The sequence below is a fragment of the Amaranthus tricolor genome, chromosome 3, assembly GCF_026212465.1.
Source record: "Amaranthus tricolor cultivar Red isolate AtriRed21 chromosome 3, ASM2621246v1, whole genome shotgun sequence".
Lineage (NCBI taxonomy): Eukaryota > Viridiplantae > Streptophyta > Magnoliopsida > Caryophyllales > Amaranthaceae > Amaranthus > Amaranthus tricolor.
Genome location: NC_080049.1, coordinates 395,394 through 539,572, shown reverse-complemented (window position 1 = coordinate 539,572; position 144,179 = coordinate 395,394). Strand labels below are relative to the sequence as shown.

General features: G+C 31.8%; 11 protein-coding genes and 1 non-coding gene across 20 annotated transcripts; 5 read left to right on the top strand and 7 right to left on the bottom strand.

Annotated features, from left to right (window-relative positions):
• Positions 1-6,707: 6,707 nt before the first annotated feature.
• On the bottom strand, positions 6,708-10,522 carry LOC130808002 (NADH-ubiquinone oxidoreductase 20.9 kDa subunit-like). Its single transcript, XM_057673436.1, has 2 exons — positions 10,264-10,522; positions 6,708-10,160 (listed from the first exon to the last, which is right to left on the bottom strand). Exons 1-2 carry the CDS (start codon positions 10,415-10,417, stop codon positions 10,000-10,002), a joined length of 315 nt encoding a protein of 104 aa, XP_057529419.1. The 5' UTR covers positions 10,418-10,522; the 3' UTR covers positions 6,708-9,999.
• Positions 10,523-19,761: 9,239 nt separating this feature from the next.
• On the top strand, positions 19,762-23,392 carry LOC130808000 (uncharacterized). 2 transcript variants are annotated; one of them, XM_057673434.1, is made up of 4 exons: positions 19,762-20,247; positions 21,114-21,163; positions 22,735-22,819; positions 23,060-23,392. In XM_057673434.1, the coding sequence occupies exons 1-4, from the start codon at positions 19,977-19,979 to the stop codon at positions 23,104-23,106; spliced, it is 453 nt and encodes a 150-aa protein (XP_057529417.1). In that variant the 5' UTR covers positions 19,762-19,976; the 3' UTR covers positions 23,107-23,392. The 2 variants fall into 2 exon arrangements, with proteins under 2 accessions (XP_057529417.1, XP_057529416.1); XM_057673433.1 differs by lacking the exon at positions 22,735-22,819 and having other exon boundaries at positions 19,799-20,247.
• Positions 23,393-27,864: 4,472 nt separating this feature from the next.
• On the top strand, positions 27,865-31,305 carry LOC130807965 (scarecrow-like transcription factor PAT1). 3 transcript variants are annotated; one of them, XM_057673383.1, is made up of 4 exons: positions 27,865-28,202; positions 29,431-29,507; positions 29,656-29,692; positions 29,821-31,305. In XM_057673383.1, the coding sequence occupies exon 4, from the start codon at positions 29,911-29,913 to the stop codon at positions 31,099-31,101; it is 1,191 nt and encodes a 396-aa protein (XP_057529366.1). In that variant the 5' UTR covers positions 27,865-28,202; positions 29,431-29,507; positions 29,656-29,692; positions 29,821-29,910; the 3' UTR covers positions 31,102-31,305. The 3 variants fall into 3 exon arrangements, with proteins under 3 accessions (XP_057529366.1, XP_057529365.1, XP_057529364.1); XM_057673382.1 differs by lacking the exon at positions 29,656-29,692 and having other exon boundaries at positions 29,726-31,305; XM_057673381.1 differs by having other exon boundaries at positions 29,656-31,305.
• Positions 31,306-31,449: 144 nt separating this feature from the next.
• LOC130807993 (uncharacterized) lies at positions 31,450-33,365 on the bottom strand. Its single transcript, XM_057673426.1, has 2 exons — positions 33,006-33,365; positions 31,450-32,073 (listed from the first exon to the last, which is right to left on the bottom strand). Exons 1-2 carry the CDS (start codon positions 33,199-33,201, stop codon positions 31,466-31,468), a joined length of 804 nt encoding a protein of 267 aa, XP_057529409.1. The 5' UTR covers positions 33,202-33,365; the 3' UTR covers positions 31,450-31,465.
• Positions 33,366-35,960: 2,595 nt separating this feature from the next.
• On the bottom strand, positions 35,961-42,784 carry LOC130807961 (probable WRKY transcription factor 20). Its single transcript, XM_057673373.1, has 6 exons — positions 42,380-42,784; positions 39,669-39,860; positions 38,888-39,425; positions 38,645-38,810; positions 38,412-38,570; positions 35,961-36,816 (listed from the first exon to the last, which is right to left on the bottom strand). The coding sequence occupies exons 1-6, from the start codon at positions 42,662-42,664 to the stop codon at positions 36,315-36,317; spliced, it is 1,842 nt and encodes a 613-aa protein (XP_057529356.1). The 5' UTR covers positions 42,665-42,784; the 3' UTR covers positions 35,961-36,314.
• Positions 42,785-71,188: 28,404 nt separating this feature from the next.
• Positions 71,189-77,388, bottom strand: LOC130807946 (kinesin-like protein KIN-12F). The gene is made up of 16 exons (XM_057673356.1): positions 76,911-77,388; positions 76,665-76,802; positions 76,478-76,561; positions 75,990-76,115; positions 75,826-75,882; positions 75,665-75,718; positions 75,485-75,577; positions 75,289-75,384; positions 74,846-74,994; positions 74,384-74,524; positions 74,129-74,258; positions 73,145-74,041; positions 72,797-72,895; positions 72,646-72,714; positions 71,805-72,548; positions 71,189-71,643 (listed from the first exon to the last, which is right to left on the bottom strand). The coding sequence occupies exons 1-16, from the start codon at positions 77,199-77,201 to the stop codon at positions 71,398-71,400; spliced, it is 3,414 nt and encodes a 1,137-aa protein (XP_057529339.1). The 5' UTR covers positions 77,202-77,388; the 3' UTR covers positions 71,189-71,397.
• Positions 77,389-93,799: 16,411 nt separating this feature from the next.
• On the top strand, positions 93,800-97,210 carry LOC130807970 (uncharacterized). 3 transcript variants are annotated; one of them, XM_057673387.1, is made up of 2 exons: positions 93,800-94,255; positions 95,664-97,210. In XM_057673387.1, the coding sequence occupies exon 2, from the start codon at positions 95,684-95,686 to the stop codon at positions 96,953-96,955; it is 1,272 nt and encodes a 423-aa protein (XP_057529370.1). In that variant the 5' UTR covers positions 93,800-94,255; positions 95,664-95,683; the 3' UTR covers positions 96,956-97,210. The 3 variants fall into 3 exon arrangements, with proteins under 3 accessions (XP_057529370.1, XP_057529371.1, XP_057529372.1); XM_057673388.1 differs by having other exon boundaries at positions 93,800-94,285; XM_057673389.1 differs by lacking the exon at positions 93,800-94,255 and adding an exon at positions 94,297-94,612.
• A 2,431-nt stretch (positions 97,211-99,641) lies between these two features.
• On the bottom strand, positions 99,642-105,052 carry LOC130807945 (protein TORNADO 1). The gene is made up of 4 exons (XM_057673355.1): positions 103,962-105,052; positions 102,724-103,485; positions 101,275-102,515; positions 99,642-101,135 (listed from the first exon to the last, which is right to left on the bottom strand). Exons 1-4 carry the CDS (start codon positions 104,698-104,700, stop codon positions 99,759-99,761), a joined length of 4,119 nt encoding a protein of 1,372 aa, XP_057529338.1. The 5' UTR covers positions 104,701-105,052; the 3' UTR covers positions 99,642-99,758.
• Positions 105,053-106,483: 1,431 nt separating this feature from the next.
• TRNAR-CCU (transfer RNA arginine (anticodon CCU)) lies at positions 106,484-106,556 on the top strand. Its single transcript has one exon. It is a non-coding gene; the product is annotated as a tRNA-Arg (tRNA).
• A 361-nt stretch (positions 106,557-106,917) lies between these two features.
• On the bottom strand, positions 106,918-115,833 carry LOC130807986 (ubiquitin-like-specific protease 1D). Of its 4 annotated transcripts, none has more exons than XR_009040684.1 (8): positions 115,547-115,833; positions 111,451-111,596; positions 110,046-110,223; positions 109,803-109,964; positions 109,034-109,162; positions 108,857-108,938; positions 107,420-108,013; positions 106,918-107,342 (listed from the first exon to the last, which is right to left on the bottom strand). XR_009040684.1 is itself a non-coding variant. In XM_057673413.1 (8 exons), the coding sequence occupies exons 2-8, from the start codon at positions 111,530-111,532 to the stop codon at positions 107,158-107,160; spliced, it is 957 nt and encodes a 318-aa protein (XP_057529396.1). In that variant the 5' UTR covers positions 111,533-111,596; positions 115,547-115,830; the 3' UTR covers positions 106,918-107,157. The 4 variants fall into 4 exon arrangements, 3 of the variants coding, with proteins under 3 accessions (XP_057529396.1, XP_057529397.1, XP_057529398.1); XM_057673413.1 differs by having other exon boundaries at positions 106,918-107,367; positions 107,900-108,013; positions 115,547-115,830; XM_057673414.1 differs by having other exon boundaries at positions 106,918-107,367; positions 107,900-108,013; positions 111,505-111,596; positions 115,547-115,830.
• A 7,401-nt stretch (positions 115,834-123,234) lies between these two features.
• LOC130807981 (probable serine/threonine-protein kinase WNK11) lies at positions 123,235-125,961 on the bottom strand. The gene is made up of 3 exons (XM_057673408.1): positions 125,696-125,961; positions 124,279-124,788; positions 123,235-124,036 (listed from the first exon to the last, which is right to left on the bottom strand). Exons 1-3 carry the CDS (start codon positions 125,837-125,839, stop codon positions 123,641-123,643), a joined length of 1,050 nt encoding a protein of 349 aa, XP_057529391.1. The 5' UTR covers positions 125,840-125,961; the 3' UTR covers positions 123,235-123,640.
• An 11,085-nt stretch (positions 125,962-137,046) lies between these two features.
• Positions 137,047-141,155, top strand: LOC130807997 (mitochondrial import inner membrane translocase subunit TIM22-3). The gene is made up of 5 exons (XM_057673429.1): positions 137,047-137,312; positions 139,331-139,395; positions 139,757-139,829; positions 139,915-139,968; positions 140,708-141,155. The coding sequence occupies exons 1-5, from the start codon at positions 137,120-137,122 to the stop codon at positions 140,947-140,949; spliced, it is 627 nt and encodes a 208-aa protein (XP_057529412.1). The 5' UTR covers positions 137,047-137,119; the 3' UTR covers positions 140,950-141,155.
• Positions 141,156-144,179: the final 3,024 nt, after the last annotated feature.

The following is a 144,179-nucleotide window of genomic DNA, read 5'->3' as shown; positions in this document are numbered from 1 at the left end:
ATATTTTGCTACATATCTATATTTGTAACTTTGAACATTCAAATTATTGCAACAAATTCACAATAGAGCAAGTATGTGAGGAATATCAAAAGTGTTTATGGTGTTGAATCTTTTTAGCCATGTCTTTTTCATATATGATATTATATATTTCAGATGAAATGGATTATGGATGAGATTTGAAGTTAAGACTTTATATCACCTTCATTTACATTGTCTTACTAAAAAATTTAAGTTAATATTTATAATTCCAGATTATATTATATCAACTTCATTTACATCTTGTGAGGAAAAATATCATTATCTGTATCAACTAATAAAAAAATCAAAGGAAGTAAAAGTATTATTGATAACAAACTTAATAAAACATGAAGTATGTAGAAGTAGCCTATTTGCTCAATCAAAATGTAATAAGTTTAGGTGGGTTTTGCTGACATATGGGATGTGGTCATAGGATCAAAAGTGAGCTAAAACTAGCATAAATGTAAAGAATGGTTGGATTTTGTTATTGAATGAAAATTATGGCACACTAGCCTAGCATGTCTTATTAAACCATTTCCTGATCTTGATATGCATATTGTGTTGGTGGGGTCTAAAGCATATTCCTTTGTTGAAAATACTCTATATGAATTGGATCCTTTCAATTTGGATGGCAGAAAGTGAATTGAAAAAAGGGTAAAGGCTTTCCATTATTTGGATTTCACATAAAAGAATATGTGAAGTGGAGAATTGGGATTCTTTAACTTCTTCTTGTGCAACTGAAACTCATTTTTTGTCTAGAAGACTAGAACAAATATCTTACACCAATAATTGGGATCATCAAGTAGATTTCATATTTTAAGTACGTGTTTTAAGTCGGATTAAAATTGGATTTATGTCTACACAGATTTTCATATATTTTCAAATTCATATTAAATTCGGGTTAAAATCGAATTCGGTTACAATTTCGAGTAAATATCAAATCGTCGAGTCAGTTCTAAGCACCTCTAATTTCTTTTCAATATGTTTATTCTTCTCAATTTCTTTTCAATTTGGTTTATAATCATATTGAATTAACTTAATTTTCACCTTTCTTTCAGGCCAATTTAGTTCAATTTCAGTCTATTTGAAAAAATACACTTTAAATTAACCTGTTATTTTCTAATACTACTTTTAGAGTTGGTCATAAAATATATTATATTATAAAAGAATTAGTGAACGATAAAAAATTAAGATAAGATCGTACTTTCTATAATATATTGATAAGTATTTTGTTTGTTTACTAAAATTAGTTGAACTTAACACTTGTTATTAGCAATAAGGTGAATTAGATGCTTGGATAAGAAATATTGTGAATTTTGGTGTGAATTCCACCAAATTCTAATTTTAGTGTGAATTTTAAACTTTATGATACGAAACCTTGCATAAGAAATATTGTCTAAATTACTAACCTGTGAGGATGTCACTGTAAGCACATAAAATATTGTTATTTTAGAGGGACAAATAATGATTATTCCATTATTACATGATACTCCCTCCTTTCTTAAAAAAGATAGGATTATTTACAGATAATGGTTGATAAATTAAATTATTTATGACAATTTTTCCTTAAAAAAAGTAGATATTGGTAATAAAATGAAAAGAGAAAATAAATGTGAATAATCAAATAAAAAATGTTAAAATATATGGATAAAATTCAAAGAAAATAATATACCATTATCAAAAACAAAAATAATATAAAATAAATGAAGCGGATAAAAATAGGCATTACTACAAATTAAATCAGTAGGTGGGAGGGAACACACCATTGCAATTATAATTGAATACGAATCAGAAATAATTTCAGGGTAATTAATTGGTTCATTATTCCTGGTTGAAGTGACTCCACAATTAGTGTTGCACAGGAAAAAGAAATAAAAAGTAAAGTAATATAAAGAAAGAAGAACAATATAATGCCAAAATGATGTCTGACTCACGGTGTTGATTTTATACCACAGGAGATTACTAGTAATTCATAGTGGAGCTATTTTGTGCATTCATGCATGGCTGCCATATAGACTGATAGACATAGTTGTACCACCCTCTTTTGCTTACCCTTTTCTGGAAGCTTGGTGGACCCTACAACTGTGTATTGTGCAACATATCCATATTAGTATATTACCATTAGTGATGGCCACGGAACGGATTACCCGGAACCAAATTGTATCTGAACCGCTTGAAAATCGTTCCGGAATTGGAACCGTTTGCGACAAGTTTCGAATCAGGCCGAGCCGCGGAACTGTGAAACCGCCGGAATCGAACCCGGCCCAACAGTTCCAAGGAACCGCCCCAGAACCTAGAAAAGTTGCTTTGGGTGCAAGTGAGACCCATAAATGAATTACGTGGAAGCAATGGCGGATCTAGAAATAAAAATAAGTGATGTCACTTGTAGTTGTTGGAGCTTGAACCACAGATCTAATGGTTGAAAGATAACTACTCAATCAACTCAACCCCATACACTTACTTCTATAAATTTCTTTTTACAGAATTTAAATGATGTTACTTAACTATGATGACACCCTTCCCTCGCCACTGCGTGGAAGCAAGCGAAGAAAGGCCCAGAACCTTCAGATTTCTATTGCTTAAAATCATCTTATTGCTTACAAATAGTCTTGTTTTAATAGTACACCTTCAACCCCTAATTAACACCTTTCTTTAGCACCTTTGGCCATTAATTTCGCTCTCGTTTGGCAAGCCTCCTTAACATAATAATATTCTACTAATTTCAAGACTATGTTGTAGACGGTTTTATGTATGACAACGAATGAACTTCTCGCTTTGGAATAACACATTGGTGAAGACCGTGAAGATTGATTTGAGAATCACCTAAGTTGCTCAAAAATCAGAAACAATATAAATAGTTTAAGATCTTTATATGTTCAAGCATAAACGAAAGTCAAGAGATTACTTAACTTTGGGCTTTATATGACAAATTGCCTATGTTATGAATTTTTATGCAATCCTATATTTATTATAGAATAATTTGCAACCTACATATCTTATTACATTATTATTGTAATAGATAATTTATTTGTTATAATATGAATAAACACCCATTGACGTAATCAAACAAAGCATCGTTAAACAAAGCTTTGATTCAACGAAACAATCGTCACAAAAAGAATCATGTCGCATTTCGTGACCCTGGACCGTTACGACTCGCGACAACCTACTATCTCCTTCATTAAATTCAATTTTTTAAGTTTTTGTGTTCTAAAACACCTTAGACTATAAAATATAATTTTTTATGTCCAGCTACACTAATAGTTTATAGGATATGTCTTAACTTGAAACATGGAACAAGATGACAAGATATACAAGACATAATTATTTAGATTTATAACATTAAAAAATATTTATTTGGATGTTGACAGTAAGATCGAGGTACGTTGAGTAACATTTTACTTCTATTACTCTATAACAGCCTATTTCAGGCTCCATCTAATTAAGGATGACCATTAATTAATTAAGATAGCAATGTTATTTTATTAACTAATCATTAATTCTTTATTAGCTACTTCAATTATAAGCCATATTTAAAGAGCAAATTACTTGGTCCACAAGACTAATTGAGGATTATCTTATGAAGTATCATTGCAAATTATATTAATTAATTTAATTATTTAATGAGGTTATTTTTAATTATGTGGGTGGTTAATCTTGTGAATTTTATAATTGTTTTACTAATAAATAAGAGAAGAGAGTGGGTCCGTTTTGTACATTATTGGTTACTAATTACTCATTAGATAAAAAAAAAATTTCACCAATTCTTACTCAAATGGGCTGGCCCATTATTAATAAGAAAAATAACTACCAGAAAAACACGTGTCGTGTAATCCTATTTGAAGTTGGTGTTATAACTTATCGAAGTTGGTATTATAACCTATTAGAGTTGGTATTATAACCTATTAAAGTTGGTATCTCCAAAATGGTTATAATACCAACTTTAATTGGTTATAACACCAACTCCAAATACCAATTTTAATAGGTTATAATACCAACTTCAATAGTTTATAACACATAGTTCAATAGGTTCAATAGTTTTTTGATTTTTTTTATTCTTGGGTCTGGGCCTCAAGAGTCGTCTCTTATAAAAACGGCCAATCAGTGCTGAACAAAAATTTGGCTTCCAAAATACGGCTAGAGGATTATTTTATTTTAAATTAAGTTGTTATGATCCACTATTACGACATTTTTTTTTTTATCATTTTATTGTAAAATTGGTAAGCTATCTAGTGTATCTGGTGTATTTGTTTAGAGTCTGTTTATTGAAAACTAAGTTTATATTAGTTTATATATAAATGATAATGTTCAAATATTGTAGAGTCGGAACCATGCGATTGGATCGTAGTAGAGTTGTGTAAAACACACAATCGAATTGCAGTATAGTAGCATAAAACGTGCGACTGAACCGTGGTTAAGTCGCTTTTTTTACGCAACTCTACCGCGATCAAGTCTCGTGTTTTACGCAAGTCTACCACCTGCGAAACACGGACACGGCTGGCAACTGAAGTGTCGCGTGTCCGACACGTGTCAGACACGGACGCGCGACGGACACGCGAAAATCCGTGTCCGACACGCCAAATGAAGTGTCCAATTTTTTAATATTTTTTCGGACACGTGGACACGGCAAGGGACACGTGTCTTATTTAAAAAAAAATTAAAAAAGCTGAAAATAAAGAAATAAACTCCTCGCTTACTCAAAGCCCAAAGGTCACGCATTGTACTGGTCCACTGGAAATCTGGATTCTATTTCCCTCCCTCTCAAATTTCAATTCCCTCTCCAACTCCATTAAGTTTGAATAAAATTTGAAATCTAGAAATTATAAGATTGAGATCTGTAATCTTGTGATCTAAATGGTATAATTTGAATTTCATTATAAGAAATATTCTGGAAGATAGTATTAAGAAAATTCAATGGTAATAAATTTTGGGGGGAAGATGAATAGAAAAGCAAAGAATGTTGGGACTTGAAAATGATGGAGAATTCACCGATAATGTTGACACAAGTATTAAGGGAAGAGTGAAAAAATAGAAATCGATTGTTTTTTAAAAAATAATGTGGAGTAGTAGTTGACTGGAATACACGGACACGTTTCTGAATTGGCGTGTTTTGTGTTGGACACGTGTCGGACACGGACACGCGACAGACACGCAAAAATCAGTGTCCGACACGCCAAATGAAGTGTCCAATATTTTAATATTTTTCCGAACACATGGACACCACAAGGACACGGCAAGGGACACGCAAACAGTCAAGGACAAGTTTTTTTAAAAAAAAAAATAAAAATAAAAAAATTAAAACCAAAATTGAAATTTTTTGATTTTGTTTAAGGTATTTTCACTCTTTATCCTAAATCCTAATATTAATCTTGTTCTAATCTTTAATCTTAGTGTTAATCTTAAATTCTTAATCTTGAAAAGTTTGTAATTTGAATTTTGAAAAATTGAAATGTTGTTCGTGATTTTTTTGTATATCCTCTTTGAATATTTGTTAATTGTTATTTGTTAATGTTAAATTGTTAATGTGTTATATGTTAATCTTGATTTTTAAATCTTAAATTTACCTATTTATTTTTATTTTTTTTTATTTGGTTTGTACGACTATTTTTAAATACTCATGTTGTTTATTTGGTACTTATTTGCATTTTATGTGAGTTTTATGTTTTTAAAGTGTTTATTTACATATATCAAATGAAAGATTGTAAAATTATCTTTAATTTGATATATTTATTATATTACCATTTTCGTGTCCCCGTGTCCGCCATTTTTAAGTTGGCGTTTTCCCGTACCCGTGTCGTGTCCGTGTCCGTGTCAGTGTCCGTTTTAGTGCAACCTAGTCTACCACAGTCTAGTCTCGCGTTTTGTGAGACTGATTGTATATAAAATTAGTGCAAACTTTAAACAATCATCATTTTTCGCTCGATTTTTGGAATTGGGCATATTATATATAGTTGGAAAGCTTTTGAAGTCTAGTTTCTAATGTCGCAAACCTTACATTAATAAGATTTTCCTATCAAAAGTCATGGCCAAAAGAGTAAACATGTATCAAATTTCAGCACAAGCAAACTTTATTCGTTCATCATTTCTATCTCGCATATAATATATCTGTAGAAAATCGTAATGCAAAAATAAGACTGATTTGGGTTTTAAATACTTGATTTGTATTGATTTATCAATGAGAGGAACACCTCTATTTATACACGAGATTAGGACTAAAAATAAGGAAATAAAATATTAACCTAAACCTAAATAATATAAAACAAATTAACCTTAATATGCTAAATATTAAAAAAGATCTTAACTTCCTAAAAACATAATATTCTAAAATAATAATATCTTATTTTTATTCCACCTTTTGTTTTCCTACAATATCATTGAAAAGTTCTTAAAGTCTAGTTTCTAGTGACGCAAACATTGTATTAATGTAATTTTCTTATCAAAAGTTATGGTTAATAGAGTGAATATGTATCAAATTTAAGCACAAAATGTACGACTGGATCCTACTTTTAATTAATTTTTATTTTAATTTAGAATTTTTAACTTTTTTTTTTATAATTAAGTTTTATTTTAATTTAATTCCTATTCAATAATTTTAGTTTAATAATGTTAATTTTTGATTTTATAATTGAAAATAGATTCAAAGACAATTTTGTAGTTTCATTAAAAAAAGTGGCATCATAATCAAAAGGGTGGCGACTTTAGAAAATTGGGTTAAAATATGAAGAAAGCAAAAAAAAATACTCCTTCAGTCTCATCAATCTCTCCCTAATGGTAATCAGAGGGAAAATTTTAAAAATGATAAAATTGTGTTTTACGAGATAAAAGAAATGGGTGGAATGTGAATGAAATGAAAAAATAAGTTAAATATGTGAATAATAATTAAAAGAGTGTGAATCATAATCAAAAATAAAAAATAAACGACATTTAATGGGTCAGACTAAAAAGAAAAACAACAAATTTCGTCAAATTTAGAGTAACACATATTTAAATATCACTTTATCACATTTATGGTTTTATTGTATTGAGCAACTCAAAGATTTGATTTTAAAAATGTGTGTACACCAAATCAATATTGAATTGGGTATGGTTCAGTCGAGTCTGATTGAATATTAGCATAGTCAGTACTTATGGGTTACATTACATACCCATAAAAATGTTAGTTTGGCTCAATCAGACAATCACAAGTTTGGTGTAGGCGGAGTTTAATTATCCATATTTTCAAATTTGATCTCAGTTTAAGGTCATTCTCAAATCGGTTACATGTTAAATTCAAATTCAAAGTAGTCGGATATGTTTCGAGTCACAAGTGTATATCTACTCGAGTCTTGCAGGAATCATTATATATTAGGTCAGATGTAAGTTGATAATTGACTATTTTCAGTTGAGTTAGCTTTTTACAATCTTCGTTGCAATGTGAAGAGATACGGAAAATAGTTGGTTTCAGACATGTGTAAGGCTCCAGAATAATCAATTCCCTCCTCCATGCAAATTCCTCACTATTTAGCTACATAGAATATACACACATTGTTCTATGAGACGGTCTCATCGAAAAACATAGCCCATCTCATACATATTATAAGAATATAGACTCCTTATTTGAAATCATCTCACCGAGAGACCAGCTCTCACAAGAGTAGTTCTAGAATATATGCTGCAGCCCTCCTCTATAGCCCAGCTATGTAGAAAAACAACGCACAAGATAAAACATGAAAAATGCAGACTACAAGCAGAACACAAGGTGAGAATATAGTCATAAAGGGGTGATAATGAGAGAAGACAAAGTGTAAGATTCAGAGCAGGACATAAAGACGATCTCACAAAGATAGTGTTTAGCAGGACATAAAGACGATCTCACAAAGATAGTGTTTGGCCCACTCGATATCGCATCGTACTCCCATTGTGCTGCCAAGACTAGCAAATGTAAAACCTTATTCAAATTCATATCCAAAAGAAGAGCATTCGCAGAAAATTTGCTTCACCAAGCACAAGGCTTGTCCAGTGTAAGTGTGTAACATTCAAAGATATCATGATATGTTTTCAAGTCTGGTGCATATTTGTTAAAGATTGGAAGAACTCTAATCATGCTTATAAGCCATGTCATAGGAATTGGTAACATTTTCGAATACTACTCCCTTAGTCCCATAAAATTGTCATCATCATCGTCCTAATGATTCCCATTTAGAAGCAAGGTTTGGGGAGAGAGGGAACAAAGACAGATTAATATCCTCATCACAAAGAGATCGCGATTGAAGAGAACCCCTAAACTTGAATATCACCTGGCATATGAGATCTCTACAGTCCCATGAAATTGTAACACCTTCAAATGGCATGAATAGTAGAAAAGTGGTGGAAGTAGTGAAATGTTGTGGACATTAAAAGGGAGAGACAATGTGTGAATCAGAATTAAAAAAAGAGAAGTATACAATTACATAAAAGAAAATGTTGTAAAGTTAAAAGGACCGATGGAAGTAGAAAGTGTTGCTAGTTAATAAGGACACATGGAGTAACTAGCCTTATACATCAACTCACTTGAAAAGAACTAACACGTTACACAAATTCTTGTAGAAGACAATCTCACCGGGAGACGTGCCTCATCCTTGGGTTAAAAATAGCCTAATAATAGAAAGTTATAGCATATGAACCTCTTATTTTGAGGTCGTCTCTCACAAGAATAGCTAAACATGTTATATCTAAACCCCACCTATGCAGGCAAAGGTAAAGATGGACAACATGTAGTAAGGAGAAGATACTCCAATAAGATTTGCTTACGAACTATTGCAAAAAACCTTTCCATTCAGCTGCATCAGCTATAATACATTAGGCACAACACATGCTAGATTCATCTCCCATTGTACACCAAAAATGGAACTGAATAAAATGATAATTATATGCCGACTTTTAATTACCACAAGATAGAAGGCAAGAACTAAGAACATGATAAAAGGGAAAAATCAATGGATTAGCCCAAGGGTTATCCTACGAGATACTCTCTCCGTTCCTATTTGGTGTTCTTACAAGCAATGTTCATGAGAATTTAAAACGTTGAATCATTTAGACAATGGATATATTATTTTATTGTATAAGGGATGAATATAAAAGAAGCTAACAAGTAAGGAAATCAACATGTCAACAGAGCCATAGAGTTGTGAATCTTTCGGGCCGAAAGGCAATGCTGTACTAACAATTATGTTCAAAGGCCAAAGTGCTCATCTAAATGAATACTCCATAGAAAGATAAGTATCCTTTCTATTGAGTATTGCAAACAATCAACTTATATCAAAAAGCAGCTAGCTAACCTAATAAAGGTTGTAGGTTTTTCAAACAAAACCTAAATCCCAAATCATGAAGGTCGAATTCTCCAACTGAAGCTTATAGTCTCCCCTCAACCTACTTCACTATTTTTGGCAATCTACTACCGACTTCATAGTGCCACTCAACGAAATGAGTTAATTCACACACACATTCCCCCATGTCTTACATAAGACAACAACTAAAATTGACAAACTTCATCACTTTCACAACAACAATGGAGGTCTTAATTCCAATATAAATCAAAACATATCATCATTCACCCAATATCCCGCTATAAAACAAGGTCTGGGTGGGTGAAGGTGATGAACAATCCATACTTGTACTTCCTTCGAACCCAAATGAAGGCAACAACAATACTAATAACAATGCCATAACCTTAATCTATATAAATACATCAAACAAGAATTGGTAAACATAAAAAAAATTAATAATAAAAAAACAAACAATTTTTCTCATCATTATCAGTAAACAATCCCAATTGATCAAAAATTCTAACAGAACTAGGGTTTAGAGTATACCATTATCCAATCAAACTACAGCATGATACAAACAACAAAACACTGAAAACAACTCTTAATATAGATTGATTGATTTCATTCCAATATTAAAACAAACAACCCCCTTAACAATGACCAATATATTCCAATAATTCAAAAAAGTTTCTGATTATTAATGATTAAGTTGTTTCTTGTACTTAGCTGCTTCTTGTTCATTAGGGAAAAACCCCATTAATCTTCCAGCAGAGTTCTGGTAAGCGTACATAAACCCACCCATTAATCCAATTAATCCACCAGTCACCATTGACGGACCTTTGATCCCAGGCTTAACACCTAAATCACCAAAAAAAAAAAAAAAAAACCCATAAAATTAGATTAAATTAGACAAATGTGAGATATGGGTTTTGATTAAAAATGAGAAATTAAAATGGGTAACCTGATAAATAGCCAACGGTAACAGAAACACCAGTAATTGTGACAAAACGAAAGTAATCAAGAGAACTGAAGTTTCCCACGACTTTGGTGAAAGGTGGATTGCGATCTATTACTGGGTATTCTGGCTTTGCTGATGCTGTAATGTCTGTGTTCATATTTGATGATTGAGGTTTGGGTTACTCGTTCTCCCTAAAACAAAGTTGCTTTCTTTTGGGTGATTTTGAAATTGAAGGATTTCTGTTGATGGGCTACTCTAGGCATGGCCACGGTCCGGGTTGGTCCGGTTCCGTTCCGGTTCCATCCGGTTCCGGTTCCACCCGGTTCCGGTTCCATTTGGAACCTGTCGCGAACGGTTCCGGTTCCGGGCGGTTCCAAACGGTTCCTTAGCGGTTCATGAGGCGGTTCCGACGGTTCCAACTCACGGGACGGGCGGGTCGGACCATCGGTTCCATTTTAATTTTTTCTTTAAATTTTTGTATAATAAAAAAATACTATAATATCGCGGACGTACCTTTGATGATTACTTGATTATTAGCGAAATTCATTGCATGTCAAGTTGTCATCGTTATTGAGATATTTACTAAAATGAATGGAAAAAAATTAATTAATAAGAAACGAATCAATGATAATGTCGATAAAGATGATTAATAAAAAAAGAGGGAGAAAATGGACTTGAACCTAGTACCCAAATGAATACTAAGCTGCCTACGTATCCCGAAGGAATCAAAGCCCACGTAGTTCTTTGTCATACCTTTTATTTATAGTTGTTGAGTGTTGATTCATCGTTGTCGCTTGTCGGATTGATCCTATTCGTCTTCGTCATCATCATGTGGTTGATATTGATTAGATGCTTCCGCTGACTCTCCTCCTGACGATGATGAAGTTGTATCCATCATCATCCATGGATCATCATCGTCGTCTTGATCATCATCGTTCCTTAGTCCTTGTGTTCGAATCTCAGCTTGATCCCAATCTTTCTTGCAAACACATATTTGAATACTATGTGGAGCAAGACGAGATCGCTTTTCATCCAAAACTCTTCTACCTGCACTAAAAGCAGACTCCGACGCAATAGTTGACGCGGGAATTGCAAGGACATCCTTTGCAATTCTCGATAAAATGGGAAATTTAACAGATTTTTCTTTCCACCACTCCAAAATATTATAGACACTTGGGTCTATTTCAAAGTGGTGTTTTAGATAACTATCTAGTTCTAAAAATGTGGTCGAGGAAGAAGAAGATCCTACAAAACTATCATCTTGCGTCATTATGTTAGCAATTACTGAATTATAGAAAGAGGGACGAGCCGAAACGCTAGCACGCCTAGACATATCGCGTTTCGGGTTATATACACTAGCGTAAAATTCATACAGTTCAGCTAAATATTTTTTACATGTTCCGACATAATAAGCTACATCGGAAGACGGGCGATCTAACGCTTGATAATAAAATCCTATTACTTTGGTTAGGACCTCGGTTTTAAAACGTGGGTCCAAAATGGTTGCGATTCCATAAATGTAAGGAAAATCGGTAAAATATGATTTCCATTTTTCCATCATTTCAGCAAGAATCGGCCTTAATTGTGGGTTAGTATCTTCTTGTGTATGTTTAAGCAGGTGATAAAAAATAGTAATACATTCACTTATTACTAAGTGAACGTTCGGTTCATAAACATAAGAAAAAATCTTAGTCGCGTGGTCATACGCTTCTAATATGTTATGTACACCTATTGCTAATTCCCAAGTTTCATCAGCTATGAAACTATCTGTACACTCACTATATAGTTGTGTTATTACTGGGCGATAAGCAATCGCCTTTCTTAATAAATCGTTCGTTGACCCCCAACGTGTAGGAGTATCTAATGACCAATACACTTTTTTAAGTTGGTATTGGTCACATAATTGTTTATATCTTCTTTTAATCTTTCCGATCCTAAGCCATTTTACTATATCCCTAATTGGTTCTAATAATTCACTTAATTGTTTTATACCTACTTGACAAGATAAGTTAACTATGTGCGCACAACAACGTATGTGTAATAAGCTACCCCCAAGGATTAAACTAAAGGCGGGTTCGTTAAATAAAAGTTCTATACATTTTATGTTTGCGGTTGCATTATCTGTTGAACAACAAAATATTTTATCTAATAAGTTCCATTCCCTACATATCTCTATTAATCTATATTTTATGTTTTCGCCGGTGTGTCTTTCTGGCATAGTCTCAAAAGCAATTATTCTTTTTTGAATAATCCAATTTCGATCTATCCAGTGTGCTGTTACACACATATAAGATTCTAAATGTGGGGGAGCAGACCATATGTCAGTTGTTATGCTAACCCTACCATTAAACGATTTAAACATTTCAACTAGGTCATAGCGCATTGATTCGTATAATTTAATTGTTCGTCTTTTAAGAGTGTTCCTAGGGATTGCTCTAAATTGTGGTTGCAATTGTTGTCTAGTGAGACGCTCATATGCCCTACTTTCACCGTGGTTAAAAGGCAATTCATCGCAAATTACATACCTAGAAAATTCATCAATCATGTCATTACGATTATATCTAAAAGGCATACCTGTGTTGGGAATGTCCCATTGTGTCTGTCGGCTTCCACTTGTGGTCCCGCTGCCGCTTGATGCATGAGTTTCTTTTGTGATTCCATGCTTCTTTGCCAAATGTTTGTTAAAAGATCCCGTTCCACCACCTAACACGTATTCACAAAACACAATAAATAAATGTTTATAAAATATGAATATATAATGTATGAATGTATTATGTATGTATAAAAAACTTAAAAAGTATTTACCTCTGGCGAAATTGTATGAAACTAAGGGCTTTACTCCTTGACTTTCACAAATTTGACAAGTGCATAGGAACATATCTGGATTCTCGGTTGGTTCTTTTGTGAAATACGACCACACATGTGAAACAGCTCTACCACTAGAAGGTGGCATTGCCGGAAAAGGTTGTCTTACTTGTTCATCTTCATCTAAATAAATAATTTAAAATTATAAAACTATAATTAAATAAATAAATAATTTAAAGTTTAATTAATTTGAAGAATAAAATTATAAAACTAACCGATAGTTTGGAAATTGACTCGTTTACCACGAGCTTGTCTTTGTTGTTGTTGTTCTCCTTGTTCTTCATCTGATCTTGTTGATGACTGTCGAGATATATGTACCCCAATTGGGGTCGTTGGTTCTTCTTCTTGTTCTTCTTCTTCTTCAATTTGTATATCTTTTTCCACTTCTTCTGCATATTGATGTAACTCCGGGTCGTACCCTTCCGGATAATTAGGTTCATAATTATAATTACTAATGGAGGGTGTTGTTGATACCGACGGAGTAGAAGTGGCCTTTCTTTTGGAGGAACTGGAACCTCCTAATGATTTTGCCACTTTAGTAACTTTTTTTGTGGCTTTTTTCAAAAATGAAGACATGATTGATAGTATAGAAGTAAAAATAGAAATATAGAATTAAGAAATAAATAAATGGTTAATTATGTAACTAACTAAATTAAGAAATAATTAGAAGACTAATTATGTAATTAAGAGAATAATTGCGTAATTAAAGAATTAAGTAGAGAGAGTAGGAGAAGAGATGAGTTGTGAATGAAAATGATTGAAAGTGATGAGTATTTATAGGATGGATTCCAACGGCTCTCTAACGGCTCTCTAACGGCTAGTTTGGCTCAACGGTTCCATGGAACCGGTGGGCCGGTTCAACCGGACCGGTCCCGGTTCCGGTTCCGGTTCCGGTTCCATGGAACCGTTGAGCCGGTTCAACCGGACCGGTCCCGGTTCCGGTTCCAGAACCGGTTCCATGGAACCGTTGGACCGGTTCTCCCGGACCGGTTCCGGTTCCAACCCGCGGGTTTTTTGGCCCGGTTCACGACGGTTTTTTCCGGCGGTTTCACGGTTCCGGCGACTTTTTTCCGGCGGTTTCACGGTTTCGCGGTTCGGGGCGGTTCGGAACCTGTCGCAAACGGTTCCGGTTCCGGTTCCGGTTCCAAGCGGTTCGGGACCGGTTCGGTTCCGGGTAACCCGCCCCGTGGCCATGCCTAGGCTACTCCTACTTCCACTACATTTGTTTTGTGGGAGAAGTTTAAGTAGTGTTTTAATTAAAATACATTTTTACGGGGTGCATTTTGTATGAGACCGTTATTTTATAGTTTTAAGCATGAGACTTAACGTATTAAAAAAATTTAAAAATTTACCGTAAATAATAAAATTTTTTTAGCTTTTCCCTATAATAATATTAACTATAGACTATTCATGAATAATACAGATTTTAGGGTGTTTTCCACTAGCAATCGAAACTACCTAGAACCTGTTATAAAAGTCATTGATACTTCATCTGTTTTATAATACTCGCTATATTACAATAGTAGCATTATTTATTTTCAATCTTCTTTTGGTAATTCTGACTTACGCACAACAAATAATAATTAAATTTTAAAATAATAAAATCAACCTCACCCTCCCCCTTATTGGCTCCCCACCCCTCCTCCTAGCCTTCTGAATTACCCATCGTTGCCCACCACCACTCACTCCCTAGAGCATAAGCCCCACAAATGGTATAGGGATGGAAAAATCACACCTCTTGGAGCCTTAGAGATAAACCTCCAATACTTACCCTTAAGGATATGCCCAATTTCATCCAATTGATGCAAGTAGCTACATTCTTTCATAACCAAGAAAACGATATTCACAGATTAACCTAAAGAATATATTAATATGTAAATGAATAAGTAGATGAAAGCTTACCTCGTGATAGGCAATCAGACATACCAACCACGATCAAGATGACATACTGCCTAACCAACCCCGTGTAAGACAACCAATTTTTTAGGAAGCATTTGTTTTCTTAACCCTTCTGGGTTTTCTTAAAGTATAAGAAGGCATGTCACTCAAGCCGGAAAAAACTCCTTTTCGGAATGAGATCAGTGAGCAACAAATTTACCCTAATGATTAAGAGGCATGTATCGATAGGGGTAGTTCATTTACTTGGGCACCCTGAGCTTGATAGTCTAGTCCAGATAACGTTTAAGGTCATTCAGGTCGGATAAATGACCAACTTGGGATGACTGGGAACAAAAGTGTTCAAGGGTTTATTTTTAACCACATCCAATTTGAAAAGCCCTATAAATAACCTCAAAGTTAACAGTATACCTAAATACTTACATGTCCAAGTCGAGGACACAATCTTTCTGATGGCTTAGGGCATTCGTTGGTTCAAATTCATATTATGATGGCATAAAATCTGCTCGAAAAGGGGGTAAAGGGGAAGCGCAACCCAAACTGAAAGTGGAAGATATTAACGAGTATAAATATTTCTTGAATTGTGTCTTCACTAGTAATATATTCATCAACAACCCATCATTTTGTACCCCCAATCTCGTAGTAACAGCCTTACTCTGGTCCATGTAACATTTGTCTATCAGCACAAATTCTGCTCTTGCTTTAATCACGGCGTCACGATCAGACGCTTTAAGCCTTAAACCATGAAGTTTTTCCAGTAGGATCTTGGATATTCTCTAGAAATGTCACCGCAAAGCACAACCCTTAAGTCTGACTAAGGTGGCCATTTCTATGGGCTCTCGCCATCACTAGTATTTTCATCTATGCTTGGGTGAAAAAAATCAACTGACCAACATACTAAAAAATCAACTCACATTGGGGGTTAAAGAAATAAGGCCTCGATCAATTTAACACATTAAATATACATGAATCACCCTAATTATAATGGTTTAATCTTAAAATTGTCATTTGTTGAATGTGCAAAAGAGACACACGCAGAAGAAAGAATGATATTCTTGTTATTGCAACAGAATTAATTGATTCAAAAGTTAGTACAGGAAGCTATATATATACAAAACATCCTAACTAACTAAAAGTTAATTAAAGGTTGCCTAACTAATACAAGTGTTAACAGTAACAACACCCTATCAGAATCAAGAAGCACATGTTCTTTAACAAACTGCACGTGTGTTCTTTAATAAGCTGCACGTGTCCTTTAATGCACCACGTCCTTCTTAGCTGGGCTGGTATTTTACTGCTACTGTGCTGTATACTCAACATCCCCCCTCAAACTGAAGTGGGGAAAAGTTATTCCTAGTTTGCTTAATAGATCTTGAAACTGAGATGATGGTAATATCTTGATCATAACATCAGCTAGTTGGTGCTTGGTAGGTAGGTAGGAGAGATGTAGGAGTCCCTTTAGGATCTTGTCTCTGGTGAAGTGGCAGCGACTTCGACGATTTTGGTCCTGTCATGAAACACAGGGTTCCTTGCAATATGCATTGCAAACTGACTATCACAATTCAGTGTGATAGGTTTAAGATTTTGCACTCCTATCTCTTCTAGCAACCTGACCATCCAAGTGACCTCAGCAGCAGCAGCTGCCATAGCTCTATATTCTGCTTCAGAGTTAGATCTAGACACTGTGCGTTATTTCTTGGATTTCCAAGATATAGGAGATTTACCTAAAAGCAAGATGTATCTAGTTATGGAGCTTCTTGAGTCAGGAGATAAAGCCTAGTCACTATCTGAGAAGGCTAATAGAGTGATTTGATTAGTTCCTAAGAGAACAATACCTTGTCCACATGTAAAATGGACGTAATTCAAATTGTGTTTGAGTGTTTCTTAGTGTTTAGTTCTAGGTTGCTGCATAAATTGGCTCAGAGTTGTACAGTGTATGAAAAATATGGACTAGTGTTGGTCAAAAAATTGAGTTCACCAATGAGGCGATGTAGGATCTTGTAACAAGTCCCCTTCATGGACTGACAGTTTGAGTTTGCTAGGAAGTGGGGTAACAACTTTTCTATAGTTAGTGATTCCACTGTCATTGAGAAGTTCCTTTGTGAACTTATTCTGATGCAAAATGATCCCATTTTGGATGTGATGAACCTCTAACCCTAAGAAGTAATTAAGATTACCTAGGTCTTTTATACCAAAAGTTGCATGTAGATGAGCCTTGATATTTAAAATTTCAAGAGGTTCATTGCCTGTTATAACTATGTCATCTACATATATTGCAAGTAGAGTGATATTTTTATCTGTCTTTTTGACAAAAAAGAGAATAGTCATTTTTGGATTGACTAAAGCCTTGTGTTTGGAGTTCTTGGACTAGTTTGACAAACCATTGCCTAAAAGCTTGTTTGAGACCATACAAAGATTTCATTAACTTGCAAACATGATTAGTGGACTGGTAATAACCTTGAGGAGGTTGCATATAGACTTCTTCCTTTAACTCACCATGTAAAAAGGCATTGTTTACATCTAATTGGTTTAGAATCCATCCTTTTGAAATGGCTACAACAATTATACATCTTATTGTGGATAATTTTACCACAGGGGAGAAAGTACATTGAGAAAGTTGTGCAACGTTTCTCTATGGATGATGCTAAAGCTGTCTCTACTCCTCTTGCCTCTCATTTCAAATTATCCAAGAGGTTGTGTCCACAAACGAAGGCGGAAGAAGAGCAAATGGTAAGAATCCCATACAATAGTGCCGTTGATAGTGTAATGTATGCCATGGTATGTTCTAGACCCGACATAGCTCATATGATGAGTTTGGTAAGTAGATATATGTCAAATCCGGGGAAGGGACATTGGGAGGCACTAAAAAGGTTATTGAGGTATTTGAAAGATACTTCTAATGTTTGTCTTATGTATGGGAAGGATTCAAGCGAGCTAACCGGGTTTTGTGACTCGGACTATGGTGGTGATCTAGATAATAGAAAGTCCACAAGTGGGTTCGTGTTTACTTTGGGTGGTTCGGCGGTAAGTTGGCAAGCATCATTACAAGATGTGGTTGCTCTTTTAACAACCGAAGCAGAGTACATAATTGTTGCCGAGTCATTCAAGGAGGCAAAATGGCTCAAAGGTCTTGTTGGTGAGATGTGCAATAAGGTGTGTGAGGTAAGTGTGCATTGTGATAGTCAAAGTGCAATTCATTTGGCTAAAAATCAAAATACATTTCATAGAAGATCCAAACATATTGATATTAAGTATAATTTCATCCGGGATGAAATTGAGCACAAAAGGGTGATTTTGAAGAAGATTGATACTAAAGAAAACTCGGCCGACATGATGACTAAGTCATTGCCTACAACCAAGTTTGATTTCTGTGTTGACTTGGTGGGTTTAGCTCCTTGCTTGAAGTAATGCCTTTTGGGGCATTTGAGGTGTGTATGTTACTTTTGTTTATATTTTTATAAGATGAAGTGGATTGATGAATGCTTTGACTTGGGTGAACTCAAGTCAAAGTCTGAGATTGTTATGAATTATGTGACTTGAGTGCACATTTGATGAGTGCATTCATGTATGACTCTTGGGTACGGAATCCAATGGGTGTGATAATGTGGGAGATTAAGTTGTGTTAACTTAATGATTGTAGTGTTTAAGTGTGATTTATTGTGGAAGAGTATTCATGGAAATTATTGGTGTTAATAATGATTAATGAAGAAGTGCAAAGGGCTTTGATAGATGCTTGCTCGAACAAAATTCTGACAGAGGAAGCCTGATGGTCGCTCGACTGAGCGAGCTTTCTTGGTTGGTCGAGCGGTCAGACAGAATGCATCCAGAAGGTGTCTGTAGCTCGCTTGACCGAGCCGCTCTCTGTTTCGGTCGAGCGGATCCACTGATGTGCCTAGGATGCTGTTTTTCGATCTTTCACGTTCTCGGAGCTGTTTCATATTATTCATTATTCAATATTAATCTTGTATTCAGTGAACAATTGACATTAATGTACCTAGTACTATATATAGAGCTCTCATACTCACTCAATAGACACATAAAACACAACCCCTAAGCCAAACACATAGCCTTTTGTTTTTATCTCTTACACAATTGTAATACTTCATTTGTAAGAGTATTTTATACTCCATTGATATGATATAAACAGAAATGACACACGAAAGAGGACGTAGCCATCATTGGGTGAACCTCCTTAAATCTTTGTGTCTCTTTGCTTAGTTTACATTATCAAACATTGTTTTGTTCATTGTTGTTTGTATCGTTCATCTAAGTTCTTAACATTGTAACGATTTTGACAAATATTTCAATAGTCTTGTGAACTATAATTTGTTTCTTGCAGTTCTACAAATGAGCTCTAGATTTCTAATTCTCTCTTTGACTTTTAGAACTTGCTTCATTGCTAAACTAATTCATAGGAATACTGTAGTAGAGTCTTAATTTAAAAATTTTAGAATCATGAGTACCATATTATTGTTATATTCAGCCTAAAAGTCCATTTATATACTAAAACTATATTTATTGAAATAGACAAATAGTAACAAGTATTAACCTCAAATAAAAATGGAAATTTATTACAAATTTATGTTAACATGAATATTTAGTATTTAATATTGCATTTTCTAGTTACCTTCTTTTAACACAAATGAAAAAAATATTAAATTATTGATCCTATTTTCTAAATCATATTTTGCTCTTTTTTAATTTAAATATTAAACTATTAATAATTATCAAAGTCCCAATCACACAATTCGAAATTTTGCTCTTTTTTAGTTTAATTATTAAATTATTAATTTTTGTATTGTAATTTAGAAGAAAAACTTGTCCAAATCATATTTTGTACAAGGAAGCATTTCTCTACAAGAATGAGAACCACAAATGTGTGAAGTGGTGAACCACATCTGATCTTCTCCATTAATCCATTCAGGCTTGTTTGACTACTCTTTCATTCCAAAACCATGGAAACTTTCTCTTCCCTCTCTTCTATTCCTCCTATCATTGGAAGTTCCACTAATTCCTTAAGCAATAATAATGAAACATGCCTTATGAGATCAACAGTAAAACCATCCCTTAATCTTAATTATCCCATCATAATCAACCCAAACAAGTTCAAATCTGTAAAGTTTAGAAAGTTAAAGATGAGGGTGGAAGCGGTTGATGAAGTATCAACAGTAATCTTAGAACCAGCTCAAGTCCAAGTTACCTGGCAAATCATTGTTGGTACTCTAGGTATACTTTGTTCCACCTTTTTATTTTAATAAGTATTATTTTTATTTAAATTAAAAAAACTCTAAAAACATATCTCATTAATGCATTTTTTAGCCCACCTTTTTTCTCTCTCATTTAGCTATAACAAAATTTAAGAAGTGTCAAATTACAAATGTTTTGATATAATAATTTTTTTTTCAACTATTAAATTTTAAATATTAAAATAAATATAAGTTATTAAATATATAATAGTCTAATATAATTAGAAGAAATGAAAAAAAATTATCTTGCTTTTCAATGTAAATGTAAAGCAGTGGTGTATAATAGGGTACGTGTCCCATGACATAAAAATACAAACGGGCCCATATTAGTAATGCGATGTGATGTAGTCTAGGCCCATCTAATAATTTTCACGAAATTAATATTTAAAAGGCAATTAAAGTTAAAATTAAAATTTAATTATAAGGTTTTGAAATTGACATTTTAAGTTATAAAATTTAACAATGTAAGATTTAAAAAGCAATTTCAAGATTTAAAAAACAATTTTAAGATTTAAGCAATTACAAAGATTAAAATTTTTATTCTAACTATGAAGTAGGATGACTCAAACATTGAAATTTATATTATAAACTTTGAAATTATTTTTTAAGTTTTAAAATTGATCTTTAATTTAAATCTTAGAATTAGTTTTTTAAATAATGAAATTGACATATAATCATCTGATATGAAAGTTTCTGATCGATTAAATTGATTTATGATGAATATTGAAATAATAAATCTTAAAATTAATTTTTTAAGTATTGAAATTAACATATAATCGTCTCGGATAAGAGTCTATGAAGGGGTAAATGATTTATGATGAATGTTGAAATATGTGGTTGGTGCAGCTGGTGTAATACCTTTCGTCGTTGCAGGAATTGAGTTTAGCAAAAGAATCGTAAGTCAACTCTCTTCGCATTTTTTTTTCTCTCATTTTCCTTATAAGTCTTTTTTATGATATAGTAGAAGTACTATTTAAAAAGAGTAGTGATTTTGTTTTTAATTTTTCATAATTTAAAAATTAATTTTTTTCATATAATACGATAAAATCAATTTACCTAAAAGTGCTTGTGGCTCAATAGATAGAGCATCTACATGTGAAGCAGAATGTTTGGGGTTTGACTCCTACTATGCGGAGGTATCAGTTTGGGGGTTTCTTGACTGCGCGCATCTCTCTTTACTCCCTCCTTGGGGGAACGAGTATGATTTGTCCGCATCTTGTGCGGGATACTAGAAGTGTCATTTACCTTTTTTCATACGATACAATCAATTTAATAAAATATACTAATGAAGAAACGACTTGAGACACGTGTCACATTGTCATTAAAAAAATTTTCGCCTTTTTTTTAATTATTGATAGGAAAACTTTTCATATTTAAGGAAACAATCAATTCATTAAAACATGTAATATTGAATGACTATAACTATATGTGATGATATGTTGAAATACTATATTTTCTTATATAAACCAAAAAAATAATATACATATAAATCTTTATTTTAACTTAGATTATAAATCATCATCATTTAAAGAATAAGCTAACTAATTTGACTATTTTTCAACAAAATTCTCCTACCTATCTATCATAGTTGAAGACTTTTTATATTCGTCTCAATTATCAATAATAATATTCCCTCCATTTTTTTGTTTGTTCACTTTAAGAGAGATAAATTTAAATTAGATTTTTGAAATGTATATTGAAGATAAAATAAATTCACATGAGATCTTCTTATATTTGTCTTGATGCAAAGTTTTGTAATATATATAATTTTTATAATTTTTTATGATGCGTACTTAGAAATATTAAGGCTTAAAATTTGCTTAAAATGTATAGAAAAGGTAAAGCGGACAAACAAAACGGATCAGAGGGAGTATTTACTATGAGCATATGTTTTAATATTATTTTATAATAAATTACCTATTCACTTTGATAATGAATGATATCATAACAAATACAAACATTTAATAATTAAGGTTATGTTGTAAATGAATTAATTTCATAAAATAATATCATTATTCATATCAGTAAATATTTATAGCATCTATGTTTTTACACGGAAATATATCTTGTTTAATACATAATTTAATTCTGAATGGCAAATGGTAACTTCTAGGGTTTTGCCAAATACAGCGATATTATTGATTCTCCAAATTCTATGTGACAATCTTAATCTTGAACATTTGAACTGCAAATAAAAAAAAATTATCATATATATAATTACTGTAGTAAAATCTTGATAGAATAATTACATTCAAAAATGGTTGTTTATTGAAAACTAATTTTATTACATTAGCTATGCTTTAAAGTAATAATGATATAATCTCAAAATATTAAATCTGAATTTTTGCCTTAATAAATGTTAAAAAACGTAATTTATAAATATGATGATGAACAATTTCTCAAGTGTTTTCTTAGCAAATTTATCTAAAATTCTGAATATCATTACCAAATTTTAATACTAATGCAGATTGCGCAAAGAAAGTGCAAGGTTTGTGGAGGTTCAGGATTAGTTTTAAGAGACAAAAAATATTACTTTAGGTGTCCTCGTTGTGGTATGTGTGCTTCATTTTTTATATTAATTTTTTTGAATTTTTTTAATTACTAAAAATTTATATTATTAGTTTTATCATTAACAAGAATAATATTATTACGTATATCTGATCTTTTTATACTCCACCTTAAATAAAAGCTACCCCTAATTATATTAGATGGAATAATGAAATGTTGTTGTTGTACTACAATTTTAATTTGTTTTGTAAAATTTGTTTAATTAATTATAATTTTCTTAACAGGTGGTTTTCTACCATGGCAATCGTGGCGAAGATTTTTTTCAGGATAATTTATATATCATATGTTACGATTCACATTTTAATTACGTAATGGATCTATTATATATTTGGATTATTATTAAAAATAAAATAGTTAACATAATTAATTAAGTTATGGAATGTATAATGTATAAAATTAGCTATTCGCTATTTGTCACACACCCCTCTATCTTATCCATACGGGATGCCAACAAAGTTCTTATAATTGAGATTCTATCTAAAATCATTCAAGCTTGTAAAATCGAATTGTAGAATCATAAGATTCTATAATAACATAAATTTGCTATCTAGTCATAATTATTCGTCTCAAAAGTTTAAGTTTATAAATTAAAGTTTCATTCACTTTATTTTTAAGAATGAAATAGAAAAATATTTAATAATTAGTTTAAATCTGAATACCAATGAAGAAATTTATTGTTTAAAAATTATGATGACGGATCGTTAAATTGTAAGAAAAAATTAATGAAAGATGGTACATAAGAAAATTTTAAAAAAATAAAAAATAAATTTGCAGAATCGAATCAATTCGTAGGATCGTAGAATCGTTTTATGATTTTACCTCTACAAGTTTTTTATTAATTAGAATCGTAATATTCTACCAACTTACGATTCTACCTATGATTCGAACCGCTTGCTTATTTTTAGATCAAAAAATCGTAGATAAGAATTGTGATTTCAATAACGATGGATGCCAAACGAATAAAAATGTCCTAAAACATACTATCTTATACTAAATCAATTCTCACATACTCCATAAATATGTTTATATTACATGTCGAGGGACAGCGGAAGCAAGTTCGATGAACAATAATGAAACAATAAGAAATTCAATGCAAACAATAAGAAAATGACACAAGAGATTTAACGTGGTTCACTATCAATGTGATAGCTACGTCCACCGGCACCGAGATCAAATATTTTCACTATGATCGCAAAGAATTTACAAGATGAATCTCAATCACACTAACAAATTAATGACTCTCTTGTGATCTCTCTCAATTTGTGAATTATTATGCATTAATCCTAAAATGGGAGTTTATATACTAATGTCTAATAAAAGGAAGTTATTACATAATAAACACAAAGTAACCGTCCCAAAAGACACATCCCGTGAAAAGAAATCGCCATTTTGCGAGCCGTGTACAACTACGCGAGCCGCGAAATGGAGACAGAACGCACTCCGTGTCCTGCGGAATTCTCCGCGCCCCGCGAACTGAGGCAGCAGCTTCTCCGCGCTGGCAGACCTCCTCTTTAATCCATACTCATCTTCTTCAATAATGCTTGCTAGTTTGAGTCACCATTAATCTAACACTACAAAATTTTCTCCATCAAATAGAATTGCTATACAATTACGACGAATAGTTTTTTCAATTAATTAATCTCAAAAAAATTAATTAGATAGATATGTAAGTTCTTACAAAATCTCTTATGTATCCACTTGTCATACTTTTTTCTTCATTTCATTTACACATTCGCTCAACCGGTTTGTGTTTTTTGTTTTTATTTCTCATTTGCTATAAGCAAAATTTCAAATTCAAAATTATTGAGCAAGGGTAGCCTTTCACATATATACCTTCTCTACTAAAGAAATAAAAAGCCAAAATAAAATTCAAAAAATGAATAAAAACGATAAAAAATATATATTTTATAAGAAAGTGTTATGATTGTGTCGATAAAATGAAAATGCAATTTAAATATGTGAATTATAATTAAAAAAGTGTGTGAATTATGGCTGGATTGTCCCTATATCACTTTCATTTAGTATTTTTTTTATTGTGAGTTGTTCCTCTCGTTTATTGTCATTTTTATTTTTTTAAAATGGCCGCACCATTTATTTTTAATTCCATCCATATATTATAACTTTTTTTAATATCATTCACACAATTTAATCTCTCTTATCATTTATCGCCAAATATTTATATTTTTTCATAAAAATCATATACTTTCTCTTTCATGTTAATTCAGGGGACAAAGAAATATACCATGGTATGCAACGATATTGAAACATGTTGGTTCAAACGAATTAATTAGATCACGTGTCTAAAAAAATCGAGTACGAAAAGTACTAAATATAATATCTACTCTCTTTCCTTGTGAGAATGAATTAAAAAGAAAAATAATAATAATTTTTAAGATTAAATATATGAATAAAGATAATAAATTAATTGTGTTACTGATAATAAAAAATAAAATTTAAATATATAGTTGAGATCAAAAAGATGGTAAAATTCATTTTTGAACAAGAAAATAAACAATTTAAAGTTATATTTGATACAAATTAAGCGAGATAATAAATTAATCAATAAAATATACTAATGAAGAAACGACTTGAGACACGTGTCACACTGTCATTAAAAGTTTTCCCGCCTTTTTTTATTATTGACAAGAAAACTTTTGATATTTGACTCGATATTTAGGGAAATAATTAACTCACCAAAATATGTAATATTTGTTGATTGACTATAACTATATATAATGATCTATTAAAATACTATATTTCCTTATACAAAACAAAAAAAATAATATACATATAAATCTTTATCTTAATGTAGATAATAAATCATTACGTAGATAATAAATCATCATCATATAATGAATAAGCTAACTATCAATAATCAATAATCAATAAAATATACTAATGAAAAAACAACTTGAGACACGTGTCACACTGTCATTAAAAGTTTTTCCGCCTTTTTTCTATTATTGACAAGAAAACTTTTGATATTTGACTCGATATTTAGGGAAACAATTAACTTACCAAAACATGTAATATTTGTTAATTGACTATAACTATATGTAATGATCTATTAAAACTATATTTCCTTATACAAAACAAAAAAAATAATATACATGTAAATCTTTATCTTAACGTAGATAATAAATCATCATCATATAATGAATAAGCTAACTATTTGGTTGTTTTTCAACTAAATCCTCCTCCTATCTATCATAGTTGAAGACCTTTTAAATTTTATTTGTCTCAATTATTATAGTTGAAGACATTTATAATATCTTAACAAATATTAAGATTTAATAATTAAGTTTATGTTGTAAATGAATTAATTTTATAAAATAATATCATTATTCATATCAGTAAATATTTATAGCATCCGTGTTTTACACGGAATCTATCTAGTTTATAATAAGCTACTTTATTAGAAGAATTCAATAGGAAAAAAAAAAAGTGGGAGTAGCATGTAATCCAAATTTAAGAGGAGTCGGTAAGGGTATGACTTTTATTTTGATAAGTGGACTTAATCTTTTAGGAAAAGTAGACCGTCCATGTTGATCAACTTGCTTCCATCAAATGTTGCATAGTTGTATCATTATTAAATCACTTTGTCAATTCATTGGATGGAAAATACTTCTTTTTTGGGTGGGGGAATAATCTAACTACTTAATTAACATCATTTGTGTTATCTTAATTTATTCATATTTATTCAATTGAAGTTTTTAATGGACTCAATAAAAACATGTTTTAATAAAAATTGAGTTAAATTAGAAAAATAATAATAATGTACTTCCTCCTATTCTAATCATATGTTGTTTTTGTTTTTTGTCGTTACTCTCTTATCACCCTCATTTTGTATCTTTTTTATCGATTTGTAAGTTAAAATATAATTAAGTTGAATTTTATTTGATTCGTTTTAATGTAAATTTTATTGATATTAACTATTTAAAATTTTTAATAATGCACAAACAAAATATTAAAGATTGAATTATTGCATAAGCAAGTATGTAACATTAAATAAAACATTTATTAGAATATGAGAGAGTACAAGCAAATCATCCTTCAAGTACTTAAAATATAATGAAGTACTTAAAATTCTTGGTATAAGGTTATAATTATTTTTTTCATTATTTCCTTTATTCGTATGACTTTATAAATATTTTTATTTTAATTCATCTTTTTTTTAAAAATACTTTTATTTCAAAAAAATGTTCTTTTTATATAAACTACACGCTTTTCTTTTTTTTTTTTTTTTTCTCTTCTTAATGGTAATCACACAATTAAAATGTTTTCATAATTTTTGGAATAATTATTGTTTAGTATGTTGTTGCAAACTATTGATACGGACTAATATTCATAAATTAAAAGTTGATTATAATTTAGATATGGTAGCGCATGCAATAAGACGACTCGCATTTGACCAAAAGCATAACCAAAGTCCATTTCTGAAAGTGGAAAACTCCTAAAAGGCAACAAGAACTCACAATTTGACCACATTTCACCAACTCATTAGTCATTATAATATTTATCTTAGCAAACAAGAATAAGCTTTTTTCCATCAACATATCAACTTGATGCAACTCCAATTTATCAAGGACTAGAAACTTCCTACACATCCTTCGTTTCCCAAACTCTAATTTAATTTTCACTTTTTTAATTTTATCTTAAATTATATCGTATTTTCTTTTTAGTAATATTAATGTAGCTATATATATATGAGTAGATGCAGAACAAGAATTTAAAAAATTAGACTCTATTTATTTTTCTTTTGATGACTCGATTTATTAGTATTTCTAGGCTGGTAGCTGATTTACATAGTCAAATCAACTACATTGAACAAGTTGCACAAAGCAGTATATATTGTGTTGAATCAAATAAGCTTATAAAATCAACTATTAATTATCAATTATCCTCTATTTGTCAAACACTCTACTATTCAAAAAATAAGCAATTAAACTAAAATAAAAATAATGTAAACTATGATAATCTTTTATTTAACGTCTATCAATTGAAAGGATGATATAGAATCCAATATCTAATTATGTATGACTCACGTACCACGCCACATAGCTGCTTACCTCATCAAGAAGGTCTTAATTAAGAAATAATTACTAATCAACAAATAAAGTGCTATGGCAGAAAAGCAATTTTGGTGTAACAATCAGGTGAATATTCGCTACACTTGCCTATAAATACAGCTACAGAATCTAATTTTACAGAGTAAAAATAAAAAAAATACTACAACTTAATTTGGGTAATTGACCTTCAGGTTGAAAGAGAAAGGGATTTAGATACTTCAATTTATTATGTTTTTGACATGATCTCTTGGCTTAGCAGAAAGGCACCATCATATAATTGATCCCATTAAAATCAAAGGTTAGTATCAACTCAAGAATTTATCCTTTTCAATTCCTTCAACTTAGATATGATCTGGGTTTTTCTTATTCTATCCAAAGATTCAATCTTTTCATCTTTTAATTTAAAATGGTTTGTACTTGTTGTTCTTCTATAGCTTCAATTTCTTGAGCTTTTGTATGATGTGGGTGTTCTTATTTTCAGCAAATTTTGAATCTTTTATGTTTTAGCTCAAAACGGTTTTTGAATTTTGAGTATTATAGACTTATTTTGTTGTTATTACTGTTATTACTGAATTTTTTACTATTGTGTTCGGTTTTCTGTTCAACTTATTATTCTCACTGCTGATAGACAAATAACATACTAGTATAGATCATAAGATAGTGATTGTTCTTGGTTTTTAAAAAATGACATCTTTAAAGAGTGAATATTTATCTCTTGGATTTATAAGGGTGAATCAATAGTATATGGTAGGCTGAACAATCATCTTGTGGGTTGAATCAACTCGACTATCATTTCCTGTAACACAATTCAATATTAATAGAGTTTTTTAATCGAAGGACCCGAGCCATGGCCTAGGCTTTATGGTTCAGTTTTGATTGTTCAATCATGGGTTTTTGGGATTTGATGCTGAATTCTGCTGGGGTAAGAAGTTGAAGATAGGTGATTCAAATTTTAGGGTAGTTGGGAATTCATGATGTTTGAACTTTATTTGGGTTTTCTACTTGATTTGGTTTGATTTTGAAACTTAAAACTAGAAAATGCTTTACGGCCTTTATTCTTCTCTAATTGTACTATGGATTACTCTAGAAGATGAAACATTCAGCTATTCCCTCAATTGAGAATTAGGTGTATAGTCTTGACTATTCATGTACTTGTTATACAACTCAAACCCTTCAAATTTTGGAAATGCCATGATTTTTTGAAAATACTATTTGTATCACTAGAAATGTGCCATTTAGTGAATCGCAAAATGGGCTTATTGTTGGGATGATTTATCCCACGTTGATAAATTAAAGATGATGTGCAAACTTTATAAGTCATTGGAGCACTTCCTTCCATTTCCATATGGTTTTTGGGAGTATGGAGTGTGTGCACCTTGTGTTTCACCGATAATCTGCTGGCATTCACAATAAGTCTAGCTCAACTTAACACTTATGTCTCTTCCTTAGTGACTTTTATATGCATTGAAATTTCAGCAAAATGTTGATATCTAAATAATGTGTTTGTGGGAATGGGCATTTCTTAGCTTCTTTGCAGAATTTTCTACTGGAAGTCGGATCAAAAATTAATTGAGGCTTGGCTGCAAGATTGAGACTTAAGCAGGCAAGTTTTAGTTGCTCACCGCTTTGGTCATGTTTAGCTGTAACCAAACATTTTCTAATGACGATTTTTAAGGAGAATCAGAATTTACTTCTACTACTAAACGCAGACTTCAAGATGTACAGCTTAAATTTGAACCATTGCAATGCAGGAAATGCAGAATTCCAAAAAACTTGAAGGGATATATTGTACGTTTGAATCTTCCTTCTTAACTGGTGCAGATAATCTATATAGATCACCATCAACCGGGAGCTTATCTGGTAACGGGAGTAGTGCTGTTTCAGTGCTTGATCCGGAATCCTCTATTGACTCGCAGGAAATTGTGAACCTATCTCCTACAAATGATCTGTATTCAACACACGACACTGACAATCTAAGATGCCGGCTCAGGGAGCTCGAGACTGCCATGATGGAGCCAATGTCACACAACTCTGACACTGAGAATTGGCAGCAGTTGGTTGAGATGATATCAAGAGGGGAACTCAAGGAGGCGCTGATCGCATGTGCAAAAGCTATATCGAATGACGACTTTTTGACTGCTGAATGGTTGATTTCTGAGCTACAGAATATGGTTTCGGTTTCTGGTGAGCCAATTCAGAGATTGGGTGCATACATGTTAGAAGGCTTAATCGCTCGATTATCGTCTTCTGGTATTTCCATTTACAGAGCTCTAAAGTGTAACGAACCTACTAGTGGTGAGCTCCTCTCTTATATGCAGTTGCTCTATGAAGTCTGTCCGTATTTTAAGTTTGGGTATATGTCAGCAAATGGGGCGATTGCCAATGCCCTGAAAAACGAGGACAAAATCCATATAATCGATTTTCAGATTGCTCAAGGGAGTCAGTGGGTTAGCTTAATCCAAGCTTTGGCTGCTCGACCTGGTGGGCCACCACAGGTTCGTATAACAGGTCTTGACGATACAGCATCTGCGTTTGCTCGTGGAGGAGGACTCGACATTGTAAGGGAAAGACTGTCTAACCTTGCCAAGGCTTGTAATTTACCATTTCAGTTTCATGCTGCAAAACTTACTTTTGGAGCTGAGGTAATTCAAAACCTTGAATTGCGACCTGACGAAGCCTTGGCTGTCAATTTTCCTTTCTTGCTGCACCACATACCCGATGAGAGTGTTGGGCCCGAGAATCACCGAGACAGCTTGTTGAGGCTTGTCAAGAGCTGGTCACCCAAGGTAGTCACCCTCATTGAGTATGACATGAACACAAATACATCCCCTTTTTATCCTCGGTTTCTCGAAACCCTCAGTTTTTATTCTGCCATTTTCGAGTCAATCAACGTTACCCTCCCGAAGGAACACAAGGAGCGGATCAACATTGAGCAGCATTGTTTAGCTAGAGAGATCGTTAACATTGTAGCATGTGAAGGTGCCGAGAGAGTTGAACGTCACGAGCTACATGGGAAGTGGCGATCCCGATTTCAAATGGCTGGTTTTATGCCACATCCTCTAAGCTCACTAGTGAATGCTACCATCAGGACTTTATTGCAGAAGTACAGCACTAGCTATAGACTTGAAGAGAGAGATGGAGCTCTGTATCTCGGATGGATGAACCGAGTATTGGTTACATCTTGCGCCTGGCAATGAGGTTTGACTTAGTATTTGTTCATATAACATAATAGAAGTAATTTAATTCATGTTTATCTTCAAAATTTGTTTGGTTTTGTAATTAAAAAAAGTATGACATGCTAGATATAAATTGTATTAATTCTTTTAGAATGTATCTGTATGGTTATGAACTCGACTTATTGCAAGAGTGTATATAAGAGCTTCAGAAGGAATCTAAAATCATTCGGATTGTTTTTATACGAGAGTTTAAGACCATTTACCGGTCATGACTTCAACCGATATATTATAACTTTTGCTATGGGACGGCCCAAGTGTGAACCGTATTTTCTGGCGAAAAACCTCCTCATAACTATGGACAAGTTGAAATATAAGCTGATTTAGTTCAGTTTAGTACTATAACAAAGCAAGGAAGTACAGCATTAGGATTCTTCACAATCAAATTCTCAGAATTGAAACAGAATCCTCTATAATTCCTAATCGAATCGTATTCATCTTCATTTGTCCTATCTTTTACAGCTCGTATTCTCCCTGCTATAATCCTGCAGATGATCACTACCGTTTTAGAACTCTTTCCCTTTGAAATCATTGCGATACTCTCGCTTAGTGCCGCATTGCTCATACTTAGCTGAAGCCCAAACCTTTTTGTGCTCTTTATATCAAAACTCGAGCTAATAGTCAGGCACAGATTACAGTCGGGATGTTCACAAGGTCCCGAGATTGGCTCTGATCGTCTGTTCTGGCAAATCATGGTAGTAACATAGAAACATAAGAGCTCGTTCCCATCAACTAAGCTCCTGGGATACTTGTGTTCTGTCTTCTTCGCTTTCTGCTTTACTACGTCTCTGTACTTCTCGAACTTTTCGATTACTTCAGGTGAGTTCTTAACTCTAAAAACCTTCCTGATCTTCGACATTTTCTTCGATGGGTTTGTTAAAGCATCTTGAAGGATCTTTTCAATGACTTTCCTTGATGGATCTTCAATGCCAATTTCTGCATTTGGAAAGTGTTACTTCATTTTCTCATATAAAAATTGGATTAATGGAAGTATGCAATACATTGGTAGAGATGGGGATTGAATATGTCTACTTGTATGAAGTTTTAAACTGTTCAGTTCAACCTGAAATAAAGCTTTTTCTAGAGATTTGGATGTGATCTTATTGGAAACTTTAAAAAGTTACTTAGTCCAAAATAACTCTATCTTCCGATGGGGCCAAAGATTTATAGCTTTTTGGCTTTTGATTACAATGAAAAATACATTAAAATGACTCATCTTAGTTATGTGAAGTTGCAGATGATTTTTGCTAACAAAGGTCAATCGAAAACAGCCTTTTTATCATCACTAACAAGGGTAAGGCTGCATACATCCGATCTTTTAAATCCAGCCTAGGTGAGAGTCACCGAATGTTATTGGGATAACAGAACGTGCAATAAGCAGGTTCATATGAGATATATTATCATCCTCTTTGTATAAGTTTGCCTACTTGATTGTGCAATAAACAGGGGGTTAAATGCATATAATGCCCTTGTTTCATTGCTCATTGTAAGAACCAGAACATTATGTCCCTTGCTAATTGCTTAATTACGTCTTCCGTCTCAGAATGTTTGCTCCATTGAACCAAAAACATCTCCCATTACTCCAATGCGACTAAGTGGCTCGCACCTAAGTGGGATTTGGAAATTTATATACGCAACCTTACCATTGTAATAACAACTCGAGCCATGATCTAGCCAGACCCGAACCTAGATAAGATTTGTTTTTGAACAACATAAGTTTACGATGAAATATATAATATGAACAACTCGAGCCATGATCTACCCCCACCCGAACGTAGATATTGTTTACGATTGAATCAACAACACCATCATTAACACTTCAACATTTTTGATATAAATGGGGCAAAATTTAGGGACACAGGGAGTACCTTTGAAGGTGCTAGGAGGTGCAGTTTGCTTGAAACTTATCCTGCTTTCCACAATTTCACATCCATTGTAGACTTCATGCTTATCTTCCACATTTGGGTTTTGGCTTCTTAGCTTGGGACACTTCTTTGGCTGACACCTTACATCATTCATCTTGTTCCCACATCTGATATTCAATGAAATCCACATTCCTTGCATTATCTCTACAATCTGAAAGTTGTTCTTAAAATAGGTGTTTTTTAGTGGGGAAGTTTTCCATGATGAGTGTAAATTGAATCTAATTTTAAGAGTAGAGACGAATCAAAAGGGATAGAAACAGAGGAAATAAAGAAGTTTGTAGTATTCTCTTAAATGGGCATTGAATTTACCTCATCTAAAGACAAAATATAGGTTTTTCTCATGCAATTTATTTTGCCTTTTTGGTGGGACCTACTTTGTCCTCACAAGATTACCTTAGCTCTTCTTCATTTTCCCATACTAATTGTTCCTTGTCTCTACATTTGGTTGGGTTTTTCTGTATAAAAGTTTAAGGGGTTGACATTGGAACTACAATGCAATTATTGGTGAGACATGAGGTGCCACATTGCACTATAGTAACTTGATCAAGTTTATGTATAATATACAAATAGGACATTGTCATGTAAGATAAATTGAAGGGGGCTTGAAGGAATTGGTCCATACCTCCAAACTATAAAACATATCCATGGAATCTCATATGAGCGATGCTTGTTTGATCCTAATCAAACTTGCTTATATGAGATTTCTCGTATCTTTCTTCATGGGGGGTTTAGTGTTATCAAATAAAATTGTTTTCAGGACGCTTTTCTCTATAATTTTAATCTTCTTGTATCTATAAATTTGCTACTTATTATAACATTTTACGTGGGAAAAAGTTGAAATAACAACAAAAAGAATCTTTCTCCAACATGATAGTAGTGAAGTGTCAAACGTGAAAAGTCTTTCACTGTTTGGGCCAATCCTATTTATAATGAGTTGTATCTTGCTGTGGTCCTTGCAAAACCAAATGCCGTCGGGTCAAATTTGAATTGTTAGCCCTTGTACTATTACAAATCTTGTCTATGTATGGTGTGGAGGTTTAATGAATAATGAGTAGTACCTCCCAAATGATAACAATAATGGGGTTGCTACTGTCAAAAGACCGAGTATAATTAATCAGCATTAAGCTTGCTTAGTATTAAGGTTGTTTAAAAAGTAGGTTTGTTAGTTGAGACTTGTCTTTGCTATCTTGCTCTCCTAACAATAAGACCACTTTAATGACTGCTTTAGAGGGGCCAAAAGAGAGTTTTCGAGGACCGACTTCAATGCTCATGTCAGTGAGAATATAATATGAGTACTTAGGAACTCAAATCTCATGTGTATTGTGGTCTTAGCTTGGAGGAACTTAAGTAGAGTTTGTTTATGACTTAAGGGCTTAGTGAATATTCTTCTTATAGAAGTAAATGCAAGAGAAATAACCACAAAATTGAGAGCAATAAGTTGGTCGATTGTTTTTCATTTAACTTGAAAGTGAAGGATGTTTGGACATTTATATCTCATCATTGATTCGAGGCAGTCTCTAGTCCTTTGTACTAGGAAATGTGCCTTTTGACCCTTATAAATTCTGTTTTACTTTCTCTCTAATCTTTCATCTTTTTCTAGCTTTTCGTGTAGAGTTAGCTAAGTCCACAAATGTGGTTGTCTCTCATTGGTTATTTAGCAAAGCATTGAATACAAAGTTTGCCTTTTGCCCATTTTGTGGAAAATTCTAGAGCCAAGTATACTTCTACTACATCATACATGGAGACTAAGCAAAGTTTTTGACAATTCACTATTTAGCTTTACATAAAATGCTATGTTTTTTAAGAGATTTTATTTAGATCTTCAAATCAGGTGCCCAAGACCATGGTCCAGACACACACAATTTGCCTCTCCAGGGGTACCTATGCTTTATGTCCGCCTAGATACTCTAGGCGTATAGGATTGATCCTCTCCCTCTCCTAAAGCCTTGGAAGGAGATTGGAGAGAGTCTCATATTTAGGGGTGCATACTCAAATGGAGAAGTCTCTCCCCTTTCTGAGGTAATAGCGTTGGCCAAGGCCAAAGCTAATCTAAACAACGTATCCCCAATCATGTTGAATTGTTGTAGTTGTTGAGGTTCTCTCACATTTGGACCAGTCTTAGCCCTCTGGTGAGAATTAGAAGTCTCCTTCGCTTGAAAGTTTTCAGGTTGCTATGGCAACCTTTGAAATCGAGCGTCCACGATGTTTTGAGCAAAATTAGGCTCTTTATTGCTCTTGGGCCTATATTGCCTGGGATGGGGATTAGATTCCCTTTGAAAGTGGAGTGTATTTAGGTATTTACATCTCATCATTGATTTGAGACAACCTTCAATAATTCGTACTAGAGAATGTCACTTTGGACCCTTATACAACACTATTTTACTTTGTCTCTAATCTTTTATCTTTTTCTAACTTTTCGTGTAGAGCCAGCTAAGTCCACACACGTAGCTGCCGCTAGCGTATCCCCTTTCTGAGGTAATAGCATTAAATACAAGTTCGCCTTTTGCCCATTTTTGGAAACTTCTACAACTTGCCGGAAAAATCATATTTCTGCTACGTCATACAAGGAGACCATGCAGTGTTGTTGTACTGTTCTTTGTCCAGCTTTGCATTAATCCTATGTCTTTCAAGGAATTTTTTTTGAGATCTTTCAATTAGCTATTTTGGATCAGAACCCTGCTTCTAGGACCCTAATTTAAACACACATAGGGTCTTAGTAAGTGGTTTATTACTTGGTTTTTTGGTTGGAATTTGTTTTGGCTGTTTGTTTTTTGTAAGCCAAAATTGCAAAAATGTGTTTGGTAAATTACCATTCAACTAGTTGAAAAATTAATTATGTTATATTATGAAGTAATACATCTATGTGCAAGAGTTTTGAAGAGAAATGCAGCAATCTCAACAAAATAAAGAGCTTAGATATCTTAAGCGTTGCAAACTGCAAATCACTACCTCAACAATAGCTTCCAAAAAGGACTATTTTTCATTTCAAGCAAATACACTCTTTACGCTTGTTTACAATGCTTAGAACTGTACACAAGCTCTCAGGCTCGGTTTGCCTTGGCCGACTAGAATTACCGTCTTTCTGGGTGAATATGTAGCTGAAATACAAAAGACCATCAGAACAGCTAACAAGCTAAGAGAACTTGATAACTAAAATTTGAAATCTAGCCATTCTATTTAAATAAAGAGATAAATAAAAACATATAAATGGAAACAATAAAAAAGAAAGTCATATTTTTGGTCTCCTCTGGTTTAGGGACCCATGAGTATTCTTCCCATGTTCTGCTGATATGAGTTAGTAGAAGAATGATTTACAGGCTGATTTCCAATACTATGTCCTTGACTATGGTTTTCCCTAGAACCATAAAGCACCATACCACCATTTACATAACCAGGAAAGTTTGACATTGGATTTGGTTGAAGCAACAAAAGATTGGGGCCGTTAAAGTGGGGTTGGCCCTGTAAATGCTCACCCGCCATAACCTGTTGCTGGTGACCAGGTATAAACCCGGAAGCCGTCCTTATTCCGACACCAAGATTAAGGCTTACAGCATCATTTCCTTCATGTGGACCCATCCTTGCTGGCATGGTCGGAGCTGCAGGGGCTGATGTGTCATGGCTGCTATTCCGAGCAGTTGGTACATCGTGATTGTGCTTCCCTTCGTACGTGGTTATGACAGCTTTAGGATCATGGGATGCCCTCTCCACGTGTTTACGAACTGGACAGCCAGGATGAGTGCATTTGTAATAGCTCCTGCAACAAAAAAAAGACAATCGTGTTATCTCTAATGTCTACAACATTTACCTGGTTTTGAAGTAGCTGTTAGTTGCTGATATTAATGTCAATCTCAATTCTCAACCCCAAATATTCGTTGACATCATTACCCTACTAACAGCACAAAGACCATGAGCTGACTGGACAATCTAGAACATTAAATGATGACAAAATACAAGGTACAAATTCCCCCAACAAAATACGTAGGTGCCACGTTGAATGCTGCTTTTAAAATTTTGAAGATTGAAAGAGATGAGGTTCATGACTAGCCAGAGGCAAAGGAACGCAAGTGCCAAGCTCAAATCTTATTCAAGATGTTGCAAATTGAAAATTTTCCTTAATTTAAGAAACTAGCAAAAACAATTTGGCCATTTCAATTGGTGAGACAGTAAAACCAGCTAAACATACATCCTAAGCATTCATGATAATATGCCAACAGCCAAAACCTTGGTAGTTTCTCAGAAGTCAGAACCATTGAATAATGCCAAGATCCAAAGCTACCGATGTTTACTCTCTTCCTCCTATAAAATTGTGGAGCAAAGGAAAAATTGACCATTCTTCAAAATCCAGGTTGTATCAGCCAATTATTCTGAATGCTCTTTTAGTATGAATATAGTGTACAAAAGATGAGAAGAGAAAAACAGAGATAGAAGAGGAAGGTAACAAGATGGAAGGGTAAAAGACAAGTCAACATTTACCAAGTAATGCATACTAAAACCAGAACAATACCATGACCTCAAGACACTTCAGCTCATCCATACTAAAACCAATTACCACATTAACAATTTGCCCAACTCCCCTAATCATTAAATAATGCAAGATGATATGATCTCACCTGCAAAGCAAGGACAACATATCACATGTCAAAATGCACGACTAAATTGTGTTTTGACATGCATTTTTTCCCAAAAACATTAAGGCACGCCAAAGGAAACTTCCCCCTTGCGCCTTCGATGCACCTCGCGCTTTTAATAACTAAGCTAACAATTTCCTAAAAGTATGGACGCATGCTAAGCCTCTTAACTCAGATTATATACAAAAAATAAAAACTACAAGCTATACTCATCATCTTTAAAGGAAACTTTATACCCTCTTAAGATATAGGGCCATACTAGAGAAAGGGGGTGAAGCAGTTCCATTGTTAAATAAAAAGAACCAAGATTATTCAAACAACAGCAAAGCAATGAATTAGTTTGGTGTATGGGTACTATGGCCACTTCATATTCAAGGGATATATAATTGGAGTGAACACCACGCAGAAGGCACAAAGATAAACTTGATATATCAAAATTTCAAGAGAAACAAAATATACAAGACGGAGATGACAACCTAACACCAATATTGGCTTCCAAGTTTTTAAAATTGCCAGCAGGAAAACAATGAATTACACCAAGCCATGGTTAGCAAAAGGCACAAATAAATTAAGGAGTTGAGCCTTGTAAATTTTGATGAACAAATTTAACCCACATAATAAAACAAATTCATGTGCCCAACCCAAACAAATAAACAATGTATGGGGGAAACTACATAGAGAGCTTACAGAAGGTATAAACTATAAAGTCAACAAGGCATACCTTGGATTAGGGTTTCCTCTCACTACCTTCTGCCCATACTTGCGCCAGCGATATCCATCATCAAGAATATCCACCTCACTCACTGTTTGAACAACAACACGCGGTTCTCGAATAGGCTTGACTACTGAATTGATGTCCATTTCTCCCATTTCCATTTTCCTGGCAACCAATGTTATTTTATCAGCTTGCTTATAAAAGAATGCACTGCAGCAAAGGATATAGGCATATAATACCTCCTCTTTGCAAATGGATCATCATCCTCAGCATCATCGGTAATCCTATGTAATGGAGAAGCACCAAGTTCCCCACTATTGTCATTAGCTCCACAAGGGGATAGATCAGGGGTGCCACTAGACTCATTGTTATGGGCTATTTGGCTGTATGAGTTTGCAGGCATTCCTACATATCACAAGTAAGAAATGAATGTAATCAGCTACAGCAAAATGCCAATCTGTTACAAAAATTGTCTTAATTACCTTCATGTGCATTAAAGGGAGGCGCTCTGTCAGATTTTTCTTCAAGTGCTGACATCATAGACCCAGCAGGAAGTCGACGGTTTGGTTGAGGTTTCGGATGATCATGTGTGCCCTTGTAAATAATTTCAGTTATCGTTCCATCAGGTGATCGCTCAAACAATTTTTTGACTTCACAGTTCGGATGCGTACACTTATAATAACTTCGAGGAAATTCACTTCCTTTAACGAGCTTCTGTCCATATTTTCTCCAATTATAGCCATCATCTGATGTTCGCTCAGATACTTGAGATCCTAATCCTTTCTGCTCTAGTGGTGGTGTCTGACCTTCATTATTGGAATCTCCTATTTGGCTGAATTCGTTGGAGTCAACTTCAGGGGGTACACTGGTGGAAGAAAGAACCATACTTGAGTTCTGTTCATTTGCAGGTGCAACTTCATTTTTAGCTGCCACGGCTGGATCAGATGCCTGAGACAGGCATTCAGGTTGAACTTGGGTAGCTTGCCCAGCTTGCTGTTGGCTCGGATCTACAGAAGAAACCTGGGTTGCAATACAAGGAGTGAGAAACAACACTTAATATCAATTCTTCTAACTGAACCAGTTTCCGTAACATAACCAGGAATTAATAGAAAAATCCTTCCTTCATCTACTATAAAACATCAAATAGATATGAAGATGGAAAGAGATATACACATTATTTAGCAATAGAATGATACGAGGTCAAGTTCAAACTTTACACACTAGATAATAGAAAATAAAAACAATTAATGGCAGTTTATTTACCAGAGATCCTGAGAAAGAAAAGCCTCCAAAAGAATATGCTCCTGGATTGGGTTTGAACTCAAAGCTGCTTGATTGAGTATCATCCAAGGGGTTAGAGCTATTTATAGCAGAAGGAAAGGCAGATGACCCACCAGAAGCGGCCTGCAACATTTGAGGCTTGAAAAGGGAACCTGTGGTTGGGGAGGGCTCTCCCTGAAACATGTATAGAAGCTAATCAGCAGACCATTTAATTTATTTTGGTTGATTTTCACCCCTTGAATGTATCAAATATAAAGAAAATGAACTTCTAACCAATATTAATGAAGTGATCAGAAAGCAACTGAACGAAATGGAGATGAACGAGGATGGCATAATTATCCTATTTTCATGTACAAAATACTGACAAAGCTAAACTCTAGGTTAGAACAAGTTGGATAAGGGGATAGAAAGACCAAGCTACAACACTGCTAAAGCCTTGATACCAACAATATGGGGTGGACTACAAGCCAACACAAATCAACGTGAAAGAGGCTGACAAAGAGTACTTTATCCATAACTAAGAAATCAATTACTATGATCTACCACATACATTTTTGCTCCATTCATTTCTATCTATTGTCATATACACTAGGAAATCCGATTTATTTTTATTATCATTGTACACACCTTTTATTCAAGTCATATACGGCTTACTTATCCTTCTTAATTACCAAGCTTAAAATCATAAGACAACAAAATTGTCACACTATTAAGTTGAAATACCCTAAAATATATGATCTCACCTTACAAGTTTATCATTGTCACATACTCACATCGAACAAACTCTTCGCATAAAGTGCCACCAAGAGTAAATGGAGAAAAGATGATTCTCCCATGAAAATGTACCAAGGTGGCAAAAAATATGGCAATGAACCACTGGACATCCAATTATGAAGACAGACAAAAAAGGGAAAAGAAACACATTAAGAACAAAAGGCAAAAAACACTTTTTGTGAAGAAACAACATTGTGATTTTAAAATCCCAAAATACAATTAAACCAAATCAAAAAGCTCAACACCTATAAAAATTAAGGGAACAAGCATATTCTCAATAAGAAACATAACTCTATAGAATAACAATCTATGATGGAAAAACAAACTTAATTGAATATAACCACATTACGTAATAAGCATCAGAATCTACATTCCTCCATTAGCCTATTTTCCGTTTTTCCTTTCTGCCACCATTAATAAGCATCTTGTTTAAACAAAGATAATATTGTACACATATGAACAGAGAACCTACAAATATTCTCTTCCTTTCTCCTTTTGCCCTTTAATTAACTCAAAAATCAAGGAAAAAAATATAACTTCACAGCCCACCAGTTTCACCCCAAAAATTCTCCACTAAACATACAATGAGACAGAAAGACAGGATTGAAATGACTTCCAAGCAACAACAGTATGAATCAAAATTTTATTACCATTCCAAACCCAAAAAAAAAAAAAGGCAGCAGGAGGAAAAAAATACAACATTTTCACATCAGTTTTTAGTTCAAAAATAAACCCAGCAACTCAAAACCTCTAGAATTACAATATTTTGAGCTCATACTCATACCAAAAACAATAAAAGAAAAAGAAAAACCCATAATTCCCAACCCTAATTGCAAGTATACAACAATAAATCAATCCTTTTACTTCTACTCAAATTATCAACAAAAGAACACCTGCACTTTTTAGGAGTCAATTTTCACACAAACTACCATTTTTACTTCCTCAAACGATTGCTCAAAATTGCTCTGTTGGATAAACATAATTAGCACCATACCATTTAAAAGCTCAAAATTAATCAAACCCCAGAAAAGACCTTTATAGTGCCACTTCCTCAAATGGAATACCTTAACTAACAAAACCCGCTAAAACTCTCCAAAAATCAGCTCAAAATCATTCATATACTTCAAAAAGAAACCATTTGTACTTCCACTTCCTCAAAACTACCCTAATAAGAAAATATAACTCCAAAAAACACAACTATAAGGAACCAAATTAATGATGGACTCCAAAAGGACACCATATTAGAGCCACTTTCTCTAAATTACTCTCATCAACAAAACCCAATAAATTAGTTCAAATACTTTCACTTTACTATGTATCACAAAAAATTAGCGCAATTCACAAAGCCCCATAAAAAATAACTCGAAAAAAGCAAGCTCAAAACCTTTCACTTTACCTTGTAACTCTAAAAACTACGCTAATTGAGAAGAACACAAATAAATAAGCTCCAAAAACATTTTTTTTTAAAAAAAATAAAAAACAGCAAAAAACATTCCAAGAACTTTATCTTGTAAACCCAAAAAATCGCTAAATTACCTTTTAATAAATCATCAAAACAGACAATCTCACCTTCAAACCCTAGTTTATACTCCAAAAAGCACACTAATTCCCGATCATTTTCCCTAATTCAACCATAAATCATCGTCAAACTTCAAACAATAAAAAAAAAAAAAAAAAAAACCCAAAAAAAACCAATCATTTTCCCTAATTCTACCGTAAATCAATAATGACTCGAACAATAAAAAATTAAAAATTAAAAACAAAATAAAAACCCAAAAAATAGGAGTACCAATACTCGACTTTAACACTCAAAAAACACAGTACTTCCAATCATTCTCCTTAATCAACCCTAAATAATTATGAAACTTCAAACAATAAAAAAAATAATAACAATAATAATTATACCAACAGATGATAACCTTGAGGTTAGAGAGCATGATAGGAGACTCCAAAAACGACGTCGGACTAAACATAGGCGGAATACTCATAGACGGGGACCTTGAGATCGGAAGTTTGGCCGGAGACATAAGTTTATATCTTGCATTGGAACTACTATTATTGTTATTTAATCCGATGGTGGTGGCGCATGGTTCATCAGTGGACCTGCGTAGATCAGAACTTTCGAAGGTTGAAATGATTAATCCCGTCGATGACGAGGTCGCCGGAGATTCGACGGTGGTGATTGAGTGTGAAGTGCCGTCCATCAGTGCATTCGACGGCGAGGGTAAAAAATGATGATTTTGAAAAGGAGAGAAAGGATGAAAGAAGAAAGAGAAAAGAAGGAAAGAAAAATGGAGAAAGCAAAGAGGGGAGAGTGGGAGACGTGAGACTGTTGACTAGTAACAACTAACAACCGATCTGAATTTTTTGGGGTCCAGTATAGCAAGGAACGGCGTCGTTTTCTTTCAACCAAATATTGGTCTAGTCTGATATTAAAATTAGACCGAACCAAAAAAATCGATTTGGAAAATTTTCAAACTGTATTGAACCGTTAAATTCACCGAATCGGATCAGACCAAATCAATCTACAACGGTTTGGTCTGATCAGGCCTACGATTTTTATTTCAATTATTGTAAAAGACCATCTATCAAAAAGACGACCTCAAAATATAAAGTCCACATTCTTATGAAGATTAAGCCTTAAAATTGGTATTTTAAACCTTGAAATGGGCATTTTAATAATTAGAATAGGAGTTTTAATCATTGGACCTTAAGCTTTGGAACAGACAATGAAAACTTTGAAGTTGGGCTGGCTGCATGTGTACACCCGTTGCACATGAGAGTTTCTCCATTCTTATTTCCTGTTTAAGTTTTATTAATTGAGCTATTTAACCATATATGTAAAGAAAAATTATTGTGAATAATCCAACCTATTTTCCATTACCTGTTAATAATCTCACATTTTGAAACTTTTTTAATAACCCAACATTTTCGTTCAGTTTGTTGCCAATTGACCCTTTTGAAAATGACATACTATATCAGGTAACCTCTCATCTTCTATTTCTTTATAATAATCCAATTTATTTCCCATTACCTGCCAATAATCCCACCTTTTGAATTTTTTTTAATAATCCAATCTTTATTTTTATTTTGTTGCCAATGAACTCTTCAAGAAGCTAAATACTCAATTTCTCTTTGTCACTAGTATTCATACATGTTAAGTCTCTTTTAATTTCTTTAACACATTTTCTCTTCAATTATTATCAAAAAACCCACAATTTTAACAAACACTTAATTTCTCTTTGCCACTATTTTAAAGGGTGTAGTATACTTTGAAGCGAAATGAAAAACACACGATTGTTATTAATTTTTTACAATTATATTGATTAGAAATTTTAAACGTGTAAATTTCAACTTGATAAAGATAATACATAACAAGTTGCGCAGGTACCTGACTCAATGTACGTATTATGTGGCCCAGGACCCAACCCGTTTAAGGCAGTTTGGGTACCCGACTCGGATTATATTATTTTTTTAAAAATTTACCCGTCATTTAGCATGTGGGTCAGCGGGTCGAATCAAGCGGGGGCGGCGGGTCGGATATTTTGAACACCCCTAGTTGATGGAATATGTACGTAAAGATAATTAATATATATGCAATGATCAACTTCATAAGCTTGACAAATAATAGCAATTTCATTTAGTTTTTTGAAGGGACAAATGGCAACAAACTAAAGCAAAGATTAGATTATTAAAATAAATTTTAAGGTGAAATTATTGGCAGGTAATAGAAAATAAATTGGATTATTATAAAGAAAGAAAAAGATGAGATGTAACCTGATAGGTCATTTTTTAAAGAGTTCATTAGCAACAAACTGAAAGCAAAGGTTGAATTATTAAAAAAATTTCAAAAGGTGGGATTATTGGCAGGTAATTGAAAATAGGTTGGATTATTCACAACAATTTTTCCTATATGTAATGCGTCTCTCGGAGAGACCGCCTCTCTAACAATTTGTATTTTTATTTTTATATATTTTCCAAATTATATGTGTTTATGAAAATGTTTCGCACCTAAAATCACCAAATATAATAATTTGTAATTAATTGATTGCATCAACATTATTCAAGTATATATTGGAAGCAACCTATTTTTTCAAAAAAAAAATCTTGGTGTTCAGTCATAGTACGGTTTGCAAATTGGTCTAGACCGTAAACTGTAATTTTTTTGAAAAAAAAAAAATTAGACCTTTTAGACCATAGACCAGACCAAATACTAAAATTATGGTTTGATTTGATTTGGTTTGCGATTTAGACCAAACTTTGTTCAACTCTAATTATAGTTATTACTTCTACTTCCCTATGTCCCAAAATAATTGATGCAACTTACAAAAATTGATTCTTTCATTTTCAAACATTTGTTATATTACGGTTATTGGTATTTTTTATTATTTAAATATATTTTATACATTGAGGCTAATAAAAGAAAAAATATTGTTAAATTGAATTTTGTTTTAATCGCATAATCACATACTTCTATAATATTAAATTTTATAATTATTTGTTTTATATATATATATATATATATATATATATATATATATATATATATATATATATATATATATATATATATAATCAAAATAACATAATAGATTGCACAAAAAATCAAATGAAGTAACAAGGTTGAAATCATAGCTAAAGCCTAAAATTAGAATGGTATTTCTCTTTACTACTAATCCGTCAAGACTGAGTAATAGATAAGTATCAAATAAAAAATTTAATTTGATGTATAGACAAAAATTAAAAAAATAAAATATAAATTATAGCTGAAAATAAAATTGTAACAAACTTTGTTTCACGAGTTAAAAAAAATTATAGTAAATTCCACGGGATACAAAGAGTACTTCCTCCAAATATTACAATATATTTATGCTCTTTCTTTTTTAGAAGTTATATTTTATTTTGGATAAATTTCCTAATATCTTACTAATACTTTTGTAGAGAGCTATTTTGTGGATTCGTCTTTGTTTGAACCAACATGATATCTCAAAGTTTATTTTTATACATCAACTTTTTAAAAACTTGCTCTAAAATGTATTTTCTTCCTTCTCTTTTTTTATTTTTAATTACTTTTTCGCAAATCCTAATGCGCATTTATAGCTCAAATAATTGCAATTATGGCTTTTTAAAAAATATAAATAGTTAATATTTAGAAAATATACATTAAAAAAATCTATAAAAATCTCACATATATATCTTTTTTTATATATAAATTAGGAAGAAATGAGAAAAATAAAAAGATACAAAGATATACTCATCGATTTTCATACTACTTTTATTTAATTACTAATAAAGTTTGACCTCAAACAGTTATTATTGAGTCTATATAAAATCAAATAAGATTAAACTATAAATTAGAAAATCAATATTTATAATGTCTACAAACTAATAATATATAATATAAAATCAAATAAAATTTCTCATACGAGCATCTTTTGATGCAAATTCTTTGTTACATAATTTAGATATAAAAGTTAACAATAAAATAGGATATGTAAAAAAAATTGTGAGTGTTAAAATGGTGAAGGTTTGGCGTGACTATACAGCCATGGAAATAAGAACAGAAGCTTTGCACAAGAAAGTATATGGAAATTTTATTACTCCCTCCTATTCATTTTAGGTATCCTATTTAGTTTTGGAATACTATTTATCTATTACTTTTAAATTGCATTTTATTATTAATTTATAAATTAAAACATAATCACGTGAGATCATTCTTATATACAAAAGTAATCTTTCATATCATTTAGTGCTTTTAAAAAAACATGTGCTTTTATTATATTGATTTGATACAAGTCTAGAATTCCTTAAACAATGATTAATATTTCTTGGTATTATTTTCAGTAAATTTACGATTTTTCTTTTATCTCATTGATATATTATCAAACCTTTCCTTTTTTCATCTATGCGCATCTTTACTTACTCATATATTCATATCATGTCTTAGTTTCTTGTTCACAATTATATTTAGTCTTTTATTATGATGGATTGAATGATATCAAAATAGAGAAAATATATATAAATAAAGATATGAAAAGGTGGGAATTATTTTCAAACGTTAAGAATACAATAACATGATTAAAGAAAACAAAATATTTTCTGTGGTTGGAAATTAATTATCTGAGATAAATAATTTCTAAAATGAGAGCTACATTAAAGTCTAAAGTATGAAACTCAAACTTTAATATCTCCAAAAATGAATGTAAGAAGTAGTTTGATGAACAAATTATACTTTTGATGAAGTGACAATGTATGTAAGAAATAAAATGCAATAAAAGAATGCAAAGATTTACGAGGTTTTCGCCCAACTTGGACTACGTCCTCGGTCCTCGGTGGTGTGTAGTACCTATATTATAACAATGGAGTTCAAAGAATTACGATAGAGAATAAAAGAGAAGAATAAATGTGTTTAGGCTCATGGATTAGAATTTTGTAGATAATTACAATGAGCATATGAACTTTTCTATTTATAGAAACCAAGTACTTAAAGTCATAAAATCTACAAGCTACCCATCGAACAAAAAAGGAATCCAATGGCCTCTAATAGGGGTGCTCGTATGAGTGGCTCGAAGTACCTTTTTACTAATTGCTTTAGATCAAGAACTTGTTCAAGAACTATTCATGCTCGTTTAAGCACTGCTTTGCTGCACCTTCTGTTTGCTTCTAAACTCATGTCTTATTCAAGGAAAGATACCTTTCTTTAAATGCCTTGTTTGAGCACTATGTATAACAGATGATTGTTGCACTTCCTCATTAAGAACATTGATCATACATACTTCTTAATTCACCATCATAACACATGTTTTAGATACACCTTCAATAAACACATATTCATGCATTAACACACACACTTAAACACACACTTAAGTCACATTTAACACACAGCTTTATTATACGCCCTTAACACACATCTTGATTGGTGCACTAAAGTCACTATTAACTTTGACAGTTTCTTTTGGAATTACAATCACATAATAGAAAATAAGGATGAATGCGAATTCATCTCGAAAAATTATCGAAAAAATTGTGATATTTACTCAAATTAAGAAAAGATTCAATTTTCAACAATATAAATTTTTATTTGGCAAAATGTTAAAAAACTACCTAGTATATACCCTATTTTGCAAAAAACTACCTTAAATAAAAATTTTTGCAAAAAACTACCTTATATAATACAATTGTTTGCAAAACACTACCTTATAACGGATTGTGACCTTTGACCGCTATCTTTAACCATTGACCCGCATGTGAGACGCACGTGATGCATTACTGTATTTAATTTTTATTTTTATTTTATTTTTAATTTTTGTTTTTATTTTTGTTTTTATTTTTATTATTATTATTATTTTTTTTAAATAAAAAAATAATAATAATAAAAATTTAAAATAAAATAAAAATAAAAACAAAAGAAAAAAAAATAATAATAATAAAATAAATAAAATAAAAATTTAAAAAAAAAAAATAAAATTATTTTTTTTATATTTTATATTTATTATTATTATTATTATTATTATTTATTATTATTATTATTATTATTATTATTATTATTATTATAAAAAAATAAAAATTTAAAAAAAAATTAAAAAAATAAAAATAAAAATAAAAATTAAATACAGTAATGCATCACGTGCGTCTCACATGCGGGTCAACGGTTAAAGATAGCGGTCAAAGGCCACAATCCGTTATAAGGTAGTGTTTTGCAAACAATTGTATTATATAAGGTAGTTTTTTGCAAAAATTTTTATTTAAGGTAGTTTTTTGCAAAATGGGGTATATACTAGGTAGTTTTTTAACATTTTGCCTTTTTATTTATTGATAAAAAAATGTTTGTCCCGTAACGCGCCGTTTTGTTCTTTAGTGAGTGTGAATACTGAATACTCCTCTGAGTTTTGGATACGATAAAGCCTGTGGCCTCCATTATCTATTAATTTTAATGCTTTTCTTTTTCTTTTGTAATATTTCTCTTTTTGGGTTTGTTTAGGAGGTTTTTTCTTTATTTTGCTTTTACTTTTTGTGCCACCATTCTTGCGTGGAATTCGTACACCATATATTATTAAGTGTTAATTGTTTAGTCGTAAACAGAACAATACTTTTTTTATCGATTTATATATTGTTCGTTTAACATTTAATAATGTGATAATTAAGTTTTGTCTAGAGTAAATATCTCTTTTTAAAATGAGATTTTAACTTTGATTTTTTATTAATTCTTCCCTCTCAGCCTATTGTGTAATAAAAAAAAACATCTAATATCGTGTATAGTGTGATTTGTTTATAATTGATTAAAGGGGATTTAGGATCTTAATCCTTTCCATTTTAATTTATTTTTCTGAATTATGGAAAAATTTGAACAATCATGCTGAGAAAATTTATTTAATTTATTTATTGTAAAGAGAGACAAATTACTTCTATAGCTATTTTTAATTGATTCTATAACTAGCTTAGTTCATAATTTTAAGGAGTTTAACATATATTGTATGATAAGTATTTTTAGAATTAGGAAGTGTTTGTAACAAAATGCAAAAACAAATATTGATAAGTATTAGGGATTGTTTGGTATATGTGGTGAAGGTGAAATGAAATAGAAATAGTTATATAAATGAGTTGACACAGGATAAAGAAAGATAGGATTAAGACCAAGTACGTAATTACTCAATACCAAATATTGCCTAGATCTATTCACATTTTGTTTGTATTTAGCCAACACAAAGTGGATAACTAATAGTGAATTATTATATTACTTAATGTTGTAATTGATAGTAGATTAAATCAACATGTTTGATTAACTTATTGGATCAATGGATTATACAAAAGTCGTTTGGTAAATAAATTGATAATTAATAATAATATTTTTGTTATAACAAATAAAATATTATACTTGTTGTATGTTTTTGTTGAAGATGATGACTCGACTCGAGTCTTGTCTTGATGTTTTAGATGAATCAAGTGTTGGGTTCACGAAGGAATCCAATAGGCAACGCCGACTCGACATTGTGGTGGCCAACGAAGAAGACGACTCGGCGTGGCGTGCTATTATTGAAAGAATGTTCCAGTAAGTATCGTCGACTTGGCGTCGAGGCACATTGAGGGACAGCCGAGTCGGCTATGGGTTCTGGAAATAGGATGTTTTGTTCAATAGCTTACGCCGACTCGGAGGTTGGTCTCATTTATGGAAGCCGAGTCGGCTTTGTGAGCGGGAAAAATAGAGCAGTTTTTCCTCCACGTAATTAACAGTTACTTCTTCTTGTGGGCAGGTTATTTTGTGATTTATTAAGCTATAACCTCTTTTATGAGAGTATTAGTATAAATACCCCTGTTAGGCTTAAGTTTTATTATGATTCACAAATTGAGAGAGATTACAAGAGAGCCATTATAATTTGTGAATGTGATTGGAATTCATCTTGTAATTCTTTGCGAACATAGTGAAATTATTTGATTTCGGTGCCGGTGGACGTAGCTATCACATTGATAGTGAACCGCGTTAAATCTCTTGTGCCATTTTCTTATTGTTTGAAATGGATTTCTTATTATTTTATTATTGTTTATCGACTTTGCTTCCGCCGTCGCACAATAGTTTTTCACAAAACAATTATATTAAAATGAAATATAGTTATAATTTTAAAATATCTTAATTAGTGATTGTTTTCTACAAAAGATTCAACTTATAATTAATGACCGTGAATTGAACTTATATAGCCTCTATGAAGAGGTATTTTAACTAATTAAAACTTAATATTTTTATTTTTATTTTAATTTTTTAAAACTTAAATGAGCTCACTTAAATTTTATTTTATGGAATGTATAATAATAATGAGGTATGCAAAACACTTTAATTAGAGAGCATTTTGAAAGGATTATTTGAAGTAATGATTTTACGGCTTGGACCACATTTCCACTTTTTTTTAATAATGACAATTGATAATCAAATCGACACTTGAATTGTACTCAAAAAGTTATTTATAGTCTACTTGGAAACATTAGCTTCAAAAAATATACATTGATAAGTTTGTTGAGTTGTTTAGAAAAATTTATCAACTAAAAACTAGATTTAAGTAAAGAAAATACGAAAATAGGTAGTATGAAAATAGTGAAAATGAAAAATGACTAAAAATGTAATTTGAAAGATCTTATAACTATTTATAAATAATAAATAGAGAATGAAAATATGTGTAACTGATCATCGTAATTAACAAGATGTGATCGAATTGAGTAATAAAAATAATAAACTTTATTAATGTCATTTCCTTATTGTCATTCGCTTTAATTTATATAGTCAGACCTCATATTATTAAGACTAAAAAAATTAGTGTTACGACTGCTATATTAGTATGGTCTACATGTGTAGTTATCTTTGACTAGCTATAATTTTGTATCATCAGTCAATTTGAAATTTAATAGATTTTCTTATTCTTTCCTTTGTCTCTTTTATTTTAATTTGTTCAAATCATTTTTCACCCTTTTCGGTTTTTGACAACAAGTCCACTAATTTTCTTTTTCTTATTCATAAATTTATATTATCTCTTATTTTAATCATTTATTTCTATTTTTTATTTTTTTTTCTCATTTTCCAACTTAGTTTTCTTTTATATTAAATTACACCAATTTTATATTAATTACTAAATAAAAGGGAGAAAGAAAGTATAATTTCCCCTAATTGAAGAAACCATTCCTACTAATATGGTACTCGTAAGTTTGTTTTAAAGATTAGAAAAAAATCATAAGTTGAATTTAGTGGTAGATGCTAATGATTGTGATTTGTGAATTACTTGTATATCACTAAAGATATTGGGTTTGTGCGTCCAAGTTAGCCCACTACTTGGCTAGACAAAGTGATCACATCGGCAAATCAAAGGACCCGCAAAAATTAATTATGATGTTAACGTAACTACAATCTAAAATCTACCAAAATTCATTGGGATCGGACCCACAAATATCCAATCAAGAATTCAAATTTTCCAAATGATTTCTTGATCCAATTCTCCTCATTTTGGCAACGCTTGTCCTTATTGGCAAAATGTTAAAATAAGCTTTTAAATTGTTTAGTTGTGGCATGTGGATAGTGGTAATTGTAAACTAATACTATTCCATAAAAATAGCACTTATGGTATTATTGGAATATAATATAATTAAATAATACAGATAAATCACTAAATATTAGTGAAATTGATACATTATCAAATAGTAACTTTTTTAAAAGTAATTTTTTTGCCTTAATAAACTACTAACAAATACTTAAATTGCTATACTGAATATACATGTCTTTATATGCTATTCAAAGATATTAATAAAAATAAAGTCCTATAAAACTAAGTGGATGAAAAACTAATATAATAAGATGAAGAGATGTGTCTATAAATAAGTTAAAAATAATCGAGCCCATATTCAAATATAGAAGCTTAGCAAAATTTAACAAACATTTATATAGAATACATCATGTATAGTAATCTCAATGAAATAATTAATTAAGTATTATGTTTGTTAAGTAATCACAAGTTGGTAACTACTTTGTGTTTAAATCACTTGCACTTCTAATACTAGAAAGCATGACAATAATGTACTTCCAATCACATGATAGATGATAATTAGGAAATGTTTAGGCTCTACTTTTTTCTATTTCTTTTATTTTAGTCCATAGTCTATTCTTTCCTTTTATCAGTCTACAATATAATGAAAAAAAAAATCACATAATAGCTAGTATATATCCATTATTTTGAACAAAATTTACGAGCCAACTTTATGAATCTACTTATATATAACCACCTAAAACATAATTTCCTTCTAGGGATATTTGAGAGCGCACATTTCTGTTTGCCCCTTTCGGCGAGATATGAGTATGGTTTGTTCCCTACTTTCCTCCTCGGACCCCAATCTGTAAAAAATACTGGATTAATGACTTTGATTATAACTATGATTTAATAATAATTACAAGCATATAACTAATAACTAGTGTATTTTAGATCCAGTGTTCACCAGAATTCAGCTTATGCTAAAACAATGCAAGGAATCTTGTGTTTGGAGTTGATTGATTAACCTGAAACAGCTATTAGAAGAGAACTACTAAACAAGGGAGCTAAGAAAAAATTAAGTGGAAACCTAATATGTTTAAGGTTGGATTAGACCCTATTATTTAGGAAGAACAACTAAAACAATTAAGAGGTATAAATATCATAAATGGTGAAGTATATATGGCCTTTGTTTTAGGTTTAGATGGAGTCTCATTAATATGTGTTGATGGAAATTGATTAGATATTAGGTGCTAATTATTAGGGCATTTTGGTCACTAACTTTTGAATTTAAGTTTAGAATTTTGACTTAAGTGTATACATATAAGACGATTTAAAGTGCTCATTAACTCTACATTAATAGGGTTTGAGAGGGATGTTAGTGAGTAATTATGTCCTTGTCACTACTTGACAATTACCTAATTAAAATAAATATTATTTCTTATTAGAGAATAATTAAGAGAGTTGATTTAAAAATTTGATGAACAACTAAGTTAATATATTCCGAAAAATATCATACCTAAAAGCTAAGACAAGAAGGAAATTATGGTTATATTAAGATATGTACATAAGTAGCCTTGATTATGTACAGGAACAGATCCAAAAAAAAAAGTAATGTTGATAACTTATATGAAAAAATAACATTTAACAACACTTGATTAAGGCTATAGTTCACTCTGAGATTTTATATTTTGAAAGCAATGTACCACTATACTCTACGGAAATCCAAAATCAAAAGAAAAAAAAAAAAAAAAACTTAGCCCTTATATCAAACTATTTTTTAATAAATAATTACGTACTATTAAAATATTTCTAATTTAAAAATTGTTAGAACACAACTCAATAAACACACCAAATAAAAAAATTAGTACACTAGAATGATCAAAAACGTAAAAAATATACCATGAATTCAACATTCCAACAAAAAATGAATCTATGTTAAAGTATTGTGCAAATAATAAGTTTATTAACACCAACAATGTAATTACAATGAAAAATAAGAGAAGCTCATATTGAATTACAATGAACTTAAAAAGCTAAATAAAGAAAATAAATACTATTGTTTGATTTTAACTTTTAAAGCGGATCTCCTTTCATGAAGCAAATACTTCTCTTACTTTGGTGTCTTGGCCGGGAATGTACATTAAAGTATGCTTCGAGATATAACGAATGCTAGCTAGTCATGGGTTTTGATACGCATGTTGAATGTATACCAATACGTATCTTTTGATTTTAAGCCATTGCTTTAATCATTTGAGTTGGTTCATTTATACTCATATTATGTGATTTACGTTTTTGGTGTATTTTCAGGTACTACATTGCACCAAAGCATTTTTAGGGTGTTAGAGGATCAAAGGAATTATAATTCGGGAATTTAAAGTAAAATTATAGAAAAAAGTGCCAAAAAGTACGAAGAAATTGAGCTTGGCCAACTGGGGTTCGCCCATGCAAGTTACCAAAAATTAAAACTTAAACACTTTGAAAAATTCATAAATCAAAAATATAGGATTTTAAGAATCCGTCCATCAAACTAGTATAAATTGACCACCAGAGTGGTTGATAACTAGAGCCCTGATTTTTATATTACTTTGCAAGTTGTTAGCAATCTTAGGTGTGCCACTTGTGGTATGTACTAGTATCTTGACAAGTTTTCTCTGATTTCTAGTCTTCCCTACTTGTTCTTAGAAGTTGCTTGTTGGTTTTTCTTGCAAGGGATATTCTAAATGGAAGCAACGAATTTTGCGAACGGCCAATAGAAGCAAATTAAATCTTAAAAAAAACTCCACAAAATAGCATTATACTTTCGGAATTAAGTTGTCATAACATTAATGCTCAAAAAACGTTAGATTATACATTAAGTTGTGAATTTTATTTTTACCCTTATCTTCTTACCTTAACCTTCTCCATTTTCATTCTTCTTCTTCTTCTACCATCTATCTTCCAGAGATTAGTTTTTGAATTGAAGAAGCTAGATAAGAGAATTTTACAAAGAAAATTTACAAGGTGTGCAAATAGATATAAAGTGATATAGAGACAAATAAGTTAGGGAAATTGCATTGTATTTCGAGATGAAAATGCTCTATTTATAGCGCTTCTTAAAATCTTAACCTAACTACCCCACTCCCCACATCCCTAGGGTTAAACTAGCTTTTACCAATTCCAAAGCAAAGACACGTAGAACGCAAGAAAACCGAGCTAGAAACTCCATTCGACGACTCATTGAGCTATAGTACCGTCGACGGATCATCGATCCTTTTGACATTTATTTTTTTTAGAAAAACAAATTTGCTCCAATCCAGTTTATTCTCGTTTTAGCCTCAACTAAATGTCGACTTTCCATTTTTTTTTGCTTCAATATGTGGTTTATTCCAGGTAATTTATAGGTCTACTTCTATCCACATATACTTATATTATATGTATAGTGAGATTTTGTCTACTTGTAAGCAAAATGTCCAACAATAGGAAGATAATATCTATTCTAAACAACCTCCCAATGGTTAAACTCGAGGAAAAGCATTAGCAACATCATTAAGATGCTCAAATGACTTCTAACGTATGTCTTTCTTTTTCTGCACTAATTTAATTTGGATAAGGGCATCATCACAACAATGTCAGTTGTTGTCTAAAAAAAATGACAAAAATATAAGAATTAATGAGATATGAAATAAGAATTAAATAATACTTCTAATAAATAGTACAACTAATAGGAGGGAAGAAGTTTGTGAATCTAAAAGGCTGCAAACGTACAACATCCCATGTTACTCCATCATAGGAAAACCAAACCAAATAGAACAATCATTTCATCAATAAATAGCAAATTCATTCTTGATAATGACACATCATTGGCTATATGGGCCTGAATTGGGCCCAAGCTGTGGGTACAATGGCTAGTTTTACTGTATCTGGGCTTATACATGAGCTTATGTACTATGACGTGATACGTGCGAAGCCCATGTGGGAAGTCACGTGCTTCTTTGTGTTACAAGGGTTGTGTGTGGTTTTGGAGGTGGCTGTCAAGAGAAAATTGGGCTGGAAAAGGAAGTTGCATTGGGCCATTACAGGTCCATTAACAGGAATTTTTGAAATTCTTAAGTGAAAAAAAAAAAAAAATTAATTAAATAAACTAACTTTCAAACAATTTCCAAAAGTAAGCGTCCGTACCCCAAAGCTGTGCTTTGGAGCTGTTCGCAGTTAGTAACTGCGAACAGCATATAAGACAAACTAGCTGTTCGCAGTTACTAACTGCGAACAACTATTTTGTCTTATATGCTGTTCGCAGTTACTAACTGCGAACAGCTAAGTAAATTTTTTTTTCCTTTATTTTTGAGTTGTTTGTTGTTGTAATTGCACTAGAGACATTAGAATAGGTAATTACAAGTCGATGTATCTTTAAGGCGGCATGATTCATCGCCAAAACTCCGATCATTCATAAGTCCATTAAAATATATATGCAACAAAATATATACAAATGTTTGAAATATACAAATCAATTAAAATAATATATATATATATATGTACATAGTCGATCCAAATACACAAAAGGTAATCGTTAACGCTCATGAACCCTCATCTACCCTATCCAACTGGGTTGGTCTCCTTCGCCTCCTACGATAGAAAGAGGCGTTCGCGTGACGCTCTGGCAGTGGAGGGGACTGGTACTGTGATGGCTGTGATGGCCTAGCCTGTGAGGTCCCCGCAGCGTCAACGGGATATGAATGATCCATCTCCTCCAAATGGTAGTCATAAGAAGGAGAGCATGCCATGTGCGTATGGGAGGTAGTCGGTGAGTGCTGTGCAGCGACTTCAGGTATGAAGTGCTGGAACTGCGAGCCGAAGAGCATGCCATGTGCAATCTCCCTCACCGGCTCCTCCTGGCTGTACCGCATCACGTTTGCCGCACCTTGTGCCTGCAATTAATATTAATAAAATGTAACATTTTATTATTTAATTGGCAACTTAATCAAATAAATACAAATGAAGACTTACAAATTGGGTCATCGCAGGCGCAGCAGGTGCGTAATGTGCTGCTTCCAAGAGGGCACGTGGTGTCATCCATCGGCGCGTGATGGAGAGGAACCACGGCATATAGTCAGGTGTAGTAGGTGCGCCGACAACATCGATTGGCGCACCTTGTGCCAGCAGCTCAAGTCTATGATCCCAACGAGCGATGTGGCGCCCGTTGATCTCCATTCAGTTTGGCCCAGCTTGATTTCTTCGCGAAATTAGGTGCAACTGGGGTTCAGTGTCACAAGGCGGTGGAATGCCCTGTACCAACTTATATTGGCGCATTACGCGCTCTGGCAGATGTACTTCGACAATGTCGAAGCATATGAGTGGCACAGAAGCCCTCCACGCTCCGAAATGAATCCCCGAGTGTTCGGGTACAGCTGCGTAGGCTTCCGCTGGGTATGGGTCCCACAAAAACTAAAATACATGTTATGAAAAAGGTAAGTGATATGTTGATTAAATTGTACTAATGTTAATGAGTACTGAAATGTTTACCTGGTTGGGTCGTAGGAGGTCTAATTGATCTCGGTAGAATCCTAGACCGCTGTCGGTGTGCTTGCGCGTCCGGCGGGCAAAATTCCACCTCAAACCGTACGGAACATCGGGGGCTGGCTGTGGTGGAGGAGCAGTATCACCACGACCAACGGTTCTATAAGGTTGGCCGATAAGAATATGCTCCCACGCCCACAGCTAACGATCGCAAATGTAATTAGTATGTAATTAATCAAATGTTGATGAGAATTAAATGTTATTGTTATTACCTAAGAATATTGAAATATAAATAAGTTACTTGTATGTACGCAATAGTAAAATGTAAATCATAACTATCTTAAACTAACCTGGGCATCCCAAAGAGGAGTACTCCTGTGCTCATGCTGCATGGTTAGCACACTAGGGTCTACGGGTCCTGGAGCTGCTGGATCCATCTCCTGTACTCATGTGTTCGAGTTAGTTTTAGTTAATATTACTATTATGTTCGTATGACCTCTTATCGATCATGGGCATGAAGTAATGTTCGTATGTACTTGCATAACTTTGACTAGTAATGTTCAAATCCATGTTCGAATTGCAAGCAAACAACTTACGTCTTCCCCCAACATACTATAGTGACGCGAAATGATGCCATTTTCTACATTAATACAAAGAAAATCAACATCAACATCAACTCATGTCCATACAAGTACATTATATTCATTTGATTATAATCTTTTTTGGTCTACAAATTATTCAAATCCATAATGTAGCCAAGTTCATACATATATAATACACATAATCAAAATAATAAATCAATTCATAAGTTCACAAATAACATTTCTAATACCAACATCAACATCAACATTTTCTAATAATATTCAAATAATACAACAACATTACTTTAAAATCCAACATAAAGCTATAAAAACAATTAGAAATTACCTTCAATGCTTATGGATGATTAAGATTAGTCTTGATTTAACCACTACAAACTTACATTTGAATAAATAAACAAATTTGATTAAAACCCTAAAATCCAAATATACACCAAAAAAACACAAAAAAATTTACCTTTGCGCAAGCTATAGTATCCCACACTAATTTTGAAGTGCCAAATTGAAAGAGGATTGCACGATTTGATGGAATGAATCAATGGTTTTAGAGGGAGAAGGTGGAAATGTCGAGTGAAGTGGGTTTTTGAATTGGGATTTTGCGAAAAATAGAAACTGATCTGATTTTGTAGATCAGGTCTGTTCGCAGTTAGTAACTGCGAACAACATATAAGACAAAATAGCTGTTCGCAGTTAGTAACTGCGAACAACTAGTTTGTCTTATATGCTGTTCGCAGTTACTAACTGCGAACAGCTCCAAAGCACAGCTTTAGGGTACAGACGCTTACTTTTGGAAATTGTTTGAAAGTTAGTTTATTTAATTAATTTTTTTTTTTCACTTAAGAATTTCAAAAATTCCATTAACAGTTACATTTGTGATGACTATGGCTTATTGGTTGTTTTATTTGCCACTTTATAGGAACCATGTTGATACCAAGTCATTTGAGGATGTTAAAGCATTTGTCAAGAATTTGAAAAAGGTTTTTACTTGAAGATCTTGAAATCAAACTCCAGGGGCGGAGCTATCAGTAGGCAAAGGTCTTTTCCGTCCATCAATCAAAATATAGTATGTAAAAAATATTTGGCTTACGAATATTTAACTATACATCACTTAAGTCACAATATAACTTGTTGATTTTGCTTTCAACATAAAATGTTTCTTAATTATTATGAATGTCTAGCAATTTTGATTTCCTTTAACTCAAAAATTATTTTGTAATGTTGATATGATAAATTTCGTCTCCTTCACCTGAAGTCCATACTTGGCATCTAAATAGAAGTATTATTTGAAGCATATTACTTTATTAAAGTTTTTTAATTGTAAACTATCAATTAAATCTATATGTTTTGTTTATATTTTAAAATTGTTTCATAAAAAAATTTTATGGTGATGGGAATATTTGATGTATTGTAGGAAAACATAATTGAGGATTATAGGAAATCATAAGGATGTCTGTTGTGAAGTATTTTTTTTCTATACTTTGAACTTACACGCTATATATTGTTTTTAGTAGTAAATTTTGTTTGAATTATTTATGTATGTATGTTTAGAAAGTTCGGAGAGAAGCTAAGTAATAGGAGTACAAAAATTTACATATTGTTATAGAACTGGAACTAATTAGGTTAGGGTAATCTTAGTGTTGCATAAAATAAATATTTCTATTAGGGAAGATGTTGCACTAACTAGAAACTTGGAAGATGTTGACTTGCCATGTTTGTTATAGACTTATAGTTAGGGATGCGATCTGGAGCGGGTCTAGTCAGACTCAGATTCGGACTGTATATTGTTCATTAGATCCAGATTTGAATGCGAACCCTAAGGGTTTAAAATTTTCAGACCCAAACCTAGACCCAGACTCATACCCTGCGGATCTAATGGGTCTAGGGTCCTTAAAGGGTCTAAATAATACACTCTTAAATTTGTCAAGTTTGAGCGTTTTATAAGTCATTATATTTTACGTATTTTTGTAAAGAGCTTAATAACATATTTTATAAATATTTAATACTAATTTGACATCTATAGCGTCATCTTATAAGAAACATCAAACAATTATATAACTTACCGTTGACAAGAACGATACGACCGATTAAAAATATCTGAAGCTGAATGGATCCGAGTTCCAACTTAATAAGAATGGTCTTGGACCATATAGATTATAGGTGTCATTAATTTTAAGCTAATACCTGAGTCAATATACTTACTGAATTATACTACTATCTAGATCATAAACATGCAAACAATGAATGATAGAGGAGCAATCAAAACAAATATATTATCTTGGTCTCATGAAGATCTTCCCAACCTTATATAGCAAACTTTAGAGAGCTCACACAGATAAGCTTACCTTAATATTATTCATGAACAATTGGCCGCGGGATTGAGGAAGAAATGAAGGAGGAGAGAAATGAGAGTATGCTGGATTGAGTTTTTTTAACATATTATATACTCCAAATGATTAGCAGACTATTAAAAAATTATGCAGGTCCGGGTTTATGGGGCGGTTCAAGGGTCCGTGTTCAGATGTCGGGTCTGGGTCCAAGAGTTAGGATCCGGACCCAGACCCTTTAATTATTTTTTAGATTCAGATCCAATCCGGATTTGATAGGTCTCAAAAAGTAAGACTCAGACCTGCGGGTCCAACAGGGTCCTAGACCCATAACCATCCCTACTTATAGTTAAGCCCAACAAAATCTGAGATTTTCATCCAATTAGTTAATTAATTAGCGTTATATGAGACGTTCTTACGGTGAGACAACTTGAAAACAAAAAGCCCATAAACTAAAAGTTGCAATTATTGGGCTATTTAACCCAAGTATGAGGACTGTCTTACCATAAAACCGTCTCATACAAGAATTTGTGATTAATTTATTGAACATATAGTGTATATTAAATCCTAAGAATTATCACCGAGTACTACAAATAGTAATGAGATAAAGTATACTAAACATACAAGGTCTAAAGGCGTCAAAGGGACAAAGTGTACTTAAAACGTGTCTTTTCGTATTCTTTGATCAATGAGCATTGGATTTTATTTTTGTTCAACTTTGATTATGGAGTTACAAGTGACTTAATAATGTGAATAATACTCATAAATACCACAGTTAAGTAGGCCGACTTGATATGTCGTATTAACGGTGTATTAGGAATCAATTAATTGTTTTCAAGAATGTAATTTGTTTTTAAGGTTAGAGTTGTCTAACAAACTTGTTCATGATCAAATTCTTTCAATCAAAGTAGTCCTCAAGAACTATTTAACGAACTCTTGGTGTGTTTGATTAAATACATATTGGACAATTTTAACGAATTTGGCACTTAGATGGTCAAACTATCTAATCATACAATGTTAAGTAAATTATTTGGTTGAAGAAACTTATTATTATTATTTAAACAAGTTACTCTTAGTAATAATTTCAAAACCAGCTAGTAAAATCAGATGATAAATCAATTAACTATCAGCTATCAGGCTACTAATACTCTAGTCTTTCAATGTTTTAAATTGATATTCATCTTGAACACACTTTATCTTGTAAACATACGAAGTCCTAAGTAAATTAATGCGTAATATTATATCTTAAATTGTATTTGATGCTATAAATTAAACTTAAGCACACCTAAGACAAATCATTTTTAGTATACTAGCATAATGCTTTTGAAGAATTAATATGAATAATATTAGATAAAATATTTTAGAAGGTGATGAATAGAATTAGTATTTTAGGTTTTTGCAAAAGTAAGTGAACGACTTGATAATAAAATATCAGAATTCATTAAATCCTCAAATGAATTAGAAGTAATATATATTGATCAAACACTTTAATTTGAATAGCTTTAATTTGTACAAGTGTTCATCATTTTTGTAGGAACCTTCACATTTGAACTTAAATCAACATAATTAAATTAATAACCTAAGATCATAAATTCATAAACATTTAATAATAGGTTATACAAACTAATCAACAAATTAAACTTTATTTTTTTCACTTAAAATTTTCTATTTGTTGTTTGATAAATAAGTAATTTAAATCTTAGAACTTAAAAAATCAATTTAAACATAATCAAGTGATAACTCAAAAACTCTAATTATGATAACAAGTTTTCGAAGATCCTAAAACTTGATAGAATATATCTTAGAATTTCAACCATAAATTTAATCTTTTAATTAAGTTGATTTTTTGAAAGGGATATCTATTAAATTGTCTTTAACATTCATATATTCGTGCTTAATACATGCAAAAGTGTTCGTGATTTTTGTCCTTGGTGCGTTGTAAATGATTTAGTCGTAAATTTTTTTAAATAATTAAATTTGTGATGGCTCAAATATTTAGAGTATAAAAAGTAAAATCACATTAGATTTATATATTATGCATGCAGCGAGTGTAAATTATACTTATTCGTCACATATTGTTAATTACACATAATTTTTTTTCATACTTTTCAAGTATAATTTAAATCTTAATATTTTAAAATATACATTAAAAAAAATGATAAAATGTATATACTAAAATTCTATAGAAGAAGACTAATTTGAATGTTTCAAACGTAGTTTGAAAATGAGACTAAGGAAGAAGGATTATTGACAAGAATAGTTCAATGCTGTAATTTGAATATGTAGTTGAATTGTAATATCGAGTACACTACACTTCTTTTTAACTTGGAATACGCGGTGGTCATCAAAAAATAGAACTAGGCAAAAAAAACTTAAATTGTGAAAATAAGTAATTAATTTTAAATTTAATTATGAAATTATAAGAAGAAAAATTTGAAAATAGCAAAGTTATTCATAAGTTGTTAACTTTGCATACTTTTAAACAATGGTAGCATTATTTCAAATCAAAAATTAAATTATATTTATTTGTCAAATGTTAAATTTGAGTCAATTCTAAATTTTCAAATAAAATTATAACTCTCAAACATATTATTCGAAAAAAAATAAATAATCAAAACAAAAATGAATATTTTTTTTCACATATAATTTACATATTTGAGGAAAATAAGTTTTATAAACGATAAATACATTTAAATAAGGAGTAACACACCACAAAGTCTTTATTAACTTAATGTGAAAAGGTAAAATGGAGTATATGGTACATTTTCATTCACTGATCACTAGCTAGTAGCTATAAACTTATGTTGTATAAGTAAAAGTTTTTTTTAATTAATATTAATAATTCAATTTTTTTCCATTTTCTATGAATAATTTCATAGAGTATTTTCTAGTAATGAAATATTTGTCTTAATTTACTGTTAATAGATCCTAATATGTTTTAATAATCCAATATTTGCCTTTCTTTTGCTGTCAACCTAACCTATCATTAGAAAAAAAAAAAGAGGAAATATACGTTTTGGCTAACAAATATTTAACACTGTTTAAATTACAATACTCCTCGAAAAAATAAAAAATTTAAAATGTTATATTTACTCTATTTGATAATAAAAATCTCATTTTTGTATTATTTATGTATCTAAAGTACGTTTTCAATTACTTTACTTATTAATATTGATTTTTGTGACACTCTTTTGAAACAAATATGTGGTGTAATAACAAGAAAGAGTTTCGGTGCAACTATACAAATTTGAAGATGCAACAAAAAGTGATCGAGAAGTACTTCAAATGTATAAATGATACTCGCTCTGTTCCTAATGTTGTTACTATGAGAAATGTTCACGGAATTAAGAAATATGAAATATTTGAGATTGAATTAATGATAAAGTAAATAGTGAAAATATTCTATGGTGATTTTAATTGTAAGTGTGGAACATGTTGAAACCGCATAAATAAAGTAAAATGAAAATTAAATAGATAAATACAAATAAAAAGTTTTGTGAATTACGTATTTTAGATTGGTTTGGTTTTGATTGTAATTGAAAAATATGTATCGATCAAAATACTAGATTATTGAGATTTTGTAAAAAAGTAAGACAATTTTGTCTCATATATGTAAAACAAATATTAATTATAACCAAAAAATCTAGGATGAAAAATTAAATGATTGTTCGTGGGAATAACAAATAAAATTGCTTAAATTACATAGTGAAATATTATTTTAGAGGAACAGAGGAAGTGTTGTACGACAGCGGAAACAAAGATTAAAAAACAATAACGAAAAACAATAAAGATTCAAACACACAATAAAGAAAATCACATCGTGAAATAACGTGGTTCACTATCAACGTGATAGTTACATCCACCGGCACCGAGAATAAACTTTTCACTATACATCGGGATATTACAAGATGAACGAGAAGCCACAACAATGGCTCTCCAAGCTTTTTCTCTCTTAGTTTTCCTCTTTGTGTTGTACGCATCGCATGCCCGAATTCTAATTACATGGGGCCTTTATATAGTATACGTCATAATAAAAAGAAATTACGGTTAAGAAAATACAAAAGAAACTGTCAAAAACTATGAGTAACCGGCCAAAAAAAATGGCAAAACCATTATCCCACAAAAACCGCAGTGTTCCGCGCCCCGCGTAATATTCTGCACCTTATGCATCCGTCTCCCGTGCATGTCTCCGCACCCGCACATCCAGCATTTTTGACCCACCCTTGATTCATCTTGTTCATGATCTTGGACTTGGTTCAAGTCACAAAATCCCAACCGGAAGTATAAAGGTGAGATATAATTTATATATAAAATAAAAGGTGATATTATATTTATATATAAAATCAAAGGTGATATTATATTTTTATCATTCGAAAGGATAAAAGTGAGATTTTAAAATTTTTAATTTTTGTAATTGTTGTGTATCATAATAATAAAGTTGGTAAATATCTTAAAATGTTGAAAAAAAAGTTTCCCCTTATTTAAAACCTGTTTAATTGTATCATTCTAAAATTTGTACTTGGTCAGTAATAGTCCCTAAATATAAAAAGCATTATTCAAGACTTGAAATTCTTGTTGTTTACTCTTATGTTTTACGGGGCAGCTTGAAAACCAGGAGTAGATTATTATACAAATCGGTAACTTTAATTTCTATTCAATCAGGAATTTGAAAGCAGTGTCGTTACTGATCATTTTTGGCAAAACTTAAAAAAAAATTTTATATAAGTAAAGTTTTGATTATTTTTTTCTCCAACTATGCATCATATAATTTCTTTTTTTTCCATTACATTAATATCAAATATATAAATTAAAGATCATATAATGATAAAGGTACTTATGGGTTAACTTAATTTAGACCCCTTCATAAGCTAGGTCCTAGAAAATTGCACCTTAAAACTACCCTCAGAAACGGCCCTGTTTGAAAGTTGATGACTTATTTTTCATATTCTAATGCTGCCATTTTTTAGAGGTTTTATGATGACTTTATCTTTCGTTGCCACAATATTTGAGAGCTTTAATTTCAAAAAATTGAGTCGATTATATGAACTAGAAAATTACTTTTAAATGATCGTTTACAATGATTTTTTTTTAATTCATTATAATTTTTTACTTTTTCAATTTATAAGTCTAAATCTTTCATATATTTTTCTAAACAGTTGACTCAATTTGTAGGTATCAATGTGAAAAAAAAGTGTGATTTGTAGGAAAATATGAGAAGTATCACTAAGATAAAAATAAATAAATAAAAAATATAGATATTCATTAAAACAAAATTTGAGTCGTAAATTTCACTATGGATCAAAATAAAAAATGAAAAATGTAGCAAATTTATATAAAAGAGAAGCAGTCGTAAAACTGTTTTGCATAATATATTTGAGTTCTATTAAGCTTACTTATTCTAATTAGTTAATTAAATTAATTTAACCTAATTAGCTAAATTAAATTTGAGTCTCAATTGATTCTTCTTTTAACAAAATTTAGTTAAAATATGTTTAATCATTTTAATTGAAACAAGTTTGATCAACATAAACTAACTTTATCCGTTCAAAAAAAAAACATAAACTAACTTTAGTTTAACATATATAGCTTCAGTTCTAATATAAGTAAAGTTGTTTACTTGCTTATTAAATGTAGTAGAATTTTATAATTGTCAATAAAACAAAAAAGAAAAAAATAAAATAGTAAATATAAATTTTATTATTCAGTAAAAGCATAATTAGTTCGATTAAACTAAGTTCAATTTAGTTGAAATAGTTTTGAGTATATATCATGAAAATAAATATCTTTAATATTATTAAAGAAGGAGGGTTCAACGAAGATAAAACTGCTCAATCTCTAATCAAGGTATAGAGATTATTGAAAAATAAATTATAAGAATGTATAACATATTCACAAGGTAGTGTGATATGTTATACTCTCGATGTTTGAATTCAATAACAACCAACCTAATTATATTTTCTTTGTAGATTCGAGAAAACAGTTAAGCCCAATAAAATGATAAATAATATTACTACTTAAGTGTAGCTAATAAACAAAAACGAAGGGAATCTAAAATACAAATTTTTATTTATAGTATTTAATAAATAAGGAATATAAATACATTATTAGTTATTACATGCATATTCATCTCAAATAACAAATTAATCACCACTCGCTTAACCTAAAAATAACAAATAAATACAATAATAATTAATCTAAACTCAAATGAGTAAAAATAACATTATTATGCATTGACAAGTCCTTAGATAATAAACCGTAACATAAAAATTTAACTTTAAATAAAAAATTTAAATTTTATTTTTTATTGGCTTTTATTCTTAGGGGATTTAATATTTAATTTTTTTTAGGAGGGCTAGGGATATAACTCGAACGACTTGGTTCTGAAGATGGACGTAGTCTACCTGACTTCATCTCCAATGGAAGATGACCATGCTCAAAATTAGCTTCAGTCCCATTTATATTGTTGAGATCAACATCAAAATTTTGTTTTAGAAGCCGAGTGCTATTTCCAAATTGAATAAGCCCATTAAAACATAATAGTAATGAAATAACTAGGATTATTATTTTCTTAACATATATAGGGAGGCACATTTTTTTGGACATATTTGGACGTATGAGTAAAATAATAGTATGTATAACTACAATAATTATATTGGCTTAATTAATTTGCTACGTAATTTTAAGAGGAAATGTTTTGTAATACATGCAAGGAGATGTGGGTATTTATAAGCATGAATTAAGGTTGATATTTGATCATGACTTTGAATATGGACTTCATTATTTCATATTTTTGTGAATAACGCATGGTAAGGGTCGTCTAAGTAAAATATTGAACAATAAAGATTTCCTTGTTATTTCCATGACAAATGACTTGATTGTAAACACTTTAATTAGAGAGCATTTTGAAAGGATTATTTCAAGTAATGATTTTATGGCTTGCACCACATTTCCATTTTTTTTTGAATAATGACAATTAGGGATGGTAATTTAGTTCGAATTCGAACATAGTCCGACTCGATTCGAGGAAAATAATCCGATTTGAGTCCAATTGGAAAAGGTTATCCGACTCCAACTCCTACTTCATGATCCGAATCCGAGTTAGAGACGGACTGGAGTTGGACCTCATTAAAAATCCAATCTAACTCCGACCCTGAAGAAAATCGAACTTTGAATTTGACTTTTAACCCAACCTTTTGTTTCCTTTAAAACTCTAGACGTGACTAATTGAAGCTCTCTCTCATACTAATTGTAATTTTCGATTTTGAAAAACTACTTGGTATTTTTATTTAAATCAATCAATCAAAATACAAAAAATTAGATTAAGAGAAATAAAATACGCCAAATTAAAATGCGAGAAAATTTTGTTAAATTGTAATATTAGGAATATTTCTCATGTTAAACTTGAATTCAAAGTTCACATTTTTTTGTTAAATTGTATTTGAAAAATATATTTTGTTAACTTCGTATGCTTTAAATCATTAGTACAATATCATAACAATAAAGTTTGATAATAATCCAACTCCGTTGGGGGTCCGAGAGTCCGAGTCGGGGCAAACTTGGAGCATGCATAATCCGACTCCGAGTGGAGGTGGACTGAAAAAAAGTTCGACTGAAATCCGGAGCAAAATCGGAGTATGTATAATCCGAGCCGAGTCCGAGCGTATGGTCTATATGTGTAGTTATCTTTGACTAGCTATAATTTTATATCATCAGTCAATTTGGAATTTAATAGATTTTCTTATTATTTTCTTTGTCTCTTTTATTTTAATTTGTTCAAATCATTTTTCACCCTTTTTAGTTTTTGACAATAAGCTCACTAATTTTCTTTTTCTTATTCATAAATTTATATTCTCTTTTCATTTTAATCATTTATTTTTATTTTTTATTTTTTTTCTCATTCTCCAACTTAATTTTTTTTTTCTATTAAATTTCATCCATTTTATATTAATTACTAAATGAAAGGGAGAAAGAAAGTAAATTTCCCCTAATTTAAGAAACCATTCCTACTAATATGAATATGGTACTCATAAGTTTCTTTTAATTTGTGATTTGTGAATTATACTTCTATAGCCCACTTGTTGGCTAGACAAAAAGACATCGTCAAATCAAAGGACCCGCAAAAATTAATTATGAATGTTAACGTAACTAGAATTTACCAATTCATTGGGATGGGATGGGATGGGACGGGACCCACCAATATCCATTCGAGAATTCAAACTTTCCAAATGAGGTCTCCTCATTTTGGCAACACTTGTCCTTATTGGCAAAATGTTAAATAAGCTTTTAAATTGTTTAGTTGTGGCATGTGGATAGTGGTAATTGTAAACTAATACTATTCCATAGAAATAGCAGTTATGGTATCATTGGAATATAATATAATTATATAATACAGAGAAACCACTAAATATTAGTGAAACTGATATATTATTGAATAGTAATTTTTTTAAAAGTAATCTTTTTGCCTCAATAAACTACTAATAATTACTTAAATTGCTATACTGAATATACACGCCTTATATGCTATTTAGAAATATTAATAAAAACAAAGTCCTATAAAACTAAGTGGATGAAAAACTAGTATAATAAGATGAAGTGATGTGTCTATAAATAAGTTAAAAATAATGGAGCCCATATTCAAATATAGAAGCTTAGCAAAATTTAACAAACATTTATATAGAATGCATCATGTATAGTAATCTCAATGAAATAATTAATTAATTAAGTATTATGTTTATTAAGTAATCACAAGTTGGTAACTACTTTGTGTTTAAATCACTTGCACTTCCAATACTAGAAAGCATGCATGACAATAATGTACTTCCAATCACATGATAGATGATAATTAGGAAATGTTTAGGCTCTATTTTTTTTTATTTCTTTTATTTTAGTCCATAGTCTATTTCCTTTTATCAGTCTACAATACAATAAAAAAATTCACATAATAGCTAGTATCTATTATTTTGAACAAAATTTACGAGCCAACAATTTATGAATCTATTTATATATAACCACCTAAAACATAATTTCCTTCTAGGGGATTATTTGAGAGCGCACATTTCTGTTTGCCCCTTTCAACGAGATATGAGTATGGTCTGTTTTCTACTTTCCTCCTCGAACCCCAATCTTGTGTTTGGAGTTGATTGATTAACCTGAAGCAGCTATTAGAAGAGAACTACTAAACAAGGAAGCAAAGAAAATTTTAAGTGGAAACCTAATATGTTTAAGGTTGGATTAGACCCTATTATTTTGGAAGAACAACTAAAACAATTAAGAGGTATAAATATCATAAATGGTGAAGTATATATGGCCTTTGTTTTAGGTTTAGATGGAGTCTCATTAATATGTGTTGATGGAAATTGATTAGATATTAGGTGCTAATTATTAGGGCATTTTGGTCACTAACTTTTGAACTTTAAGTTTAGAATTTTGACTTAATAATATATGTGTTACTCCATCATAGGAAAACCAAACCAAATAGAACAATCATTTCATCAATAAATAGCAAATTCATTCTTGATAATGACACATCATTGGCTCAATGAAGATGTGTTCTAACACAATTTTTAATTAGATTATCAGCTAATCATATGCTAATCAGGTTATTAAGATTTAAGCACCTCGGAAGGTGCAACACTTGTTGTCTACAGGAGTATTGTTACTACTAAATAACTAATATACCCACGATTATATTAAAATTAGTTATACTTCCATAATAAATAAAAGTACTTTATATTTAATGAACATTGATTTACTTTTATTCTTAATGTATAAAAAAATTTAGCCTAGTAAATTTTGTTTAATTTGTATCGGTATATATGTCCATAATACTAATATTTTATTATTTTTAATTATAATTCAAAATAATAAAATATTTATCTAATTTCAACATAAAAAGTAGAAATCATATTAATCAAGAAGATCCAACTTTGTTTATATTATGTATCATGAGTCATGATGATGTTGAAATTCATAATGATATAAGTATAAAAAAGTTTTAATTAACTTCAAATAAATTACTACATGGACATGTAGCACTTAAAATATTATTAATAATTCTATAAATTTAATATTTATTCTAATCAATTGAGTTTAATTAAACTTATTTTACACATAAGAATATTTCAAGATCATATCATACTAAAGAAGCAATTAAAATACATGACAATAGCTTCCAAAGATCAATTTAAATAGTACTAGTTATGAATTCATAATGAAGAATGGAGAATTTATTAATTGTTGTTAATTACTTCATTTCAAAATAAGAAATATGATAAACTGGTAAAGATCTTTGACGTAGTTTGGTTGACATCTATGAACACAATAATTTAGAATTTCTAGGAAGTCAATTGATAGTGGCATAGCCAAATTTACACTTGTTGGATGTTATTTTGATCACCAAATAACTTAAGTTGTGAGCAATTATGGGGTGTAATGGGTTAAGTGCATTGAAGTTGGGGCTTTTAATAAGTAATGAAGGAGGGTCTTTAATGTGCTATGGTGATGGAGCAACAAATAGTAAGAAGATGGGAATGCATGAAGAGTGCCTTGAAAAAGGCAAGGAGATGCACAAGGGATGCCTTGAACGAGATATGGGACGCATGGAAGGTACCTTCAGCGCGGCACACCACTGTAGCAAACAGTAAATGAAAATCAGTCGGTGTTCGTTCAAGCACCCTGGTGCAAGGCCCAAGTTGAGTTTCTATTTTTGATCATACTTGATGGGAACATTTGGGCTAGAATTTATTTTAATATTTTAGGGGTTATATAAGGTTCCTAAATCAAGTTTAGACATAAGTAAAGAAGACTAATATGAAGAGAAAGAGAGGTTGAGAGAGTCTAGATAGTTTAATATTTTAAGACCAAATACATCAAATAAAATGTCAAGCAAGCTATGGGGAACACTATAAGAGTCTATATGACCATCTCATCATGAGATGAGCTTAAATAATCAACTCTTTTTTAAAAAAAAAATTTTCGGTCTGCTTGTAGTTTGGTTAGGCTTGTCTTCCTAGATGGTGTTATCTTTGTTTGTTTTGTGTTTTTCTGCCTTCTGTTGTCTGTTATCTATTTTCTTTTGCATGTTTTTACTTTTTGTAAGGGGCCTTATATGCCATGCGGTAACTCGAGCTAAGGAGCTACCTTCAATCACGATCGATGGGGGTATTTGTCTGCCTTGTTTTCCACCCTCCTCAGACCTTGCCTTGGACAAGACTCATTGAAATGATGATGTTATGATTTTTACTTTCCAATTGTTTTCATCATCAACGTTACGAAATGGGTTTGATACAAAACGGGGGAAGGGAACCAACTAATAAACATGTAAAACACACTAAACTAGAATCCAACATGCACAACTGTTATTAATGTTACAAATCAGCTTAAGAAAATTTTCAAATAATCAAAGAATGAGGTTGTTTTATACTTGGTACTTAGCACAGAGGAAATATAAATGACCCAAGTCGGGTCCTCCTAAAGCATTTTCATATTATGCCCAATTCTACTTGTATGTATCCAATCTTCAGTAATGGTGTTGTTGATATATAGCTCCGAATTCGGCTTTCCAAGCATCATCATCTTCTGGACTTGTAAATGTACTAGTAGGAAGTGGCTCGTCGTAATGCATGGCTCTTAATGCTGATTCTGGCAATTTACTTTCAGCCATGTATTGTTTCATAGTTACCATTTCCATCTTATGTTTGTTCTTCTGTTTCTCCAATTGCTTCTTCAACTTTTCATTCTCTTGCTGAAGATCTGTAAGGCTAGACTGCACAAATGACAAAAAAAAAAAAAACGAGTATATCAGTAAATCCCGCTCATAGAAGCTATGATCAGGATCTGGGTTGGAAAATAAGACCAGTGGGACCCTCGACTCGCTGCTTTACTGCTATGTTGTGATCAGAAAAGAATTGTTTTGTATTCGGTTACCTCAGCAAGTGAAGCGGCTTCCTCAGCTTCTCTCAATCTGACAAGAAGTTCACCGGCTGTCTGAACAGCCTCGGCAGTATCCCTGATCTGTAATTTAAGACTTGTATTCTCTTTTCTCAATCGTTCTCGCTCTCTCTTCTCCTGTGCCCTCATTGTTGAAAGCTCCGCTGCAAAAGCTTTGGCATAACGAGCACCACTACCTTTAGCTCCTGCCTTTGCCGCTGCTATCTTGACATCGCTTACAGTTTCCATTATTCTTCTGTGAGACTCCGATAAATGGTCAAACTTCTCCTGTAATTCCACATAGTGTTCGACAAACCTAGCGTGGCCGAGCACTGATCTGTTAAGGGCATCATCTAACTCCTCTGTGTACTTCTTCTGTTGTAGCAATTCCGATTCTGCCTGCTGAGCACGCTGACGATGGGCTTCAATGTCTAATCTCAGTTCATCCGTCAAGTTTATCCACTCGCTCTCCATCTCGGTCCATCTCTCTCGCTCCTTCTCCAATTCTTCAGCATTGGTGAACGATAAACTCATGCTTTTTCGCATTTTCATGGAACGCGACAACAATGATGATCTAAGCTTGTCAATAGACCTATTTGGAGCTGTTGCATCAGTAGTATAAGAATGTAACTTGCTCTTCAACATTTGGATTTCCATGAGAAGTTCTTCCTTTTCTCTCATATCCAAGGATTCATGCTTGTCCCCGATTGCACATGCCTCCTTTATTACTTCAGGGCAGCTCTTTAGAAGATTAACAATCGAAGAATTTATATACGGTTAAAATACAGACATCTAGTGGAATGGAAATTTATAAAGTCACCGAGAAGCTTCAACTGACCTTGTCTTCAATCTCTTGGCTATTTTGAGAGATATTATATTTCTCTTTCTCATGTTTCAATTGCTCCACCTGCATTCAACAGTTCGAAATTTTAGTCTGTAACAACCTGTATGAACTTAAGAAGATTGCTAGGGCATAAAAATATCATTACCAGACAATTTAGTTCTTCGATTTTAGCTGCTTGTTCACTGCAAACTTTCTCAAGGTCCTTTTGCCCATCACTAGCTTGAGTAGCATCTACTCCTGTCCCCTGAAAGAAAAAAAAAAAAGAGAATATTTATGTAAAACCAGTGAAACATAATTCACTAGTTAGTTCACCTTTTGCATTCGCGATTCGCTCAAAATGGTTCAAAATAGCCTAAAACCGACCATATTTCGCTCTTTTCGATTCGCAATTCGTAGTTCGCAAGATGATTAGCGAATCATGTACACTGTGTAAAACCATGACATAAAGCACCATGTATAATTTTATACACAAAATCGAGGCATTAAGATTTACCTCTTTCTTTGAAGGTGAAATCCACGTTTGAAGACTATCCTCGACTTCATTCGAGTTATTTTGCCCTTTCTGACGGCAGGATATGCAGATAAAGGAAGACGGTGAACCATTTACAGATTGCCTACTAACTGATATTGCGTTAAAAGATTCATTAGCTGCTGGAGATGGTTTCAACATCAAATGCTCAAAGGAGAAAGAAACCGAAGACTTGGACAAATTCTGCTGATGACAATCGATGACCTCTAAGCCTCTTCTTAAGCTGGCAGCCAAACATTCTGTGGATCCTGAATACATCTTACTTGATCGTAAGGAGGAACGCAGCATAGGTTCACTTTGCCCTACCGAGTTTCCTGACACATCTTCACAGAACTTGGAGCTCTCCCGCTCAGCCAAGAGACTGAGAGAATTAACGGTACTTTTTCTATGAACATTTCTAATTTTTGGTGACTCGGACATGGGTGGATCTTCAAAGGCTGAAGAATTACGAGATGAAGAAATGGACGTATTACTTATGGAAGCTGGATCAGTGTAGTTAGCTGCCTGATCAGAACAGACTTCAATTGATTCACATAAACTATTAATCTCGTTTTCACTAGTGAAACAGCTATCAAAACTTCCCCCTACCGAGGAAATGTTCATGCTATCACTGTCACAAGACAGCTCCTTGGAAATCTCTTCACATGATTCGTGCATGTTGTCAAAATGCTTGCGGAATTCTGCGACATTATTTTCATCAGCAGGGATAAGCTCTTCAATTTCATTATCTATCGAGGGTAACACCAAGGAGCGGTTTAGGCTGATTCTCAGTTGATTAACACTTTCACGTATACTTCTTCCTCTTAATGGGCTCTCCGAGCCAGCTGAGTTAACATTAAGCTTTGCTCTAATAAGTTCGTCCTGGGAAAAAAGGCAAAAGGTTTAGTATTAGTAGTTAGTACTAAACTAGTAGTGACTAATTCAAAAGAAAAAAAAAACTACTCATACCTTAAGCTGACGGATTTGATCTGTTAGATCATCCATATCTTCTTCTGTTATCTCATTAATGACGGGCCTGTTTCGAATGGATCTTACTCGCTGTCCAAATCTCAATGTGCTAAGGGTCTCAACATAGTTTCTGCATTCAATGACATGAAGATTGTTAGATAGTCGAGCACTATAAAATCAGCATTCAATGACACTACGCTGTAATAAACAAACGATTCTTCGAAAACGATTATCAATAAAAGATAGAAAGAATACTTTATATCTGGAGAAATGGTGCAGATTACAGAAAGTTTGGCATTTCCCCCAAGTGATTGTTGTAGTAAGTGTGTCAGGCAAGAATCTCTATACATAAGATCATCAGGTTGAGTTCCTGCTGCTAGGATATTCACCAGGTGCCTGCAATAAGCACAAAATTTTCTGTTATAAATATGTTAAGTCAGACTCATTAGACATGAGCAAATGCCTAAGGAGCAGACTATTATATTATGAGAACATTCATGTTTTCATCCAAATACAAGTGTTGAAGTGTCTATGTCAATGTCGATCGATCAATATGGAATCCAAGAAATGTAGGATCACTGTTAAGAATTAGCAGTCTATGATTGTGTGCAAGTACCACCCTTGTTAAAGCAAGCATGAGGCGTTTGCTATCATTCTACGACCAGATTCTGGCACCATAAAGGGTTGGGGACAGAAATTTTTTTAGCGAAATCATACCCAAGGTGCGATAATGAACTCTTCAAATCTTTACGTTCCCTTTCAAACTCTCTTCCGGCATCGGCATGCTTATCTCTTCCCAGTCCAGCAAGATCTACAAAAGTGATACGGCTAGTCTTTGAACTGGTGAAGTTATTTGATGGGGTTTCCTGTTACATAAACTGTTAGTCAGAACCTATTTCAAGTAACGCACATAAAATCAGAACGATCAAATCAAGTATGCGTGTACTCACTCCATTCCTTATAAGTGTTTTATAGCTATGCACGCGTGATTAGTTAAAATCACACCACATCAAAACTAGTAACTAATGATGCTGTGGTATAAATAAGTGACAAATAATAGGAATCAAAATATCAAGCGGAGGGAATAATAGAGATGTCATTGTTATGAATCACATTTAGAAACAATTATCGATTCTTTTGAGCGGAGTGACGAATGATACCTTGCACCAGGATTCAATTACACAAGTGAAAACAATATGAGATCTAGAACTCTTAGAATTCATGCTTGTCGCACCAACTTTTCGACTAGAAAGCCCCTGCACGATAAAATTCGGAATGAGAAAATTAGCTTAAGATAAGCTGATTACAAGTTTTTTATACTGAAATAACCAACAAATAAGTATGTCTATTACAAACCTTAATCAAAATTTGAGTAACATCATCAAAGCTTGAACAATACTCCTCAGTCAGATTCTCGATATAGAACCCATGTTTGGCATCATCCTTTATCTGAGAGTTATGAAATGTAGTCCATAATGGCATAAGACGGTGATAAAAAAAGTTTATGAAAGCAATTAGGATGCAAAGATCAATCACCTTCAAATTTCGATGAGCAGGATCAAGTAAATCCCCAACTTGGCCATTATAAATCTGATCAATCAATTTCAACATATAATAAGTCATTAAACTTCACTTACTAAGCAACACAGAGCAACAATATAATTGACATGATATCAAGTAAGTTATATAGGAACTACCTCAAGAAATGAGCAACGACATTGGTAATTTATCGGTTTATCTGAATTCTCCTTTACCTTGGTACATAACATAAGAAAACTTAGTTTCTAGGAGTGTACTGTATACAACAACTAACACTTTTAAATCAACTCAACTAACAACAATCAATCAGAAAGGAACTTACTTTCTCAATATCAGAGAACAACTTCTTGAAGATCCGTGGGACAATTCCTTGTTGTGCACTCGGAGAATGACCCTCGACCATGGCACTTGGAGGTCCCCACATGGTGTAGGTCTTGCCACTTCCGGTCTATAGCAATTCATAGAAAACATCAACCACATGCTCCAATTGCCAAAAATTTATCAAATGATGAATTTAAAGTCACATACACAAATGAATCCAAAAAATGCTCATATAAGAAATATAATGGAAGTTGATTGATGATTGAAACCATCATCACCCATTTCACCAAACTAGTGAACAAAAATTAGTTCAAAAGCCCATACACAAAACGGGATGAAATTCTTGAGCTACTAGAGATCATCTCTCGGTGAGACGAACTCAAAACAAGATGTTCATATGCTTTTATTGGGCTATTTAACCCATGAATGAGGACTGTCTCACGGTTATACCGTCTTATATAAGAATTTGTGAAAATTCTTTTGTATTACCTGTCCATAAGACAATATTGAAGCATTATAACCAGCCAATGCATCCTTGACCAAAGGAACACCAACTAACTCAAAAACATCTTCCTGTAACAAAAAAAAATTATTATCTGCAAAAACTTCCCAAATCCAATAGATTAAACCAAATCATGGAAATTTTCAGTTGAATAAAAAGACCAATTGAACTAACTTGCTTAGATTTCGAATCAAAAACTGAATCAAAACTAAATTTCCGATCACCAATCGACGCCAAAGTCTCCGAAGCCTTTCTGATAGTGGGATCGCCCATCCTCTCAGGAACAGTATTGGGTCTGATTCTCACCACCACCTTCAAAAATTGTAAAAATAAAGAAATTCACAAATTTAGACTTCAGAGGGAAAACAGGAAACTCAGTGAATTGCCCAAAAGATATTAACGATGGATTAAAATTATTACCTTCACTGGGGGATCAGAAGCAGTAGAATGCTCATCAATTGGGTTTGGTTTAGGAAATTCAAGAGTTTTACTATGTGAAATTGAGAGTTTTGAAGGTGATTTTTTAGGGTTTGAAAAATGTGGATATTCGGGTTTAATTACTTGAATGTTAGGATCAATTGGGGGTGAGTTTTCATCGTAAAAAGATTGAGATTTTGATGAAATAGGTGATGAAGACTTGAAATTTGATTGTTTCTTTGAAGAAGAAGACAGAGATTTGTTGATGATGTTTCTTACTGAATGCATTGCCATTTTTGCCTCTTTTTTGTGTTACAATCTTACAGAGAGAGAATAATAGTCAGTAGTTAGTAAATTAAATGAATATACAGAGAAAAATGGAGTCTTGAAGCTTTTGACAAGAGGGAAGAAGAGAAGGAGAGAAATGACAAGAAGAGAGATGACCGTTGAGAAATGATCAGTATATTTTATATTCTATGTCTTGGATCCGTTAGAAATCTAAGGTTTAAAAATTTGAAATTTTAGGTTATTAGTAAATTTCCTTTTTAAAGTTATTTGAATTCTTAAGGTGGGGTGTTCAAAAGGGAGTTATTAAATTTCGCCACCCCTTTTTATTTTATTGTCACCCTCCTTTCCAGGAAATTACGTATTTACCCCTGAAGTTTAAAAAATTACAAAATTGCCACTTCTTACAAATTTCTTATTTATAATAATAATAATAATAATAATTAACTTTTTATATTCTTAAAAAAGAATATAAATAAAATTAATAATAATAACAGTAATAATAATAATAATAATAATAATAATAATAATAATAATAATAGTAATAATAATAATAATAATCATAATAATAATAATAATAATAATAATAATAATAATAATAATAATAATAATAATAATAATAACAACAACAACAATAATAAAATTAAAATTAATAATTAAAAAAAACAATTGAGTCGCCCAAAATTGGGCGATTGAACCATGGTTCAGTCGCCCAAAACCGGGCGACTGGACCCCGGCTCAGTCGCCCAATTTTGGGCGACTCAAATTTTTTTTTTCTTTTTGGAAAATAATAATAATAATAATACTAATACTAATAATAATAATACTAATACAAATAATAAAAATTTATAAATTAATGTGGCCTATTAGTTCAGTTGGTTAGGGGGTTGTACTAATAACATAAAGGTCACAGGTTCGAGACCTGTACAAGTCATTATTTAATAATTATTAATTTTTTATATTATTTAATAATTATTAATTTTTTATAAAAAATTAATAATTATTAAATAATGACTTGTGCAGGTCTCGAACCTGTGACCTTTATGTTATTAGTACAACGCTCTAACCAACTGAACTAATAAGCCACACTAATTTATAAATTATTATTATTAGTATTAGTATTATTATTATTATTTTCCAAAAAGAAAAAAAAAATTGAGTCGCCCAATTTTGGGCGACTCAATTATTATTATTTTTTTCTTTTTGGAAAATAATAATAATAATAATATTATTATTATTATTATTATTATTATTATTATTATTATTATTAATTTTATTTATATTCTTTTTGAAGAATATAAATAAGTTAATTATTATTATTATTGTTATTGATATAATAATAATAATAATAATAATAATAATAATAATAATAATAATAATAATAATTATTATTATTATTATTATTATTATTATTATTATTATTATTATAAATAAGAAATTTGAAATGAGTGGTAAAATTGTAATTTTTTAAAAATCAGGGGCAAATTCGTAATTTCATTTGGAGGGGGGTGGCGATAAAATGAAAAGGATGGCGAAATTTAAGGATCGGGGTTCAAAATACCCAGCTCAAATAGAAAATATATAAATTGAAAGCTTATCATATATTTAGCTTTGCTAGTTCGAATATAACCAAAAAACATATGTTTGATTTAAAATTCAAAACGGTAAATTAAGTATCTTTAGTTCTACTAAATCTAGTATTTTAGAAAGGATATTAGAGTAGGTTATTGAGATTTGGCAATCCTCACCTAATTTGAACATAAGTTATAAGAGCAAAAATTAAACTCAAAAGGAGTTTAGCGAACAAAATTTGACTATGCTAATATTCATACTGTGTTATACATATAATGTTTATTAAGCTTAAAACTAGTCTTTCTTTCAAATGTATTTTTTAACATGACAATTCTATATATATTGGATATGTTTGTTTTATTCAAAATTCAATTATAGTATTTATTCGAACTCAAATGTTATTTTATTCACCTTAAAACAATAATTTTTACCCTCTCCTATTTCTTATTGGGTTAATTCATTGATTATGTCCCATTTCTATTTTTGTCATTCTTTTTTACCCTTTTACTCTTACTATAACAACACAACACATAAATATCAATACCCTTTATAGAAAAAACAGAGTTTTCCACCCATTTTTAAGTGGTCCTCCACCCCTTCTTAATTTTGGTGCAAAATCCAAATGTTCCTTTATCTATGAATAGGAGGAAGTATTACAAACAAGTTCCTTTGAGTGAAATTTTGCATATAAAATAAGCAATAGATGATTAGAAATCTTCATTTGAACTCAACTAACCAAAATGAATTGAATTTATTAGTACATGACTAAAATTAGCAAATCAAGTATAAACTACACTACACTAGACATAACAATTAAACGATAATCATAGCAAAGATAACTACAAATAGTATAAGACATGCATTAAACCTTGATCCCTAGTCAAGTCCTCAGAGAGATGCAACTCGCTCATGTTACTTCTAATTTTCTTCTCTCACGTTTTCTTAAGTCAACTACAACTTCACTTTTCGTAAATTGTGATATATTTCAATCTTCATGTAAATAGCAACAGAGTCATGTTCTCCATCAATTGCAAAATTTTGGTGTTGAAAGCAATAAGAGCAGCTTGTTTAAAAACAGCTTATTTATAATAAGTTGTTTCAACAAATTAGTTTATCAAACATTAGCGTTGGTTGGTTTGATCATGCAATCCTCTATTTGTATCAAAATAAGCTAAAATTGTCCAATAAATTATTTTTCCAAATACTCCATAAAGGTACATGTGAAAGATGAAAATTAATGTCAAAGATTGGAAGCAATTTTTGTGTTGGATGTGATGGTGGTTGGTTCATGTCAAAGAAAAAAGGCCAATCAAAGATGATGAAATCGGAGCGTCCTTGGACAATAGAAAGGCCCAACGGCTTATATATTGTTTTGTCAGTTGAAGTAATTTCCATTACACACAACTCACAAGGTGTGCCTTCCACATTTATGAGGTAGTTGAGTTCATCTACCAAGGTACATATTCGGGGTACGAAACTCTTAAGAGTATCACATCGACCACATATATTCAAACAATTTATGTGACAGTTTTTTTGGACGCGTTTTATAAATAGGTTAAATAGCCTAAGTAATATCATATATTAGTGTACGAGCACCTTATTTTGAAGTTGTTTCACTGAAAGACGGTCTATCATAGGAGTAAATAATTTTTCGCGAGCGAAAACGTTAGAAATAGTTTCCGACTTATGACCTAAAGTCAAGATATTGTCTGGTATAATAATCCAATGTTAAAACGAAAAACTAAAATTTAAAAGTATTAATATAATCGATGTACTTCTATATCAAAGTCTCCGCTATTATTCAACTCAACGTTAAAATAAATTAACTTTAACATAAATCTAAGATATTATTAAATAATCCAATTATGACTTTAAAGTGTAACCAAATAACACTTCAATAATATAAATGATCCCATTTACAACTTTGGATAAAAAAGATATAGCCCATGCATATAACTGAATAGATGTAACTTTTTAAACATCAACATTAGGAATACTCCATTGAAATACTATCCTTCTCAATGATCTAATAATTGAATTATTTTAATGCATCCACAAGGTTAATCAAAATGATAATGTAATTTTGTTAATTGCAAAGGTTTTATTTATTTTAAAAGTAAATAAAATACTCCTATTCCTATTTATGTAAAATCTAACAAATACACAAAATACAAAATACATCATATTAAATCTTAAAAAAATAATAATATTCATAGAAAAATTTGTGTTTTCTTTTTTTAAATACTTTTCTTCCTTCTTTTTAATGTGTTCTAATTGTAATAGAAGTATTTAACTTAATTATTTTTTATTCAATAGGATTTTATTTTTTGCTACAGACTTCTAAAAACACTGTAAATGTTTCTTATATACAATTTGAAAAACTTGGAACAAGTTTTTAAGTTATATGAACATTTGATGGTTGTTTGTGTGCTGTATTTGCATCAATCATATAAAAAATAAAATTTATTTACAATAAATAAAACTTTTTTATTCAGAATTTGAGTATTTTTTATTTATGTATTAGTATTTTTATCAACTCATAAAATTAATTTAATCCAATATATATAATATATAATCATTATATGGGACGCATTCATGATCAATGATTATAACTTTTGATCATAAAGATAAGATAATTTCTAATGTAATGAATAATGATAGCATGGGTTGATTATTATTATAATTAATAAAGTGAGTCCTATTATTAGCTTCTTCTACCACTCAAGAATTAAGAGAAGAAAGTTCTACGACATCTACGTAAGCCCATAGCCAAGCAACTCACTTTTTGCCTTACACTTTTATTTCATTATACTTGCAACTGATATATTTACAATTAATAATAATACATTTTTATATAATATGTTATAAGTTGCGAGTATTTCAGAAAACAAATAAATAAAATTTAGAAAATACTAATTAATAGTGACATCTTATATAAAAAATTACAAGTATAATAAAACAGAATAGTTAGATAGATATCTCAATTTAATTACGATTTCTAGATAATCTTAAGTAACACTTAATTCATATTCTATTTATTAGTCATTGATTTTCTAGATGATCTTAGACATTCTTGCTTCTTCAATGATCAATGAAAGTGATTGGACTGTCATTTATAGTCGTACATGTTATTAATACTAACTCTATCTAATGTGTTTGTAAATTGTGTTGTTTGATTTGTAGAAACGGTGTCATTTGTGTCGTTGAGTTTAGTACTTAAATTAAATACACCCAATTTGTAAATTTTAGGAGTAACATTTAGTGGCAGGTAATAACAAAAAAAATCATATCATATCATACAATTAATTAAAGTATTACAAATGATGTTTTTCTAGAGTGTTGAAAATACTTCACATGTGAGATAAGATCTCACATCGATAAAATACTGGGTTGTTGACTTGCATATATATTGAAAATCCTCCTTCTACTATATGGTTTTGGGAAACAATGAACCTCACCAAGTGTATGTGCAAGTCAACGCTCATCCCCGTGGGTTGGTGCGCCCGAGCCCACAGGTATCCTTTGTTCACACGAATGGGCTACGGTAAAATTATGTGACGAATTGTGACGGCTTAATAAATAGAACTAACTTTATTCGAAGATGTTGGCTTACATGGCATATTAAATTTATCACTATGTTATATCCGACAAATTATTTACTATATCTAGAAAAAGAAAAAACTATATAACTATCACCTAGATTGATCTATATAAGATAATTTAGTGACTTAAAATTATTTATCAACTTTAAAAACTAAATATTTTAAAAAATAAACCAATTATAAATTTTTATTGCATAGAATAATGTGAATAAAAAAAAATATGAATTGATTAGATTTATTAGATTTACCTAACATACAAATGAATTGGTTTATTTGATTTGAAATTTAAAATGAGCTTTTATTAGTTAACTAGGATACAAACCCGTGCAATGCACGGATTTTTAAATACATTAATATTTTAATGAAATTTTATATTGCAAATTATACTTTACATTTTTCCTAAAATTCAACATTGTAATTATGATAGTCTAACAATATAAATGACTAATTTTAATAATCAATTGAATTTTATGTCATTTAGTTTTAAATAACAATTGATGGAAAAAGGGGCTATTATTTACTTTAGTAATTTCCTAAATTGATGCATAATTTTATACCCAGTGTAATTTTGCAGTATAATTTTCTAAATTGTGAAATTCCAATTACACTAGAATAAATGTAATTTATTCCGTAGTAAAATAATCCACGCGGTGTAATTCTAAAATTTTATCAGACAATATATAATGTTCTACAAAGTACATTATATATTTCTCATTATAATTTTTTAAACAGTGCATTTATATACAACTATGTAATTGAAATATTTGTGATTTATCACATCCATTAATGTATGAGCTTTTCCAAACATATAAATTTGTAAATATAGTAAGTGTAAAAAATGCAAATAAGTCAAATTCCATTAATACTAACCAATGAAAAAAAGACAAATGGCATGTTCACAATCAAACTTCCTTTTTGCAATTATATGATAAAATTAATAGAATGTATGATTCTGTCACGTTAAAGTAGGTAAGTATGTATATTAAGTACTCCCTCCGTTCTTTTAAGTTCTTCCACTTTACTATAACGGGTAGTTTCATAAGTTCTTCCACTTTAGAATACTTTCAATTTTTAAAAAGTTTTTATCCCACTTTTACCTCTTAAAACCCCCATTTTCTTTTTTGTACCCGGAATAATCATCCGGATTCATTTATTTTTCTTGGGCGTTGGGGTTTTATTTATTACACCTACTGATTTCCTACTCTTTCTCCTCCTTTTGAACAGTCATTTCTCTCTCTTCATGAAAACCATTTTCATGGCTTCAAGTGGCCTTTTACCCCTGTTTGTTCTTCATTTTTAGTGCATTTTAACTGCATTAAAATGTAGCTCGATTTATTCTCATCATTTTGAGGTTTGTTTTGTTTGTTTTGGCAAAGTTTCGAAATTGCATGCCCTCTGTTCTAGAATCCGCCATTATCTTCTTCTTGAATCTTTAAGTCTTTGCAATGGAAAACAACGAATCTAAGAGTGACTCTACAATTCCTTCATATCTTTATGATGGTCTATGCGATTATGGTGAGTTGTGTTTTTGTTCCCTCCATGGTCGTTCTCATTCTTACTCAAATGAAATTTTAAAGTGGTCAAAAAAAGAGCTTGAGGCATATCAAAAGTCTCTTGAAGATGATGCCACATCTGTGTATCATGAATCTCCACCAAATTTTCCTTCTGTTGAAAAGGAACCAACACCAATAATTGTTGAATGGATGTTTGACTCCCCATCTGAATTAAATCCATTAACTTCAACTAATGTGAAAGAAGATCAAATCAATTTGGTTGTCCCTGACACTTCTGAAGATGTTATTGCTTCTAGGGCAAAATTGAACCCCAAAAAACGTGTCTAATGATTGTAAGGTTATTCTAATTTTTCGTTTCCTTTTTTTTTGTAATTAAATTTGACATATTGGAGCTGGTTTAATGTGTTGTTATATGCTGCAGGATTATGATGACCTTTAATTTATGTTTGATGAAATTTTGTTGATATTGTGTTCTTGTGTTGATTTTCTTCTGATTTATGTTTACGTTTATATTCTGGGGTTTTTTTGGTTCTTACTGTTGGTATGATGTTGCTGTGTGCTGTATATTGCTGATTTTTTTCCGATCTAATTTAAAGGTTGATGGTTGTTGCTGGTTTTATGTGCACAAGCCCCTGTGATGTCAATTTGTTGAACCTCTAAATTCTGAAAAATTTAGTTTAATTACTTGGTTGAGTAGCATTTGGTAAACTAAAACCCATGACTTGATTCTTTAGCATGAACAATTATAACCTAAGAGGTTTCATAACTTCTATGAAGAATCAGGGAGCTTTTTTTTCTGAAATTATGTAAAATAATGAAGTGACTAATAAAAACCATGCACACTAATCATTAATATGGGTTGTGATTAGCAAATTATTGCTCCCAAGTTTTTAAAGTTACAATTTTAATGATGATTTGAACAAAATAAACTGAGGGGCTTTGATGTCTGTCATCCTTGAGTTTCTTCAATTGCCTGATCATAAGCTTCTTGAATGATCTCTGTTGTTTGTGCAGCATCCTAATTTTCTGTTAATGCTTGTGTTTGTTGCTGATCCCTGTTTGGGTTAAGAAAAGCTACAGCTTCTCTAACCAATTGTAATGGGATTCTCACTTGAATCCTTAACCTGTCATTGTCTTCTTCAACCTTCTTTCCAAAGTGTGGTTGTATGTAGTCATTAGACCCCTTAACTTTTAGAATCTCATTTAAATGGTGTTGTAATGAGATCCACACATTAGTTAAGATCTTTGGATGTAACTCTCCCAATGCATCCTCAACTGCTGTGATTAATTCTATAATGTTTTTGGGCATCTTTTTATGCATAAGTGTATGTATGCTCCTAAAGAAACCCAAGTCTAGAATATCACAATCCGGACTATGTGGAGGTTGTTGAGTAAGAATGAAAGTTAAACCCCCTTGCATATTGTGTTGTTGCCATATTGGATCATCGTTTGTAATATGAACCCTTGCATTATCTTGTTGAATAAAAATAATGGAAGGTCCTTCACTTGGCCATTTTCTTAGTATAGCCGGAATCAATTGTTGTATGAGCATACTCCTATAAACTTCTTGTTAACTGATTCGGTTGGTTTAATTTCTATTGATCCCCTTGGTCGATTCTTTAAGTCTCTTTGTGCTGCCACCCTATTGATAAAAGGGAAAATTTCAATTTTCCAATCAAACGTACATTGGCCCAAACAATTCCATCTAGGACCAGCAACGGCCCCTAAGAACATGGCCTTAGGTATGAACTTTGATGACTTTGCTGCCCTATATGAAACCTTTTCTTTGTGTGCTAAATAAACCCTTAGCGTTTTCTTGGTTAAATAAAACCACTTCTCGTCAATGTGAATATAATCGTACATTACTTTGTAAATCGGGTGTCTATGAATGGTGTCTTCTTGGATAAGGCTCAAAATCCACTCCAGCCTCCTTATTTTGTTGGCATCGGTTAAAGCCGGGTGTAGTGGATTTGAATGAGCCTTTATCTCGCCTTTTTTATCAACCTCCAAACCGTTGACGGTGCCAAATCTAAACATGTTGCAACATCTCTAATGCAAGTGTGTTCGCCAATGGGTCTAGACTCAAGTAAGTTTGGTGGTATGACCACTCTCTTTCTTCCACATATTTTGTACTTGGATTCCACAATGTATGGTTTGTTTGCTTCCTTGGTTTGTATTGCTCGTTTCCATAAATCTCCGATGGTTCTATGTGTGTAGCCGTATTTTTGAGCTATGCGTTTGAATGTACCATGAGGAAGTTAGTCACTAACTTTTAGTGACAACATCTCTTGGAAAATAAGTTGCCTTAACTCATTCATGAGTCTTGGCTTATGCTGATTTTGTTGCTGTGGTTCTATTTCTTCAATATTCTGTGGCTCTTCTTCTGATTCAGAACTAGACTCTGGAACGTATGAATTCGATCCAAAGTACCAAGCCCCCTGTTGCTCATCTTCACTTCCTAAAGCCCTTGAAGGCTAATGATGCGATGATCTTTTTCACAATCTGTTTTGCTTGGTTAATTTGATGAAGATAAGTGATGGCTTTGTGGGCTGTTTTACTGATCTGTTTCTGATTTTTGGAGCTACTAATCTTTGAAGCTTCTTAAATATGTTTTGAGGTACTGTTTGGAGGTGAACAAACTGAAATTTAGTTTTGCTGGGTTATTTTGATGAAGATAATTAGTGAACAACAGTCTTTATAGGCTAAACTGGAATTTGTGAGGTCATTTTTTCAGATTGTTTGATGTAATTTTTGATTAGAGTATATGTAGTTGCTGATCCATGTTAGTTTAATTTGGCCAATGCTGATTTTTGTATGTAATTTTTGATTTTCTTGGTTTTGTATGGAGAGATTAAGTTCCCTCCTTTTTTGGATTGTAGAGCTTCAAACTTTCTCAATTTGAAAAGTTGCTTAATTTACCTCCATTGTAAGATTCTCTTTTATTTTTAATTAATTTAATAAAATCAGTTTTTTTTGTTTTACTTTTATTTATAATTATTTTCTTTCTCATACTTTCAATACAATCATTACTACACACTACTGTTTAATTAAAATAATACCCACTACAACCAAAGATTCTATCATTCTTAATATGTGTGAAAAACCCAAAATGGAAGGACTTAAAAGAACGGAGGGAGTATCTTTTATGGAATAAAAATTGTTGATTTAATTCCAATATAACTTTAAATTAAATATGTTCCCTACTAAAATTCCAATATCAATTCTCTTCTTAGCACAAATATTTATTCTAATAACATATACTTATATTAATTTCAAAATTACTTTTTTATAAGATTGGTTATGGACAATAAAAAGCTTTTCACTTCATATTTATGAAATATTGACTCAAACAATAAATTGTGACAAAAGAATAGTTGATTATAATAAAAAAAATATTAACGTAGAACTCAAAGTTTAAATCAAATTTTAAAAAACGGGTTGGATTGGTTGGATCTCGACCGTATTAAGTTTGATTTGGTAAAAAATTGTCATGTCTAGTTTGTGATATTGGGGAAGTATTTTAGTTTGTTCCATTAAATTTATTATTGTTCATTATCTATTTTTATCTATCCACTCATCTAATTATTCTCTTCATTCATCCATTATATCATACATTCTACTAAAATAATAAAAGAATATAACACTTGTCACTTTTATATATCATGTTTTCCCTCCTAAATTTTAAGTAATTAAATATGAAAACATTAAGTTTTAATTAAACTTTATTTCTTAATGAACAATAATAGTAAGAAAAAAAGTCAAATCTAGAACCTTTAATTTTCTTAAATACACTTTTTTAAGAAAATTTTTTTTGGGTAACTTTGATTTTAGTAAATTAAATGAGTAAACTATTAATTATACCTTATTTATGATACAAAAATAATTAAAATAAAATAGTTGTTAACTATAAATAACCTTATAGTTAAGAACTCTTAAATCATGTGACGTCAAAAAATTATTCAACATAATTATTCAGCTAACTTTAATATTTACAAAATAATAACTAAACTTTTATCTAGAATAATCTTACAATGATGAATTGATAAAAAAAATTATAGAAGTATATATTTTAAGCATGCCATAAATAAAGTGTTTGTGTATGAGTATACCATATATTCATTTCATAGAAAGAAGTTTGATATAATGTTTGCACAAAATTTAGCCTCTGTTTAGTAAACCATAAATTTAATATATATTCAGATCAATCGGTTCATTTAGGAAAGAAAAATTACCATTCCTAAAAATTATTTTTATTAGTAAAAATTATTTTAATCAGTGAAATAGCATCATTTTACTAATAATCGTTTTAGTTAGTAAAATATAATTATAATCAATATAATGATTAATTTTGAAAAATAAACAATTATATTCAATAAATTTTTTTTATATAACTTAATAAACCTATTTGTATATTGTACAGGATATATGGTAGTATATCTTTATTCTACATGTGTCTGTCTTTTTGGTAAATTGAAAATCCACCAAACTTATTAAGAGATAATTATTATTAAATATATTGCTAAATAGCATCTTATCTAGTTTCCCATCGTTAATTGTCCTTTTCAATTTAAATTATTCATTACATACTGTCTTTATCCCCAACGACAATGTATATTTGTCAATAAAATACTTTAGAGTCTAGACTAAAGGAAAAAAAAGTCTCAAAAATAAAATAATTTAAATTTTTATTTATTATGTAGAGGACTCACCCTCAAGCTCAGTGAGTGTATGCATTTTAGTATCTATACTTATTTAAGGATGAATAGGTGAGTTCGATTTTTGTTTAGTTTTTTTTTTTTTTAATTTTTTAAAAAAATTATGTATTATAGTTTGAACTTTGAAGTGGCATATGCTTCATTATTAAATGCATTCATCTCATGTGATCTTTAAATGGTTGTGGTTGAAGAATATGGCATCACAACTTTGAAACTAGTTGCACGAGTATGCTCTTTGAACTCCTTGTAGTCAATTTAAGTTCACAAGATATTCAATTATTATCCATAATATGATATCTTACACAATTTACTAAGTGTATGCGATTGGAGTGCGATTTTAAAAGGCAACTAAATTGCGTATAAGTTATATAAAGACAGAATATTTGAGATGCAATTTTAGTGGCAATGAGGAAGATGATGGCCTTGAGTTGACTATTAGAGAAAATGTAGTAGTTGCAAGTACGAATAAGTTTAAGTATCTAGGGTTTGTTATCTAGAGTGATGAGGAGATTGATGGAGATGTTGCACATTGTATACACGCGAGTTGGCTTAAGTGAAAAGCGGCTACCGGAGTGTTATGTGATAGAAAGTTTTCGATTAGACTGAAAGGTAAATTTTACAAAGTTGTTATTACACCAGCATTATTTTATGGGGCAGAGTGTTGGGCCGTTAAGATGATTCATGATCAAAAGATGGAAATAGCATAGATATGAATGCTGAGGTGGATGTGTGACAACACAATGATGGATAGAATAAAGAACAACGAGTTTAGAGAGAAGTTAAGCGTTGTACCATTATCTGTTAAGATGTGTGAAAATAAGCTAAGATGGTTTGGACATGTGAAAAGAAAGACAGTCGACTCTACCGTGAAAAGGATAGAAAGCATAATAGTGGAGTGTAAGAGAAGTCGAGGAAGACCTAAGAAAACGTAGGTGGAGCAAATCAAGAATGACGTGAGTGAGCTGCATATTTCAGACTTTTAATAGTTTCATTAGTTACCTTTCTTGCCCTAATGTCTGATTGTTGCTTACCCGCTCTTTGTCTTTTTATATATGTTGTTGTTTTTCTGCAGGTAGCTTTACTCTTGAGGCAATCATGTCACTTCAACTTCTCTTTGTGCAGGACTATTTCCTATTTGGGGGATAAAATTAACCATATTTCTCTAGTCTTCTTTTAGAAGGGAGGACGAGTATGAAGTATTTATCACTTTCCCTCAATCAAACATTGTTTATAGACGGGATAATGGATAGATAATGATGATGATGATGCGATTGGATTTGGGAACCTATAATTGTGTCCCCAATCCATTGTTATAATAACTTCTAAGAGCTTGTAAAGTACGTAGTATTTAATGCATGGTTGTAATGAAGCAATGCGGTACATTATAATGCCAATTTTGGTGAAAGGGTATAAAGGTTCCTTTTATGACAAAAATAAGTTTCCTTGAGCAAATAGACATCATTTGCATTAATAGACCAATATCACCACCAATGGAGGAGGGCGATGTCGGCACCATCTTAATCTACTAATTGAGCTAAAGGAAAAAGGGTGTAAGACTACTGTTCCTGTGTGAGTAATGGACATAATTATTTAAGAGCTAAGTCCTGATTAGTCCCAAGATTATCCTTAAGCAAGGGTTTTACTGGATTGGAATTTTGTTCTTGCTATCTTGCCTAGTGTTGCAATGAGGCCACTCCTCAAGATATCTGTTAGTCCTGCAAATAAACAAGGGTTAGCAGGGCTTGAATTGGTTTTTCGGAGACCTACTCTAACGCCCAAGTTAGTGTTTGTACTATATGGATTTGTCTAACAAGTCTTTCCAAGTGCACTGTGACAGTAAGGTGGATTATTGCTTAGGGCTTTTTTAGCGTGAGGCTTTGTTGTATTTATTAAATAAGTCTTTGTTTTATCCAATAAAAGTTATTAAATATACTCAAATGTTCTTTAGAATATCAATGAGATTCAATCAAACAGTTCTTATTCAATACTTAAGTATATATTACTCTTAAGATTGAGTTCTAGTTGTCTCTTTTTCGTAAGAAATCAGTTACCTCATTTATAATGAATCTTAGAGTATTTATAGCTCATCATTGGGTTGTATAGAATGTCCAAAAGTACTAGTCAGCAACTATCTTAATCAATTCCCAAAGTTCCACCTTGCTTGAGTGCTGTAGATGCTGACGTGTTATTTGCTAATTGGTTTTCCAGCGGTGCAGTTAATGTTTTCTACATAACTACTTATCTTATAGTTTGACACGCGTCCCACTACTGAAAAGTTACCCATTGGTAAACCCACTTGTGTAACCTATGTACAATAGATGTACTCACAACACAACTTTTCATTAATTACACCGTCCGTTTCTCTCATTTTCCTTTCCTCCCCAACTTAGCAATACTATTTGTTCCCAGAATCTTGAACCTAGTTACCTTTCCTAAAATACGAGTTAATCCACTATTCCAGGATGGTTTTCTCATAGAATTTGAAAGCCTGATCTGGACATATACAACTACTGTTAATGTTTAGTCTACACCAAGATCAACAAAGACAAAACCTTAGCAGTTAGTGTTTTCAAGACTCTATCGTTGACTATGTATATGTATATATATTGACATTTCTCATTTTTCGGGTACCTTATATTTTCATCACACAACTAATTATTTATATTTACTTTCAATCATTTGAAGAATAGGATTAACTCTTTCTTGCATTTACTCTAGTATTGAAAAACGCATTATATGCCTTACGTCACAAAAAAGACACCAATGACTCATAATCTGCTAGTGTGAACATGGCTTGAGTGCATCAAGTGCTTTATGTTGAGTTTTTACTAACTTGATCATCTTACGATGGTTCCCAAAGTGATCCCTCAAGTACATCTTGCTGAGTATTGAAGATGATATTGAAAAAGAGTTTGATAGCAAAGACAAACCCATGAACCAACATCACTATTAATTACTCTAATAAATCCTAGCACAAACCAAGCTTTGTGTTCCTTGAAACACTAAGGATATAAATTAGCTAATTATATTCAGCAAATCTTGGATGAGACAAGCCTATATAATCGGTATATTTCTCTAATTAATCACTTTAAGATTGTAAATTAATCACTTCAAGGTTATAAGTGATGACTTTAAGACTCTATTTTAAGCTTATAGATGTTTATTTCAATATTGTAAGTGATCACTTTAAAATTATAAAATATACATTGAACCAGCCCAATAGAGATAATTTCTCTGCGAGACCGTCTCATTTGGGAATTTTGTCAATTATATCAATTTAGTCAACTGGTCAATTAAATTCAAACTTGGCTCATCGAGCATTGAGCAGGCATATTATTACACACATTGTCTTAATTTCGCATCAATAACGCATAATGATGAACTCTATTTACCAAATAAGGAGCTTAATTTAAAAAGAGAAGTTGAGAATTAGATCTTATCTCATTTGAAGTAAGTATTATCTTTTCCATAATATACGTGTATCAAAAATAGTGTGAATCAGATATGATTGTTAAGAAAAATTTAAAAATGAATTGATTTACTTACCTGCAATAGGTTAGTATAAAGCATAAACCTAATGTATAAGAGACTAATTGAGGGACCCTGCCCTAACATATTTTTGAGGAGAAAGCAATTCACCAACATGTAAGGTATAGGTTCCAGAATTGTATTCAGGGTCAACACAACTCTTTCGTTAAATGTTTAAGTTTGCGCCTAAACAATATTTTCAAACTTAATCAGAAAATAAAAACTAGAAAATGACATCACTTTGTAATTTAAAATGTTTCTCTTATTTTGAAGGATTCAAACTTTCTCAATTCTCTTTAAAACAAGCTTGTTTAACGTTACATGTTGAGTGTGAGTTGGACAATCTTAATGGACGTCCAGCGCTTCCTATTTCTCTTCCTTCCATTTAGGCTGGCTCCCTTAGCTTTTTTCATGCTTGATAATATGTTTTTGTAATTGAACGTTTAAGTTGATCTATCTTTTAAGAATTCTTAATTTTCTCTTAGACGGCCAAAATCCTCAAGCTTTGGAAACTTTATGGACCTTCTTTAGCATGGTTTGAACTTCCCTTGTTTAGAATGCGCCTTTCTTTGATTCATCTTTGATGGTTTTGAAATTTGAGCTTAAGTTAAAAATACGGCCTCAAGACTTTAAACCTAAAGACCTTAAAAAAACATACAACCGAAATGGATCATGAGGAACTTAACCTAAAAAATTATAATGAACTTTATTATGGAAAGAAAAAAAAAACAATGTGTGTGAGTCAAAGAATAAAACATAAAAACTACTTTAGATTGGATTAAAAATAACAGAGTTCATTATTGGAAGCTTGGATATTGAGGCTCTATAGCACTAACAAAGGACCTTCACAAGTGATGAACTTCTTTGAAATCGTTTGTTCACAAACTTAGGGACTTTCGTATAAACTTCTTCATTATGATTGCACCTCTTTTTCTCATTCTTGTGCTATTCTTAACTCTTGAATCTTGAGAATTTTGGTCTCCATTTGGTGATAAACCTTAAAGCATCAAACTTTCTCTTAACATCATTGATGTTTTAGTTGCAAAGCTTTGAACTTTTCAATATTAGATCAAGATAATGCTAAATATAAGAACATTCAAGTAGTTGCCTCAGATCAGTTATTCATCAACGGAACCTTGGAGATTGGGCTCCATTGCAAAAGTAAGTGATGGCTTCGGATCTCCATCCGTATAAGTTTTACTTCCGCTTAGATGGTCCAATTTATGTTAGAAAATGACATTAATTAGACAGGACAACACACCAATATAAAAATTTTAATAATTATTTATTGAATAGTTAAAACAAAAACGTATAATATTATATGTCATTTACCGATCATACCCCAATAATAAGCAATTTAATGTCACAATTTGATCCTCCAAATGCAATTATCAAAGTTCAACTCATAAACAGTAGAGAGGACTAAGTTGAACTCAACTAAAATCACTCTAATTTTATTTTGCAACGCTCTTATTAAAACTATCAAACATTATCATATAATCTGAAACTTTATTTTGAAAAATAAATGCTTAATTATGTATAATCCAATTACACAAAAAAAAAATCAAGTAATCAACCAATATTTTCGATTAAAGTTCTAAATAAACTTAAAGCAAGTGCATAAATGCAAGATTGTTTTGATTGATTGTTTTTTATTCAAAACTTTTATAAAGAAGGTTGGACCTTTTTGACAATCAATAAAAAGAAAATCTCAATGTTGAAATGTCGATACACAAAGATGACTCAGTCTAAGCTACAAATACATACTCTATTCCAGTACAACATTCAGACAAACATCTACAAAATACCCTGACCTACACACCTCCCACTCTCTCTTTTTTATCAAGTAATCTACAAAATTTTAGATTTTATTTTTCCCCTTTTCCTGCTCTTTCCTTTGATCTTTGATGCACAAATTTCAAGCTTCAATTTTCAGTTTTTTTCCCAAATTTTTGTAAGAATTCCTCGATTGAAGTACTGGGTATTCGACTAATCTTTGAAATTTAAGGCCTTGAGCTCAGTGCTTGCCTCCTGAATTCATTCTTAATTGTTGCCAGTAAAACAAATTTGACTTTTACACTGAAAAGGCTAGGAAAAGACATAATCTTTCTCCATTTTTTGGCCTAAATTGGGTAAAGAAAGTAGAAAATTTACATCTTTTTGTGAGTTTGAATTCTTCTTTGCATTTAATGCTTTCTCTTGAATGTTTTTACTTTTTCAAGCTTAATTTCTTAGTTGTTAGTCTCTGAATTTTGCTTTGTGATCTTGTTTTTCCACTTTTTATCTTTTTGTATGACTGTTTCAATTTACTTTGATTTTTGTGTTAGGTCTTTTAGTTTTAAGTGGGGTTTGTTTTGCTTTATTGATGTATTAAATTGTGGGGTTTTTCCTGGTTTTCTTGTTTGATTAGTTTTTATTTTTCTCCTTTTAAAGATCTCTTGGGGTTTCTCTTTTTTTAGTTGCTGTATTTTGGAGCTGACCTTGTAGAGGTATGTATCCTATTTCAGTTTGTAAGGGTTTTGGGATTTTCTCTATCCTAGCAAATTGAAATAATTGTAGTGAAAAACAAAACAAAAAAACATAATTTCGGTTCTGCGTTCCTTAAATTTTGGGTTTTTTTTTTTAATGAAATCTTGTATAGGTTTACTGTAATTGGATGAATGTTTGATTAGTATTATGCAGATTGAGATTCCTTATTCTCTATTTGTTACACAGCCAAGAGAGGAATTAAGGTGGGGATGTTTTACTAGATATTGAGTAGCAGGGTAACAAAAGTTGAAGTTTAAGAATCTGGGTTTGGTGAGCATGTGCACAAATATTAAAACTAAAGGCATCTACTTTTAGATCAGTGGAATATTGTTTCTGGGTTTTGTCTTCATTTCTGTTAAATAATAAATCAAGCATGTTGTTCTTGGGATCCTCAAAAGATGCAAAGTTCACCTTAACTTGTTTCCCTTGTTATTTTTTGCTTTTTTTTTTTTAATTTTTTTTTATAGTTTTGGGGTTTGTTAAATTTGCACTTAGAGGTTTACTAGTTGTAATCATCTTCACTATTAGTGGAAAAAAATATTGGATTGGTTACCTTGCTTGGATACTTAATTGCATGAGAAGTTGCCCTTGTAATTATTCCTTTTTGGGATTTTATATGTAGAGTTATTTTCATTTGTGGTTCTCTAGATTTAGTAGTGTTTCTTTTGTTAGGCTTGTTATGGCAAATGATTCATTAGAGATCACCTTCTTTAGTTTTACTATATTGTCTTAATCATATTAAATTCCCTTACCCGAATTTATTTGCTTGATTCGAACGTTGTCTTAATTAAGGTTCCTTGTTTGCATATTTTAATTCCCTTACGCGGATTTATTTGCTTGTTTCGAACGGAGTATATTTTCCCCTTTGAAACCCTTATTGAACATGTTACCCCATTGAAAAAAATTGTACTTGGATATACTTATCCGCACTAAGTTTGGTATTATTTTAAGGTCAAAAGAACAAAGCCTTGTTGAACTTGCTTCTTAATTCATTTTCTTATGGCTTTACAGGTTTGTAATTCTGTTTTAGAATGGACTCTCCACAATCTGTTGTTTCACCATTCAAGAACCTAACTGTTAGTGGCCATGAGCCAGAGAAACAAAAAGCTGAAGTCTTGGTCAAGGGATCCATCAATCACTTGTCTAATGGAACAGACAAAATCAATGGGGTGAAGTCGAACGTTTATAACCGGGAAGACTTCATTGGCACCCTAGATGTGTTTGTACATCAGGCAAGGGACATTCAGAACATCTGTATTTACCATAAACAAGATGTTTATGCCAAGCTTTGCTTGACCAGTGATCCTGAAACTGCGGTATCCACTCAAACCATCAATGGTGGTGGGAGAAATCCCGTCTTTAACCAAAGCATTCGGCTGAATGTTAGAACCATGGAGTCCTCTTTAAAATGTGAGATTTGGATGCTTAGCCGTGTCAGAAATTACCTTGAAGATCAGCTACTCGGGTTCGCTCTTGTCCCATTATCAGAAATTTTTATCAAGAACGGGAAATTAGAGAAAGAATTCACTCTCTCGTCGACTGATCTTTTCCATTCTCCATCTGGATATGTGCAATTGTCTCTTTCATACTCTGGAGCATCCCCAGAAGTCCTGGAAATTCCTAAACTACCTATGGATGCTGAAAATGCTGTTCGGGCATCAGAAGCATTGGAGTCTACTCCTAGTGATTTTGACAAGATCGAGTTTCCTGACCCAAATATAGTGAATGAAAACGAAATGATGATATCCGAGTACTTTGGGATCAATTTAGAATCTCAAACTACCGAGAGTTTGGTTTCATCTGACTCTGAGAGCCACGAGCTTGGTGTTCGTATCGTGGAGTGTTTGTCAGCTAACAGTGAAGAGAAGTCCAAACCGACTATCCCCAACGCAGAATCCCCTCCTAGCAGCATTTCCACCAATGAATCTCTTCCATCTGTTTGTCTCCCTACTAGCTCTCAGTCTTCTGAGGCCCCTGTCACTTCTGAGTCTCCAACCCACGAGCTTGTTTCCTCCGTTAAGAGCAATTCTGCTGATGTTGATCATAAAGCCTCAAAAGATACAATTCTAAACCCACTTCTGAATGTGATTGTTGAGCCAGAGGAGAAGATGGTGCAGCAAGACATAGTGGATATGTACATGAAGAGCATGCAGCAGTTTACCGACTCTTTGGCCAAAATGAAGCTTCCCATGAATCTTGAGTCTGAACCTACTAAATCAGGGAATTCAAATTCTGATCAGAAGTCAGAAACACCAAAGAGTACTGGTTCTCGAGTCTTCTATGGCAGTAGGGCTTTCTTCTAATAAACTTCTTATGATCATGGTAAAAAGATGAAACAAGTGACTTTAGATTTTAGAATTAAAAGACAATATTTAGTCATTACTGATGTATGTTGTGATGTTAATTTGTGCTTTTAGTGTTTTACTTTTGTATATTAAGAATGCCTTGGATGGTGGTGGGGGGATACTGGATAGTATTGAGCAATGGCTGTAATAGGTGCAAACTATGTTCTGCTACATTTCATGTTATTATAAATGAACAAGTTTGTTCTGTGTCTACTTCCTCTCGTTCTTCGTTTTATATCTTGACTGATGCTAGGAGCACCCGGTTGATTCTTAGTTTGAATCACAACTTTGAAATTCGCTTCCTTGGATTGTCTGCCTCAATGGGAAACAAGAAAACATATTATTGAATTGATTTGAAGAACACTAATATGGAAGTCTAGATTAATGAGTTATAATTCCCTTCATTCTTTCTTTTTGTAGTTTGTGAATTTCCAATTATTATGATAATCAAATTATAGAGTATGTAGGCTCTTCTATGCTATTATATTGATGGAGCCCCAAAATTTCCTGTAAGGTGGTCCTAGGAACTGTGGAAAAGATTAATAATAACGGGTATTTCTGATAGTATATGTATGTTCAAGTTGGTTCATGATGGAGGTTAAAGAAAGGAAAAAAAATAAGTACTTGAGAGAAACAGGAGAAGTAAATTGTGCCCTTTTTTCCTCTAAAGTGTATTCCACTTGAATACAAAAGTGACCCTTATTTCCACTTTTATCTGCTCTTTGATGATCACAATAGTAGCTTTAAAGCAGCCTTACATATTGGACTGATAATAAAGAGTATTGCATCATGGGGCAAAGTGCCTACTGTAATGATTATGCGTTTCCTAGAAAACCAGTCACAAAGCTCAAGGATGAGTAGGAAGTAGGAAACTATCCTATATGTTGCCTATGCATCATGAAAAGTTTGTCCGTTACTCTAATTCTATTAAGTGACTTTCATCTAGGTGGGGTATGGAGTTAGATGTATACAACTGTACTTTTATTAGTGGTAACAAAGGCTATTACAGATTTACATATATGAAATACTTATAGCCTTATCAAGCCTAAATATAGTTTGGAGTTTTAAAGGCGACCCTCAAGAAATCCAATTAAATGAAGGTAATAAAGTTAATTCGGAAAATAAGGGTAACTCAAATAAGATTGCTAGAGAAATAGACAAGATTCATAGCGTGGATAGCTTTGATCCCTATTTATTGTTGTACGGACAACAGAAGCAATTATCCAAACAATAAATTAAAACAATAAAGAAATCACACATGAAATTTAACGTGGTTCACTATCAATATAATAGCTACGTTCACCACGCACTGAGAACTTTATTTCACCACTAAATGGAGATACTGAAATACAAGATGAATCTAAGAAAACTCTCTTATTGGCGGCTTACTTTTGTTTTTCTCTACTTGCCCTCATAAACCCTTATTCCAATAAGAGAGGGATTTTTATGGTAATCCTCTCTTTACAAGAAATTAGGTTAAGATTACACATAAAATGACTCAAAAAAACGGATACGGAAGACGCTCACAAAACGCCGACTTGGCGTTTTCTCTGACCAAGAAAGACTCGGCGTTAGGTTTTGGAAACTGCACTTCAAGATCAGCAAGGAAAGTCGATTCGGCATTCTCTTTTGGAAAAAATCCCTAACTTTAGTACGTGTGAGCGACTCGGCTTTTTCCTATCGCTACAAAACGCTGACTCGACTTTGGCCTACTGAAAGTCGCCAATCTTTGTTTCGTCTTCTCATGTTACAGACTCAGTTCGAGTCACCAAACATCAACGATTATCCTAGGGATTTCCCTTAAGTGTGGATATTTTAGTCCACACTTGGGGATAGAATTTCTTTGATGGTATTTTTGTGTAGTTCCCAAAACCAAAATAAGGGAAAGTAGAACAATGTTCATTTTCCACTCTAAGATATGTCAAAACTTCATCCTTTTTTGCTATATGTTCCAATGTAATTCCTTTGGGTATGATTGCATTTGTATTTGAAAGTGACTAGTAATTTGTAAGGTTAATGTAGAAGTTATGTGACATTTAATTGATTATTTGATGAGACGAGGACTCCATCAAATTGTTTACTGGCCGGAACTATGATTGAAGAGATAGTCCACTTAGCTAATTGTGTAAGCATAATTAACCCATAAGTGATTGTTAGAATTGGGTTTGTGGAACTCTTTTTGCAATGCCACTACTAATGGCTGCATAATTGTGTTTGATAGTAACTACAAACTAACCTCTTTACATTAGATACACTAGGACCACCTCTCTATTAGCCTTTTAGTTTATTAAATTTTAACCTCCCAGCCCGCCAAGGCGAAAAATGGATGATTCATGTTGATGACATTGCTCATGAATGGATACTAGTATAAGGTGGGCCGAACACTCATCTCTGCACGTGTACTGAACCTACTTAGCTGCTACTTTTGTGTGTTATTTATGTTATACAATTCAAAATTAATAGATTTCTAATCAAATGACCTAGGCTATGGCCTAGGCAAGGCCGAGCCTAGATTCTCCACATGAAATGGACCTTAGTATCATTACCAAGAGCCAAGTAAATTCACCTTCAAACCCGTGACGTATTGTGTACTAAGCCTCAGTGACGTATTGTTTTATGCAAGAGTGATTATCATCAGAAAGCACTCAGCTTAGAAAAGATTTTAGCAGTTTATGAAGATTAGTGGCTTCTACAGAAGGAAAATATCATGTTTGATTGGACAAAGGAATTTGCTCTGTACTAACTCTACTAATACAGCATTTCAGAGGGGTACTTCGACTATTTCATTGTTCCGTAAACTCATGTGCCTCCTACAGATCCATGCAATTTGGCCTGTATCTCTATATTTCACTCTCCACAGTCCAAACTTCTCTGCGATATCTCTTCCTGTTGAACAATCTCGATCCCTCAAGAAATCAAGAACCCACTGCTGTGCTGCTCTCTGATCCTGTTGAATATCCCGTGATCTCTCTCTCGTCCTACTGCTACTTCCCATTGCCATTGCCCCAAAAGCCGCAGCACCAGCTGCGCCAGCTGCACCAGTCACAAGAGAAGAATCGAGCAGATGGGCAACTTCTCGGCTCAAATCAGGTATCATTGCTCCCATTCCTGTAGCCAAATGTGCTCCTATTTTCAGTGCAAATGTTAATAGCTTCATGAACTTATTCATGTAGGGTGTTAAGCATTTGACTGCCATATTATCGACCTGCATTATTTCACATCCTATTTGATCTTCTACAACGTGCATCTCTGTCCTAAACTCGCATAACATATGGAGTCTCATTGCAGTCATTCCTGAAATGATGGTGGTCACGAGTCTCCTCGAGTAGTTTTCTGTTCTGACGAAGAAGAACATGTTGGGCACTTTCCTTTCTTCAATTTGAACATTATAATTGACTAAATGATCTACTTTGCGGTGTAATTCAAGCAAAAGCCTATGTTCATAGTATCTCAACCCTTGGATCTCTTGCTTTAGATCTCTGATCTCTTGTTCGATGATCTTTAACCTCTGTAAGACTTGCTCTACACCCTTGGCTATTCCACTGAAAGATGGATCAACTCTCGGTTCAGTTTCTGAATTTGCTGATAAACTTTGTGACTCATTTTCAGGTGGAACTTCAAGTTCGTTTGCGAGGTTGTAAAGATCATGATATCGTCTGTGAAGTACCTCTCGAAAATCATCGTCTGATAAAAGATCCCTAGCAAAATCAAAGCCTGCTCGTATGATGGGCTTTCCTGCATCAGATACTGCACTCCAGGTATGTTGGTAATCGTACATTCCATCAGCTGGGACAGTGAGAAGTGCTTCTTTAAGTTTATATAATGCAAGAAATTGTGTTTTTCTATATCTTGGAGGCATCAAACTTTTCACACATTTGGGTCTAATTATGTTCTCGATCAATACAACACCTTGGCAGAGGCCATGAATTGCAGGGATTATTAGCTGGTGGATAAGTCGGAGTGTTTCCGTTAGATTCTTGGTCGAACAAGCCAGGATGTCGATGTAATGAGTCAAATGTCCTCCAAGCTCTACTCTAACGTCAATGCCATTGATATTAATAGAAATGAGAGACTTTCCCAAGCTGTAAGTTGCTCCATGCTGATCTTTCAGTGCCATGAATCGGTTATGAAGATGCACCTGCACTCCAAAATAGTTTTGTCATGCCATTTTACTCAAATTAGCGAAAATTATGCTCGGTTTACATTATATGTGCAACAAGATACCAACTACATAATCGTGCAATTTACATATGGTAGCAATGAGGTTTTAGCCTTGCCTGTAATTGAGGAAAGAAGCCGGGAGTAAAAAATGTGCAGCTTGAATCATCGCATTCAAGGTGTCGTCCTGCATACACACAATCAGTTGAACTGAGCTGCCACTTTTGGGGTTTTTGTCTCCCTTCTTCGAGAAATGAAGGAACTAAAATGGCGGAGTTTGGATCATTTAAGTCTTGTTCATAACAGAGTTCTAGCTTTAGCATCATCCTCATTAGATCTCTAGCCTCCAAATTCTCGAAAACCTTAGAACTCATCCCAGGAATCTGACACTGGAAACTTCCTTTCAAAACCTTTTCCAAGTCTTTCCTGTTGATGAAACCATTTCTCATTGAACCTTGCTTTCGAGCGTTTAGTCGTACTAATTGTCCTAGCACTTCTTGGCAAAACCATTCGCAATCTAGAATAAAAAAACCCGGATCATCAATGAAGTAAATGATCTCTCCTATCTGATGAACACAGGTAGCAACTGCTTTCCTTCTCATCTCATTCTTCTCTTTGTTCTCAAATCTAGAACGAACTCTCAAAGGCGGAACCTTTGCTTGACAAAGCTCCCCAAACTCTTTCCAACTCATGATGGGCTTGTTATGTTCTCTCCTCCACTCCATAAGTAAATCGGCCAAGTCAATACATAGCTGATAAACTCGAGGAACCCTTTGTAAGATCATCCTACTTGTGTTCCTTATATGCTGAGTAAGTTTACTAACCGATGATGATGATCTCGCATCAACAGTAAATACAGATGGATAAAACTCAAGAAACCCGTGGAATTTGTCTCGCAGTCGTTGAATTGAGCTCACTATCGCCTGAAAATTTTGAGAAGGTTGAATGATCTTGTCGATATGTGTTAGAACTAAGGTCACGTTTGGTAGCATGCATTGTTGGACTGCTCTTCTTGAATTAGAAACTATGAATCTAAGCCAGTACTGTAATTCTTCTTCAATCTCATTCGGGTCTTTGGCCTCTCGGTTACTGGGTTTTTTAAACAAACTTGTTGTGACTAAGAAAAATGATGCACTTCCATGACCTGGGAACATGAAGTCATGCAGAGAATAAAGTTCTTGTTGACCTGCCAGATTCCATATCGAAATCTTCGTGTCTTCATCTTTGAAACTTCTTATTTTCATCCCGTCTGATTTGATTGCTTGCTCAACTGGGTTTACCAAAGTCCGAACTTGGTCTACGTAGGGTACCTTTGTTGATGAAAAATTGTAGGATATTGAATTGCAAAGTGTGCTTTTACCTGCATTTTAAAAACTGCAATTAGGTCATCTGTATCTTCTACTCTAATTATGCAGGGACGAATCCAAAGCAGTGTCACATGATTCAATTGGAAAAGGCGTATTATGGTCATTTTGGGCTATTTTGTGCCAGTTTAATCGAATCACGAATTCAGAAAGTGAATTATGTTGCCCTCATAAGAAGAAGGTAAATATGGTTCATGGATTTACCTGCATATTCTTGCCCAATTAGGAAGACTCTACAGCTCTTGGGTGTAGTCATTGGCATATCCTTAAACCAGTTCATATCTGGTTCTTCAGACTTTGCATTCTGTCCTAGTTTCTCATATATCCCATCGGTCATCCCGGCCTTATCCAATGGCGTATTTTCTAGATCAATCTCTTCGATCCATGGATTCACCTGTAAAGTGTGCATAATCGCCTGTAAAACTGATTCTCCCTTAACCCCCTTACAACCCTTCAATGATAAGTACCTCAGCGTCGCGTTTTTCTCCAAATTCCGAAAAAAACTGACTATATCATCTGGTCTTAGTCCCTGATCGTCAAATATCCCAAACCGACTCACACTCTGATTAGTCGTGATCATCTGTAGGATCGCTTCTAACCCTGTTCTCGCTATCTTCATCCTTTCTCCTCCAAAGGTGAGAGATTTCAGTGTTGTGTTTGCTTGGCATTGTAGAGATGAGAATCTGCTCAACGGACAAAGCAAATGCTCTACTCCTACCCCACCAAAACAGTTTTTATCTAAATGTAATGTCTCTAAACTTCTGTTCTTAAACAGCCCTGCTGATACATAGACTATTCCTTTATCTTTTAAGCAGCATCTTGACAATTTAACCTCTTTTAGAGTCTTATTCTGTTCTAAAACCCATCTAAACTCCCTTGCCCATTTTGATTTCAGTCTTACTCCTGTCATATCGAGAACTGTAACTGTCGTGTTCATCCCAAGTGCACAGGCAACCCTGCAAGCACCTGATATCATGCACAGGTCTAGTCAATACCCAATCCCGATAATCGAGTAAACAATTTGACCCGCATATCAAAATCCAATTACATTAGAACCGAAATTGACTACCCCAATACATCATAATTGAAACCCGTCAGAACACCCAAATATACAATTCACCTCTATCTGTATCCAAGAATAACTAACAATTTTACCCATGTAGAAGGGGAAGGGATACTGATATTCTGTTATGCTATGTAAGTAGCCTATACAACAACAATGCCATTAAATATATAGGAAGATAACAACAACAACAACAACAACCAAAGCCATTAAATGGGTGATATGGGTCCCACCTGAACGGAGTTTAAGGTCAGATGTACGCAATCTTACCTTGTTAGAGATAACAAAGAAGTTGTTTCTGATTGACCCTTAGTAGCAAACATATTTGCAATTTCGAATAGTCCATTATATGCTACAGCTATCTGGTATTATACTGTACCTGAAATGTGAAGCCTGTATATTCTTAATGTACCATTTTCTGGCACAAACTCCACCATTTTGGAGCATTTATCAGAACTCCAAATATGAACTTCCATATCTCTATTCCTAGCTAAAACTGCAGAAATCAAAGGGGATGCAACAAACGAGCTCGAATCAAAAACCGTCAACAATTTCAGAGATACATTAGCTTCAATCATCTTAGATAATTCTTCTGCTCCTCTTAACCCAATTGAATCTTCCCAAATTTGCAACTCTTGTAAGCTTTCATTCACCTTCAAAACATCAGCAATCATCCCTGCACCTCTCGTACCAATATTCGATTCACAAAACACGATTTCCTTGACATTTTCATCCCTTTTGAGAATCTCAGCCAACTCTTTTATGCACTCAAAACTGAAGTCATTTCTTCGAAACGCGATGTGCTTAATACCTGTGTTGTTTTCCAGCAATGTCTTGAGGCTTTTGAGATACTCAACTTCCCATTTGACTCTATGAAACTCCAAGTTTCTTAAGAAAGTATTGCTGTTTTTATTCATTGTTGAAAGTTGTATAAGGAGATAAGAGAAGAGAGCATTATTTTCTTGGGAAAGCTTTATGTTGATTGAGGATTCTGTTTCTTGCTGACAACTTGATGTTTGTTCAGAAAGAAAGAAGGAAATGTTTTGAAGATTTAAGCTTCCTGATTCTAATACTTCCAGTACCCATTGCAGATCATTCAAGTTTTGGTTTGATCCCATTTTTTGGTTAACAAAGTCATGCAAATTGCTCCCATTATTTAACCCTGTGTTTCTAAATGACTTTTTTGTTGGTTTATGGTTTGAATTTTAACTTTTGACTCTATGGTCGGTTATCTTATCTGAAAAGCTGATTTTTGAGAGAAAAAAAAATAGTAGATTGACTGTTGACTTTTTGATCAATTTTTCTTTAATAAACTGCTAATAACCAACAAATAGTTTTTACTGAACACCTTATCTTTACACATATGGTTTTAGTGATTTTTATTTAAAGGGATTAACTTTTATAATTATCTTAAAGGTAGGGTGGCCCACATTTAGGGTGTGCTTGGTTTGAAAAATTTACTAGAGCTAAAAGAGCCGTTAATGTTGGTTTCAAGTTTCAACTTTAATAAATAGATAATATGATATATGCTTGAGCTTCTTTTTCAAGGCAGTCCTCTTGGTTTTGTTGTTTATTTGGCCTTTTGGGAAACCATGTTCATACTTTATATATGTAGGTTTGATGCCTTTCTTTACACCTTGCTGCAATAATTCCTCCCTTAAATTGTGGGTATTTGCTTGGAATCCAATGCCGTGATGCCAGGGAGGCCTAAGGGGGGGCAAAACCAATCAGCCAAGGTGTCTAAGGGGAGCAAAATCATGGCTTGAATGTGCACTAATAAACATGACTATTTTACGAGCAATAAGATGATTATGTATGAAATAAATGCAAATAAAAACACTATGATTTAATGAGGTTCACTATAATATTGATAACATCTTTCATCCTACACTAGTGTATATCATTTATGTGTTTAATTTATATGGAATTTTGACTGCTGAAACGAATATGAAGGAAGAACATCATAAGGAGATACATAATGTAAGAAACTAAGTAACAGAGAGTAGAAAATTAGATAATGGTAAGACATGGATATGAGGGGTCAAGCTCTTGGTTTGACTCACTGCTGAGCAAGGATACTGCTCGTTCGAGCAGGTTCGGGCCAATAACTTTTAACTCTTTTTTCTTTTAAGTATCCCTTTAATCCCCTTGCTGCAAACAACTTCCTAGCAGTTGTCCCAGGTATATTCTTTCCTTGAGCATCAAGGAGTGATCCCATACTACTTGATCCCTTCCTCACCAAGGATGGATGCTTCGCCAAGTCTTAAGAGTGACTCTTTATCAAGTTAACAAGCCCAAGGTTTGGCACAATGTTGTTAAACCAACCTTTCGGGGTGTCCGAAATTCTCCTACGAATAAAAGTCATGTAATACCATGGCCAAAATGATCAAACTCAAGTCACACTTCTGTTCATAATGAATCACAAAGTATTTTTTACTTTAGTTCTCTCGAGTTTCATCCAATACTTAAGAAAGTCTCGATCAATCTTATATCTAATTTGGGATCCATGTAAATGATGAAAAATTTATCTAAGTTTTTAATTGCTAAATTTATCAAGGATGTTGTTGTACCCGGCAAAATAGTGCTCATGACCCATAATGCTTGAGGGTGATTACATTACTGGGCATTATCTAAGGATGGTTTAATACGACTTTTATTTATATTCATCTTACTAGTGCTATATTTTTTTGAAAAAAATTGATGTTATAATTTTCTTATTAATATCTAGGCATATAATCATTCTTCATTTGATCTACATATTTAAAATTTTGAGTATTTTGTAGTATGAAAATGTTTTATAGCAAACTAAATGAATAAATTCTTCTTAAAGTGAATGGAATGAAAAAATTATTTCGAAGTAAGTGCTTATATTACGTAGTGCATCCAATTTAAGCAATACCTGCGTCTGTAGCTCAGTGGATAGAGCGTCTGTTTCCTAAGCAGAAGGTCGTAGGTTCGACCCCTACCTGACGCGAAAATTTTTTTCCCTTAAGATAGAAACATCTACAAGAAATATATATTATTTGTTTGGCTGTCAGTAAATTCCCTTTTTTTTTTTGTGTTTAAGTTCTAAATTATCTTGTAAAGTCAAATTCTTTTTTAAAAAATTTGTTGTGATTTTTAATAGCAAAGCTGGAAATTTCTGTAAAGTTAATACAGAAATTACAAATAATTATAGCATATAACCAAGGTAAGTGATGTTTCCCGCAGAAAAATAATCAGACTTAATTAAAATTCTAAATTCCTATAATTTCCGGGTTACTAGGAATTTAGAATTCGAATAAAATTTATGTGCAAACAAAAGAATTCTAAATAAACAATTGGAAATCCACTAATTTGGAAAATATTATTGTTTAGCATATACGTAGAACGTAGTTATTACAAATTGCATTGCAAATGATTAATTCAGATACTCCCTCCTAAGAATTTACAGCCACTATTCTTAAAATCTACTCAAGTCGATTAACTAAATATACATCTTCAGATGCTGTATACTTCTCAGAAACTTCGAAATTGAGCATTCAGCATGAGCATCTTCAATCTTCAAATCTGAAAATCCTCGATCGATCTCCTCACTATGAAGATGTATCAGAATCATCTGCTAAAATCAGAAAATGTGGTGCCACTCGTTTTCGTGGTCTTCGTTTGCATACCTTTACGGTCCTGATCCTTTGTGATTTCCTTGGACCATGTTCTAAAACCGGTTCATGTATGGGCTTCTCCTCTTCATCAAGTTTGTCACAGAACTTAGCAAAACATTCTGAACGAAACCAATCAGGCGTCAGCTGCAAAAACATATCAAAGAAATGAGAGGCTTTAACGCATGTAACAACATACCATTACACAAACTGCCATCAAGTGGCTCCCACGTAGAGGTGTTTAACAAGGCGAGTCAACCCAACAGGTCAAGGGCGGGGTCACATTTTAACGGCTCATTAGCAGGTCGAGTCAATAACGGGTTGGATCATTAACGGGCCTTGGAGTCCCACAGGTGTGGTTTGGGGTCGGATGTAGGCAAACTTTTACCCTTATTAATGATAACACAAGCAAAGAGGTTGTTTTGATTGACGAGCGTAACAGTGCTATAGAAATCAAGATCTTTTATCTCTTCTGTGTCTCATCTTTGGCCCGTCTTATAGTCCATAATATGTTTAATTCTGCGGCATTTTTCACAAGCAATGAAAATTTTGAGCGAACAAACCTAAAAGTTTGGTAGTGTGTCAAAACTGAGCAGAGCTGGGACGCAAGACGAGACACAAATTGAGACATGATCTTAAGTCATGTTATGGTAACTTTAAAGGGTGGGAGATATCATACAAAATTAGGGTAGCCACTTGATTTGCTGAAGTTATCTGGAGCATCATCAAGGAATCGTTTAATAAAGTAAAGAACAAATCTACCACAGTCAACATCATTTTTCTGTTGGGGAACCTGAAAAGTGAAAAGGAGTTGCCTTTCAGTAAGAGTTGCATCAGACTGAAGAGAAGATAAAATCATATGAAGAGCATACTTTTGAAATTCATGTGAACAATCTAAAATTAAATAATCCTCTATCCCCTTGAATCAGCTCTAGTGCAAAACAAAGGATCGCATTGGCCGCATTGTACAAGTTTTCAAATAAAATAAACCGATATCAGCCGCACTATCAAGGTATAAAAATACAGCATTTTAGGCGGACTCAAGGGCTATCTCATAATTTTGGCCAATATTTGGTGATAAGTCCACTGCATCACTCCCATTACCTCATCACTGTGTAGTTACCACAATCGTGACAATTACCGCACTTTTGCACAATGAATCGGCGCCACCAATCCCAAAAAATTCTCACATACATGAATGATAGGGTTCTCTCTATGGATATGGCTCTGTATGAAAATGGAGCTTCATATGTTCTTTTTGTCTATTCTATTTTTCCTTAGGATTAGAGAGAATGAAAGAAAGGCTCCAACTTTATATACATTGCTAGCATGGGTATATGTGTACAAGGGTGCCTATTAATTACTTTGTGGATTCAAGGGGAGTTAATGGTTGTCAACTACTCTAATTGCGCTTTAATATATGGCTGAGCATTGGTGGTCTTTAGAGGCTAATCAATAGAAAATACTTGAATGACAAACAAATTGCGTCAAAGAAGATAATAAAATACACACTTTTATCGCATATGCTCACTTCAAAATAATCATTCTTAGTAGAAGTATAAGATGAAGCCTTAACAAAACATAAAAGCACATTCGAACATAAATCAGATTTAACAATAGCTTATAGAACATCCACCTGTGGCACCAATAAAGGAATACGGTATATATCATCTTTAGATTCAGATCGACCCTGGGCTTGAAATATATCGTAAACAAACCTACAAATAAAAAGTTAAGCAAAACTATTTATCCGCATAAACTAGATTTTTTTCTCAAACAGTAACGAAAACAGGCTAAGTGCCTAAGACCATACTTTCTCAAATCAGATCCAATTATATGTGCAGCCATATTATTCGAATCAAGCAACAAGATGCATCTCGTTCCCGTGTCTGAGTTTACAGACTGACCAAAATGACAGAAAATCACCAGTCTCCAGTGATCCCTGCAGCAAAGAAAATTATAATGACATCAACAACTAAACAAACAACAAAACATTTGCAGTATTTCCAATGGGGGAGTTTCGTGAATGGTTATTGGTTTGCTTTGTTAGTTGATTTATTTGACCAATCGGAAGTGTTGACTGATTTTTTTGGCTTTAAAGCTAACTGAATAAGTCAGTTGATTATGAAGATATTTCGTAAAAATTAGATATTGATTGTCGATTGTTAATTAAAGAAAACGTAGGCTAATAAGCCAAAAGCAACTAAAAAACCTAACCACGGAAGCTTTTTCATTTTAGCATAAAAGCCAAAAAAAAAGTCATTTATCCAACACTTTTGACTTTTTGACCAGACAACAAGCCAAAGCAAAAGGTCAACAAAAAAACAATATGAAAGTCATTTACAAAATACTCCCTATATTTGTAACATTGAAAAATAAACAATTCTACCATGAGTGCATCAGCCAACTAAAAATTTCTCATCTTTGTAATTTCTTTGTTTCAGACTTCCCTCACAATTATGAGATTGTGATGGATTGACATTGTCGAGCTGGTGTTACTTATGCATAAAACATCCTCTACAAAACTTCTATTGCAAACAAGAAGACAATTAGAATAGAAAGTAATTAACGCCAACACATACCAGCAGACAATAGGAACAAACACATACTTCTTCGAGAAAATCTCCTTCTGTTTTTTTAGTTTCCAACCTATACTTTTCTTGCACAGGAAGTTGTAGAATTCAAGTGCATCCAAATAATCAAATGATTCCCTTTTGGTTTCAGAAATGCTCTTCCATATAATCCTTGAAAGTTTTAGAAATTTGAATTACCATCATAAAGACATTAAGAAAAAGAGACTCTTTTGATACCAGGGAATGACTTACTCCAAATGGTAGTTAAATGTATAACTATCCATCATTGAGCGCGTACCAGAAGAATTTGATACGGATTCTGAGGAACAAGGTATGGAGTGTTCAAGTCTTTTTTGTATCACCGAACCGTCCCCTGAGGGTTTTCTCTCCTTAATACCTTGCAGATATACAGCCAGAGTTTCTTGAGATTCTGGCAACAAAAACTGAATCAATAGCCTCAAAAAAACAAACGTTATAACTTATGAGTAAATAATTATTCCTCTTATTCCTTCGCCATTCAAAGCCACAAGACCCATAACTACTTCTACCTTTCACCAAATGAGAAGCAAGTTCTAAAAAATTGACTATATTGAATAGTTAACCAAAGCGATAAACTAACCAAAATACACATAATCAGTTAATCCATGTACAAAAGCTTAAATAATTAGGTAGGAAAGATGGAGTATCCAATACTCTATAAAATATCTAGTCAATGTAAATGGATATGATCTCAATCGAAGAAGCTTAGGACAATTATAGTCTCCTAACTGGCGGAAAATTCAGCTCCACTGCCAAATTCTGTACTCAAAATCAGGGTAGGGTTTCAAATAACCAATCAAGAACTATACACCTTAAAATGAAAAGAAACACATAGATCACCGTCTTAAGCCAATGCCATATAGGACTTAGCCGACCAAATGGTAATTACAAAATCCTATACCACAGAGTAACTATAATGATCAAATGTAATATAAAGTTCCGGAAAAGTTCGATAAGATATTTTAGTACTTCGATACCAACAAGTGGCTCCCATCTAGGCAAGGTTTCGTGATCGGATCTATGCAACCTTACCCTTGTTCTTGTTAGTGATAACAAAGGGTTGTTTCAAATTGATCCTTAGTAATATTATCCGCAACTTCATATCAACAAAAAGTGCGCATGATTCTGCCTGGAAATTGAACTTATAACTTGTTAAGTTAGTCTTAGTAATTCATTTGTACTCCAATAAATAGACGATTTCATATATATCCAACATAACTCCTCTAGTTGAGTACACTTAGTTTCAAGTTCACTGTGTACAGTATAACAAATCACACTTGAGTATTAATACTCATAAATTTTCACTTACACATAATAAGTTAAGGCCATAAACAAATTACACCCAGAAAAAAAAATTGTGAATTCAATTGTTGAATTGATTAGCTAATGAAAAACAACATGGAAAATGAAAGTAAAAAATTTAAATACAAATTACACCCAGAAAAAATAAAACCAAAATAACAAAAACAGCAAGATGTGACAAATCCAAAATTCAAAGAACACAAAATTATACCAAAGGTTTAATGATTTAATCTTTTTCCTCCCCATCAAACAAATTATACCAAAATAAATATCAAATTATATTGAGAATTCAGAAAAAATAAAGAGAAAGTAAAACCTGAAGTAGTTGATTCTAGATCATCAATTGAAATAAGAACCTCCTGATTCTTACCGGAAGATTCAATCTTTCTTTTCCCCATTTGCAAAGAAATTAGCCCTTTTCTGGGTTATCTCTCTTCCTCTTACTTTTTTCCAAGAAATTCTCTGTATGTCCAATGGATTTTGCAATTTATCCTTGTTAGTGTGTTCTACCCTTTAAAGTTCATTGCATTTTGAAAATAACCCAACAATTTCACTCTCTTTAATTATGCTCATAGTACTACACATTTATCTTTATAATATAATTCATCCACATATTTCTATAGAAAAAAAAATCAATTCAAGAGCTTTTCATAATTTTTGCAAAATTCATTGGATTGAAAGGGTCAGGGAGTTGTACTTACAGTTACAGGTATCTGAAATGAATTCAGAAGGTCAAAAAATTGCAGGGATTTGTTATAAACTAAACTTACTTCTGCCTTGAATTTTGATTTTCCACAACAATTTCAGAATGACAATAATAAGGCAATTTGGAGCATTTATTAGATTTATCATTTTAATTTCTGCCTTCGAATTTGATATTTTCATTTTTTATTTTAGGAACTTTTATTTGCTATTTCTCTAAATAATCTTTATATATAATTCATATTATATTTTTTTACATTAACTAGTATAGTTAATTGTCCTACTTTAGGCAAAGCAATGCAGTCAAGTTGAATATAAAAGAAATTGAAGCCTAGTTCTAGATCTATGTGTTTGGCACTATCTAAGGATTTTGGGTACTTTAGAATCAACTGATGAAACACAAAAATGGAAATAAACTATTTCCTTGAGAGAAGGCATTTCCATACCATTCCATTGCACACAACCAAACATGCATACAAAACAATACTAACCGGAAAATTTGGGAGAAATCTTGCAATTTCACTCCCCATCCCATTTGCCATTTTGAATAAAAATTCTCAGTAAATCCATTCCGTGCACAGAATATTTAAGAGAGATTTAAAATAAGGGTAAACCTTCGGATCATTTCACATTGAAGTCATGGTGTAATAGGAATAAACATCATAAAACCAATATCATCCTCAATCCTCCTAGAAGGCTAACAAAGAGTTGTGAAAGTAAGATAACTCTCAATAATATTCACATTTCAACAATCAAGATGAGTTTTAACATAGTTAACATAGTGCAAAAACAAAGCCATATCACACCGCATCGACCGCATTGTAAAGGTTTTCAATAAAAACGAATCAATATTTCCAGCATTGTAAAGGTGTAAAAAGTCGTACTTTGTGTTGTTTTAAGGAATATCTCTCTTTCAACTGTCACTAGGCATAACAATAATTTTATCACTTTCTTACCGCATTAGGGTGTCATTACCACAAACACGATTGGGGACTACTTAGAGCTCATTTTGAATTAACTATTAAGGGACTTTGTTTCCACTTAATTATCACCATTCTAGGGTTTATCGAGGAAGCACCAACACAATCTACTCCTTCACAGCTATGGTAAGTACACAAGTAATCTAGTATCATGAAAAAAAAAAAATCAATTCAAGATCTCTTAACGTTGTTTAGAGCACTTCCTAACAAAGACACATGTCATCTAACTATAAAAACTACCAAATATAACACTCCACAATAGTTGATGCCATACACGGTTAAGAATTATAACTTACCAAACAAGATCTACGTAAATCTCAATGCCTTAATTAAATCAAATGAGTAGAATTGCATCTTGCAGCAACCAAGAATCCCTTTTTTGCACATGTTTGCTATATTTCTCCACAAAAGTTCAAATAGGAAAATGAATCGTAACAAACGCAATAAGGAGGGAGTACTCATTAGCAAAGAGTTCACTTCTCCATCTATTTAGAGGTGATCACTCAGGTAATCGGGTCGATTACGAGTCAAATGCTTAGGGTCAGTTCAAAATCGAGTTTTATCCCCACATAGGTTTTTACATAATTGTAAAATCATTTTGAAGTCGAGTCAAATCGAATTTGATTATAAGCTTCGTTTTAAAATGCGCCCCTCGCTTTGTGCCTCGTGCAACTCGAGCTCAGGCATAGCTGAAAACGCCTCTGCTAGGTGAGGGAAAGCCCATTACAAGAGGCATGCGCCTTGGGCACCTCGATGCGCTTCACACCTTGTGCTCCCGATGTGCCTCCTTGTTGGGTTCAGTAATTAACTTATGCTTGTTTGTTTGAAAAAGAAGTAAAACTTAAAACTCAAATTTACTTGAATACGAAGTTTGAAAAATCATTGCTTCTTTAAGAATAACAAAAGGCATTCGAAGAAGAAATAACTTTTGGAATTCTTTGTATTATCATTATAATAGTTTTGTGCAAAAGTGGTGTTTATCGCAATAATAATAAATGTTTTCAAGCTTTTTGATACTTAAATATGAATATCATGTTGTTTAAAGTATTATATATGTTTTAAAATTGATATTTAAGCTTTTGCGAAAAAGTGCACCTCGCATACAAAATGCTCGCGCCTTCGCAAAGGTCTATTTAAGGGTAATTGGGTAATTAGATTAGATTAATGGTGGTGTTGGGTGGGAGAATTGTGGTGATTGGGAAGGGGTAGAGAGAGGTTGGGGAAGAAGGGTCTAATTAGGTGTAATTGGGTAATTAGATTAGATTAATGAATTTTATTAAAAGTCAAAGGTCATTACCTTGGTCAACGGCCATTTAGCTGGTCATCTCACCCAAATCCGGTGAAGTGGTTGTATCAATGTCGTGTTTAATAATTTGAGGGTTGTTGTTCACAATTCCTTTTCTAATTGATAAAATAAAACTAATACTTTAACACAAATTCTTGTATGAGACGGTCTCACCGTGAGATGTGTCTTATATTTGGGTTAAGTAGCCCAATAATAGAAACTTTTAGCATAATGGACCTTTTCTGTGGACTCATATCACAATGAGACAGTCTCATACAAGAGGGGCTAATACTTTAAAAAATGTTGCAACTTGACGGCACTTGGCACTTTGACGCTTGGCAGATGTATCCCCATTTCCATTTTTCAATACTACTCCCCATAAAAATCATACTTTATTACTAAGACTATTACTAATTCGCAACTAAGCGTGAAATTTCTCCAAACCACATGTCACCATTAGTTGTGAGTGTTGGAAAATGGAGAAAGGTTTTTTATGAAGTGATTTTTTTTGTATAACTTCATTTAATTTAATATGTTTTTTTAAAGCAACTTCAAAGAATTACTTTATAATTAAGGATCATGAGCTAGATGAGTTGGTTTATTTCTCCACCTTAATTATAGAGAGTCTAGGGTTCGACCCTTACCACGTACATCTCACACCCTTCACACCCTTTTCCCTCTATTTCCCGTTCCCCTAATCCTATGGCCGAGATGCACGGTACCACAGGTACCTTTCAAAAAAAAAAATACTTTATAATTATTTAGTTTGTGAATAAATAGATACTTAATTGTTTTAGTGTTAGAGTTATTAATTTTCAATACTTAGAACAATAAAGCTATTGAATTTTTTTTTTTGTTTGATAACAAACAATGATTTTTTGAATTAACTCATTTGGGAACCTAGGTTAACTCAAACAAAAAACATTTGCTCAAATTTAAACTCCTTTGGTTTTTGACACTAAATAGTGGTAATTAACGCTAGGTTTTCTAAAAAAAACATCTTTTACAAACAACTCTCTTAAATATTTCCAAATTTTCTTAATTTTCTACAAAATTAATTCTGGAAACGCAAAACTCCCTATATGCCAACTTCAGTATTCATAAAATGTATGAGTTGGAATCTAAACCTAACTTCATACAACGGACTATCTTCATCCGAATTGCAAATTTTAGTCAGAATTCTGTATATAATAATTCGAAAAATACTTAAAACAACCAAAAGGTGAAATCATAATACCAACACAAGGCATAAATCAGCAGTTTACAGGACCAAAACTATAACCAAATACTTAATCTGTGCAGAAATGAGGAGCATATGAAACAAATCATAACTACATAAAATCTTAAACAAAACTGAAATCAATCTCACACTAAATCCTTTATTCCAAACTTATGAGAAACTTATGAGAAAGCACAAAAGTTCAAAAGCTAAAAAAATTACAAACCTCAAAGTCATCGTCAGCGCCAGCATTGTCGGAACTCACAGTTGGTGGCCGGAGAAAGAGAGCCCACATGAACCTTTGCCTGATTTAGTCTTACTTTACCCTTTTTTCAATGAGAAACTGAAGAGAAGAAGGGAAAATTAGGGCTGAAGGTAAGGAATGGAAAGGGAAAAGAGGAAGTCAGTAGAGAGGAAGAAAGTAGAAAAGGTGAAAAGGGACGCGTACATAGAGTGTTTTCACTGTTCTGTTCATCAAATGTTGATGAATAGTATTAAGCCTTATAAACGTTTTATATATCATCAAATGTTGATGAATAGTATTAAGCCTTACCAAACGTTTTATATATAGAGAGAGATAGATAAATCTTATTCACTACAATTTTTAATACTTGTACTAAATCAATTTAGTTGTCCCATTAAAATTAACATTAAAATTATGTCGCAAAATTACATCTTTATAAAAGTTGAAGCAATTGTAATAAGATGGGTGTATATAGCGTCTATTTTTTAAATATCTACAACCCCTACCTGATGCGCACCTTGTATAAAAAACTAATGTAATCAGCAAAGAAGGTTAACTACATTCATGTTGTAGCCAAAGACAATGAGATTTGAGTTGTTTTTATCATTTAATTTTTTTCAACAGTGTTTCAATTATTCTGGTTAAATATTTTATATTAAACTATTTTATGTTATTTTGAATTATATTTGTTTCTTCTTTAATTCTTTTGGTTGATTTTTTTTTAAAAAAGCTGCATAATAATACAATGTTTAATTCTTTTTCTTTTAATTCGATCTGGTAATTATTTCACAAGAGTTATCCTTCATTGTAATCTCTATTGTGAGAATGTTATTTTTGTTAATTGAATATTAGTTTGAACTTGTTCGGGTGTTTTTAATACTCTTTTCCATTAACTATTATTGTTTTATTTGATTTTTTTATACTATTCATTGATCACTCTTATTTTGCATTTTATTTTTAATTTATAAATTAAAATATAGTCAAATGAGGTCTTATTTAATTCGTTTGGATTTAAATTTTATTACAATTAATATTTTATAATTTTTAGTTACACACAATTTGATATATTTACAATTAAATATGTGTAAACCAAAGACCACAATAATAATGAATAGGAGGGAGTAGTATATTTATAGAATTTTGGCAATAATAATAAATCACATTTTTTATAACTTAACGGTCCGTTTGTTAGTGATGTAAATGGTGGTAATGGGAATGATTTATAGTGTAAAATTTCATCAAAAGTTCTATATCATTCCCATGGAAATGAAACTTTGACCACAAAAAAGTTTTTTTATTTACAAATTTTTATTACCACCTAATACCACATCTCTCAATGGAAATGTATTGGAATGAAATTTATGAAGAAAATAGATGATTGAAGTTGGACAAGCATGACCATTAAAGTAGTCAAGAGATTTTTCAATTAAAATTACACTAGTTTTTCATTTCCATTATCACTGTTTATTACTACCTATCAAACGGGCAGTAAATATTTTAACTGTGTACGATGAGAGTGAATGACTGATTGATATTGATACTATATATCCTTTGTATCATGTAGTACTCTTATTTGAGTTAATTTTTAGTTAATTTTTTTTAATTAAAAGTAGAAACTTTTTTTTTTTTTGAGAAAGTTTGTATTGAAAGATAAATAATTAATGAATTAATCCAACTCATATCATTAATTCCATTGCATTTAGTGACTTTTTCATTATTAATGTTTTTATATGACCATTTTAAAGGAGCTAGTTTCTTTTCAAAAGAATCAAAATAACATTAATGAAGAGAATATGTGAATTTTTATGCATAGTCCTAAGGCCTATGTGTATCAAAACCCTTAGACTAATATTGGAATTTCAATCATATGGAAGTACATAATTAAAACCACAAATTACAATTGCTCAAAAGTGTAATGGCTCAAAGATTTGAAAGTTAGCGAGCAAATTACATAAAGTTTGGACACCATGACAATAAAACAAATCAATTTATAAGCTAAAAATTGAAAATCAAATAGACTAATCATTGTAAAATGGTTTTTGGTATCTTATACGGTCAATATAATTCGGTAAACTTTAAAATAGAAATTTCTTACTTGACCTACTTTTAATATTAAATTAATCGTCTCACATTCAATTTAAAGTGTTTGTACAAGTAGTACTAACAAAAGCTAACTCGATCTCCTAACCTGATCTGAAACTGATTCGAAATTAGTAGATTTGGGTTTAAATTTTTTACCCAATTAATTAGTGGGTTATTCCGACCTGATTTGTTTATTAAATGAGTCAATTCAAGTCGGGTCATCCATATTATCTAATATTTAACTTTAACATAAATTTTATAAAAAAAAAAAAATAAAAAAAAAAAAAAAAAAAAACTCCTAGCAGCTTCATAACTACATTATATATATATATATATATATATATATATATATATATATATATATATATATATATATATATATATATATATGACTTAACCATTGAAAAACCCTAAACCAAAAATTCATTTGGAATCAGAATGCCGCAGTTGGTGGTGTTTCACTGATTCTTCTTCCCTGTTCTTTTTTTTTTTTTTTTTTTTCTAATTTTCATTTGCCATCAACCTTTCAATGCAAGGTAATGGATCCCATTGAAACTGAACATGTTCAAGTATGTTAGATTGACTCAAAAGATGATCTTGACGCAATCAATAAGATGGTTTCCATTGAACTGTTTGAAGAATGCATATTACTAAATGTAAATGGCAATGTATTATGAAGTGTGAATGGCAATGTATTGGTTTATATATTAGTTTTTAAAAATTTAAAATTATAGAGTAAATGATATAAAGAATTAAAAAATGGGTCAAATTAATCGAAATAAATGGGTCAATTAACCTAGAAAAAAATCAAGGTTATTTGGGTTTTTAATAGGTTAACACGACCTGATACAAATCACTTTGGGGTTTTAATTTTTGACCCATTTAATTAAACAGGTCAGATTCAGGTTAATGGTTTATTGATCCAATTATATATGACTCAAACCTATAAATAACCCAACTTAATCTGTTGGACACCCCATGTACAAGGATAGCTATTTAATTTAAAGTCTTAGTATTAAGATAGCTAAATAACTTTATTTTTAAAGAGTAGACTTAGGAGTAGAAGTATTTGTTTCGGCGTAGGAAATGGCGAAGATTGATGGCTTGGTGATAGCAAACTCTTCATAACACTAACCACATCTTTTATGACTTTTATGAGGATAATTTACTCAATGACAGTAATGGTAATGTTGTTCCCTCTTTAATTTTGTCTGCCATGTCTGTGGAGTACTCAATTAGTTTTACGTAAGTGGAGTAATTCTTACCGACATGTTAGGGAGCTTAGTGGTACTCTTTGACCAACATTGCCTTCCAAGAGCTTTCTTTTTTCACATATTGTTGTGGGTCACAACAGAACCAGCCCATTACATTTTTTAAAAATACAAAAATGAAAAATATAGTGTAACTGTATATTTATTCGGTAATGTTTTATAATATTTCAAATAGGCATTTTAGATACATCAAGTATGGATTCAAAATATGTTAAGTTGGTGTTTTAAAGATGCTGAAGTTATCTAGTAGGTGTTATATGCTGTAGTTGTTTACGTTATTTATTGTAGGTGTTTAGATTATTTGTTGTAGGTGTTTAGATTATTTGTTGTAGGTGTTTTTATTTTGTGTTGTAGGTATTTTTTGTTATCTAATTGAAGTGTTTAGGTTATTTGTTGTATGTATATATATTATGCGTTGTAGGTGTTTAGGTTATTTAGTGTAGAATTTTATATTATGTGTTGTAGCCTTGTAGGTGTTTTTAATGAATTGAATTGGCCTTTGGAAGCCGTCTTTCAAAAAGACAATCTCGCAAAAAACCTACTATGTTTTTTATCTAGCTTTAAATTTTGGTATTATTATTATTATTATTATTATTATTATTATGGGATGCTTATACTCTAGATCCTACAGTCTTTGGATTACGGTCGAAACCTTAAAAGTCAATTTAGATTTACAATCTATTACCTCCATTTCATAATACTCTCATAGTCTCATCATTTCTACTTGACACAAGTATTAAAGGAAAATACGAGAAGGTTCTGAGTATATTTAATATATTCAACTGCATAGGATCTTAAAAAATCATGGACCTTAATATTAAATTATGTAGTAATATGTTAAATGTTTAAAAATATAAAGTTGTTTAAAAAACATCATCTTTTTTTATATTGCTTGGAATCTTTAAAGAATTTATTAATTTTTGCTCTGCCCTTACTGGTTGATATATAGTAAAATACCATTATTGTTGTTAAATAATGCCAAAGTATAAGAGTAAATGAAGTATATTGTAGGAATAAAGTATGAGTAAATAAAATATTTATAAGTTATTTTAATTTTTAAGACATATAGCAATTAGCAAATATTGTGAATCATATAAAAATATATAACAAGTATTATAGTACATTTACAAAAGAAACGTATAAGTACAGTATACTTCTGTATAAGAGTAGTTCCTTATAATTAATATCTCAAAACTTTTTTTTATTCTTCCATAAAAAAAAAAATTGTGCTTGAATTTATACAAGTATATACAACCATTATCCATTTACTTTCCATATTCTATTATTTTTGGTGGCCATGATGGAAGAAAATGTGATGATTGACTTCACTATTATTGTAGCTTATCTTAAGGAATCCAAGCTTCAAAAGTCTTGATGTAGGAGTAATTTTTTTAAGTCCAACTTTTTAAAAGTTAGACTAAATTTGATAATTGAATTTATAATATAAGGAAAACAAAAAGAAAATCAAATATAAATTAAAGACTTAAATGGTTAAGATTTTAATTTGACAAATGCATTATTCAAAAGTATTGATTTTTATTATTTAGGGTGATATAATATTAGTCTATAATGAATGACTCATGTCTCTCCTAATTGAGTCTCTTATTCATTGTTAAAAAATTAATTCTCTTGTTGGCATCAGAATTCAGAGCTATAGTTAGATTGCACAAAAACTTTACTCATAGAAGATGGTAATTTGTAGAAACAACTAAAAATTTCAACGAAATAAGCATAATTGCATAAATATCCAAAATTCAATTAATTGTGTGTAGAATAAATTTTATATTGCACTATATTCGTTAAATAGTGTAGTTCTATTTAATGTTTGCTTTAATTTTAGCTGATTATTCCACATCAACAAATTAATTAATATGGTGTGCATGCTTTATAAATAATTGGAGACTTTCTTCTCATTGTCATATGGTTTTGGAATGGTATGTATCTTCTTGACTTATGAAATGTATGCATCTCATATTTCTCCGTTAATATACTAGCATAAGTCCAACTCAATTTAACATGGCTTAATTGCGAGGGTATAAGTTTAGTTTTAATGTTCTAACTACATAGTGCTCGTGCGACGATGCACGACTTTATTAATAAATATTCAGGCATATTTATATTATTTAAGAAATAAAAATTTTAAGAAATAAATTTTATATTATAGTTATATCTAATTTCACTCTGAATAGTTATATACATTACATATATTGTTTGATTTGTATCATATTTTGCATTGTGCGTGTAGATAATTGTGAAAATTTAGTTCATGGCAAATAAATCACAACAAAAGACAAAAACTTTGATTATATATTTAATGTAATTATATTTATACTTCTATTTGTTTATTTTGTATAAAAGGGCAAATGATTTGTACATGAAGCATACAATACAAAATTATGAGTAATTTTAATAAAAAAATAACATACCAATTTCTGCTAACAAAAAAAAAATATTACATTAATTTATATATAAAGTATTACAACTTTTGATAACACACATCAAAATCAAATTTTAGTTAAATATTTATGTAAAATTATTTTATAAAAGTTTAAACAAAAAAATAATTGATTTGTCATAAAAAAATTTTATGAGTGACTTGAATAAAGATAGTCACAACCTAAATCATATTAGAATTAAGCATTGTATTTAAGTAACCAATAGTATAAATAAAATAATTCATAATAAAAGTATACTTATTATCTTTTAACCATCTCAAATATCCAATATACTAAAATAATAATTATTTAATTAATAAAATTGATAAGATATTATAAATAATTGAAAAAAAGAAATAAAATATATAGTTTTCTAATACAATAATAATGTGACTCAAAAAGTATAAAATTAATAAATATGGATAATATTATAGTCATAGTTATAAAGTATTAAAGTCAAAGATATAAATATTAGTCATAATAACAATGATATTATCATTGAGTTTTGAAAGGAAAAACTTTGTTAAGATTGTGACATATAAGTAATATTTAAGAGTGATTAGTGATGATATCAGCGTGTTTTGTTTTAGTAATAGTTATAAATAGATATATCTCGTCAAAGTTGACTCAAGAAATTTGGTAAGAACAAAGGCGTGAAGAGGGCTTCTTTTATGGCAAAAGGAATAGCAATTTGAGGTAGGTGAGCTGTGATTAGCATTTTTGTCTCGGGAAGTTTCAGTTGGAACAAATATGGAAAGCATCTTAATAATTTCTTTTATTTATACATACTTAGCTTTGACTTGATTTCTTCACCTAAACCACTAAACAAATTATGAGTATTTTATGTATAGATAAAAAATACTCCCTGTCCCATATAATGTGTAGTGTTTTGAAACTAATAAAAGTTAAGAGAATGTTATTTATGTAGTATTTTTTGTCATAGGTGTAAATTTAATTATTACCATATTATATATTTTTATATTATACTCCCTCTATTTATTTTTAGACGTGGTATTTGCTTTTTAAGTACTATTCATCAACCACTCTTAAATTGTAATTTATTCTTAATTTATAAATTTAAACATAGTCAAATGAGATTTTGTTTGCTTCATCTCAACATAAGGTATATTAATATTTATTTTTTATAATTTTTAATTATGCACAATTAGAGATTTTATTTATAGATTGAATTAACGCATTGGCAAACATGCAAAAAGCAAATGAGATGTTTGAAAAGAAATATCTTAATTTATGCATAAAAAGGAATTTAGCTACTCTTGTGAGAGATCGTCTCTCTCAAAGAGACGACCTCAAAACAAGAAGTTCACATTCTTATTTCCTCTTTAATTTGTATTAATTGTGTTATTTAGTCCATATATCTAGTGTGTCTCTTGGAGAGACCGCCTCTTATAACAATTAGTTAATGTAGTGTTTGGGAACAAGTATTCATTTCAAATTATGGATTTCAATTATGAAATCATAAATGAAGAATTTGAGAATGACAAATTTGGGGTAGTCATTCTCAAATCCTCAACTTCAACTACTTTAAAAACAATGGTGGAATTTGATTCAAATCCAAATTTAAAAATTTTTAATTTGCCAAACAATAGATTTAAGCCAATTTTAAATTTCCAAATGAAATCATTATTTTCAAACATAGCATAAAAGAATTTTAAAAGTTTGATTTTTAAAAAATAAACTATGAATCAAATAAGATAATATTAACTATTATTTTACATACAAAGATTAATATAAGAAATTAATAAGATAACCTACTAAATGGCTAGTGATTACTCAAGCAATAATGAGTAATAAAGAAGGAAAGAAGTTCATATAAGTGATGTCACCACTTCCCCTCACAAGATATTCATACTATATAATATCACTAAATTCTTGATTCAAATAAATATGTAAAATTGGTTACATAAACTTTCACATATAAAAATGTCACTCAATAATCTTCGTAGAAATTCTATTTACAATTGGCAATCCCAAAGAAAAATTTGATATAATCTAAAATAAACAATTAATTTCTATCCCTCAAAATTCTTTAATTTTTTTCATTTTCAAAAAACCTTGAATCAAACAAATAATACATTACTTAACACATAAAATATAATTGGAGGCTAGACTTTTTATCAGAGGTACAACTAAGAATTCCCTGGTACACAAACATGTAGATAGATAGTAAAAATTAAACTATTGTCAAAAAAATAAAAGTAAAAGCTTTCAACCATTAAACGATCAAACCGTACAGGAATTTTGGAGGTGTGACGTCTAGAAAGTATCTATGCTTGATCATTATTGTTATCGTTATCGTCATCATCGATTTCACGAAAGAAAGTATCGGCAAGAAGATCAGAGGCGGAGGGTCTAGCCCTAGGTTGAGCAAGACACTTTTCAATGAATGTCTTGACCTCCAAGTCCTTAATTTTGTTAAGGGCATGTGGTCTCAACCCAGAAGTGACCTTTTTATAAATTCTAGCAATGTTATCACATTCACTATATGGAATTTCCATGGTTACCATTTCAATCATACACATTCCAAATGAGTAGATATCAACTAACTCAGTGTAATCTTCTTCATAGAGCTCTGGTGCCATGAATTCTGGTGTCCCAAGGATGGAATGTGCAACATGGCTCTTTCCTACTATTGCTGCAAGACCAAAATCCCCAATCTTCACCTATAAATTCAAATCACATTCTTAGCATGCATGCAACTCAATAGTCAATATGATATATAGGAAGCTACCCATCATGATCAAGGAATAAAAAGAAATCATTTGGTTGCCTTGAATTAAATTTTTGTTTTCTAAAAATCGTTTTTTTATTTTTTTTTTCTGAAAGAAAGAAATATCACACGTAAATATATAGATGAAGTTGAAGGGTAAAGAATAAAAAATGCAAAGATTAGTTGAATTATTACCTGTCCAATGTTACCATTAACAAAAATATTGCTAGCATTGAGATCTCTATGTATAATACAAGGTTGATGATTATGTAAATATTCCAAACCCTTCAAAATTTGCTTAGCCCATTTCTTCAAAGCTCTTAAAGAAACATGTTTATGTTTCTTCCTGTATTCCCTTAAATTCCCAGATGTACAACATTCAGTTATGAAATTTAAGGTGTTCTGGAGTTCATCCTCCCAAACACTATACAATGCAATTATATTCTTATTCTTTAAACTCCTTAATAACCTCACTTCACCATATAATCTCTCTATCATAACCTCATCACCACTAAATTGCTTCAACTTCACTTGGTTCCAAGCCACCTCTATCCCCTCTTCTTGATCAAATGCCCTATACACCTTTTTTACGGCACCCACCCCAAGTAGCTCGTCGTAACGACCATACCTTCCTGTCGGATCCACCTCAATAAACACTTCCGACTCGCTGTCAGGTGGGTCCCATTCTACACTTTCCATCGGCATCTGTGTATATAATATAACAGTCGCGTATTTTAAATAATTTTATAAATAATATTCTAAAATTATGAAGGTGATTCACTGGTGGTTATTATTATTATTATTATTATTGTTACAATAACGATCTAATTTGGTGATAAATTTATTTTCAAATTAATATTATTTTATAAAGTAATTAGTATGTGGCTAAGCATATTGCTTGTATGATTAATTAAACAAAATAATCATATGTATTTTAAAATTAGAGATTGGCTTCTAACAACCCAATAAGAGGAAGACAAAATTATATATGGTGATGGTATATTGGTATACAAGTAATAGTGGAAGGGAATAAATAATATACTAAATTACACTTTAATTAATGGGTCACTATATTTTACTTTAGTTTGAATTTTATTCCTTTGAATTTATCTTGCTTTAGATTCAAAAAGAGGAAAAAGTAGTGGAAATCATTTGTTTCTTTTTATTTTATTTATTTTTTATTGATTTTCCTTCATATTCAAGCATTCCAATGCAAAAGCTCACCAAAATTAAATATGAAAACATAAAAATAAAATTATAAAGAGATCAATATTGAAGATTTTCCATGAATAGATGTTAAGAAATAATTTCAACTAGCAAATAAATCAAATTATTACAAGAAAAAAAACATAAAAATAGTTTTATAGATTAAAAAAATTGAAAAATAAAAATATGAGTTTCATATCGATTGAAAGTTTGTTATGAGTATTTATTATTGCATCTAAACGTAAGTACACGAATAATTATGATTTATGTCCCTAAATATGTATTCCAAAGTCTTGAAAAGCTTATAACGAGACATATAATATATTGGAATTGGAACAAAGAGAGTAATTAATATAAATATAAATAAAAATTTTAAGACGAGGTATATAAACATTAGAGAGATTACCTTAGACTCACAAAGGGGTGGTGGAGGTGGAGGTGGAGGTGGAGGTGGTGGTGGCAGAGATGGAGGTTTGTTGCAACAGGGAGGAGGAGAAAAAAAGCAACAAAATTTGAAGAGAGTGAAAAACTCATAGCAAGTAAAGGCCATTTTTGTTTTTGGACAATTACTTATTTATAGAGATGAGCATATTATTTTAGATTGGGTTAGGTAAAGTACTTTGTATGGATGTTGTAGAAATTTTATTTTTTTATTTTTCTTTTCTTTTAGAGAATATAAAAGGCAAGATTAAATGAAAAATGTAACGGTATATATGGACATCATAATCTCCAATAAAAGACAATAAAAAAATACTCCTACAACACTAGTAAAGAATGTTCTTTCCTAATTAAATTTAAAAAATCCCACTTTATATTTATCTTTTGTGATGATAATAATTTGAAATTTATATTATTTATTAATCTAAAGTACTTTTGTTTTCTATTACGTCCAGCATATATATAAGTTGCATTCAAATTTATTATTATTGCACGATATTTTTGCAGCAGTAGAAAATTACAAGAACTGATATTAAAAAGTACGTAAAAACAACTTAAAATTACTTTAAATGAATTATAGTTGAAAGGAAAAATTTTTATTACAAGATAAGGTAGAGGTGGGAATTCTAAATTTTATTTTATTTATAATAATTGTCTTGCCCCATTTATTTGTCAATTTCTCAAAAGTTTCACTTATAGAAATTGCAAAATAATTGTTATTTACCATTTCCATTTGTGTTAAGTTAAAACATCTAATATGGTAATGAGTTAATATTTTTGGTTAAACTAGTTATTTTACAGTAATTTATATTTTATCGGTCTTATGTAAGTATAGTTGTATTTAAAATTCTTAATTATATTATTAGAAAGGCAAAATTATAAGAAACTACCTAATCTATACCCCTTTTTGTAAAAAACTACCTTATGTAAAATTTTTTGCAAAAAACTACCTTATGTAATACATTTCTTTGCAACACTACCTTATAACGGTTTTTACCTTTTGACCGTTTAAATTAATCGTTGACAGTCACGTGACAGTCACGTGATTCTATAATTCCAATGTTCTTCTTCATTTCAGCGTTTTTCATTCATATCTCATTAAATTAATGTCATATTATCATTATACTCAGTAAATTCTGTTAAATAATAGAATTCAAAAGATAGGTGACAGAAAAATTACACCCACTTTTCAAGGAAAGGGCAGGAGAGTTAGGGTTAAAAAAATCAAAAAAGGGTCATTATCACTATATGTAATAAAAAAAAACATATATACTAGTAAGAATTAAGAAATAGTAGAAAGTAATAGTAGTAACATAGAAAATGCCCCAATGGGCAAGTTTGGGTCAAAAAGGTCTTGGGGATGCTTGTTTCATTAGAAGGGGGTATTTTTTGTTTGTGGTTGATGATGTTGGCTAGGCTTAGGTTAGGAGGATGGTTGACATTTTATTTAGGAAAACACTGACTTTCACGCTTTCTAATTTTGTTGGTTCGTTGATTTTAATATGAAATGAAAATAAATATTTCAACTACTTGCTATTTGGTTAACATCAAACCCTTGCTTCTATAATAATATTTTGATTTTTCAAACAATATGTAGGTAACCAAATTTTGCTTAAATTTTTAATTTGGTGCTTTTGCTATCGTTGTGTATGAGTAATACGATCTCTTAATCTAATTTAGATGTGTCAAGTGATCTTATGGTTAGTATTTTTTTATTTTAGTTGATTAATTCATGATTATTGTTATTGTTGTGTACGAGTAATACGATCTCTTAATCTAATTTAGATGTGTCAAGCGATCTAATGGCTAGTATTTTTTTATTTTAGTTGATTAATTCATGATTATTGCATTAACTTAGTTATTTGTAGATGTTGAAAGAAAAATTAACTAAAACAATAATTGATTATCTTTTATCCGTAATAAAGCAATTTATATTCCTTTAATTGAAGGAGGTACGAATATGATTTGTTTGTTGTTCGTTCCTCAGAACCGACCACTAAGCGGAAATTGAAAAGGTTGATATGATATGGATATAGTATGGTGGTTAAAAAAAGTATATATATATATATATATATATATATATATATATATATATATATATATATATATATATATATATATATATATATATATATATATATATATATATATATATATACATATATATATATATATAAAACACTTAAAGTGGTGAAAACTAAAAACTAGACAGTGTTATACATATTGTAGTAAAAGGGATACATAATATCTTATAGAGTGTACATATTATTTGTGAAGAAAAAAGTACAGATTATTTACAAAAATGTCATCTGAATATGTACCCCTTTTAAGCATATATGTACACTATTTAGTAAATGTCTAATTATTTACAAAACTTTCACCCAAATATGTACTCCATTTGAGCTTTTATGTACCCCTATTTTCAGTTTTCACCATTTTAATTGTTTTCACATGATCCAAATTATATATATATATATATATATATATATATATATATATATATATATATATATATATATATGATTACATGCTTGTGTTGCTATTATAAATGACCTAAGCAATTGTTACCCTCGGTTACATCATGATTTTTGTTGTATTTAGATCATTATCAACCAAGTTTAGCCTTTCAAACATTGAAAAATTGCATAAAAGAAAAGACTATTGAAGTTTTTTTTTTTTTTTTTTGATAAGAGGTATGGAGCCGTTCATTGATTCCGTATAGGTAAGTATACGTATATTCGGATCAAATACGTCCATTTCATGACATTAAAGTCACCTTATAATTAGATAATTCTAACAATTGATTATAGTCTTACCTCTATTTAGTTTTTCTAGTTACTCTTCTATGGGATTATTATATGATGATATTCAGGATCTCAAATTTGAAATATGAATTTTAATATTCTAAATGTTATTTTTAATATCTAAAATGATATTTTATTAATTTAGTTGGATTATATTTTTAATTTTAAATTGTGTCTAAAAGAGATTTGCAATTTTTGTTTTTGTCTTTTTTTGTTGTTGTATATGTTTAAGGATGATTAGGGAAGATAGGCGATAAAATTTTACGTGTTTCATATTGCATCTTCCCTAATTGAAGTAGATATATGGATATGAATTAGATGGGTGGTGGATTGAAATGGTCATAAAAGGTCTTACCCACTATCACTAGTAGAATTAATCAAATTTGCCGTTTAAACAAAGCAAAAAGTCTACTTAATGCTACTATTTTAACAAATTCACAGCAAAAAGTCTAATTAATCTTTTTATTTAGTTTTCACTATAGTTATTATTAATCTTTAATTAACAAAAACATAGTAAGAATGTATGTAATAAATGATATGGTCACAATATACTTTTGTCAGCTCATTGTCTTTTTGTCTATTAAAAAATGTAAAATTATTAATTAAAAGAAAATTCTGCTCAAATCCCTCACAATTTCCTCATTATTCTGATTTCCTGCAAATCGTCATTCTCGACATCACGAAACCATTCAATTCCCTCAAAATTAATAATCTCATTTCCTGCAGATCGTAGGAAATCTACATCATTCTCGACTAAGAGTTTATACAACAATTTGTTGAGATTTTATTTTTTCATTCCATTCCATTCTCGAATTTATCATATTCGCACTTATTCCAATTAACGAGTAGATCGAGAACACCAATTGAATTTCTAATCGCAACTTTGGAGGTAAATATTTTGTCTCATGTAATTTCTAGTTGAAGGTTGAATTTCTTAGTATTGTTTGTACTTAACTGTGGAGGTAAAGTGTTAAGTTAGGGATTTTTTTAGCTTATTGTCAACTCTTAATTTCAAACTGATTTGATTCCTAATTATAAGATTTGTCTTGTTTGTATAGCATACTGTTAATTCCAAATTTCTAGCTTATTGTTTTTGTTAATTCCCTTCTGCTGATTATATTTGGTTTTGGAGGAGTAAATTCCTTAGTTTTATACAATTTCAGCAGAGGTAAATACTTTTTAAGTTTTTATACATACATGATAATTATATTTTATAAATCAAAAATGTATTAAAAATTCATTTATTGTATTTTGTGAATACGTGTTAGGTGGTGGTACGAGATCTTTTAACAAACATTTGACAAATAAGCATAGAATCACAAAAGAAACTCATGCAACAAGCGGCAGCGGGACCACAAGTGGAAACCGACAGTGGGACATTCCCAGCGGAGGTATGCCTTTTAAATATAATCATAATGATATGATTGATGAATTTTCTAAATATGTAATTTGTGATGAATTGCCATTTAACCATGGTGAAAGTAGGGCATACGAGCATTACACTAGAAAAACTTTGCAACCACAATATAGAGTAATCCCTAGGAACACTCTTAAACGACGCACAATAAAATTATATGAATCAATGTGCTATGAATTAGTAGAAATGTTTAAATCTTTTAATGGTAGGGTTAGCATAACAACTGATATTTGGTCTGCTCTCCCACATTTAGAACCTTATATATGTGTAATAGTACATTGGATAGATCAAAATTGGATTATTCAAAAAAGAATAATTGCTTTTGAGGTAATGCTCGAAAGACATACGGGTGAAAACATAAAATACAGATTAATAGAGATATGTAAACAATGAAACTTGTTAGATAAGATATTTTGTTGTTCTACCGATAATGCAACCGCCAACATTAAATGCATCGAACTTTTGTATAACGAACCTGCTTTTAGTATTATCATTGGTGGTAGATTATTACACGTACGTTGTTGTGCTCATATAGTTAATTTATCTTGCCAAGCAGTCAAGCAGGTATTAGACAACTAAGTGATTTATTAAATCCCATTAGAGACATAGTGAAGTGGCTTAGAGTTGGACAGGTAAAGACAAGATATAAGGAATTATGTGACCATTATCAACTAAAAAAAGTGTATAGGTCATTAGATACTCCTACACGTTGGGGCTCAACCCATGATTTATTAAAAAAAGCTATTACTTATCGTCCAATTATAATACAACTGTATAGTGAGTGTACAGATAGCCATATAAGTGATGAAACATGGGAACTAGCTATAGGCTTACAGAAAATATTAGAAGCGTATGTCCACGCAACTAAGATTTTTTCATATGTTTACGAACCAAACGTCCACTTAGTAATAAGTGAATGTATTACTATTTTTTATCATCTTCTTAAACATTCGCATGATGATATTAACATATATTTAAAGCCGATTCTTGCAGATATGATGAGCTAGTGGAAGGCGTATTTTACTGATTTTCCTTTTATTTATGGAATTACAACAATTTTAGACCCATGTATCAAGACGGAAATCCTTACTAAAGTAATTGGATTTTACTACCAATCATTAGATCGCCCGCCTAGTGATGTACATAATTATGTTGGAAATTGTAAAAAACTTTTAGCAGAACTTTATGATTACTATGCTAGTGTATATAACCCAAGTCGCGATACGTCTAGGCGTGCTAGCGTCTCGGCACGTCCCACTTATTATAATCCCTTAATAGCTAACATAATAAGCCAAGATGATAGTTTTATAGGACCATCTTCTTCCTCACCCTCCAATTCATATTCAGAATTAGATAATTATCTTAAACATCACATTGAAATTGACCAAGGTAGCTATAATATTTTAGAATAGTGGAAAGAAAAATCCATAAAATTTCCCATATTATCGAAAATTGCAAAGGATATCCTTGCAATTCCTGTTTCTATGATTGCGTCGGAGTCTGCTTTTAGTCTAGGTAGAAGAGTTCTAGACGAAAAGAGATCTCGTCTTGCTCCACATACTATTCAAATATGTGTTTGCAAGGAAGATTGGGATCAAGCGGAGCTCCGAACACAAGGACTCAAGAACTATGATGATCCATGGATGATGATGAATACATATGTATCATCGTCAGGAGGAGAGTCAGCGGAAGCATCTAGCCAACCAGATGATGATGACGAAGACGAATAGGATCAATCGGACAACGATCAATCAACATTCAACAACTACAAATAAAAGGTATGACAAAGAACTACGTGGGCTTTGATCCCTTTGGGATACGTAGGTAGCTTAGTATTCTTTCAGGTATTAGGTTCAAGTCCATTATCTCCCTCTTTTTTTATTAATCATCTTTATCGTATCTTATTAATTTATTTTTTTAAATATTTTAATAACGATGACAAGCAATGAATTTCGCTAATAATCAAGTAATCATCAAAGGTATGTCCGCATTATTATAGTATTTTTATATTATATTTTAAAAAAATAAGAATGGAACCGATGGTCCGACCCGCCTGACCCGCGAGTTGAAACCGTCGGAACCGCCTCATAAGAACCGCCCGAAACCAGAACCGAAACCGGAACATTCGAATCAGGTTCCACATGGAACCAGAACCGGGTGGAACCGAAACCGGATGGAATCGGAACGGAACCGGCCCAACCAGGACCGTGGCCATCACTACTTACGGTCCAAGATCGGCCACTGAACATGGTATGAAAATTTTATCCGTCATAGATAGTAATTAGATAGTAAGTATGATACGAAAGAGGGGATATTCACACCCATCCATCCTTCATTTCATCATTCCTATTTACAATAAATATGAAATATGAAAAATGGGGAACTAAAAACTTACACTTGTTTCAGCTAATAAACCAATCTTAAAGATCAAATAGATTTTATGTTCTTCCTACCATAATTTAAAAAAAAAAAAAAAAAAAGTAGGGGCGGATCTTCTTTTAGGTTAAATTTTTTGTTATCATATAAAATCAAAATATTATCTAACTTTTACAATATAATAAAAAAGTAGTGGATATGTGACATAGTAGTTAAGACTTAAGAATATAGATTTTGAATAAGAGGTTGAGTCCTTAATTTTGTTTTTATTAATCATATTGTAACTTTGGCATTTTTTACAGAACAAAATCCAACATTAAATTGAAGCATATAAAGAACGTGCATGAAAATTTAAAAAAAGCAGATAAAAATTTTAGAATTTGTTTTCACCTTTGATCTTTGTATATATAAGACTATATTCTCACTATCTACAGCATCTACATAAAGAATTGATTCTCCCTTCCAATTTGCATATAAGAGCTAAGACTCTTTATATATCCTTACGTGATCTAAAATTGAAATCATCAAGACTTTGAACTTTAAAATACGGTATTGCTTTCAATTATTTAATTTGTTTGTAATTTAGTTGCTTCGAATCTTTGTGCTTTGGATAATTCAAACTTATAAATTAGGATCAATGTCATGAAATCTATAAATTCTCATTTAAGACGGTCTTATTATGAGATGTGTCTAATTATTTTAACTCACTTTCATACTTAAAATACTCAATTTATTTGTTTAACGTTTAACACATTTTTTGAAAATCGACACTTTTAGATATCGAGATACAATTTTTTAAAATTTTCACCATATAATAATATCTCACTCAAGAATCAGGCCTTCTCTTGAGAGACCGTCTATAGTATAGACGCCTCTCAAAAGAGCCCAGCCCACATTACTATATATAAAAAATGTCTTAATTTTAAAAAACTGTTGTTTTTAAAAAACCACACGCGTGTCATTCCCAAGAGAAGAAAATTGCTGCGTTTTTTAAAGATGAAAAGTTTTCTGATTTTTTCATCTCCCTTCTTCAACCATCGAACATACACACCTTCTACAACCTGAAAATATTGTTTAACAATGGAAGAAATGATGCTTGAATTCGATTGTGGGGGTTATTTTTTTAAGTAAAGCTTCATCAATGTTGAAAAACAGTGATGTTGAAAAAGACAACAATATATACTATTTGGAGAAGGTAATAAAAGCTATTGTTGTTTTTCTGATTTTTTTTTACAAAAATTAAGCTTCATCAATAGTGAAAAACAGTGATGTTAAAGAAGACAACTATAACTAATTTTTGGAGAATTGTAATAAAAGCACTTGTGGTTATATATTCATATATTTGAGGATATAAACGAAAATATAATTGGTATTATAACTGTGAACATTTGACATATGTTGATGTGGTTGGGAGTAAACATTGTGTAGTAACAATATATTTGGGGTTATAACATAATATATTTGTCGTTAACATTATATATTTGGGGTTATAACATAGTATATTCAAGGTTATAATAACTTATGTTTAGGATTATAACATAATATAATTGATATTATAACTGTGAACATTTGACATAGATTAATGTAGTTGAGAGTATAACATTGTGTAGTGTGGGTTATATCATTTTTAGCTGGTATATATTATAACATAATGTAGTTGGGAGTATAACATTGTTTGGCGTTATAACATAGTTTAATTGGGATTATAACATAGTTTATTAGGGGTTCTAACATAGTTTAGTTGGGGGTATAACATTATTTAGTTGGGATTATAACATTACTTTATAAATCCAAAATATTATAAACTACCCACAATTATAAACTCAAATATAATCTATTATAAACCCATATATTATACAATATTATAAATCCAGATACACACTATTATATTTCCAACATAATCCCAAATATGAATACATAACAATACAATAAATACCACTATTATAAACTCAAATACACAATATTATAAATCCAAATACATAATATTATAATTCCAGCTACTATAAGCCCTTTGTTTAGGTACTTAATCAACCACCTTTGATTGTTGAGTGTTGTCATTTTGATCCTAAGAAGGAATTTTTTTGATCTTCTTTGTGAATACAGAAGTCAATACAACACCATCACTTATCTTTCCCAATTTTTAAACCCTAAAATCAAGAACAAGTAAAATCAAAAAACAAACAAATTTAAAATATTAAACTACAAACTTGTTTTAGATTAAAACACCAACTTACGTTCCTTCTTTAGTCCCAATTTTGTTGTCTTATTCAACATCATTGTTATTCACTATTGATGAAGCTTTAAAAAAAATTTAAAATATTGTACATTTATAATTACAATCATTTTCAATGGTGAAGATATAAAAAAAATTGAAAAAAAAAATTAAAATGGAAGATTCATAAAACAAAAATGGAGAACATACATACCTTTGATGAGAACTAAGCAAATGTTGAAGATGAAATCAAGGAACTAAGCACGCAAATGGAAAGCTTTATGGTCGAAAATGATGATTCAAGACTGAAATTCAATGAGTTATTATTTTAGGTAGCTTCAAGGGTTATGTCAGGAAAGAGAAATGGAAGTTGAAAAGTTTCTGATGGAGTGTGGATGTGTGATTACTTTACACGCATTTTAGTTTATTTTAGTTTTTATTTTTTTGTTTTTTTAATTTTTTTTAAATTGAAAAGTGGGCCGGCCCAATATAGGACGTCTTTACTATAGACGTCTCAACTAAGAATTTGTGCTCAAGAATTGCTTGATTAAGCAAGTTAGCATTGGGATTAGGTCATATATTTGAAGCAGATGTGGTCCATTAATCTTATGGGCTTGTATTGTAGTTTGCATTTTTCATTAGGCCTAGCCTGACAAATTCTAGAAATTTTGAAATATTAATCATTTTCCACCAAAACTTTCTAAAATAAATTTGGGCAAAATTTATTCCCAAAATAAACGTAATCTATTCCGAATCTAAGGTTTGGATTGATTTGGTGATAGTAACAACAAATAAGACAAAAGCCAAACTTAAAAACTCAACCAAGTCTTATTTGTTGTTAGTAACAGCAAACAAGGGTGACCTGATCAGACTCTAATTCGCTGTTACTAAAAACGAACAATGTCTTGACTTATTTTGACCAGGTTACTCTTGTTCTATGCTAGTATTAGCGAACTAGGGGTGGGTTGAATTTTTTGAATTTTACTCTTGGCCATTCAAACTAGCCGTTGTGATGTTTAAAGTAGCAATTGGAGTATTTATTATTATTAATATCGAACAAGGATTCTATAAAAACAAATCAGATTTCTTAGCATCATTCCATAAAAAGCTCTTAATTTCTTTTCTCTCAACTTTATCTCTCAATTGCTATATATTATGGTTGGTTGTGAAGTGAAATTAAGGTAAATTTCTATAATTTTTTATGATTTAACTAAAATAATTTATTAAATTTATTTTAGTTAATTAATTAGCTTTATTATATTCTTTTTGTTTAGATATCAATGAGTATTATTAACTAAGGGAAGTGCTAATGTGGTTCTGAAGTTGAACATGATCGGGAATGGAGCGACTTTGATCCAAATCATTGTTTTGTTGCATATCCTTGTTATATTGATGAAGCACCGAGCTGTAATTGATGAAAGGGCACATTATAGCTATCATTTATTAAGCTTGATAAAGAGAGATAAAAACTTCAAAATGAGATAGTTAGGTTTGAGGAAGCAAATTGATGAAATTCTAACAGCACAAAGGTGGGAAAAGAAGAAAAGAATTATAAGAAAAATCAAGAAGGAATGGTACGAAAGATAAAAATTTAATGTAGCATTATTATTATTATTCTATGAACGAGTTATGTACTTTTATGTTTCGTAATTTTGACTACTTTTCACTATATCTCATTGATTGTATTTTGATGTATTTTTAGGAAATTAACTTTCAAAGCTAAACTAAGCCATCGTCGACCATTGCATAACTCACGATGGAATCATTTATCATCGGATTTTCCAAGCATTTTTTATTCTAGCACTTCATTCCAAAAGTTGAGGAGTCATCCCTACATGCTTTTGTGCCTATTGGTGAGGAAAAAAGTTTGTCTACATCTACGTACAATCATCTGGATGAGTTGGAATTCTCATATCCACCAGAAAATGCGGGATCCTCACAAGTAAGACTAGTAGTTGTCTAGTATCAGTCTCCTCCCTTACCTAACCATCACACTACATCCTCTTACAACCCTTGGAGGTCAGCTAAGTTGTCACAGTTAGGTAGGGTAGACAAGTCTAATGAGCACTAGAACATTATTGTCACAAAAAATGTACAAACTTAACTGTATATATTGAACTTTTATTTGTATTTTAATATAATGTTTTGGAGATTACCAGCGAAATACTGACTTGATGAAGATGGATGTTAAATCTCATTAATGATGGAAAACTCTTTTACAGATGGTTATTAACTTTTGGTGAGGAAGAAAGTTGGTTTACAAAATTTGCCGATTAAAGATAAAATGAATCTTTAGAAGCGAATGTGGTGCAAAATTCAAACCTGTAAAAAAATAAATTAAAATTAAAACCTTAAAAAGTAAATTAAAATTCGAATCTTTAAAAGCGGATAGACAGAATTTCTTATCTTTTAAATCAAATTTTCCAAAATATAATTATAATCAAGAAAAATATCTAAGCCCAAACCTAAAGTTTTATTGTACTTCTATTTATTTAGAATATGATTTAATATTTTATTTTAGACTCTTACAAACGAGTAGATTAGCTGCAGAAACTGCAATTGAAGGAGAGAGAAACAACGGCGATGGCGGAAGAAGCTTCAAACACAAACGCTGACATTAACAATACTAGCGATTCTGATGAAAACCCTAACCCTAATTCTACTAACAATGCTTTAGCTATGTCTACTTCTATTCCTTCTTCTCCCTTAGTCTGCCTAATTAGGTCTTCCGGTGACGCTGCGGCTGGTGCTTTTTTGGGCTCCGTTTTTGGCTACGGTACTTTCTATTTCCCTTTCTTCTGAATTTGGAATTTTTTGTTCAATTCGTTTTCATTGCGTTTTCGATTTATGAAGATAAGAATAAAGAAATTGACACTTAAAATTATTTATCTGTGCATCAAAATGATTGGTTTGGAGTTTATTGTTGTTGGGATTAATGGAAAATGTAAGGGAGATGATGTAATTTGAATTTCTTAGGGGGGTTATAAGAACAGCTCTCATGAAATGAAATTGTTGATAGAATGTACGGTTGACTTTAGTTGTGTCTTTTTCCTTCTCTTTTGATGTGGTATATACTTTTTTTGCTGGTATTTCAGGATAATTTAGAGTGTTCATTATAGCTTTGATTATAATAATCGTACTTGAATTTTTCTTGTTAAACTGAAGTGTTGAGTATTAGAAGTTATTGTTGTATTTTTATAATTGATTGATGTTCTAATATGAATTAAAGACATTAAATTTTTATGAAGTAATGTTGTTGCAATTTTTTAATATAGGGTTGAGAGTTGGGTTAAATGAACTGATAATGGAGTGTCAAGTGGTTGATACATTTCTGGATTAAGGTTGAAATGAAAATAATTTCTCTTTTTTTGAGAGTGGCACTGCATTTGACCCTCTTTTGAAGCATTGAGGTAACCTTAATTGATGCGGAGGAAACTTGAGTTATTATCGGGTTGTAAAGAGTATGTACCTTGGAGTTGTCCTTTACTTTCTTGTTTATGAGTGTTCTAAGATACCTTTGTCATTGTGATTGTAGTTTTGATCTTTGGGGTATGTTTGAATCTAAAAATTTTCAGAATATGTTAGAAAATGTGTGGCTTTGGTCTTATTTGTTGGTTGCACATTTGGTGGTGAAATAGAGGAAACCACCTTGCAATTTTTGAAGGGAAGATGGCTTTATTGAATATGTTAGCATTGGTTGAGTTAACAACTTTGGTCATCTAAAGAATGTTGTGCATTTATTGCTTTAATTACTTAGCTTGGATTTGAGGTTACCTCATTTACCTTTGGCATTTGCAATTATATGCTTGAGGTATTTCTATTGTCTTTGATTTTCAGTGTCATCTTTTGTGTGTGGAATTTCTGCAAGGGTAGATATTGATGAAGAGTTTCACTTTTGTATCTCTTAAATGAGCGTTAGGAGGTGCTAGAAGCCTAGAATAGTCAAAAAGTTATCTATTAGTTCATTTCAATGATCTGGTGTAACTTTACTCTAGACAGGATGCTACAAAAAGCACAAGAGTCGCTCTCCAAATTGCATGTGTCTATAGTACATTAAATAATAAGGATGGCAGTTTGGAAATAATTTGTGATTGTTAGAAGTACCCTTAGGATATCATTGTTTTTCTCCAGAGATCAATTTCAACTCTTAGCTTTGTTCATTCATGTGAATGTATGATATGTAACCAAGTTTCCAGTTGTATATTGACTAATAATGCCAATTCTGCCCCATGCAAGTGGTTGAAGATCCATCAGGAGTAACGGAGTATGATCTTTTTTCTAAGTATCCTGATTCCTTCTATCCTTTTGTTATATTATCGACTATGACTAGGGGCTTATGCATTTGTGAGTGAATTAGAACAGGGAATACCTTCGGGATTAGAAATGTGGAACTTTTATGCTCTTTTAGAGGAATAAAAATGTTGATGTAGTTTACTTTTGCTTAGACTTGTGAAAAAATGATTTACTTTATGTGAAACTTTCTCACCGTTTCACATCTTAGCTTACATTTGTGGTCATGGCCCATGGGTGTTGTCTATCTCTCCTTGTATGAGCTAGTAGATGAATCGTGGCCGGAGTTCTTTAATAATTGTCACAATTTACCCAATTAAATTTAGATGTGCTTAACTTTGAGACATGTGCTTGTTGGCATTATGCTATGCTAAGACATTTGTTCTTTATTAGGTTATTTATTTTCATTTTGCCTCAGCAGTGTTGATGGATTGGCTTTACAGATGTGATAAGTGGTTATCGTTTTTCAATCTGAAAGTGATCATCATCGGTAATATGTTACAGGGGCTGGATTGTTCAAGAAGAAAGGCTTTAAAGGTTCTTTTGCAGAAGCAGGTGGTAGTGCCAAGGTATGACTCCTGTTCTGATTCTTAATTATTTAATGCCCCCTCCATCTTTTGGAGTTCCATCTCCTTTTAATTTGGTCTAATGCATTATATTGTCATCTTTTTAATGAATGAATGTTCCCTGTACTTTAGTATGTGTCTATATTGCTGATTGCTAATCATTCGTCGATCAAAACACTTGCACATTATTAGTACTTTTAAATTTGTGGAAAATCATTTAGGAAGATTTGTGTGGTACAATAGTTGTCTTTTATGTTTGCGATTTGTAGTACTTGTGTATTAGTCACTTTCTTATTTGTGAAAATTTATTTTCTTTTATTTACTGATAAGTTTTTTTTTTCTCTCCATATGTTACTTCCAAAAGACATTTGCAGTACTGTCTGGCATGCATAGTTTGGTGGTATGCTTGTTGAAGAAGCTAAGAGGGAAGGATGATGGTAGGATATTTTACAAAGTTCCTATTTATTTATAATTTTTCATTGTTTAACCTAGCATTTTGACTTGTTTGTCTCCGAATATCAGCCATTAATGCAGGAGTGGCTGGCTGCTGCACTGGTCTGGCTCTTACTTTTCCAGGTATGTATTACTCTAAATTATCCTCAACTTATGATTAAGGTAGTGTGGTTTGATGCATGACTAATCTATCAGTGATTGTGGCCAGTTGCAATGTATTATATAATTCTAAAGACTTGGCTACAATTGTTTATTGATGAATGACCTGATTGCTTTATGGAGGCTAGGTAGTTACCGTGTTTCCTGGGACTCCGGAAATGATCCCTAACAGCTCGTGTACAATCATAACTGCTGCCAAAAATGTTACCGTCATGTCATAACATATACTGGCTATTGAGCATTTTGTTAGTATTTTTCGGTGGGTTGTCAGCTGTCATGTCTTTGTGTACATGTTGTGAACTTGTTTTTCCCCCCTATCTGTGCTGATACTTGCTGGTTTCGTGACAATTTAATACCCTTTCACCAACATGAATTCACATGAGTACTGTTAAGTGTGTTATTGCTGTTCACATAGGATTAGGAACTTGATTGAAATCTATTTTACCAGAGTTCCTCAGCCACTTGGCTAATTGTGAATTTTTGGTGGTGTCCTTAATAAAATCTAGCCGTAGTTTGCTGATTAAGGGGTTACCAACTACGGTAAAAGACTACCCTACCCATAATTCCAAGAAATTAAGTAAACAAGTAGACGTATTCCAAAAGAAATTTGCTGGATGTATTTATATGAATTACGTTCTTCAATGGTTTCTGTGCAATGAATTGTTTTGAAGCTGACAGTGACGTTGATTTATGTCTGTCCTAGGTCCTCCCACAAATCTTGCCCAGAGTTGCCTTACTTTTGGGGCATTTGCCTTCGTTGCTGAACACTTGAACAAAAAGCAATCAGCATTAGCTCATTCCTACAACTCTCGAGAAAGCCAAAGTCACCCAACTCTAATTCCATCATTGGCTATTCCCCTCTCAGATGAATTAAAAGGATCGTTTCTGTCTTTTTGTCAGTTGCTGAGAAAATCAAGGAAGCGAAATCACCCTGCTGCAGCATAAATGTCTAGAGATGCAAGTGTTTCTTTTTTCATGGCTGTATGTTTTCTTGATTCTATTGTGAAGTTCTTCAATTTTTAATGTAAATTAGGATCAAGTTTTGCAATATCTTCTTTCCCATTACTTTAGACGTAGCATCCTTTGTCTTTAGGGATAACATTTACTTTGCGTTTCTGGGAATGGAAATCAGGAGCTGATTGTTTTAATGATTTTGCAAATGAGTTTTGTCTAATGAAATCCATTTATTTAGTACTTCAGCTATACTCCAACTTTGCTCTAACTCGGGCTCTACAACTACCGATGAAGTTGTATATTGATATCTTTTTTTGAATCAAATTCTTTTAGCCATAAGCAAGCTGACAACAATAATTACTTTTGAAAATATTAAAATTTACTAAAATTTTCCTAAATTTACTAAAATTTTCCTAAATTCTATTTGAACAAAGTAGGAGTCGTAAGTCTGATTGAGTTGGAGTCAGGGTCGAGCTGTATTGTCGAAATTTTTATGAGATGAGATCCGACTCTAAGTCAAAGTCAGACTGTACAATTAGACCTTTTACCTGCCGATACAAATCGACTTGTTTTTCTCGGATTGTGTCGGACTAATCGAATTAGGACTAATATGCCATTCTTAATTCCAACTCAATGCTTCCCTTAGGAGGCATCAAAGTTTCTATTATTAGAAGATAGAATGATGAATGAGGAATGTGTGTTTCCTTCTGTTAGATTATATATTTCAGTTACATATATAACAGTTATTTAGTATAGCAGTTAATATGGCAGTTATTTAGGAGCAGTTATTCAGAACTCATGTATATATTATCACCATTACAATTGAAAAAAAACAACACAGAAATAATAGAAACCCCAAACTCAGTGTTAAACCAAGAATCATGGTATCAGAGCGGCAACAATTCTGAATCGTTTTTGCAGCTTCATTATATACCGATTAACCTACCTAAAGCGTAGAAATGGAAGATGAATCAAGAACTGCCATAGCACCAGAACAACCGGTCACAATGGGACAGTTGTTGCAACTGCTTAAGCAGTTAAACTCCAACAAACCGCCCACCGAAACCGTCACCAGCACCCATACCCTCTCAATCTCAGAGAAATTAACAAACCAAAATTACACAAAATGGTCTAGGCTGATGCACTTAGCCATTAGTGGACGAGATCGTCTAAATCACATCATCGACGACCCACCGTCCACAAATGACCCGACGTACAACCAATGGATTAGAAGCGACTCGATTGTTATCTCATGGATTTTTGAGAATATAGATTCTGACCTAGTGAATCAGTATCTTGATTTCCCGACAGCCAAAACTTTGTGGCAAGGGATTGAGACACTTTACAGTAGTGGGAGAGACGGCCTGCAAATATTCGATTTAACAGTCAAAACCAATAAAATCCAATAAGGAACAGACACAATCGAAACATATTACAGCAAGCTACTCGTGCTATGGAAAGAAATTGATAGGAGACAACCAAACCCTATGAAAGATCCAGGCGACATCGTCATCTATAATCAACTAATCCAACAAAATCGATTGTACCAGTTCTTAGCGGGAATCAATGAAACATTTGACAAGGATAGAAGAGATCTCCTTCTCTTAGACCCACTCCCTACAGTGGAGGAGGCCTATGCGAGTATAAGGAGAGAAATAATGAGGCGTGGAATCATGAAGACGGAGCCCTCATCAGATTTGGAATCACCGGGCACCGGTGGAGTTTTTGCGGTCAAAGGAAGAACTTACCGGCGGGAAGATGATAAAACTCACCTAAAGTGTACACCACTGTGGCGGTACAAGACATACAAAAAACGAGTGCTTTAAACTCGTAGGTTACCCGGAGTGGTGGTTGGATACAAAGAAAAAGGGGGAAAGAAAATCGGCACGAATTTCCGATCAAAACCGGACCGGAAGAGCAGCAGTGGGATGGAGTACAGAAGGACCCGCATCCATGGAGGAAGAGGAAAAACAAGGAGAAGCCATGAACGTGACAAGTATCAAGAGCAGAGAAGGAGAAGGTACCAAGAGCAGAGAAGGAGACTCTCTCTCTGTCTCAAACGACACAAATACAGTAGGGTTAAGGGGAGTAGGTGAGGCAGAGAGGCACCCTCAGCCCTTTCACGTGTGTCATGTGCCTCTTTGTTCCCATCCCAAAATTTTTCGTCCTCTTTTAATACTTCATCTTATTTTGAAGGGGTTGGATCTTTGATTGTGGTGCTACCGATACAATGTCATATGATCCGAATGATTTTTTGACTCATGACACACCTATGAAAGACATCATTAAAACAGCCAATGGGGAAGGGATTAAAGTGAGCGGAGCTGGAACTATTTCTTTCACAAAAAATCTCACTTTCAAAAATTGTTTATTTGTCCCTGACCTGTCACATAAATTATTGTCAGTGAGCTAACTTACTAGAGATCTTGATTGTACTGTTCTCATGAAACCCGGATGTTGTGTTGTGCAGGATGCTCAAACAGGGAAAATTATTGGGCATGGTATTGAGAGAGGTGGACTATACTACTTGGAAGAGGAGACTCAAAAGGCAAAGCAGTTCTTGTTCGCGGGTCAGGGGAAAGACAACTATGGACTTGGCATCGTGCTATTATGCTTGATTCCCATGCTCCTACTCATCTTTTGCCTGAAGCCATCGCCACTGCCAACTACCTGACCAATAGACTTCCCACAAAGAGCCTTCAATACCATACACCCTTAGCCACACTCCAAACCCATTTTTTTGTACCTTCCTCACATACTCTACATCCTCGTATATTTAGGTGCACAGTCTTTGTTCATTGTCCAGCTAGGGTACGAAACAAATTTGAACCAAGAGCAGTCAAATGTGTTCTTATTGGATATGGTAGGAATCAGAAGGGTTATCGGTGTCATGATCCCTTAACTAGAAAAGTCTATACCACCATGGATTGCGAGTTCATTGAGAATGAATACTACTACCACCATCTTCGATGTCAGGGGGAGAAGCATAATGACGATCTCAGATGGTTAGTTAGTCCGTGGGTGTCCGACCTAGACCCAAAAGATCAAGTAGACATTGCTACAGAGTCACCTCACCAAGATGTTTTGCCCACTCCTCCTCTGCCGCTACCAATCCTGTCTGATCATCAGGTGAGTCATACAAATCTTGATAATATTGTTCCAGAAGACACTAACAATGATAATGTGATTGTTGATACTTTGAATGAGGAAGTTGTCACAAA

Excerpts from the sequence above, each read along its gene's own strand:
- LOC130808002 (XM_057673436.1), bottom strand. The coding sequence starts at position 10,417 with ATGAACACAGACATTACAGCATCAGCAAAGCCAGAATACCCAGTAATA. Across the intron at positions 10,161-10,263 it reads TACCGTTGGCTATTTATCAG|GTGTTAAGCCTGGGATCAAA; the intron begins GTTACCCATTTT and ends TTGGTGATTTAG.
- LOC130808000 (XM_057673433.1), top strand. The coding sequence starts at position 19,977 with ATGGAAACTTTCTCTTCCCTCTCTTCTATTCCTCCTATCATTGGAAGT. Across the intron at positions 20,248-21,113 it reads AATCATTGTTGGTACTCTAG|CTGGTGTAATACCTTTCGTC; the intron begins GTATACTTTGTT and ends TGGTTGGTGCAG. Across the intron at positions 21,164-23,059 it reads TTGAGTTTAGCAAAAGAATC|GTGGTTTTCTACCATGGCAA; the intron begins GTAAGTCAACTC and ends TTTTCTTAACAG.
- LOC130807965 (XM_057673381.1), top strand. The coding sequence starts at position 29,659 with ATGCAGAATTCCAAAAAACTTGAAGGGATATATTGTACGTTTGAATCT.
- LOC130807993 (XM_057673426.1), bottom strand. The coding sequence starts at position 33,201 with ATGCAAGGAATGTGGATTTCATTGAATATCAGATGTGGGAACAAGATG. Across the intron at positions 32,074-33,005 it reads ACCTCCTAGCACCTTCAAAG|AAATTGGCATTGAAGATCCA; the intron begins GTACTCCCTGTG and ends TTCCAAATGCAG.
- LOC130807961 (XM_057673373.1), bottom strand. The coding sequence starts at position 42,664 with ATGGACGGCACTTCACACTCAATCACCACCGTCGAATCTCCGGCGACC. Across the intron at positions 39,861-42,379 it reads TCATGCTCTCTAACCTCAAG|GGAGAGCCCTCCCCAACCAC; the intron begins GTTATCATCTGT and ends TACATGTTTCAG. Across the intron at positions 39,426-39,668 it reads TTTCTTTCTCAGGATCTCTG|GTTTCTTCTGTAGATCCGAG; the intron begins GTAAATAAACTG and ends ATTGCAACCCAG.
- LOC130807946 (XM_057673356.1), bottom strand. The coding sequence starts at position 77,201 with ATGGCAATGCATTCAGTAAGAAACATCATCAACAAATCTCTGTCTTCT. Across the intron at positions 75,719-75,825 it reads GTCGTTGCTCATTTCTTGAG|ATTTATAATGGCCAAGTTGG; the intron begins GTAGTTCCTATA and ends TTGATTGATCAG. Across the intron at positions 74,042-74,128 it reads ATCAAATCCGTCAGCTTAAG|GACGAACTTATTAGAGCAAA; the intron begins GTATGAGTAGTT and ends CTTTTTTCCCAG.
- LOC130807970 (XM_057673387.1), top strand. The coding sequence starts at position 95,684 with ATGGACTCTCCACAATCTGTTGTTTCACCATTCAAGAACCTAACTGTT.
- LOC130807945 (XM_057673355.1), bottom strand. The coding sequence starts at position 104,700 with ATGGGATCAAACCAAAACTTGAATGATCTGCAATGGGTACTGGAAGTA. Across the intron at positions 103,486-103,961 it reads ATACAGGCTTCACATTTCAG|GTGCTTGCAGGGTTGCCTGT; the intron begins GTACAGTATAAT and ends GCATGATATCAG. Across the intron at positions 101,136-101,274 it reads GCTTCTTTCCTCAATTACAG|GTGCATCTTCATAACCGATT; the intron begins GCAAGGCTAAAA and ends TTTGGAGTGCAG.
- LOC130807986 (XM_057673413.1), bottom strand. The coding sequence starts at position 111,532 with ATGGGGAAAAGAAAGATTGAATCTTCCGGTAAGAATCAGGAGGTTCTT. Across the intron at positions 109,965-110,045 it reads ACATTTAACTACCATTTGGA|GATTATATGGAAGAGCATTT; the intron begins GTAAGTCATTCC and ends AAAACTTTCAAG. Across the intron at positions 108,014-108,856 it reads TTCCTTTATTGGTGCCACAG|GTTCCCCAACAGAAAAATGA; the intron begins GTGGATGTTCTA and ends TTCACTTTTCAG.
- LOC130807981 (XM_057673408.1), bottom strand. The coding sequence starts at position 125,839 with ATGGCCTTTACTTGCTATGAGTTTTTCACTCTCTTCAAATTTTGTTGC. Across the intron at positions 124,789-125,695 it reads CACCCCTTTGTGAGTCTAAG|ATGCCGATGGAAAGTGTAGA; the intron begins GTAATCTCTCTA and ends TTATATACACAG. Across the intron at positions 124,037-124,278 it reads TTAATGGTAACATTGGACAG|GTGAAGATTGGGGATTTTGG; the intron begins GTAATAATTCAA and ends TTGAATTTATAG.
- LOC130807997 (XM_057673429.1), top strand. The coding sequence starts at position 137,120 with ATGGCGGAAGAAGCTTCAAACACAAACGCTGACATTAACAATACTAGC. Across the intron at positions 137,313-139,330 it reads GGGCTCCGTTTTTGGCTACG|GGGCTGGATTGTTCAAGAAG; the intron begins GTACTTTCTATT and ends AATATGTTACAG. Across the intron at positions 139,969-140,707 it reads TCTGGCTCTTACTTTTCCAG|GTCCTCCCACAAATCTTGCC; the intron begins GTATGTATTACT and ends TGTCTGTCCTAG.